We start from the raw sequence: 144,179 nt of genomic DNA, 5'->3' as shown, positions 1-144,179 counted from the left end.
CAGACTCTATTACCAGCCTCAATAAAGAAGAAATGAACATTAGTTTAATTGAATGGTGAAAGAATCTAATGGCATTGCTTTCTCTCAAAATGGAATAATTACATAGAGGGATCAATATTTTCCACAGAGAAGGACTGATGAAATCTTTTTATTGCAGTACAATTTTGGCTTGAGGTTCAATATTGTCCCCTCTTATCCAAATTATAATGAAGATTAAATTAAAATGACTTTTGCTAAAGTGATGGCTTTCCGAAGTCTGAACTAAATTAGGAATATAGAATCACATTGAATAACTTACATGTCACACACTAATGATATGTGTATTATCTTAGAACCGGGGTAACAAAATAAACTAGTAAAAGTGGAATTAACATTTAAAGTTAGCAAGAAATGTGATTATTATTATTGCCTTTGGTGATTTCTGTTAACAAATATATGTATATACACACTGTTTTATATTGCTGTTGTAAAACCAATATCTAGGAACAAAATCAAATATTTATAATACCTAACTAGTAAGCTATGGCAAAATTCTGCCTTGTGAGTAGTACATTACATATTATGACTTAAGGATGGCAAAATTTATCCCTTAGGGCTTGTCTACATGGGGAGTTATTCTGGAATGGTTATCCCTGATTTGCTCAACTCTGTAAGGACACTCTTATTCCAGAATAAGAATGCCTTAATTCAAATTAATCCACTTTGAATTCCATATCTTTAGAATTTCTCTTACGACTTTGCTTAATCGAAATTGGTTAAATAAATTGCATGGTAATACCCTTGTTTACTGCAGAAGCTCTTGTGGTCAACTACTAACATTTGCAAAATTAAAATTTAGTTTCCACAAATTATGTCTGCAACTTTGAATTTAGTTCCTCTCAAACACTTGTGCCAGTATAACTTGATTCCCGAGCTGTTCGTGAAAAATGAATCCAAAAGGTATGCAAAAATGGCTAATGTAAAGTCACTTAAATATTTTTGTATTTACTCCATTTTAATTAAAGATAGCAGAATTAATTTTTATTATTATTTTTTTTTATTATAGTACAAATAGCAGTGTGACTTAAGGAGTAGAATAGGGCCAAAATATACTTCACTAATGTGGTCTGGAGGAATGAGCGCATTATTGGGAGTCAGGTGGGTCTGAATTCTAATCCCTGCTCAGTGTGTGGCCATGTGCAATTTACTTCAAACTGCTGTTACAATTTCCCACATATACAATGTGGATAGTAATATTCACCCATCTCTTGTACTTTTCTGGGGTGGTTGAGACTTTGAACATGTTAAGCATTCTAAAAATGGTAAAATGTTGTTACTAAGCAGCTACCAGGTATTTATGCATATGGCAGTTGGCAGTGATAGCTATTATTGGGCAATAAAAACAAGGGGTAACACTCAACAAAATTTATCTACTTGTATCTATTAGGGTTGTCAAGCGATTAAAAAAATAATTGCGATTAATTGCACAGTTAAACAATAATATAATACCATTTATTTCAATATTTTTGGATGTTGTCTACATTTTCAAATATATTGATTTCAGTTACAACACAGAATACAAAATGTATAGTGCTCACTTTATATTTATTTTTATTACAAATATTTGCAATGTAAAAAACAAAAGAAATACTATTTTTCGATTCCCCTCATAAGAGTATTGTAGTGCAATCTCTTCATAATGAAAGTTGAACTTACAAATGTAGAATTATGTACAAAAAATAACTGTATTCAAAAATAAAACAATGTAAAACTTTAGAACCTACAAGTCCACTCAGTCCTACATCAGCCAATCGCTCAGACAAACAAGTTTGATTACAATTTGCAGGTGATAATGCAGCCCACGTCTTGTTTACAATGTCACCTGAAAGTGAGAACAGGCGTTCACATGATACTCCTGTAGCCAGCCTTGCAAGATATTTACGTGCCAGATGTGCTAAAGATTCATGTGTCCCTTCAACCACCATTCCAGAAGACATGTGTCCTGATGATGGGGTCTGCTCGATAAAGATCCAAAGCAGAGCGGACCGAGACATGCTCATTTTCATCATCTGAGTCAGATGCCACCAGCAGAAGGTTGATTTTCTTTTTTGGTAGTTCGGGTTCTATAACTTCTGCATCAGAGTGTTGCACTTTTAAGACATCTGAAAGCATGCTCCACATCTCATCCTTCTCAGATTTGGGAAGGCACTTCAGATTCTTAAACCTTGGGTCGAGTGCTGTATCTATCCTTAGAAATCGAACTTTGGTACCTTCCTTGTGTTTTGTCAAATCTGCTATGAAAGTGTTCTTAAAACGAACATGTGCTGGGTCATCATCCGAGACTTCTATAACATGAAATATATGGCAGAATGTGGGTAAAACAGAACAGGAGACATACAATTCTCCCCCAAGGTGTTCAGTCAGAAATGTAATTAACACAATATTTTTTTAACAAGCATCATTAGCATGGAAGCATTTCCTCTGGAACGGTGGCCAAAGCATGAAGGAGTATATGAATGTTTAGCCTATCTGGCACGTAAATACCTTGCAACACTGGATACAAAAGTGCCAGGCAAACGCCTGTTCTCACTTTCAGGTGACATTGTAAATAAGACGTGGGCAGCATTATCTCCCATAAATGTAAACAAACTTGTTTGTCTTAGCAATTGGCTGAACAAGAAGTAGGACTGAGTGGACTTGTAGGCTCTAAAGTTTTACATTGTTTTGTTTTTGAGTGCAGTTATGTATTTGTAAGTTACACTTTCATGATAAAGAGATTTCATTATGGTACTTGTATGAGGTGAATTAAAAATACTATTATTTTTACAGTGCAAATATTTGCAATAAAAAGTAATATAAAGCGAGCACTGTACACTTTGTATTCTGTGTTGTAATAGAAATCAATATATTTGAAAATATAGAAAAACACTCAAAAATTTAGTAAATTTCAATTGGTATTCTATTGCTTAACAGTGCGATTAATCATGATTAATTTTTTTAATCAGTTAGTTTTTTTGAGTAAATCGCGTGAGTTAACTGCAATTAATCGACAGCCCTAGTCTCTATATAATTCAATAACTTTGAAATTCCGCATCCACTCAATTCCAAAACTTCAGGGAATGCTTCAGGCATCAATGGGCACAACTCTATTGATGTTAGTGCATATTAGAATACTAGAAAAGCTTGATTCACAGGACAAACTGCATCTCCAGACTTCTTGGTGCTGCAGATGGAGGAATCTCTCTGTTGCTACCTACACATCAGAGGTAGCAGCAACTTGACTTGCTTCAAGGGAGACAGTGTAGCCAAGAAATTACCTGACATGAGACCTTTGCCTGGGGGGGTGGGGGAAGAAAGTGGAGTGGGGGAAATGAGGACTTGAATAAAAAATTGAATAATTTGACTAAGTTGAAATTTTTCATATGTAAATGGCCAGCCCTAATATTATAATGACTACAGGAGCTGTCAAATAGTAATATGAATTTGAGATGTCTTGGTCTACAGAGTAGTTCAAAATCTTTTATAGGTTTTAAGTAACTATCAAATTATTATTTAAGCTCCATTATATTAAATTCTATGATCACTAAAGCCTAAAAAAGAAAGCTTTCCCAGTTTCAAAATTTCAAATTTTAAGCCCTGAAAAACAAACAAAATCTTTGTGGCAATGCATACAGTCTCTAAACATTTAGTGCTTTAAAGCTACTTGGTTGCTTTCAGATGGTATGACTGCAAACATTCATAATTCAGTTGCTTGCAATAACATAACTAAACAGTCACATATGAATTACCAGCTGATTGCTTTTTGTTGATATGACAGGTCTATGACATGGCATTCTTCTATATTTATTTTAGGACACTGAATCTAGTCCACAGAGAAATAGATATGTTACCCATGTAACCATGGGGATCTTCAATGTCTAGAGTTCTTGGTCACTGAGGTCAGAGGGATAAGGCGGAGTATCATTCAGATACCTCATAGAAGAGCCCACAAAATGGAAGAGACTTGTCAATCAATTTCTTCTGTTATATCTGAAATATATTTCCTGATATCCTAAACACAAAACCTACAAAAAAGTGAAGTTTAAACCTGTTACAATCCCGCAAAACAGATTTCAAACTGGATATAATAATGTGTCAACATGTATCCCCCAGAAAAAATAATAATCATCTTTTTTATATTTTGCCAATATTTTCAAGCCTGTGTGCCTAGAGTTAGATTGCTAACTCCTTATTTAGGCATCTAAAACAGAAGTGGGCTGATTTTTGAGAGGCAGTGAACAGCCACAATTCCTATGGGCTTCATTGGAAGTCAGTGTTCCTTTTTAACTTATATGCCTAACACTAGGCATCCAGGTTTGAAAAGTTTAATTTTAATGTTTTTATTTATTTCTATTTATCTGTCCTTAATAGAATATAGGTGGGGGTGGTAGTGTGGCCTATAGTTAAGATTGCCCCAAAATTCCTTTTATAAGACTTCGTTTTCAGTTTCCTGAAGCTTTGCAAAACTTTCACCATTTGGGCTGAAACTTTTCATGTTTGTTGTCTGCATCAGGCTGAATTTTTATGAAAATTTTCAATTAAAACAGTTCAGCAATTTCCTAGAGTGAGATACGGGGGAAATATGGCTTTTTGCTCATGTTCATTTCTTACAATCACATAATGGAGAATCTTGAGCACAAACTTGAAATTTATTAATGGGTGTAAGGAATGAGCCTTTTGCCATTCCTATGAAAAAATCACCCTATTTGGCCAAATCTCAGTTCACCCATGCTAAGTAGAGGCTTGTTGGATTTTGGCAGCTATTTTCTGAGAAGATTCAATCTGCATTGAGCATGCTCCAGCCCAAGATTTCAAGGGCTGAGCAGGACTGTCCATGAAATTGTTCCTTTCAGGAGCAGGAGGCAGCTTGTGGCACAAAACACAGGAACAGTGAGCAGGGAGACTCACTCTTCCTGAGGCCCTGGCAGTGGAAAGGAGGAGAAGGATGAAGTCTGATTTGAATGAGGGGGGGGGGGTGAGGACAAGGGAAGAGCAGCAGGTGAAGGGGTTGCAGGAGCCTGAGGTGGCGAGCAGAGTAGGATGGGGATAGGAGCAGAGTGGAGAGTGGATCTGGGGAGTATATAGGTGCATGAAGAAGGGAAGTAGGAGATGAGATTGTGGGGGAGGAGTTGAATAGGAACAGAAAGGGACAAAGACAGGAGCAGGTGGGGTCATGGGGTGGTCTGGTAGGATAAAAGTGGACACATGGGGTGGAAGGATCTGGACCCACTAGAGAACACTCTGCTCCACAATCTCAAATTGAATCCAGGAGTTCTGAGTGTCTACATGCCTCTGCTATCAGCAAATAGCTGTGAAACCTGCTGGCAAAGTGTGTGTGTCATCCCCTTCTAGTGACCAGTCCACGTAAAGAATAGCAGTCTACTACTTCTACTAGTCACTCATAGATTCAAATGCCAGAAGAGACAATTGTGATCATCTAGTCCAGCATTTCTAAATGCGGCCACCAGGGGTTTTCTTGCAGCCACAGCCTTCTTGGTGGTGATGGGGGGTTGAAGGGAGAGGAAGCAGCGGCACCACAAACGGCAGTGGAGCAGGCAGCCAGTGTGAGTTCCCCACCTTTGGTGGGGTTCAGGCTTCCAGCTTCAGCTCTGTCCTCCGGCCACACAGCAGCAGACTCCATCCTACAGCTGCGGGGCTTCAGGCTCTGGTCCCAGCCCCAGGCTCACTACCCATTGCCCTTGCACCCGCCCCCCCTGCCCTCCCTCCCTCCCCACCGCCCCATCCAGGGCTTAATTTGTCCTCCGACTTACCAGGGCTGAGTAAGTCTGTTGTGAAAAGTGGTATTTGTATGTTCGGTAAAATCACTTTTCACTGCCTTCTAGCTATCGCGTCTGATGATGTGAAAAGTGATATTAACAAACATACAAATATCACTTTTCACAGAAGCAGACTTACTACGTAGGAACTCATAAAAAAGCAGGCAAAAAGCAAAACAACAAAAGACAAGAACATTGAAAGCTCCTTATTTGTGTTTCTATTCTGTTTAGATCCAGTAAAAAATACAGACAACTGTACATTATTTTTAGTATTAGGTCTGCAAAAACCCCACATAAATAAATTACAATGATTTGGACACGGATATGTGTATATTTATTTGTTTTTTCCTAAAATAAATTAAGTATTTTAGGAAAAATTGTCAGTGGCCATCAGCATTTTTGTTGTTCCTATATAACACCGATCACAAACTTCCCCAAAATAATTCCTTCAGCGTATCTTTTTTTAGAAAAAAACATCCAATCCTGATTTAAAAAATTGTCAGTGATGGAGAATCCACCACAACCCTTTGTAAATTGTTCTGATGGTTAATTATTCTCACTGTTATAAGTTTATGCCTTATGGTCAGTTTGAATTACTCTAGCTTCAACTTCCCGCCTTTGGATCATGTTACATCTTTCTCTGTTAGAAGGAAGAGTCCATTATATGTAGGTACTTACAAATTGTAAGCACATCACTCTCTGAACCTTGTGTGTGTTAAGTTAAATAGATTGAGCTCATTGAGTTTATCACTATAAAACACGTTTTCTAATCCTTATAATTCTTGCGGCTTTTCTCTGAACCGTTGTCAATTTATCAATATCATTCTTGAATTGTGGACACCAGAACAGGACACAGTATTCCAGTAGTGATTGCACCAGTGCCAAATACATAGGTAAAATAACCTACTTGAGATTCCCCTGTTTGTGTGTCCCAGGATCACGTTAACCTTTTTAGCAGCAGCATTGCACTGGGAGCTCCTGTTCAACTGATTATCCACCACAACCCCCAATCTCTTTTTGAATCATTCTTCCCGGGGAAGAGGTGTTATAATTGGGCTGATAAATTTACCCTAATTGTGAGCTTGACTGTAAAAGGCAGGTAAATATTCACAAAATGTCACAATAATTTATAACAACAAATGGTAATAAAAAGGTACAAAAAGGAGATGACAAATTGAACTAGTCTAAACAAAAAAAAAACATGTTAATTTCATTCAAAGACTGTTAAAATTGTGGTTGGTAAACACAAAATATAAAATGAAAAAATAATGAAAACCAAAATAGGTGTGTCAAATATTAGGCCTAGTTGGTGGACAAAATAATGAGGAGATGGCTATCCTACCTACCACTCCCTTTTTGGGTCCTTAAAGACACTTTGCAGGCCGGGGGAGGAAGAAACAAATGGAAGCTACTGGAGTAAAGTTTTCCATCAAATACCTAATTTTTGCTTGCTCCCTGATTTTACCAACCAATCCACATTACTCTGTATCAGTGACCTGTGATCTTCATCATTTACTATTCCCCCAATTTTTGTGTCATCTGAAAACTTTATCAGTGATGATTTTGTTTTCTTCCAGGTCACTAATAAATATGTTAAATAGCATATGGCCAAGAAACAATCCCTGTAAGGCCCCACTAGAAACACACCCATTTGATGATTCCCATTTATAGTTACATTTTGAGACCTATAAATTAGTCAGTTTTTAATCCATGTAGTGTGGGCCATGTTAATTAAAAGTCCAATGCCTTACAGAAGTCTAAGTCTATTACATCAGCACTATTACCTTTATCAAACAAACTTGCAATAGCATCAAGTTATTTTGACAGGGTCTGTTTTCCATAAACCCATGTTGACGCGCATTAATTATATTGTCCTTCCTTAATTCTTTATTAATGAAATTCTGTGTTAGCTGCTCCAATATCTCACATGGGATCAATGTCAGACTGACAGGCCTATAACTACCTGGGTCATCATATTTATCTTTTTAATATTGGCACATTAGCTATCTTCCAGTCTTCTGCAACTTCCTTAGTGTTCCAAGACTTATTGAAAATGAACTTAAAGAGTCCAGCAAGCTCCTCACACAGCTCTTTTAAAATTCTTGGATGCATGTTACAGACCTGCTGATTTTAAAATGTCTAACTTTAGTCGCTTCTGTTTAACATCCTCCTGAGAAACTACTGGAATGGAAAGAGTATTATCATATTATATTACCTGTTGTTGTTTTTTTCACCCTTGTTTACATCTTTAGCACACCTGGTAGAAAAATATGCTGTGGGTCTAAAGCTCCAAATCCTTCTAATGACCCAAGTTGGGGTTCAATATGGTTCCATTAGGACATATCAACTGTTTCCTAGTGCCCCCAGAGTTGGGGGAGGGGGCAGAGGATGTCTCCCCTGCCCAAGTGTGGGTCCAGGGGGCATGCTGCATTAAGGACTGCCATTTCCAAACTTTAATGCTTGATTTTGCAACCTTAACATTCTTTTTATTTATTTGTATGTACTAGTTACATACATGCTATGTGTTAGAGCTGTGTGTGTATTGTATACTATATTTGTGTATATTTTTCTATATAAATGTATACTTTTTTACACAAAGTAAAATTAACACAATCTGATGATAGCCCCTTGTGATGTTCCCCTCTGGTATTATCTGGACTGGTGATCTGCTAGGCCTCTCCAATCCTTGACTCTGGCAGCGTTGGCTCCAGGCTCCAGCGAAGGAAGCAGGTGCTTGGGGCGGCCAAAGGAAAGGGGTGGCACGTCCGGGGCTTCGGCGGCAATTTGGTGGTGGGTCCCTCAAAGGGAGCGAAGGACCTGCCACTGAATTGCTGCAGAAGAATGAAGTGGCGCGATTGAGCTGCCGCCAAAGTGCCGCCGATCTTTTTTTTTTTTTTTTTTCCCGCTTTGCCGCTTGGGGCGGCAAAAAAGCTGGAGCCAGCCTTGACTCTGGGAGACAGCCTTACCCTGCTCTGCTGTGAGAACCCCCACTCCTGGGCTGTTCACGCACAGCCTCTGGCATGTAAGCTGCTCCCAGCTACTTGCAAGTGAATGACACTAGCCGGTCCCAGAAACAACCCTAGGAACCTCAGTCTTGCAGTGTCCAGTTATGCCCACTGGACGCTGCAAGCTTTTATAAGTTAATCAATTCAACAAAGAAATTGATGTGTACCAGGCTTGTTATCTCAAGGGGAGTCTATGACTCACTGCAAACCAAATGCACTGCTGCAGGTAGAATAAACAGATTTATTAACTATCAAGCTAGATTTAAGTGATTATAAGTCAAAGCATAACAAGTCAGATTTGGTCAAATGAAATAAAAGCACATTCTAAGATGATATTAACAGTTCCAATGTCCTTACAAACTCAGATGCTTCTTACCACAGGCTGGCTCTTCAGCCAGGCTCTCCCTTTTGATCAGTGGTTCAGTTGCGTGGTGGTCGTGGTGTCTGTAGATGTAGGTGGAAGAGAGAGAGAGCATGGCAAAATGTCTCTCCTTTTTATCATGTCCTTTCCTTCCTCTTGGGTTTGCTGCCCCCTCCTCCCCATTCACAGTCAGGTGAGCATTACCTCATTGCAGTCCCAAACTGCCCAAAGTAAGGGACTGTCTCCCTCGAGGGTCTAACAGATTCTTTTGTTGCTGCCTAAGCCAGTGTCCATTATTCCTGTGAGGCTGAGCTGGGTTTGTCCTAACCATGCCCTGAGGAGGTGTGAACTGCCTCCCTGTTCTTGGAGAGTTTTTGCATGGGCTTGCTTTAAGCCATGAGGATACATTTTCAGCCTCATAACTATATAAATGAAATTATAACCTTATAATCATTTTATAAAGATGAACATGGGTGTGCTGGGTGTTCCCCGAGATACAGAGCATCACGGCCCTTCATAAAAATGTTCATGCAACCTGGATTTGATTTGCCAATAGTAATCCCACAGTTAAGGCACCCTTATCCAGTGCTATATTACAATAACTTAGAAATTCATTGCAATATGTTTCCTGCTTAATATTTTTTTATTAAAGTTATTAAAGAAAAAAAATAAAATTAGGAACTTTCACCCTGCAGCAAAATGCCATTTGCCTGACTCCCCCCAGTCTATCTGGTGTACTGAATATGCCTAATTCTCTTTATAAAATTGAAAAAAAAAAGCAATAAACCCTTCTTCATTAATCTTATTTCCCAAACCTTATCATTTTTGTTGCTCTCACATGAATGTTCTCCAATTTGTCTTTTTTTAAATGTATCCTAAACTGAATCTAATCAGTACGCCTATTGAAGCTTCAGCAGTGCTGAACAGAGCAGAATGATTTCCTTGCTTGTTTGACATATGTTTTTTCTGTGAATATCATGCAGTGTAACATTTTCCTTTTTCAGTAACATCATCTCATAGTTGACTCTCATATAATTTATCATTTGCTATAGAATTACCATATCCTTCTTTTTTGTACTACTGCTTGGTCAGTACTTCACAGTCTAAATATGTGCACTTGGTTTGAAAATAATTAGCAATGTAATTTTTAATACAGTATAAAGCTACGTACTTGTTTAAAGCTTGCACAAATGTAAAAGTCACTTTTCTAAATGGTTATTGGGTTGTACAGAACTCTGCACAAGTAAGGCAATGTTGCAGTATTGATGTTGGTTTATATGTACAGTGGTCATGTTTGAAACAATGTTAGTGTCCTATTCAAAGAGAGTTTTTACAGGTGGGGTAGTTCAAACCTGACTGCTGTTTGATAGTGGATCCCCACTCTGGGAATTGAGAGGTGAGGGCAGGAAAGCTGAATAGGAAATAAGAAAAAGGAATGAAACAAAGAACCAAGGGAGGGTGTGAAAGGTCAGCTGGGCCCTTAACTATGGACAGGAGCTTTTTCTCTTTACTGAGTTAACTGTGAGACAGTTAAGCCCAGTCCAAAAGGAATTTAGGGAAAATCATGTTTAAGAGGTCTCCACAGGAAGGAGAGCCCTGCTCAGGGAAATTACAGTGGTACCCAGAGAAGTTACTGTGATGACTACAATTTTATTGCAGTGAAGTTCTGTTCAGCTTCCCATCAGTTGTCTGTGCATGTATGTTTTTTCCTATTCAGAGTGCAACACTTGCAAATGTAACAGTAGTGCCTAGTATAAGTGTTGAGTCAATTTAAAAGTACAAGTATAGCATACATTAATACCTCAGATTTAGTGAGGAAAACATTTATCCATTAATTTATGGATGCAAAATATGTGAGACTATGATTTATTAATCCAATATCTAATGCTGTAGTTTGGCGCAGATTGGATTTATATAACAGATTAGCAGTCCCAAAATACTGTGTAAATTATTATACAAACCTACCACAGCATTTCTGAGAATTGCCATGGAAGATAGAAATATAGTAATGACTCTTTGTGCATTTTAATCACCACATTGCAATGCACTAAAACTAAATGATATTAAACATCCACATTAAAGGTGAATATAAGTATGTCCCACATCTGCATCAGAGTTAGAGGGAATTCATGCAGCTTGAATGTCAAAAACAAAGATTTTTGTTACCAAAAAGTCAAAAAGGTTAACATCACCTCTTGAGTACTTAAATGCATTTCTAAATTAATTATTGTAATACATTCAAACTACCAACACAGGTCACCCCCCTTCACCCCCAACTAGCGGACTGGCAGGTGTGACAGGTTCGGTCACAGAGACCCCCTTGGGACTGTCACCTGACATGCTGGAATTACCTCTAAGCCCGTTTTCCCTGCCAGCTTGTGACTCCATAACCCTGCCTTGTTGAGCCAGACACGGTAGACGGCTGCAACACAGACCCAGGTCTGGTCCACACCCCCAAAGCTGCAGACTTTAACCAAAAACTGCTCAGCATGTCACTTATCTCCAGCTCCCAGACACCCAGTTCACAATGGGATCCAAACCCCAAATAAATCCATTTTATAATGTATAAAGCTTATACAGGGTAAACTCATAAATTGTTCGCCCTCTATATCACCGATAGAGAGAGATGCACAGCTGTTTGCTCCCCCAGGTATTAATCACTTACTCTGGGTTCAATAACACTGGTCTACAATTTTTGAGAAGTCGTCTGCTTCAGAGATAAAATGTGCTATTTATTATGTATTTTGATGTGCTGAATTCAAATATGACAATTAAAACAACTGATTGGCTACTGTTTCTAAGATATTTAAGTTTTTACATTTTATGTCTGTTTATTGTGTGGATAGTAGAGTTTTAATCATAAATTGTAAACCTAGGTCTTTTCATGTGTTTATGGTTGCTTTACATGATAATATTTCACCTGTCCTGTTTATGTAACACTTTAAAAATCAGCAAAAGGGTTATATAAATAACATTTATTATGAAACAAAAGGCAAAAAACTATTATGTCCTATTCAGTGTCTACTAAGCGCTTCTTAGCCTGTCTCTTGTATTCATTAAATGGAGCATCTCTTGTCAGTGTCCAGCAATAGTCTGCAAGCATTGATGGGCTCCATTTGCCTGATAGCATTTCTCCATTGTTGCAATGTCCTGGTGAAATCGCTCGCCGTGCTTGTTGCTCACTGCTCCGCAGTTAGGTGGAAAAAAAATCTACATGAGATTGCAAAAATTTATCTTTAGTGACATGTTGCAACCAAGGCTTTTGTATGCCTTGAGGAAGTTTTCCACCAACAACCTGTAGTTGTCTGCCTTGTTGTTTCCGAGAAAATTTATTGCCACTAACTGGAAGGCTTTCCATGCCGTCTTTTCCTTGCCATGCAGTGCATGGTCAAATGCATCATCTCGAAAAAGTTCACGAATCTGAGGACCAACAAAGACATCTTTCTTTATCTTAGCTTCACTTAACCTTGGAAATTTTCCACGGAGGTACTTGAAAGCTGCTTGTGTTTTGTCAATGGCCTTGACAAAGTTCTTCATCAGACCCAGCTTGATGTGTAAGGGTGATAACAAAATCTTCCTTGATTCAACAAGTGGTGGATGCTGAACACTTTTCCTCCCAGGCTCCAATGACAGTCGGAGTGGCCAATCTTTCTTGATGTAGTGGGAATCTCTTGCATGACTATCCCATTCGCAGAGAAAACAGCAGTACTTTTTGTATCCAGTCTGCAGACCAAGCAAGAGAGCAACAACCTTCAAATTGCCACAAAGCTGCCACTGATGTTGGTCATAGTTTATGCACCTCAAAAGTTGTTTCATGTTGTCATAGGTTTCCTTCAGATGGATTGCATGACCAACTGGAATTGATGGCAAAACATTGCCATTATGCAGTAAAACAGCTTTAAGACTCGTCTTCGATGAATCAATGAACAGTCTCCACTCATCTGGATCATGAACAATGTTGAGGGCTGGCCATCACACCATCAATGTTGTTGCAGGCTACAAGATCACCTTCCATGAAGAAGAATGGGACAAGATCCTTTTGACGGTCACGGAACATGGAAACCCTAACATCACCTGCCAGGAGATTCCACTGCTGTAGTCTGGAGCCCAACAGCTCTGCCTTACTCTTGGGTAGTTCCAAATCGCTGACAAGGTCATTCAGTTCACCTTGTGTTATGAGGTGTGGTTCAGAGGAGGAGGATGGGAGAAAATGTGGGTCCTGTGACATTGATGGTTCAGGACCAGAAGTTTCATCCTCTTCCTCTTCCTCGTCTGACTCAAGTGAGAATGATTCTGGTGCATCAGGAACCAGCAGTCCTTCTCCGTGGGGTACTGGGCGTATAGCTGATGGAATGTTTGGATAATGCACAGTCCTCTTTTTCTTCTTTTATACATCTTTCCCAACTGGAGGCACCATTCAGAAGTAACAATTGCTGGTCTGATCTGTTGGCTCTCTCCAAATCATTGGCACTGCAAAAGGCATAGATTTCCTTTTCCTGTTCAACCACTGGCGAAGATTTGTTGCACAAGTGTTGCAGCATATGTGTGGGGCCCACCTCTTGTCCTGATCTCCAATTTTGCAGCCAAAATATAGGTGATAGGCTTTCTTAACCATAGTGGTTATACTGCGCTTTTGTGATGCAAAAGTCACTTCACCACAAACATAGCAGAAGTTATCTGCACTGTTCACACAAGTACGAGGCATCTCTGCTCACTTTGACTAAACAGAAATGTGTCCCTTTGCAAAATTAAACACTGACAAATAAGAGAGCACGACACTGTATGATTTCTAGAGCTGATATAGGGCAATTTGTTCAGCAGAGTGATGGAAGCTTCGTTATGATTAAATCATCCATGACTTTTAGGAATAACTTGATACAATTCATATCATGTATGACACAATACCAGCTTCAGATTGCATCATTCATTGTTTTGCCTAAAAAGCAAGTACTGTCCAAACCCAGTCATAGATTTATTCATAGATCCAGTCAAAGATATATTTTAGTCATTTCTGGTTTAAATTGAGATCCCTTCCCTTTATAACTCACTTATTCTCCGCCATTCCCAAGTCAAGGGTCGTATATACTGACCCAATAGCATATCTTGAAAACTAGAGTCAATCAACAATTTTAAGTATCATTTTCGTTCTCAGTGACCCAGCATTAATAAAGTTTGACTACGTTTATTTCAGAAGCATTTTGGCTGTAGAGTAGTGTAATAAACAAAAGTGATTTTATTAAGAATAAAAAATAGGATTTAAGTGGTTTCATGTAATAAGAGACAGAACAAAGTAAGTCAGCAAGCAAAATAAAGCAAAACACGCAAGTCTAAGCCTAATACATTAAGAAACTGTTTACATGTAAAATCTCACCTTCAGAGATGTTCCAATAAGCCTCTTTCACAGACTAGACTCTTTCCTAGTCTGGACCCAATCCTTTCCCCTGGTACAGTCCTTGTTAGTTCCAGCTCACGTGGTAACTAGGGGATTTCTCCTGACTGGCAGTCCCTTTGTTCTGTTCCACCCCCTTTTATAGCTTTGGCCCAAGGCGGGAATCTTTTGTCTCTCTGGGTCCCCACCCCTCCTTCTAAATGGAAAAGTACTAGATTTAAGATGGATTTCAGCATCATGTGACATGGTCACATGTCCTGTGAGACCCCCAGCTGTCATTCTCCCTGGGCTGGCTTACATGGACACAGGAAGGCTTGAAAGTAAACAGAGCCATTTACAATCAATTGTCCTAGTCAATGGGAGCCATCAAGATTCTAAACCATCATCAATGGCCCACAATTTTCATAATTACTACAGTACCTCAGAATTATACTTTATATTTCTAGCTCCAGATACCAGAATGATACTGTGACGGTGCAGTCTATATGGCTTTATAAAAATATGATAAGTGAATATAATGTAACTGGGATATGCTTCATGCAAAAGGTCTCTTGTAAGGTATCATTACAAAGCTTATAATCTACTAAATGTGATCATTCTATTTGTATAAATGTACCACTCTTGTATCTGAAACTAGAAATATTAGGGCCTATTGTAATTATTCAAAGTATGGGCCATTAATGGTGGTTTGGAATCTTGATGACTCCCATTAACCAGGACCATTGTCTGCAGATGGCTGTGTTTACCTGTGAGTCTTCCTGTATATGTGCGTGCTGGCAAGTGGGTAATGAAGTATTGCAGTGACATGTGCTCATGTCACCTGAACTGGAATCCATCTTTAACCTGGTGCTTTTCCGGAGGGGGGGGTGAGGGGTGGAAACCCAGCGGGACAAAGGGTTCCCGCCTTATGCAAAAGATATATAAAGGGGTGGAACAGAACAAAGGGAGAGAGGAGCCATCATGAAGAATCCCCTAGCTATCACCTGAGCCGGAACAAGAGCTGTACCAGAGGAAGGAATTGTGACCAGGCCTGGAAGGTGTCCAGTCTGAGAAAAAACTTACTGAAGCATCTCTGAGGGTGAGATTATCTGTATTCAGTTTGATTAGACATAGATTTGCGCATTTTATTTTATTTTGCTTGGTGACTTACTTTGTTCTGTCTGTTACTACTTGGAATCACTTAAATCCTACTTTCTGTATTTAATAAAATCACTTTTTACTTATTAATTAACTCAGAGTATGTCTTAATACCTGGGGAAGCAAACAACTGTGCATATCTCTCTATCAGTGTTATAGAGGGTGAACAATTTATGAGTTTACCCTATATAAGCTTTATACAGGGTAAAACAGATTTATTTGGGTTTAGACCCCATTGGGAGTTGGGCACCTGAGTGCTAAAGACAAGCACACTTCTGTGAGCTGTTTTCAGGTAAACCTGCAGCTTTGGGGCAGGTAATTCAGACCCTGGGTCTGTGTTGGAGCAGACGGGAATGTCTGGCTCAGCAAGACAGGGTGCTGGAGTCCTGAGCTGGCAGGGAAAACTGGAGCAGGCTAGTCTTTGCACATCGGGTGGCAGCTCCCAAGGGGGTTTCTGTGATCCAGCCCATCACAGATACATACATACAAATAGGATGAACACACTCATTAGATTATAACCTTTGTAATGATGCCTTGCAAGAGACCTTTTGCATGAAGCATATTCCAGTTATATTATATTCACACTCATTAGCATATTTCCATAAAACATATGTAGTGCAACGTTACAGCAGGCATATACTAAACTGCAGACACTGATAATGTAATAAAGTTTAAACATACACTGAAGTGTAAAACCTGAGGAGTAGAAAGGGTAAATTAGCTAATCTTCAATATTAAGTGGATGTGCAGCACATGGTGGTTCTTCTGTACTCAGAGTACTGTTTATAGATACATGTATGCAGCATTGCTGTGGCTGTATTGGTCCCAGGATATTAAAGACATGCTAGGTGAGGTAATATATTTTAATTCACCGACTTCTGTTAGTGAGAGAGACAAACTTTTGAGTACATTTCCCAGATGTAAAGAAGAGCTCTGTGTAAGCTCAAAAGCTGTTCTCTCTCACCAGCAAAAGTTTATAGTTACAATCAGTTTTAATGGCTCCATTTCCCCCCATTCTTTGTGTATTAGTATTATTTGTATTACAGTAGTGCCTGGAGGCCTCAACATAGTTAGAGCCCCTTTGTGGTAAGCACTATACAGACGTACAAGAAGAGACAATCCCCAACTCAATCCACATAAGGGAGTAGAAATCCATACATTTGAACTCGCCATTTTCTGAGAGTTCTTCCATTCGGGACATGATTTTTCCTTCACAGAAGTCAAAGGTTTTGTTCCTTTAATTTATAGGTCTTGGAGAAGAGGTGATGCAGATATCTCTTGCCTTTCCTTTCCTACCTGGACCCACCAGCCTCTCATTGGCTCCTAGAAGCACATGCTTGGGGTTGCTCTAGCCACAACTGCCTCTAGGACTGGACTATATTCACTTGTGTTGTTTCCCTTGCAGGTTTGGGAAGAGGATAACTCCTGCCCCAGCCCCATGTTGAGGGTGGAGGAGGGAAGCTCACTTCCATGGGTGCTGGTTCTTCTCTGTGTGTGGATAATAATGGAGGCATGGAGTCTGAAATATGGGTAACCAGTCTTTAGCTATTACTAGTGAAAATTAATTCATTTTAGTGGGGCTAATTTCAGCATGAGATATTACTCATGATGAGTAAGTGTGGCAGTATCTGTCCCTTAAATATGTGATGATGTGTATTAATTAGTTGAGGTTAAAATTGGAGCCTTGGATAATGTGAATGTGTTGCTTTCTATTCAAATTACATAATGGTGTACAGGGCTCTGGGGTTAGTTTAATTTGCAACTAATAGAGTTATTTTTGTTCCATTATTTATTTTTTTTAAAGAAGTCCTGGATTAATTTGTTTTCACTGAGGTTATCCTTAGCTTTCCTAGTGGCCTGCTGCACACTTGTTTGGGACAAATTGTCTGTGTGAGTAGCCCCATTGACTTCTCCCAGCTATATGAGCAGGATTTGGTGTCCAATCCCACAAGGTGCTGAGCAAGCTCAAGTCCCCTTGTGCAAAATGTTCAGATTCTTACTCATTTCTCATTCGGGAAAACTCCCAATGAAGTCAAGAGGAGTTTGCTGGAATGAGCACTGAGTCAAAATGTAGAAATTAATTGATTTCATTGGGAGTTGAGGGCTCTTAGCACCTTGCAGGATTGAGCCCTTGGGCTTTTATATTACTCACTGTCATATTAGTTTCCAGTACCTGCAATAAGACTGAAGGAAATACAAAACTGAATGTGCTATATTTCTACTACTATAATTCTAGCTGGTAAAATACTTGACATATGGGAAAAGCCAAATGTTAGGTTAACACATTAACTAGTCCTAGTACTACAGAGCTGCCCTTATATTTCATTTTTGAAATGTTGAAGTCAGCTCTTTATGGTAATTATCAGCACAGTAGAATGAAGGTTAAGATTTCTAATAATTCTCTTAGACTATTTTTCCCAGGTGAAATTTAGCCTAATGATTTCAATCCAAGCTAAATGAGTCTTGAAAGCAAAATAATCCTCATTGCAGCGTATGCAGGTTGGTATTTTGGAAAAAAGTATTAAAGTATTAAAAATAGCTTTTTGGGCCAGGGTCTGTTTGTTCTGTTTGTACAGTGCCTAGAACAATGGGGCCCTGGCCCACCAGTGGGGCTCCTTGGAGCTACTATAATAAAATTAATAAATAATATTGAATTTTAAAACTCATACACAGTGGGGCAAATTCTTATTTCAATGTCAGATGATACCTCTACACTGTGAAACCCACTGGAGGGGCAGGAAACGCCACTAGTGAGGGTTTGGGAGGCACCTCATAACCACCTGCTATTAGTATGAGGAAGCTTTGTCTGTGCCTGCGCATTGTCAGTTCCCCAACTCCATTGGTCGGGAAACACAGGCACTCCCCTCTAGGCCTACACAGGCCCTACTTTTTCTCTACAGGTTAATGATAGGCACATTCCAACTTCTGAGCCCTCTGAGCATCTTCCTGGAGCCTCCAGCCCCTATTCCACTTGCAGTGTTTACAGATTTGCTGCTTCCAAAGAAGCAGTACACACCACCTTACCAGTTAAACCTCAGATCACTGCTCTACTTAACATACAGCACTTAAGTTTATTTAACAAGTATAGAGATTCCAGTGATAGCAAGAAATAGTACTGGAAAGAAAGGGTTACATATAAAATAAAATCATAACTTGCATTCTAGATTCTAGACTTTATTAATAAGATCCTATTGTGTCTAATAAAGTATTATTGCTTACTAATACTTTTTAGCCAGGCAGGCTGTAATCCCTTTTACATGAGACCAGGCATGGTTAGTTTGTTTCCTAGGTGAAGGAGCTAGAGAATACCTCTGCACTCTTAGCTATATCCTTACAATCCATTGTCTTGACTAGAGAACAGGATCCCCTCCTGCCATATATTTCTTTCTGTAAATTTCCTGTCTCGATGGCTTTGCAACCTTTTAACTGGCATTGGGCTCAGTATGCAGATAGGCATCCATTGTGAGACAGACAATGCTCAATACACACATGACCAAATGGAGAAATAACTGTCTGTTACCTCTGACTTGAAAGGAACCTGTCTAAGACATGTCACTTCATGGTTATCTACCTTAACTCTAAGGCTTTGAGAATATAATTTCCAGTAGATACATAATTCCTTAAATGTTATCTGTATATAAATTTCAAAATGATTGATACGCCTCCCCTCTGCACCACAGCAGGTTAATGGTGGCCTTCTGAGGGCAGTCCAATGCCCTGCGCTCTTCTGTATCAAATTCAGCCCAGAACCCAACGCATTCTAGGGGTTGTAGTCGAGAAGGATTCTAGTAGCTAGAGGCTAGGACAGTTAGGACTGCTGGGAGGACTGCTGGCGGAGGGTGGGAAGTAGAGATGTAATAAGTTCCCTGTCTCCAGAGTAGCAGCTTCAGCTTTCCGGGCAGCCTCTCCAGAGTCTGGATTTAGAGGAAAAATCTATCATGGGCCTCCTAACAGAGAGCGCAAAGAAGGAGCTTGGGATGGTCTGTACAATAGAGGTCTTGGTAAAAGTACTGGAGAGGAGCAATAATAGAGCTAGTAGGCAGGCAAGTCAAGGTAATATTGGCAGTGAGAAGTGGAATGAGCATATGAAACTCAAGCAGATAGCTGCTTAGCTGTTTGGGGCCTTGGTTCTGGAGGATATGGTCTCCCCTATACCTTAGTATTCACCCACGAAAGCTCATGCTCCAATACGTGTTAGTCTATAAGGTGCCACGGGACTCTTTGCTGCTTTTACCTATACCTTAGGTGTCACCATTTGGAGGTAGTGAGCTAATACTCCTGCAGCCAGGGGAAAAGCTTTGTATGCTCCTGACCATATAAACTTATGGTGCCCATATTGTGAGATTAGAGGATTTGTGGTGTTTTTCATTTGGAATTTTGTTTATCTTGAAATGATAAGGCTTTAGTTTGGGTAGTGTGTGGCTTCAGAGATCAAAGGTCCTTCTCAATTTTGGAAAGCAGTGTTCTGGACTGTGGAGGCAGAACAGACTGCTGAAATACACAGAATGTATCTCATGGCCAAATTATTGTATCTCATTATCAACATGATTTAAGAAAAAATAATCTACTTGTTAAATAAAAGTTCTTTGGGCCTCGATACAAGGAAAAACACAGTCAACTGGTTCATCTGATCAACTGACCAATACCTGGAAGACACTGAACTTAATATGGATCCTGTCATCAAAGAGGTAAGTAACCATTTCTCTCACACACTTTGCAAATACAATGATGATGATTTGGCAAGTATTGTAATTTTATGATGAAATTGTCTGTCATTATCCACCTAGCTGCAGAATACTCCCTGTTTAAAAGAAACACCCCTTCCCCCCAAAAAAGAATGCATTGATATGCAGTGTCAGGTTTGATTATTAACCTTAACTCAGAATTCTTTTATGTTTGAAGTTTAAATAAGTTTGTTAACCTTTGGTTACAGTCAGGTTTAGGGGAAGTAGATGGGGGAGGGGTTGTAAAATAAGAAACAGTGATAAAATATTATTTAGCATTTGAGAGTCCTATGAAAACTGCTAAAGAAATCTTTGGAACAGAACCAATCTTTCTGTGAAAGCTTTATTGATTGCACTGAGAAAAGACCGTTTTAAACACTCTCATAGCACTGCCTTGCCTGAGGAAGTAAATCTATTAAACTTAGATTATGAACTTTTTGTTTATGAACTCTGTTGTCTTAGTGGACAGCTACCAGAGTGTGGACATTATTATCCTCTCTCTTTAAAGCAAATGTATTAAAAATCTCATATCCCTGTCCACTTGTGTTCAGCTGCCAATATTTTCAAAAGCTCACATTGGTTCAAATGGCCTGCTATGCACTCCCATAGGACTTTTTTGGACATGCAGCGGTTCTTCAGGACAGATTGTCGCTTGTGCCCAAATCCCCTGAGCATTCTGTGTACCTTAGAGCACCACCTATTTACTGCTACACAGTAAGGGCTGGGGTGCTGTATTAGGATTTTCATGTTTGCTCCAAGGGCCCCAGGCACTCATCCAGCTGTTGATGATTCTGTTATGGAAGGGGCATGACTAAGCATGTAAGTGGTGTCTGAGTAACTTATTCTCTTCGTCAGTCACTCACTGGTAGCTCTGTGTATCACACACCTAGGAAACTGACTAACTGATTTTTTAAAAGCCCTAAGCATCCAAGAAAACATGAGAGAGCAAGAGCAAGCTGTTGATCTTTTGGGCTAGAGCTGGGCTGGTAGAGGGCATTAGGTTAGATAAACACATGACAGAGATGCATCCTATCTACTCTGGCGACACCATCAGAGGACCCAACCACATCAGCCACACCATAAAGGGCTCATTCACCTGCACATCTACTAATGTTATATATGCCATCATGTGCCAGCAATGCCCATCTGCCATGTACATTGGCCAAACCAGACAGTCCCTCCGCAAAAGAATAAATGGACACAAATCAGACATCAGGAATGGTAACATACAAAAGCCAGTAAGTGAACACTTCAATCTCCCTGGTCATTCTATTACAGATTTAAAAGTCACTATCATTGAACAAAAAAACTTCAGAAACAGACTTCAAAGAGAAACAGCAGAACTAAAATTCATTTGCAAATTTAACACCATTAATCTGGGCTTGAATAGGGACTGGAAGTGGCTGGCTCATTACAGAAGCAGCTTTTCCTCTACTGGAATTGACATCTCCTCATCTATTATTGGGCGTGGACTACATCCACCCTGATTGAATTGGCCCTGTCAACACTGGTTCTCCACTTGCGACATAACTCCCTTCTCTCCATGTGTCAGTATATAATGCCTACATCTGTAACTTTCACTCTATGCATCTGAAGAAGTGAGGTTTTTACCCACAAAAGCTTATGCCCAAATAAATCTGTTAGTCTTTAAGGTGCCACCAGACTCCTTGTTGCTTTTGTAGATACAGACTAACACGGCTACCCCGTGATACTTGACATCCTGGGTTTGACATTTCTGGATGGTGGCTTCCACACAACACCTAACTTTGTTAGGGTGGTACATGCTGGTGAGGGAGAGGAGGAGGACAAGGCCTATACTGGCTAACAGAAAGAAGAGGCTCTTATACGTTTGGCAAAGAATCTCCAAGGAAAAGACCACCTTCCTTAACCTCATCTAGGTAGTCCAGTGATACAAGGAACCATCACGGTGAATGGTCTCCAGAAGCCATCACATGAGGGCTGTGGGCTGACCTGGGTAACACACAGGAGCACGCCTGCTCAGTACATGAGGGCCACCACTGCCAGAAGACTATTGGAGACACCACTATCATCAGCCAATTTGCTGCCTTGCAAATGTATTAGATGTTACAGTGAGGAGAGCTACACAATACACACCTTCCATATGAACAGAAGTAATCAACTGGAAATCATGCAGGAATTCTGAGATTCATTTTCCATCCAAGAAGGAGATAGCAGTTGTCACATACACATTCCTGAAGAGTTTCTGGGTGGACGACACTGCCTCCTGGTATAGGAAGCATCGAGAGTGTGTGTGTGTGTGTGAGAGAGAGAGAGAGAGAGACTGACTGAGACTCTCAGCTTCAGTTTATGGTGGCTGCAATTTTTATGTGCTGTTCAAGTCCTCCCTCCGTTCAGTATTTAAGAATGGAGCCATTATGTCTGGACTCATCTTTGGTGAGTAGAATCCTATGCACACCATACAGATGCCTACAAGACCAATCACATGTGACTTCTTCTCACAAAAAACTCATTCTTTCCAATAGTCTATATCCTTCTTTCTCTCAGATGAGAAGGTACTTCTTGTGTACTTGACTCTTTACCTACCACCCTACAAAAAGAGTACCACATAACAGTGCCCGTCATTCTACTTCAATCATTCTGGTGAGGGCATTTTGACTATTTAAGTACCTGGTAGGACTGGTTTAAAAAATTCCCATCAGCTGGTTGTAAAAAGAAAATTGGGATTTTGGTCAATGATTTTTTTGTAGGTGAAAAATATCTGATTTCTCCAGAAAATTTAGACTTTTTGTCAATAAATAAATAAAAGAACACCTGAAAACTTTCATTCAGAAAGGCTGCTGCAGTGCCTCATGGGAGTTGTATTTTAGTTGCCTTGTGCCCCAATTCTCCTCTAGGGGCCAGGTTCACCCCACTGGATTACATCACCCATGATACAGGCCAGGAATAACCCAGCTGATTTAGCAAGAGAAGAGACTCTGCTGCATTATGGAAGATGTAATCTCACCAGGGATTCCAGTCCATAAGGGAGAATGAGGACCTGAAGCACCCAAACTACAACTCCCACAAAGCACTGCAGCAATATTTGTAAATCAAATTTTTCAGTTTACACCTGCAAATTTTCAGTTTTCAATTTTTCATCTCAAAGTTGAAATTTTCTGTGTGCGCAGGGGGGTGGGGAAACCATGTTCTGACCAGCTCTAATATCTGGTGCCAACGTCAGAGCAGTGGGAGATGACAATATGCACTATAAAAGGTTAATAGGATGAGATATTCTATGTTGTTATATGCCCCACAACCATGAGATGTGATATCTATGCCTGAGGAAGATGGTGGGGAGAAATGCAAATTCATGAACCCAGCTAATGAGGGCAAAGACGAGGAGGGGTTCAGGAGACTGAGGAGCTCTAAGAGGAGATAACTAAACAAGTAAATAGAATATCTACATAAAAAGGGGAAGAAATTAAAACTCCATAAAGCAGCACAATGATGGTGTTGAATATGTACATACGGAGCACAAAGTGAGTCTTCTGGAAGATTAAATAAAGAATTTGGAGACTTTTTGAAAGGTAATAAGAGTGAGAAGGGTTGATAACTCTTGCATTTCCCTGGTCTATCCAGGATGATGTTTGGCAATACTGTCACATATAATGATGTACTGCTAAACTGCACCATGCTTAAGTTTATTAAAAATAACTTTACTTGTCAAATATTTTGATTTATTGAAGGGATGTACTGTCCTCAGCATTTTCCACATTTAATGACATTAAAACTAATAGCAAGGATTTAGGCAAGTGGGTTCCTTTAAAATTGGCTGTCTGTATTTAAGTAAAAAATAAGTTGCTGTAATAAAGGAGAGAAGCAGAAGCATAAACCTAAATCAGCACAAACTAAATCCCACAGAAACTGTTCGTTCATCCACTTGAAAAGCTTCAGGCTGTTTTGGCTATAGTTGAGGGTGGATGTGTTGCAACTGCAGTGAGAATAGTCAACCTCCTAAATACATACATTTTTAAAAAATATGTTGCAGTGGGCCTACTACATGTAGCAGTGAGCAGAAGCACAGAGATTTCACACTAGAGCCAGTTGTGGTGCCACAGCCCCTTTGATAACTCCTCACTTCCCTGAGGGGGTCGGTCACAGCCTTCCATTTGGGACCCACCCTCCTACATTTGTTATATTACTGTGGAGGGGGCTAATGGTAGAACACGATACCTTATGGCTAAAAGAGTAAGTGTTAAGATCTCTTCGAGTGTATCAAAATTACACAAGAATTTGGGCTATATATGTTTATTCTGATCAATATGAAAATTCAATTGTTCAGTCTTACATGTGATGAGATGGTCTAGTATCCAGACTCCAAATGTTTTACTACATTATAGTGTAACAATCAGCCTATCAAATTAATTCCATTTCCCCACCAGCAGCTTCAAGTTTTATCTGTTCTTATTCCGCACTCCCATCAGCTGCTAGTCCCCGCTGTCCATTAGTACTGCTAACAAACTACACCTGTGTTGCTTTTTATAACATATTATTTTGTTTCTGCAGCTATATTTAGAAAAAAATAGAAGAAAGGTGAACTTTAGAAGAAAGATTCCCCAAAAGGAAATAGAAATGAAGGGCCATTTGAGCAAGAGTCCATATCATATTCCAGAAAAATAAAGAAATCAGCAGTCTTCACTCAATATCTTAAGATGGGAACATTATTTTGTTTACAATGAGAATGGTTCTTAATGCAGTATACATTTCCCTACAAAAAAAATTGTCATTAACTTACAGTTGCTTAAGTATGTATCCTATCAACAATCAATCAATCAAAATAAAAGAAATCAGAACTTAAGATAATATTACCATTTACACTGACTTGTCTAACACCCAAATAAACTCAGACTCCTCAGGCCAGGTCTTCAGCTGATGTAAATTGATGTAGTTCCTTTGAAGTTTTTACTGCTTACATCCTATTCACTTTAGTAGCATGTTTGAAGATAGAGTTGCCTGAGTGACTGGCAAAGAATAACTAGTATGATGAATTCTCCACTTTTTCAGTTTGTAAATTATCCACCGTCAGATTTGGAGGTTTTTAATTTTTTTACTCAAACAATTTACTGAATGTTTTCTTCACATTTTGACTTGTAGTTTGTGAGCAATATATTGATAGCATTCGATATTTTAAAAATTGAATTGTTATGAATGGGCGCAGTCATATATGATTGTTTCCTGATTGGAAAACTCTTACCATGTGGTCTGAATATTTGTAAACAAGCATTGCACAGTGCCCACGAACCAAGCTCTGCTCCCTGGAACCACCAGAATGAGGTAGTTGTCTTCTATCATAGGTTGTGGAAGCACTGATAATAGGCCTGATCCAAAGACCACTGACATAAAGGGAAAGGTTCATACTGACTTCAGTGGACTTTGGATCAGACCTAATATAATTCATTCTCTCTCGCTCTCCCCCCCCCTTTCAAAAGCAGTAAGTGAAGAAAATGCTGGCACTGAATTATTAATATTCAGAGTTAATGGGTCATTCAGAGGAAAAAGGGCCTGCTCTCACTGCATGCATAGAAGCATAGAAGTGGGGTGGACTATCAGGGACAATGTTTAATTTGTAATGGAATAGGTGCTAAAGCAATGTTCTTACATCCATAGATGATATAGCAAGCCCAAAGGTGCTGGGGCTATGAACTGCCAAGCCTAGAGGGGCTGGGACTCAGGCTTGGCAAGCCCTAGCACAAATTAAGTACCGGTCAGGGAGTCAAGGTACCATAAACTAGCTAAGAATTGGTAGAGTGCATTGGTGCTCAAGCCATGCCCCTTGCAAGGCTGCAGAGAGGCATAGCATAGTAGCTGATTCACTGGCTTTATGCCAGCTGAGAGCTTGGCTGGCCACACACAGACAATATCCAGCCCCTTTATGTCATCTTAGCCACAGAAAGGTGGTGGAACTTGGGAGGGCTTGTGGTCCATAATATCAAGAATAGTGTGTGCTTACATGCTACTGTAGTTGTATTATTTTAATTATCCTGGTAGCACCCACGGGCCCCAATCAGTGCCAAAGCTCCATGGTGTTAGGTATTGTACAAACACATTGAAAGACATAGACTGTGCCCTGGAAAGTTTTCACTAGTCTCTACTTTTTAATCAGATTATTTTCTTACATTTATCTCAGCATGATAGCTGTGTTTTAATTGGAAAAATACAGAAACTCGAATTGCTTAAACTTTGTTTAATACTGTTACCTTTTTTGAAAACTATAGGAGAGTGGAAGAAGTTTACTATTGATATAAAAGATCCTACAAGTATTATGATCTACAAGGAGATGATGAATTGGATAGTTCTGCAAAAGAACAATAATAAAACTGACCAACTCCTTATATTTAAAAGAAAGGATTTTCAGCCCTCATACAATTCTTGTGATCTAAGTTTTACTTTTACAGATGATCCCATTAAAATTACGTTTGAGGATTCAAAGCCATTTATTTTATTACTTAAAAAAAACCACTGCCAGTGCTATGTAGCCATATAATTTTTGTGTAGATGAGTTTATGCAAGAAGTTAATCTAAATTAAACATTATGAGTATGATCAATAGGAACTTGCTGTAAGAGATGCTGCAGGTACAGAATACTAATGGGTGGGATAGATGGGGATGGGCATCCCTGAACATTGGAGTACCTGCAGGAGATGCTAAGGCAGATTCATTGCTACCCATAGACAGGAACTTCAGAATTACAATATGAGATCAGTGGTTCATCTAGTCTGGTATCCAGTCACTAACAGGGGGCAGTACCAAATGCTTCAGAGGAAAGTGCTTGAATCCCCTTGACTTAAAAGCCCATCTTTTGGAGGGAGGGCCGGGGGAGGCATCCTGGCATCATAGGCAATTAGAGAATAACTTGAATCAGGGGCGGCTCCAGGCACCAGCGCTCCAAGCACATGCCGGGGGCAGCCTGCCGGTCACCGTGACGGCAGCAGTCAGGCTGCCTTCGGCAGCATGCCTACGGGAGGTCTGCCAGTCTTGCGGTTTTGGTGGCGGCGGGTACGCCGAAGGCACGGGACCGGCAGACCTCCCGCAGAAACGCCACCAAATCCGCATTACCAGCGGACCTCCCGCAGGCATGCCGCCGAAAGCTGCCTGACTGCCGTGCTCAGGGTGGCAAAATACATAAAACCGTCCCTGCTTGAATAACTGGTTCACAGGGAAAAAAATCTTCCTAAATCCCATCAGTTAGTGCTCAGAATCATGAAGGTCTATATTCCTTATTTTATCTTCCCTAATGTAATTGTGCATGTTTGCATTATAATATAAATGCACATGGTGAGATTCTGTGCTGTTCCTCTAAGAGGTGCAGCACAGATCTTGCAGCCCAGAGAGTTGGGAGCTTAAGTGGCTTTTAGCCACCCTGATGCCCTCCTGATTGTGTGCTGCTCCAAGGAGTGAAGTAACACCAATGTAATTTAGACTGTATGGAATGGCTAAGTTATGGCAGCCTTTCCCAACGTCCCAGGGGTGGGAACACTGCTCAGAATCTCCAAAGTGCTGTGACCCCACCAGGGTTTGCAGGGGGGTGCTTAGAAGACAGCCAGTAGCAGTGTATCTCAGTTTCTACACAGGGGAATTCCCCATTTGACAGCTCCAAGGCTTTTAGAGGATCTTTGCTCCATTTGGGCCTTTTTACCTGGCATAAAGGGGTCAGAACAGAACAGCTCACTCCTATCCCTTTTGGAATCTTGCCAAGCTGTTAGACACTATGATAAGCTTGCAAAGAATTCTACAGGCTAATTATGTGAACAAATTATATATATACACACACACACACACACATTTACAGTTGGTGGCTTTCAATTTCAGTGGACGTCCCATTATTCTTGTATTATGAGAGGTTGAATAGAGCCTCTCAAATTACCTTTTCTGTGTCATTCATTATTTTTGGTACCTCTCATTATATTCTTCTCTAGATGAAGCATTACTCCATGCCTTATCCAAAGGCCACCAAAGTTGATAGGCACACACTAACTTTGGGATCTGAATTATACACTTTATGCTTTATCATTTCTGAAAGCACTGTTCCCTTTGCCAGTAGGTAATCTCTGAGTAGTACTAACTGGGAATATAGTAGACTCAGATGGTGCACATGTGCGTTATTCATGCATCTCACACATTATCATTTCTGAGACTTTCATTTTGTGTCTGAAAGGGGAAAACATAATGCCACATTTTTGGAAGCCAGTTATAAATTCTCTTTTCTGCTTTTTTCTCATTAAGTAGTTAGGCTTTCACCACCTTATGTCATTTTGCAGAGCAGTAAAAGCTTCAAGAAGCATGTTTGCTTTAAGCTCTGACTTCAATTTAGAATTTGCCAGGGACTTTATATCTGTGGGGATAGTGCACTGTGAGTAAATATGGGCCTCAAATTAAATAAAAAGTTTGTGATCTTTAAGCTATACACCCTTAATGGGAGGTCTTCAACTGACAAGGACATATTATATGTCTCTGTAAGCTTAAAACTCCACTGCCTTGGAGAATGGATGATATTGACCATCTTTAAATTGGTCTGTTTGGTTGTGCAGAATTTTAATGAAAAAGTATTAAAGTTCTCAAAAGAAGCGATTGAGGAAGAAGCTGATAATGTGATGCTGGGCATTACTGCCTTGTACAGCTGCACAGAACCACAATACAACCTTGCCCAAAAGAACAAGGCATAAAATCCATATCCTCCAGAACCGAGGGGGCTCAGAATACTGTGGAGGCAGATTATCCAGGAACATGGAAGTGGTAAGTAACTTGGATCACTTAACAGTGGCGCTACATCTGATTAAAAAATGGGGATTGCTGACTTTGAAGTGTTCTGTTTGCTTGAAGTGTTCTGTTGACTGATGAATGTAGTCAACAGAAAAACGGGTGGATCCTCAGGGCTCTTCACACTGTTGCCCAGGTCGTCCCCTTCCTCCCTCCCAAGAAAAATGCATGGGAGGGCTCTTGGATGAGAGCCGGGGTGAAAGTAACTTAAAGTATTTACCAGTAAGCCAGGGGTGAACTAAAGAGCCGGGGGCTCCGACAGCGACGGCGCTCCAGGCCCTTTAAATCACTGCAGGAGCCCTGCCGCCGCTACCCTGGGGCGGCAGGGCTCGGGCGGTGATTTAAAGGGCCTGGGGCTTCGGCAGCTGCAGGGAGCCCCGAGCCCTTTAAATCCCTGCCCAAACCTGGCTGCTGGGGCCCCGGGGCTCCGGCAGTGATTTAAAGGGCCAGAGGCTCCAGCCGCTGTGGGGAGACCCAGGCCCTTTAAAGCACCGCCAGAGAAGCCAGTCCAGTTCGGCATGCTGTAGCAGCTCTTGCCAGTACACCGTACCGTACCGGCTTACTTTCACCTCTGATGAGAGCACATGTAGGCTTGTGCTGCCTAATACCTCTGTGGGAAAGGGAACTGAGCAGATCCCTCAGCCATATACATGGAGGAGCTGTGCTTCCTTAATGTCTCTGGCTTTCCTCACCATCTCCTGGCTCCTTGGTAGACTGGCTGAAAATCTGTATATTTTGTTGTTGTTGACTAATTTCCAAAGGTCAGAGAGAAACTGAATGGGCCCCCTCTTGGCCTTAGCCTCAGCACTCACTTCCTCTCTCTGTTCTGCCAAGTCTCCACCCCCTTCTCTAGCACAAACCCTGGACAATGCAAAGGCTTTGGAGGATCTGGTGGAGAAATATGGAGCTTGCTGATCTTTTTATTTTGAGCAGAGGTTGCAAGACTCACACAAGTATGGAATATGGGGATCATGACTTGGCACTATGAAATGGTAGCTTTAAAACTTTCTGTACCTTTCTTAGAATAGCTTTCCTTAGTAAATGCTTCCAACCCATCATCACCCCAAATAGTTGAAGAGGTATGTTCTTTTCTATTTACAGTACTGAAACTGCATCTCAAGGCTTGAGTCCCTATCACTCAAACAAGGAATAGCATCTGCAGGTAAATACAAACACAGGAGCAGATGAAGGTTCAGTTTTTCTGAGAATAAATCAGCAATGTTAATTAGAGACACACTCAAATATGAACAATTTCATTTTCTCTCCGAATCCTTTTTAATACCTTAGTATTACAGATTCTGTGCTGTAGACTTTAAGCACACCTTTGAAACATTTGTTCCACTTAAAAACTGAAATAACCGTCTTGCCTATTGTGACAGACCCAGACCAGTGGGGTACAGGAGTCGGGTAGAAAGCAAATATACTGGTCACTGGATGAGTAGTTTTCTGTTCCCTGAGTGACCAGAGCAGGGGCTGTACTAGAGTAATCAGGAACCTGCTAGAACCAGTTAAGGCAGGCAGGCTAATTAGGACACCTGGAGCCAATTAAGAAGAAGCTGCTAGAATCAATTAAGGTAGGCTAATCAGGGCACCTGGGTTTTAAAAGGAGTTCATTTCAGTTTGTGGTGTGAGTGTGAGGAGCTGGGAGCAAGAGGTGCAAGGAGTTGAGTGAGCGGGTAGGCTGCTGGAGGACTGAGGGGCACAAGTGTTATCAGACACCAGGAGGAAGGTCCTGTGGTGAGAATAAGGACCATGGGGAAGTAACCCAGGGAGTTGTAGCTGTCATGCAGCTGTTACAGGAGGCACTATAGACAGCTGCAGTCCACAGGGCCCTGGGCTGGAACCCGGAGTAGAGGGTGGGCCTGGGTTCCCCCAAAACCTCCCAATTGACCTGGACTGTGGGTTCTTCCAGAGGGGAAGGTCTCTGGGCTGTTCCCCAACAGATAGAGGAGGAACTTTGTCACACTATATATATATATATATATATATATAATCATTAAGAAAGTGTGGGGGAAAGCCTGCCCCCTTGCTAATTTATTTTTGGTACCTAACAGGTCAGATCCCTTGGCTAAGTGTAAATCCAATGGAGCTATGCCAGTTTACATTGGCTGAGAATCAAATGCATGCCTCAGTAATTTGATTTGTAGAAAATGGAGAATTAACCATTATAAATAAAGTGTTTTTAAATACAGCATAATTAATTACATGTGCAAATATATTAGCTAAATGTGGTTGTGCAATTATAGGAATAATAGTTTGAAGAGGTTGAACATTGCAACTTCCATTTAAATATACTTCTCTTTACCTCACCTCTTCCCTATCACCTGGGTGCCCTCTCTAATTCCTTGTCCTGGCACCAAATAGAGTTTTTGGTATTGTATAAGCCTCAGCATTTGAAAACTGAGATGAAGAATGTTAATTGCACACATGGAAACACATAATCAGAGTTTGATTAAATAGGGTTCTACTGAGACACTAGATTTGTGTGTTTTTTGGTTTACAGGCTACATACTGCTAAATGGAATGGCAAGGGAACTGTAGGGCAGGCTGGCCCTCAAGACTGGGTAAAACCCACCTTCTTCCAGACAACACAACTTTTTCCCCCCTGGGACCCAGGGCCCACAGTCTTGCTCTGCCATACCAGTTTCCTCCAGTTTGGATGCACCCTTGAAGTTGCCAACTCCATGTCAAAAGGCTGCAGAATGTGGAGAACAGCATGCAATACACAACAAATAAGATGAAATGGAGTACACTCCTAGTTCCCAAATAAGGAGGATTTTTTTGGCTTGCCTGTCATCTCTTTTTCATTATTACAGATTTACACATCAGAAATAAAATACTTTGTTAGAGCACCATGTAGTTCTGTGTAATCTGTTAGAGTTTTTTGAGTCCAATGTTAGTTAATGAGATGACAAAATATTACAGTTAAATGATTGTTTGCATTTGTCCAAACTTGACAAATAAGTCACATCTGCTCTTCAGTGCTGCATTTTTATTATTGTATATCTTTGGTTTTGTAATACAGTGTCAGCCAGTTGAAATCACCATAAGTAATCTTCAGAATTAATCAGTTGATAAAGCATACAGTGCATTGGTATGCAGAGTGCCTCAATGTTTTGGGGATGGATGAGTGGCTTATAGCAAAACAAAGAAATGAAGAGTGTTTAACGTAAAGAGTAATTAGTTTTAGAAATTAATATTAGAAGCAATGAAATTAATGTTTGTGCACTGTGATCTGCAAATTACAAATGTAAAATGGTACTTAAGATGTATTACACACTGGCTAATTGACGTTCACAATTATGCCAAGCAACATTTGAGAAAATATATACAACCCATATCTAAGTTTGAAGATAGTGAGGAGATCCCGTTTTAATGTTGTAATGATCTTTATAGAGGTTGGCACTAGGATGGATTATTCCTTTAGAAAAGTTCACACTGAGTACCTCTCTTTAAGAGGAAAAATAAAACAGGAGAACTGTGTCATTGGATTACTTCAGATTCTTTATGTGGAGTATATATTAAAATATTATAATATATATTATTAAATCATAATTATAACCAAAGATGCTTTATATGGGAGAAAATGACTAACTAAAATATTTTATTTGAGGTAAATTTAATTAGAGGCGGTCTATTGTTAGACATACATCTCTTTCTGGTTTACCTGATGAGTTCCATTTGAAACAAGAGAACTTCAGTTTAGGAAAACTTCTCTGTACAGCACTGGTCTGAATAGGTGTAGACTTAAGTATGTGCTTAGTAGAGCTCGTTGAAAGACTCTTCTGCCACAAAATGCCATTGCAACTAAACTGATTTTTTTTTTTGTGTGAATTTTAGGCAACTTTGTTTTGAAACCAAATTGGAAAAGACACTATAAAAACATCAGAATATCTTGATAGGATGTCTTTGAAATAGGAAGTTTTTGATTTTTTTTTAACTTGGTCAACATAAAAATGAAACATTCAAATTGATTCAAAATAGAACATTTTTGGAAGATTGTTTTGTGGGGGAAATGTTGATATATATATTTTTTCTATGATCCCCCTCAGTGGCAGCAGCAGGGAGGGTCGCATAATACACCCAGCTCATTTGCTTTTATTTTTCTCAATTTGGCTTAGATCATACAACACTATTGGTGCAATAGCAAGTAAAATCATGTGGCTGAAGGCATAGGCACCGTGGGCTGAGTCGTCATCGTCCGTCCCCCCCATCCCCCCTCAGCCCAGAGGAATCCGGCCCCTATGGATGTAGGGGTGGCAGGAGAACTACACTTCAGCTCTGGCAGCTGTCTCTTCATTTTCATACCCTTTATGGCCATATTACAGTCTCATTCTAGTATCACATGACTTGTCAAATTGTTTTGAGCTTCTAGTTAAAAATGTCCCAGTTATTTTTATAGAAGGGTGTGGTAAGCAAGGGGCTTAATTTAATGCTGCAGGAGTTTATTAAAAATAATTGACGTTTTCTTCAGTGAACACATGCTACTGTAGAAATATTAGAAATATTCACTCAGTGAAGTTGGCAGTGTAAGCATCCAGATGTTAATTTCAGTGCTGCATCAGATACTACATAGCTTTAGGATCAGGCCAAATATCAACATAGCACTAAAATAAATGCTTTGAAAAATAAGTCATACTAGTGTGAGTATTGTAGGAATTAGATTTGGATATTGAATGAAGAAAGGGCAAGCATCAAAAGGTTAGAAGTTTGAAATGTTTATCTGTCTCTCTGAACTCTCAAATCTTTTAAGGCCCTCAAGCCTTCAAAACCAACCCTACTTTATTAACACCTCCCTTCCCCTTTTCCAAGAAATAATTTTGAGGGAATTTCCCTTGGTTTCATATCTTGAGACCCTAGTCACCTGGAGATACATTCAGGACAGTTATAAGATTTATTTACTTTACTGATCCAATATTACCATCAAGATGGAAAAAATAATGTTTTTAATGCACGGTTATCTTTTCAATGAAACTAGTTTCACTTGTCAAAGTGGAGAATTCTTAAATTTAAAATGCTGGGATTTTTTTTTTTTTTTTAAACAGAAAAGGACATTGTGATTCTGCCTTGTGAACAAAAACTATCAGGCCTGCTAAACCCTGTAAGCTGGTTCAAAGAAACAATCTGGGTACTTAGCGTGGCCCTAATGTCTAAAACATCCAAGCACTTCAAAAGCATTTTATTAATTATTACTCCACTGAAATAGGGAAGTAATATATAGAGAGCTGGGTGAAAAACTATTTTTTTTCTCAGTGTAAAATCTTGATTTAGTTTCAGCAGAAATTTGAATAATGAAATATAGTTTTAGTGTGTTTGGTCTTTTGAGTAAAAAAAAAAAAAAAAAAAAAAATTTCCACAGAAAGCACTCTTTTTTTCATGATAAATTTTGTTTAGTTGAAAACCCAATTTTTAATTGAAAAATAGTTTCAATAGAAAAGTTTTGACCAACCCTAGCTATATCCCCGCTTTACAGATGAGGAATTGAGGTAGAGTGACCAACCTGCACAAGTTAAACTCCAATCAAATGACTCTCACTGTGTTATACTGATCTGTTTATATGCTCTTCCATGAAATGCCATGCACTTAAAGTAAAATAGAGCTTGTGGCCATAAGAAGCTTAGGCAGTTGGCTTCCCCTTTGTCCACATCTCTGGTAGTCAGCCTATGAGTTAGACTGCTGGATGATTATGAGGTAGAGGTGTATTTGTGTGGAGAAGTTTCAGCCAAGAAGCTTTGTTGGAATTTGGTATGTTTTGGTTTGGGTGAACTGCAGTGCTTGATCTCTGTGGCATGGGGCGTCTTATGAAGAGTTTCACTTTGTAAGCTATTGTTCGTTAAGAACAGATACAGATATTATCTTGGAGCTATCAGTTGGGAATGCTGTGATATTGCCACTTAAAGATTCACCTAACATTTAACTGAGAAGGGGGTGTGTTGCAAGGGTGTGTGAGTGGGCAGACCAATCTCCTAGAACCTGCAAGGCACTATACTAGGTCATTACCTCTCCAGTGTCATTCCCTGTTACCCACTTGGGGTGAAGTCACTGAATTTGTCCTTAGGCAGGGGAAGAAGTTTGGCAGCCACACTTCATAGCCACCATTTAGATTCTCTTAGCTTTCTACATCCACAAAGCCTTGCTAAAGGACACAAATTTGGGTCAGGATTTGTTCAAGGATTCTTATTTTGAAAAGTTGTTCGGTGTTCAAAATGAGGTAATTAAAGTAGATGGTCACTGTGTGGTTGCAGCACAGGAATGGGAATCTAGAGATCTGGACCATATGGCCAGAACTGTCACAATATTCCTGTGACGTTAATATCAGTCACTTACCCTGTATGATTCCATTTTTTCACCTGTAGAATGGAGATAATAAAACTTCCCTACCTCCCAGAGATAGTTTGTGGTTAAATTCATTAATATTTGTAAAGCATTTTCAGATTGTTGAATGGAAGGTACTATATCAGAGCAATGAATTACTATTAAACAAATTTGGCAATTGCAATGAAGGTGTTGTAAAGGAAAAGCTCATATAGCATGTAAATATATCTGAAACGTATTTTATGTCTTTCTAAATGAATGACCTAGCTGTTCCAACTATATATTAGTGGCATTCTAATCTTTCTGAGTTAGCAATGAGTTAGCTTATTGACATAGGGAGAAGTGTATGTATTCTAAGAAATTTGGATAAAGAATGCTGAGAAAGTTCCCATAATGCAGACTTCATTTCACCTGTTACCTTTGCTTTGTACCCCCTTCCCCTTTTGCCTATGTGCCTTTTAAAAATTATTGTTACCCCTACCCTAACTTGCTTTGTCTATGTAATGTCTAATTTTTGTATTGAATGGTAATGTAACTGCCAAGTATTAATTACATTTCAGGAATCTGCTATATATTCATTCTTTGTTCAGGGTGCTGGGATGTACCAAAAATTAAAAAAAAAAAAAAAAGGCAAAAAACACTGATTTCTTGAAGACTCTTTGAATGTTCAACAATCTATGAAGAAAGTCCACATTATTCTCCTCTTCTTCATTCTTTTCTTACAATTAAGGTAATAGATGGGAAAGCTTTTCTTTTTTTCTTTTCTGCTTCCTTTATGTTAATAACCATAGTGCCCTTTATATGGTTTTATGTCATGTTATTAGAGATACAAGGTCAGAACTAGTTTTGTCTTTGAGGAAAATATTAGATATTAAAAAGGAAATATTTCTATTAAAAGAAACTTGATAATGAAAGATGAGCATGAATTTAAACCACCATTATACTTTGAACATAAATCTATTAGACTGAAATAACACAATTACAGTGGACAATAAATAAAACTACAGAAGGGCAGTTTTATTGCCACAGCAAAATGAATTCTTTATAATCACGGGAATTATCACAATATTGATAGTGGAGAAATCTTTCTGGGAAGCAGACCAGTCTGATCCCATTTCAGCACATACAAAAAGCATTCATCATAGTTCAGTCAGGTTTCTTTTATCTGCAACAAATTGTCATATGTGGTTGATGTGATTTATGATTTAGATAAAATGGTAAAATCACCAAATGGCCAAATCCTGCTCAGTTTACTCATGCTGTAGAAAAATGACACTACTCGTGAGCAAGGTGAGCAGAATTTGGTGCTAAAGGCATAACAGAAAATTGTTAATAGAAATAATTAAATGATATATAACTCTTTACCCAGGGCCGGCTCTGGCTTTTGGGCCGCCCCAAGCAAAAAACAAAACCAAACAAACAAACAAAAAATGGGGCGGCCAGAACGGCAAAGCAAAAAAACAAAAAAACAAAAAAACCTGTGGCGTGGCCGGAGCGCGGGTACAGGGGGACCGGCTGGGAGGGGAAGGGAGCAGACGGGAGAGAGAGAGAGAAGGGGTCAGCCAGGGCTACAGCAGGGGCGCTGCCACGCGGCCCCTCCTGCTGTGCCGCCACCTGCCACGAGGGCTCCACTCCAGTCGGCGGGGAGGGAAGGAAGAGGACTGCCCTGCAGGGCACTCTGGTTCTCCACACCGCCGCCCCCTACAGGGCGGCCGGAGCGGAACAAGAACAAAACAAAACAAAAAAAGCAGCTGTGCTGCCCTAGGATTGGGCAGAATGCTGCCTCCAACAATCTGCCGCCCCAAGCACCAGCTTGCTCAGCTGTTGCCTGGAGCCGACCCTGTCTTTACCATACCAAACATAAATTAAAACTTGTTTAATTGACTTCTAGTGACACACAATTTTGGTCTTGTCTGTAGGGTTTAAAACAATATTTACTGTGCTCCAAGAAAGGAGATCTGCCAAAGTGACCCCTATGCTGGTGACTCCCCTATTGGAGTTAATGGAACAGTATGTTGGCATAATGATCTCTTCTAATGGATACCTTTTACAATATGATTACTGATCATTTTCATATGATCACCTCAAGTTCTGGAGAGTCTGGTCAGGAAAGCACCTGGGTGCTGGGATGCTTATGTAAACCTCTTGTGTCTGTACAGTTGGATTGGAGAACAGAATAACACTCCAAATGTGGAGATGGAGTAACTGTGGAATTCCATTGAAGTAAATGGATTTGCATTTGCTGGCACCAGGTCTAAGACTTGCATAATATTTCTGGTACTTAAGTCTAGTCAGGCCAGAAATTTCATGGGAACCATTTCTCATATTTCAGTACTACCTGTTTCTGGTCCCCTTTAAAATGCATTAACCTAAATTTTTGAAAGCTCTGTTTTGTAGTCTATTCATTTTGAATGTTAAACATTTTCCTCCATCTGCACTGACTATTTGCTTGTAAAAATAATACTGGGGATATTTCAAATGTTTACTTGTTAAATATGTTCTCAGACAAACAAAATTATAAAATAATTTGGTCAACCCGTCTTCTCAGCCCGTAGTATCTACATTTTCAATCTTTATACTACTGGCAAAACATTAGAAAGAGCACTGTTTACAAGTAAATTGGGAAATGTATTCTCACATTTCATATTGCATTTGAGCACATTTAAATCTGGATTATTTAAAACACAACAATATTTTACATTGCTTTTCTGTTGTCTATATTTCCAATTAGCCTTGACTTAACTAGCACTTGTACTGAAAAAAGCTAGATAAGTTGAATTACCTGCTAAGTATGGTTGCACTAACTGATCATTTCCAACACTTTCTCAGGTAGAACCTAATATCTGATTAATGCACATTTTGGATTAGTGCTCTGTTTGTTTGTCAATGAAGATGCAATCTAGGTCTATAACATATGTTAATAGATTCCTGGAACGAATAGGGAGGTTAGATATTTAGAAGAACTGAGATGTTGGCTAGCGACCTTGAGAGGTCATCTAGTCCAGTCCCCTGCACTCATAGCATGACTAAGTATTATCTAGACCATCCCTGAAAGGTGTTTTGTCTAACCTGCTCTCAGGGCCATCCTTAGGCATATGCAGCACAGTATACAAGGCTGCATAGGGCACCTGAAAATTTGGGGCACCCCTGGATCTTAGTCTTCACTCTCCTTCCTCTTCCTATCCCTATTCTGACCCTTCCTGCAGGCTCCCACAGCTAGCTGCTGCAGCCTGGTGACTCTTACTCTGAAGGGGATCTAGTAACTTAAAAGTGAAAAAGCCTTCCAGCCTGACAGACCTATTAGCACAACATTGAAATTGTTAAAGAGTCATTCAGTGGTAATGAAGCCATTTAACAGGCATTTGCCAACCCCCAGGTATATACTGCCAGTTTCTGAATTTACTGACAAAAACAGTTGTGCATTAATGTAATATTTACTCAGAACATGTTAGTTTACAGGACCTTAGTTTAAAATTTGCTTTAAAATATTTCATGACTGTGTTGCTGAAGATGGTAAAATCACATCTCTAAAAAATCCTTGAAGAGAGCCTTTAAAGGGAAAACACCCCTTTCCTGTCAGATAACTGGACAAACGAGTTTCCCTTTCTTTACATCTGACTATTTGATGAACTAGTTTTAAGAGAACCCTCTAGCAAAATCAGTACCTTAGTAAGATATAAAATCCTTTATTATGCCTAAAATCTGTGGAAACATATTTTTTTAAAGTTGTTGAAATTTCATAAAGATGTCTATTGTTATGGCGATCACACAAAGTAAATTAGTGTTCCCTTTTTCTAAAAGCAATGAACATTGTTAGGAACACACTAAACCTCTGTGACTGATTAATTTAAAATAATGTTTCAGTGAGTTAAATATGTAGTAATCTGGAATGATTACTTTATGAAAGCTTAAGAATACCTTTAAAATATAAAATCAGCTTAGAAATACTGATTAAGAAAATGTGAAACAGAGAAGAGCTGCATCATGTATTCCATATTTAATGTTGTATTCAGCAGGACAGCTGACTTGCCCTTACTACAAAGTTTTTGCAGATAAATCTCTGACAAATTTCAGAGTATATCAAAAAAACCGTGAAACTTTTTATTCCCAAGTTTAGTGCTTTTAATTTTTTACCTTCTGCATGTCCAGTCTTCACCTTCTGGCATGCAGTGGAAAAGATGCTCCATTTTCATTAGAAAGAAACTTCAAAAGAGGGGGGGGGGGGGTTTCTTTTCAAAATGTCATTTGCTTCATTTGGGTTCAGGGATTTGGTTAGAAGGGCGTTATCAGGGAGGAGGAGAAGGAAGACAGTGGGGAGAGGGCAGGGCCTGGCTAGAGTGGGGGTGGGGCCTGGGACAGAGCAGGGGAGGAATATGTGTGGGGCCACAGGTGGGCTGGAGAACTAGCCTCCCCAAGCAGCAGCTTCACCCACTGCCCATGACAGCAGGTAAGAGCAGGTTAGGCAGAGGCCGTATTCACAAAGCCGAATGTGTTGGCGCCACGCATTCTGCGTGAGGGAGAGAGGGTACAGGGCTCTCGGTGGGGAACTGTAGGGTTACCATACGTCCGGATTTTCCCGGATATGTCCGGCTTTTTGGGCCTCAAATCCCCGTCTGGGGGGAAATCCCAAAAAGCCGGACATGTCCGAGAAAATCGGGACATGCTGGGCGGGCCGGGGGCTGGCCCGGGGCCGGCACCCCAGGGCCCGAGCCGAGCCAGGCTGGAGATGCCGGGGGGGCCAGACTGGGCCATGCCTCCTCCTCCCCCCACCCTTCCCCCTTACCTGCTTCAGGCTTCCCGCGAATCAAATGTTCGCGGGAAGCAGGGGAGGGGGTGGAGTTGGGGCGGGGACTGTGGGGAAGGGGTGGAGTTGGGGTGGGGGCATGGGCGGGGCTGGGGCCCCGTGGAGTGTCCTCTTTTTGGACACTCAAAATATGGTAACCCTAGGGAACTGTGACTCTCCACTGCCGTGAGGCTCGATATCCATTGCTGCCTCCTCCCTTCCCCCCCCCCCCCCCCCCCGGGCTGCAAGCCCAGGCTGCTGTTGGGCATAGGGGCACCAGTTTAATAATACTGCATAGGGTCCCATAAATCCTAAGGACGGCCCTTCCTGCTCTTAAAAATCTCCAATAATGGAGATCCCACAGGAAATCCCTAGGCAATTTATTCTAGTGCTTAACCACTCTGACAGGAAGTTTTTCCTAATATCCAACCTAAACCTCCCTTGCTGCAATTGAAGCCCATTGCTTCTTGTCCTATCCTCAGATGTTAAGAAAAATATTTTTTTCTCCCTCCTTCTTGTAACAACAGTTTTCAAGTACAAAAAAGGTTATGTCCCCTCTGTCTTCTCTTTTCCAGACTAAACAAACCCAATTTTTTCAATCTTCCCTCATAGGTCATATTTTCTAGGCCTTTAATCATTTTTGTTGCTCTTCTCTGGACTCTCTCCAGTTTGTCCACATCTTTTCTGAAATGTGGCACCCAGAACAGGACACAATACTCCAGTTGAGGCCTGAGTAGAGCAGAAGAATTACTTCTCGTGTCTTGCTTACGACACTCCTGCTAATACATCCCAGAATGATGTTCGCTTCTTTGCAACAGCATTATACTGTTGACTCATATTTACCTTGTGATCCACTATGATCCCCAGATCCCTTTCCGCAATACTACTTCCTAGGCAGTCATTTTCCATTTTGTATGTGTACAACTCATTGTTCCTTCCTAAATGGAGTACTTTGCATTTGTCTTTATTGAATTTCATCCTATTTACTTCAGACCATTTCTCCAGTTTATCCAGATTATTTTGAATTTTAATCCTATCGTCCAAAGCACTTGCAAACCCTCCCAGCTTGGTATTGTCCACACACTTTTTTAAGTGTACTCTCTATGCCATTATCTAAATCATTGATGAAGATATTGAACAGAACCAAATACAGGACTGATCCCTGCAGCACCCCACTGGTTATCCCCTTCCAGCATGACTGTGAACCACTGATAACTACTCTCTGGGAATAGTTTTCCAACCAGTTTTGCATCCACCTTATAGTAGCTCCATCTAGGTTGTATGAGAAGGTCATGAGAGACCGTTTCAAAAGTTTTACTAAAGTCAAGATATACCACGTCTACTGCTTCCCCACTATCCACAAGGCTTGTTACCCTGTCATGGATGGATATATTGGAAGAGATTATAAGTGCATGTGCGTGCGTGTTACTGGCCACAGCTAATTTTGGCCTAAATTCTGCTTGGCCTTTAAAGTCTCTATCGCTATAAGCTATTCTTTCTATTTCCTGGTTTTCTTTACATGAGACATGTAAGGGACTAAATGAATTCCAGTCATTCCCTACTCCTCCAGGGCCACAAAGCACCCTAAAGATGGAGGCAGGGCCAAAGCTTCACTGACTGATGCTCTGGGCAGTGGCTTTGGCTAGCAGGATGGAGGGTAGCAAGCTGCACCTCACAGCGGTGTTTCAGTGAACTTGCACAATTCATGAATAGCAATAGTCAGGGTAGGCTGTTCTTAAAAGGCAGTAATTTGAAGAGTTAAATACCACTAAACAAAGCACAGGATCCCAATTTTTTCTAAATTAGGGTTACCATATTTAAAAAATAAAAAAAAAGGATGCTCCGCCCCTTCCCCAAAGTCCCCACCCTAACTCCGCCCCCTCCCCTGAGCACCCCGCATTCCCCCTTCTCCCTCCCAGCCACGTGGAAAGGGCTGCCCGAGCACTATCGGCTTCATGATTTGCCAGGCAGCCCCTGCCCGGCAAACCATGAAGCCGGTAGTGCTCGGGCTTCGGGCAGCCCCCATGCCTCCGGACCCTGCGCCCCCGGCCGGGCACTTCCCCTCCCAGGCTCTGGCAGCTGCTGTGCTCCTTGAACTCCTGGGCTCTGTAAGCGCCGAGCTGCCCGAGCGCTACCGGCTTCGGGCAGCCCCTATGCCTCTGGACCCTGCACCCCCAGAGCCCGGGAGGGGAAGTGCCTGGCCGGGGGCTCAGGGTCCAGAGGCATGGAGGCTGCCCGAAGCCGGTAGCGCTCGGGCAGCTCGGAGCTTACAGAGCCCAAGAGTCAGGAAGCACAGCAGCCCCCAGCGCCCGCTCTAAGATAAGCCAAGGAGTATTTTTCCCGGACATGTTTGGCTTTTTGGAAATTCCCCCCGGACGGGGTTTGATTACCAAAAAGCCGGACATGTCCGGGAAAAACTGGACAGTATGGTAACCCTATCTAAAAAGGCTCTACACCCTTGCTGTTTTGAAGGATACAAAGCAGCATGTTATTCTGTCCCAGAAATATAAAAAACCTTTGTTATCCAACAAGCTATATGAATTCATTCATATGCCCCTATAATTAAAATAATTCAGTTTTCAAAGTGTTTTAAATGTTCTTTTCTGATAAATTTCAGACAAAAGCAGAATGGATTTTGTGATGTTAATTAATTATTGAACAGTCTGAGAGGCCGCTGAAATTCAGCCCCAAATGTCTGATAATCAAACCCACTGTAGACCATCTTGTTGATTATAAACACATTCTATTCAGAACAGATTTTTCTTGTCATAAGTCCATATGCATATAAATTCAAGAAGAAATAAGCTTGCAGTGAACTTCAAGTTTAAAATTTATTATGATGGACATAACCTAGCTTATCCCTGAGCTAGATCCAAATTGAATAGTGCAGATGGAACACATGGGAACTGGATAGCACCCAGATGCAATACTATACGGCACAGCTATTTTGTTTTATTTTTAACCACCAGACTGTTATTTGAGCTGCAAAGATAATATGTAGGAGAGGAAAAGAAAGATTACCTTTCCAAGCTATGATTCTCTGTTTTATCTCTGCAAACAAGAAAAATGGAATAACATCTAGCTCACATACAGCAGCAAGCTTATTTTCCCCTTTCCTAACAAGGAGACCTACTAAATTTGGATTCTTGACAGAGAAAAAGTTTCATTAGTATTAGGTTTCTTTGCCATCAGTGGTTATGATTTTTAGGGAGAGGGATTTTTTTTTATTGAGACATTTTTTTGAGACCACTTCTGATGTCATGAAAATTAACATTATTTGGCTAGCTAGTTGTTTTGCCTAAGTCATAGCTGTGTGTGTCCCAGAATTTCCACACCTCTACTTAAAATATTCTTGTCTTTGTTAGTCAACTTTTGCTGTACATTGAGTGTTACAAATGAGTCAGAAGAGCATCTGCAATTTCTCTGCTATATTGTGAATTTGTGAGTGCGAGAGATCTATCTATATGATGCTCTAGGAATGCTGTGCCACACACACAGACACAAATTCACAAAGTAGCAGAGAAATTGCAGAGGCTCCTCTGACTCATTGGTCACATTCAATGTGCAGCAAAAGTTGACTAACAAAGACAAGAACATTTTAAGTAGAAGTGTGGAAATGCTGGGAAAATGTATTCAGAAGCATGTCCACAAAACCTAGTTTATAATGAAAATTGAAAATGTGTCCATTTTTGCCTGATTGGTGGGGTTTTTTTTGTTGTTTTTTGTTTTTTTATACACTCGGTGACCACTTTATTTTTGTAGAAGTATCCAGTCAGGAATGCAGGAAGGTAGTAAAAGGGATTTCATCTCTACCATGATCTGCTGGCTTCCTAAGTGGGTATATTTGCAGCTGCATAGGTTACAGCGGCCAATGCCCAGAAATAAGTAACCTAAAAGATCATCCTTATTAACCAAAGGAGATAGACCATAACTTCTTTCCACAGGAGTAAAGGCAGAGCTCTTGCATCACCTCTATTAGTGATGCAAATATATGTTTTAAAACTGTGATGTATTGTGTACATATTTTCTGTGAAGGAACTAAGTTTGTCTGTATAAAATAACTTGATGCTCTTAGGGCATTCTCTTAAAAGATCTGTGCTCCTCAAGCATACTAACAAACAAGTGGGAAAACAACTATAATATATCTGACATTTTTGTTGTAGTTTTCATAGCTAAGGATCTGAGTGCTTTACAAATGAGGGGTTTGGATCTACAGTGCAGCATCTGCTCCCCTTTGCAATTTAAGTCAATTGGACCTCAGAATCCAGAGATCTTGCAGGATTGAATGCCAACACTGTGTATGCAAATCACTTCCTTTTAATGAAAATGGGAATAGATTTTTCTCCCAACAGATAAGGAGTTTCTTTTTATTTCTTCCATTGATGGAATCAGGTAACTCCCTTTTGGGGGGGAAACAAAAAGGGTTCTGAAGTTTCCCTTAACATATCCACAGATCTTGTGACAGATATTACAAACACATGCAATATTACCTTTATATTAACAGTATTAACTTTATAAATGTTATCTGTACCTCTGTGAACAAGGAATTATATACCGGCTCCATAGGTGAGGCTTACTGAGCTCCATCCAGGAACTCAAATCAGTAGGGGGTAATTACTGCAGACCTGGGACAGATAAACAACTCCAGAGAAGTCCTGGCAGGGGGGGATTGCATATACTGGTTCAGACTAGGTTCAAGAGGCCCAGGAGACATGAGGTTATAAACAAACAAGCACTGCTGGAAGGATTTAAAGGACTTTAAACCCTACCAGAGTCCATATGTAGAAGATGGGTGACTTTTGGTAAATTTAGCATGCGTGTAGACCTTTTATTATTTTATAATTTTTTCTGTAATGCTTATTTCCTAAAAATAAATGTGCTTTGCTTTGTGAAGGCTGGCTAGTCTCTGGTAACGCTGTCATACCCCCAAGAGAAAACAAAACTGCAGGAGCTGAGCTAAAGTCAGACTGCTGGGAAAATTACAGTGAATTGTGGGGGGTGGAACTAGGGTTACCATATTTCAACAATCAAAAAAGAGGATGGGAGGAGCCCCATCCTAGCCTCGCCCCTGCCCCTTCCACTCCCTCCCACTTCCCGCCCCCCTCAGAACCTCCAACCCTCCCCCCGCTCCTTGTCTCCTGACTACCCCTCCTGGGACCCCTGCTCCTAACTGCCCTCCAGAACCCCACCCCCAACCTAAGCCTCGCTGTTCCTTGTCCCCTGACTGCCCCCTCCTGAGACCCCCCCCACCTTAACTGCCCCCTTCTGAGACCCTACCTGTACCCTGACTGCCCAAAACCTTATCCACACCCGCACCCCCAGACCCCCCCCCCGAACTCCTGACCCATCCAACCTTCCCCCTGCTCCCTGTCTCTTGACTGCTCCCTCCAGAACCCCCCTGCCCCTTCTCCAACTCCCTGGCCCCCTTACCGTGCCGCCCAGAACAGCGTGTCAGGCTCCATGTGGAGCCTGACACGCTGTCGCGCTCCCCAGTGGAGCGCATAGCCCAGTCCCCACCCCTGCAGAGTGCTGCGGAGCAGCACGCTGGGCAGCGGGGGGGAACTCCAGAGCAGGAAGAGGAACTCTAGACTGCCAGAGGCCCGTTGCGAACGTCCGGCAATCAGCGAATGCAGGGAGGGGGAGGAGGGGGAAGCGGAGGAAGGGCTCTGGCTGCTGGAGCCCCGTGCGAGTGGCACGGCCCTATCAGCTGCACACGCTCTGCATGGGGGGGGGAAGTCCGGACATTTACAAATTCCCCCCGGACGCTATTTTTAACTCAGATAAGCCGGACATGTCTGGGAGAATCGGGATGAATGGTAACCCTAGTGGAGCGGAAGCCTAAATTCCTCCTCTGGAGGGAGAGGAACACAGCTCCCTGCCATAGAGAGGTGGCGGTTAAAGGCCTGAGACCTCAGGGGCCTCCCTTGTGCAGACCATAGACGGTTAAGATGTACAGTTACCCTGAAATTGTGACAGATCTCAGGGCCACTAAGTGCAGAAGTGCTTTGCTGCTGTGCTTTCTCCTGGTCCCCTACAGTTCTCCTCATACTTTGGCACTGTAGGGAGATTCAGTTATATTGTGGGTGTGGTATTTATTTAAAATGTAATTCATCAAGCCATTCTCTTACTCAGCTATTGAAATACACAGAAATGTTGGGTTCTAATCTTAGTTTGAGTCTTTTGCAGTTACAGGAATCAGTTGTAGGCATCTGAAAATGACTCTGATATTCCTTTAAAACAACAGTAAGGATTTATTATGTTAGTGCTATTTTCTACCTCCTTTCCTATATGTATCACAATATGATTTATCAGAATTGTATGTCTGCAAATTCTGTGAAATATTATAACATACAACAGACAACAAAGAGGAGAAGGTCTGATGATCTTAATATTCCACATTGCAGTTGGCTAGCTCTGTGATCCTGTTCCCACATATTCAGGAAGTTGTGCCCATAAATAGGAGTAGGTGTAGGAATTGTCAGTGGAACCAAATCCAGAATGTTAAAAATGACCCATAAACTTTCAGATTCTTCATTCTTCTGTCAAGGCTTATAACTAGAACAAAAAATGGCAACAACATATTTTATTGTAACGACACAGACTGTAACAAGGGGGGAAAAGGTATAAATCTCAGTCATTATTTTGACAACTTCAGGGTCATAATCTTTTGCTTGCCTTCAGATATTGTAGGATAGAATTAAAAGATTATACTGAAGTTGTCATATAAATTAGTTAATTTTATATGATTTTTACATTAAGGCTGTAATTCTTGTTACTAGAATTGAGTGTGTGTTGTATTTTCTCCACTCATTTCAATTTTAAGACTGTCATGCAAATGGCTTACATTGAAGAATGAGAACTGATTTCCATTCTTTTTTGTTCTCATCTTCATTCGTATGACAAAAATCATCAGCAAAGCAGAAAACAGTACAGATGTAATCCATTCTAATGTCACATGTAATCCATTCTAATGTCACAAATCATAAAAAGAAAATAAGAAGGTAACAATTTATGTTTATGACATGCCTAAATTACTCATGAGAATAACTACATTTTGTATCATTTCAAATTCCTATATGAATCTCAGAATGGTTTTAAAGTAATTCATGTGCAAAACATTGTAACAGGAATACAAAATAGTAGCTAACTGTTCAATTTGGGAATATTTAAAACTGCAAATATTAGGGCCTCCACAGATATTACATGTCTGGTTAGTATCTGGCAGGGTATTGTAAAGTATGTGGAAAGTTTTGAAGAGCATTAATTTTATAAATAAGAGCCCTCATAACAAAATCCTTGCAAGTGTGCAGGAATATCCCTCTGAAATACATAGGTCCGAACATATACATTTTTATATTGTTTGACATGTGCCAACCAGAGATTATTAAGTACAGTAAAGATACATAATCACTACAGTCTTCACTCACCTTAAGGTGGAATTTATTTAAAACAAAAATTCCATGTGATATTTAGGCCACAAAACTAAGCACTCATTAATTAAAAACCAACAATGTTAAGGTTGTGCATTCCTCAGGATGAGCATGCATTATGATAATATTTAGTTACACAGTGACATAGTTATCAAATAACATCATATTATATCTTTTTCCCTTTATACTTTCCAATGGCACTTCTTAGAAATGGTGATGTTCATGATGGGACACAGACACAGAGCACTCCTCCCCTTTCACACCCTGCCCCACCTCCAAAACCATGGAAGCTGCTCAGTAGAGCTCCAAATGAAGAGCCTCTGAAGGTCCCCAGGGGGAGGGTTGGGGAGATAATCCTGTGCATTTACATCTCTTTGTGTGTGTGTGTGTTTGTATATATGTATGTGTGTATATGTATATATATATATATATATATATATATATATACACACATACACACATGCACAAACTTCCTCTACTTGTGGTAATAGAGAGGTCATTCAGAGTTTATGAAAACAAAATGAGTAGATTTGGGGGCTTACTCTTAATTAGATCATTCACACTTCAAGCAATTAACTGCTACTCCTTCACTTATAGTATATAATATTTCATTAGTTATTGTTTGACAGTGAATTCAGACTACCAGAGCTACTGTGTGTTTACAAGCTTGTGAAATCTTGTCTAGCCTATATTTTATATCTATCTCTGTATCTTCTTTTTGTGTTATAGTGGAACATGTCAGGTAAGGTTTGTCTTGCTTGTCACTTTTATTAAGCACAATGATTTTTATGACAATTGGATGCCTTGATAGATATTTTACATGAATAGTGCTTGACACTATGCTTTTATATTAAAGTATATATCAGTTTCAGGGCTATTATTTTTATTGCTGTACTTTAACATGTAATACATAATATTAAATACCAATTTTCTAGAGTCTCCTGTTTGTCACTGGTAATTACAATTTGCTGACTTTCTCCCACATTGAGGATAATTATTTATTTTGTGAGGTTTGTTTTTTTCAACGTGGTAATGATTGTGAATCTGGCAATGATAAGCTAAAGCAATGAAGAGAAATAATCAAACGATTATTAGTTAAAAGGATACTGGTTTACGGGCCAGCTTTATAGACTGAAAGTTAAGGTGAAATCTAATTTCCAAAGCAGGTCAATGATGGCAGTTCAAACCCCAAATTTCAGGGTCACACACACTTCAGCATACACAGAAAGAGGAGGCAGCTAAATCCCTGTTAAAAATAATGGGGGTTAAATCCTGTCTCTAATGAGGAGAAAGGGAGTTTTGCCATTGATTTCAGTGGAGCCAAGATTTCAGTCTTCTGCCTTACTCCTCTCCCATTCTGGCTTTCTCCTGATCTTCATTTTTGTGGTGGAGACTTTTTTTATTTTAGGTCACATGGGAAAACTATGTATGCATCGTCTTACTGGCCTGCTTTAGGTCTCTGATATCCCAGGTACAACAGGAGGGTTGGTGGAGTCATTAAACCAAGTCCTGCTAATTCATACCATGTCAAGAATATCATCTGTAGTCAGGTAGCAGATGATGTTTACACACATTATAAAGTTTATTAATTTGGCTATATTAACATTGTAAAAGCAGTCTTACTATCTGGAATTTCTTCCCTTTCTTGTGCTATATTCAACTTAAATTGTGATTCTACCTTTTGTTACTCTGTAGAGATGGCATTCAGGGCTTTTATATTTATTGTTCTCGATGACCTCATATAGAATTTCTGTTCAATTCATTATTTTAAAAGATTATATCTGAGATCTTCCTACCCTTACAAACTGAGCCAGGAATTTGAAACATGAAGTTGTTCCCCTCCTCCCCCACATATGCATCACTGATCATGAAGATTCTGCCTTAAGAACTCAGTTAACAATAATTCTGTTAAAACAAAAATAGAATCCACTTCTGTCAAGGCTGCTTCCCCACTTTGAACTTTAGGGTACAAATGTGGGGGCCTGCATGAAAACTTTTAAGCTTAACTACCAGCTTAGATCTGGTCCGCTGCCACCATCCCAAAGCTAATTCCCTTCCCTGGGTAGCCTTGAGAGACCTTCACCAATTCCCTGGTGAATACAGATCCAACCCCCTTGGATCTTAAAACAAGGAGAAATTAACCATCCCCCCTCCTTCCTCCCACCAACTCCTGGTGGATCAAGATCCAACTCCCTTGGATCTAAAAACAAGGAAAAATCAATCAGGTTCTTAAAAAGAAGGCTGTTAATTAAAGAAAAAGGTAAAAATCCTCTCTGTAAAATCAGGATGGAAAAATAACTTTACAGGGTAATCAAACTTAAAGATCTCAGAGGAACCCCCCCCCCCCCTCTAGGTTTAGGTTCAAAGTACAGCAAACAGAGAGAAACACTCTAGCAAAAGGTACATTTACAAGTTGAGAAAACAAAGATAAACTAACACGCCTTGCCTGGCTGTTTACTTACAAGTTTGAAATATGAGAGACTTGTTCAGAAAGATTTGGAGAACCTGGATTGATGTCTGGTCCCTCTCAGTCCCAAGAGCGAACAACTTCCCAAACAAAGAGCACAAACAAAAGCCTCCCCCCAAGATTTGAAAGTATCTTGTCCCCTTATTGGTCCTTTGGATCAGATGTCAGCCAGGTTACCTGAGCTTCTTAACCCTTTACAGGGAAAAGGATTTTGGAGTCTCTGGCCAGGAGGGATTTTATAGTACTGTACACAGGAGAGCTGTTACCCTTCCCTTTATAGTTATGACAACTTCACTTTCTTAGAACTCTATTAGCTCTGCAGTGCTAGCACAAAGTAAAAGCAGTTGCCATTTATTTTAGTTATTTTAGTAAATTATGGTAATCAGGTATGATTTTGAATGCACCTGGGTAGCAAATCAGAGTAAGGAGGTGTCATGTTTTATAATAGAACTGAGCTTTAATGCCGAACAAATGCTAGTTTTTCCTTGTTTACCTGTGTCTGTTTGTATGCCTGTCCATCATAAGTATTTTCAAGTGCTCAGTGCCAAAACATCTACTATGTGTACACACACACACACAACATTTGAGATGAATTGAGAATTGTGACTTTTGTAATAAACAATACTTTGAACTAACATTTTTTCTTATTCATAGAGCCCTGTTCATATTACAAACAAATATTTGAGGATCTGTAAATTACAATATGTAATATTTAGTCAAGGCTATTCAGAAAGCTATAGTAAATTAGAATCTCCTGTTTTGTTAGTAAACTGTTACCATTCCCTTCTTGTTGTTTTATGACTAATACAGATTACCCTTGGTTATCAGACTACCCTATGTATTCCCTGATTGAATTTTGGCACAGAAACTCTATAGATTGAGTGGATGAAATATACCATGATGTATTCTTATTTGCCTGAATTTCATTATTGTATCACTCATGCTTTGTTGAAATCACAGTTACTATGATTTTTAATGTAATTTTTCCCCAGTTACAGAAAAACAAAACAGAATAACAACAAAACAAACAAAAACCAGAATACCCCTTGAAATTTAACAGCAGAAGGGGTTGTTCATTGAATACTTGAAAGTCCATGACAGGAATGTAAAGAAAATATGAAGAATTTTAGCCTGCTACTATTTCTTACCAGTGATTGTCCACACACTGTCTTATTTGCCATATATAGTAGCACTATGTATGTTTTGATATTTAAGGGATTTAGATCATAAATGAAATGTGCTATGGCTCAGTGTAAAAGCTCAAATGGTCAGATAAACAAGCTAATTATTCTAACGGTTCTAAAGCCATGTTGTTTTATATCATTATCCAATCACTTTGTCACTAATATATAACTAATGGAACTATATGTCAGGAGTAAGGGCCCACAGCTAGACTGCTTACCTGATAGCTTAACCCGCAGGCAGTCTAATGAGTGCAGCTGGGCCCTAGTTGAGTTGTCTGATTAGCCCAACCACCTGACTGGCTGAAGGGATCAGCAGATCTGCTCTTAATACCAGCAACTAGGGTGACCAGACAACAAGTGTGAAAAATCAGGACAGGGGATGGATGGGGGGGGGGGGGTTATAGGATCCTATATAAGAAAAAGACCCAAAAGTCGGGACTCTCCCTATAAAATCGGGACATCTTGTCACCCTACCAGCAACAGCATTAGGGCCCTATGTGCTTAAAGCATTTGTCTGCACCTGTGTTTGCTCCTGCTCTGTTCCAGTCCTGTTCCACACACACATTCCTGCCTGGGATCCAGCTCTGCTTCTGCCTTCCCTGAATCCTGGTAACCTGGTTCTGATCCTTGGATCAGGTTCCTGGCTCTGACTCTGGCTTGGCCTCGGGCTTCTGACTCTGGTTCTGACCCTCACTTTTGTTTCTCTCCTTGGAATACCTGCTCTGACCACCAGGCAAGATTGCCACAGCCTGGTACCTAACAATTTACATTAGCTGAGGCTCTGCTCCTAAAATTTTTTAGACTCCATTAACAGGGTGTCCTGAAATTACAATTTTAAATTTCAAATACTATGTTAATGAAATAGAAGTGGATTATTAACTATATCAATGGAGCCTATTTTGTCTGATATTCTGATCATTGTTCTTTTGGCAAGTACAGTGCATCCCTTAACAGTAGAGATGGGCCTGAGCCACAGCTCTAGCTCTGAGCTCCTGGTCTGGGTTTGTAGAATAGTTTATTCAAATCTACCTTTACAGTAGCCTCAGTCTCAACATCCCCAAAGATTGTGAAAGTTTGGCTCCTGATTTCAATCTCCAAGTTCAGGATTGTTTGGATTCTGTGGTTCAGGTGTGCCCTTTAGGCAGACAGATCTGATCCAAACAGCATATATCTAACATCCACATAAAATTTTACAGACATTAACTAATATTCCTCATAACACCATTGTATGCTGAAGTTGTTTTCCATTTCACAGATGAGGAAAACCTGAGGAAAAGAAGTGTGTAAAAGACTTAAAGCCAAAGGGGGAGTCAGTTTTTTTGCTCCGGCCACATCCCTGACAAAGACACAGGCTTCCTGGTGCACATGCATTGTGTCCAGACTGCAATGTATGTTAGTCCAACACCACCGAGAACTAAGTCCCTGGCTGCCTCATCTTTGCTATATCAAAAGACTAGCAACTATAGAGCAAGACTTATATTCATTCACTTTTAGGTAAGTGTTTTCTCAAGAAACAAATTAGTATTGGAATTTTGAGGGCAGCCTTGCTTTAAGAAAACTTAAACAATCCAATACCCTTTCTTTGGTTTGACAAACATCTGGGTGCCTGAATTCATAGTCCTTTTTCTGTCACCAGAGAACAAGTGTCCACGTGCGAATGGGCATAGCTCATTTTGATTTACTTTGTCAGTAGGGCTTCTTGATGAAATTACTACCTTGCTTTATACAACTGTGCATTGCTTATATTGTATTTATTTATGCATAAACAGCAGACAATGATTTACTGTGGCATTACAGTGACATCAAAGAGAAGGTGAACTGGCATTAACATTATTGGGACATTATTGTTACATAGCATGCACATTACATTATAGTAGCCTTATTGGTAGTACAGTCATTGTACATTATGATAACACTTGCAGACCTATTGCTGTTATAAATGTAGTACATTGCCATTATGCTGAAGATAAAATTTGGTCAGAACATACTCCAAAACAATAAATAAAAAAATTCTTCATAATTTACTAATCAATGAGTGGCAATATAGAAACTATAGTCACTCAATACCACACTAATGGGCAACCTTAAGAAAATCTAGATAAATAATTTTAAATGCAAAATGTACACTAAATCAATGCCATGCTTGCAGTTTTAAAAGCACAAAAGTCAATATGTGCTACCCGCAATAAATAGAATTTTATTACTCTGTATGGCATCATATTTATTGCCAGATATGGTGAGTGTAATCCAATGTGCAAATGACACCATGACTTAAAATATCTTGGGGAGGGAAGTAAAATCTTGGCCATAACAGTTCACTAGAATTATGTTTCTGCATTTGGGTGGGGGGATTTGAAGAAAACAAGGAAAGGACATAGCAGAGAAGTTGGAACTCTTACAACAAGAGTCTGTTGAAAGCTGCTCTTGCCATTTAATAACAGCACCCACCATAAAGACTCTAGGAATAAACAAACTTCTGAAGTCTGCAATGTTTTAACTATGGAAGGTCAAGTAGCATTCACTACATCAAAAATGATATTTTTCTTTCTAGTTGGCTTTGCAACAGAGCAATGATGAACCAGTCCCATTATTTTCAGATCAATTAATCATTCAGAAATATTCAATAAATACAAGCAAGCATTTCACAGTCTGTAGATTATATACGAAACATCCACTTTTGGTATTAAAACTTCAAAACTGGTCCCCCAAGACTCTTGTGGGCTGCACACTATATAAAACTGAATACACATAATCAAATGCATACGATCAGTGTAGAATGTGGTTTTGACTGAATCATGCAGACTGGCATAGAAGTTTTGCAATTTTGGAAATACTGAAAGTTCTGTTCTATCCTGAGCCATGACTCTGTAGAAATGACACTGGGGAAGGGTGGTGGCCTGGGGTTTCCATGTTCAATGTAGTGCAATGATTTCTACCTCAACCTTGCTCAGTTTGCAAGTAAAAAGACATTTTTCTGTTTTTTAACTGTTTGCCCAAAAGACACACCCCAGGCTCTGACAGTCAAATTTGATTCTTTCCATCTCTTGTCTCATCGCCAGTAATAGAGCCTATGCCATTAGCAACATCTAAACAGCATCGTCTTCAGATTATGCCTTCAGTGACACCTGTAAACTGCATTAGCCATCAGTATAGTTGGAAAAAGTGTCGCTGAAGGCATACTCTGGAGACAGTGGTGTTGCATGGGTGTCTCCATAGGCATAACTGGGCCTGCAGAGCCTCTCATGCTGGTGATGCTGTACGAGATGGAAAGAATCCAATTTGACTGTCAGATTCCAGAGTCATTTTGTGACTGTTAGAAAAAGGAAGTTTTACTTGCAAATTGAACAAACCTAATAGTGAAATCTCTAGATTGTAAATGTGGTGAATGCTCTCATGAGCTACATAGAAATTAATGAGTTACACTGAATATGAGCCCTAATGATGTTAATTACCTACTTGACAATGTTGTATTTAATTTCCTGTGAGATCCTTAAATGAAAAGTTTTACAATAAGTGCAGAGTAACATTATGGGCCTAGTTCTTGAATCCATTCTGGTTTCTTTGAACTGCTCTAACTGTGTAAGGTCCCTGGCAAGCCATTTCACCTGACTTTGAGAATTTCCTTGTGTATGAGGAAATCTCCCAAGTGGTGTATTTTACCCCAGAATTTGACATTCGTGCATGTACCCCAGAATTTGACAGTACTGCAGTCAGCAATTTTGTATGTTCAGCTGAAAACCAAACATTGCATAGCTAGGAAAATCTTAGTCCTTTGTGAGACAAGGTCAGACAGTTGCATACTTGCAGTTTAATCAGAATGGGAGGATGGGACAGAAAGTTAACAAGCATGGAAGAGAGTGAGTGAATAGCAACCTTGGTTTTAATGCCCCTGACATATTGCTGTTATGACTAGAAATCTTTTGATAAGAGATAATGAATAGCTTAGCTGAAATTAGGAGAATTGGTGACCCACTAGGAGTCACTCTAGGTTATGTGCTTAGATGAAAGAAAATGCTTTGGAGCAGTCTGAGGAAGCTTTCTATGGGCAAGGATTGGACAGCTAAGTTCCTGAACAGCTAGCTGGAAGGCAGCACCGCCGGAAGGCTGGCTGCTGATACCTCAAAACCATTTCTGAACTCTAGGTAAACATACTTGTTTTTAAATGCTCTAACACTACTGTGACAGCATATGTGTGTGTGCTTGAGATCAAATTAAAAAATAGTTCTAGATGAAAGCACTTGTTTATATCACTCTTTCATCAGTTAGAGGCACTGTGTTCCTTTGATTTATTCCTGACACCATCTAGAGAGAACCAGTAAAGTTACCAATGTTTTGTGTTCTGAGAAAACCCAGGTAACAGTGTGGACCACCATTGCAGCAGCTAGGTCACCCTCTTCCCAATCCTAACAAGACATGTCTGGGCAAAATGGGGTGATCTACAGTAGCCAAAACATTGCTTTGGAACTGCAGACAGCCAAATGCAATTCAGAGCAAGACTGATCCCCAGCATGACTCCTGCCAACCCAAACTGTGGTGTAATGCAAAGGAGCTTAGAGCAGATGGGCTTGAGGGAAACAAAGTTGGCTCTAAGTCTGTCTGAGCAACAGCTGAGATTCTGACTGTGTAACATATTAATGTAGTTGCAGCCTCCCTAGACCTTTTGAAGAAAAGGATTTGGGATTGACTGTAGCTCCTAGTAATTGAGAACTAGCTTTCTTTGAAAAAAGCAATTTGTGTTATAACTGGTGCTATGGGGAAATGGGAATGAAAACATCTGAATGGAGACAAGGCTCTTGCAGTGAAGCACTGTCTGAAAGTGACAGTTTAGTGTCAGTTTCAATGTGCTTGTGCTGCAAAGAGAGAATCCAACTGGGAACAAAATGTGGTTGAAGAAGGAGAAAGCAAACAAAGAGAAAACAAAACACCTTCATTTCCCTCTGCTGCCCTCAAGCAAGCCTTGAGCCTGCCTTCTAAGAGAAGAATTCAGTCAGTAAAAATGAAAAATATTGACAAAGGGCTACATCACTTCCTCCCTATTGCTCCCTCCCATGGGGGAATGCAGGAGGCCACTAAGAGAGGGGAGGAAAAATTTCCTCAAATGTGATGGTTTAGGAAAATGCATCCCCTCTCAATCCCATAGTTATGGCTACAGTCTTGCTGGGCCTCCTTTCCATGATAGCTGATGGGTCCACTTGCAACAGTTCAGGTGTAGCCACAGAGGAGACCCTCAAGGAGGTAACAGATCTGCCTGGATTTCCACATAGAAATCTAGTCACAGAATAGCCCAACTTCTCTGTGCTCCAAGCGCATCCCCTTGAACACTGAATCACCTTCTGTATGGAGCCCCTAGTAAATTTCACCTATGCAGGGTCAAGCAAGGCCGGGATGGCAGCGATAAGCTTTCCATGTTGCAAAGGGAAGATCCATGCCCGGGGGGCTCCTCTAGTCACCTAAATCAGATTGAAGGGAGAAATAGTCTTCAAAATAGAAGTAATGTGTTAGTTAAACCCAGACCATAGAGTTGTCTTTAGGATGGTGCAACCTGCTCACTACAGTACACTCAGGCTGCAATTGTGGCTGGTACTTATGAAAACAGTATAGGAGGAAGGCTATTTACCTCTCCTCTGTGCATCCACATACCAACCCAGATTGTTGTGGCTGGTTCTTATTTCTGTCTCTAGGGCAAGCAGTTGTATAATCAATAATTTACTGAATGTAAGGCTGTTTTATATCTGATTGGAAAATGTCAAAATATTGACATTTATTTACACACACACACACACACACACACACACACAGACAATAAAAGGCAAAAACAGTTTCATGGAATGTTTTTGCAGATTCACATTTGTTTTCTGTATTTTGACCAGCTCTTTATTCTTACATTGCTTTATTTTGCGTGGAATAAACCCTTATTATATTGTATTGGATTACATTTGAATAGAAGTTTTGCCAGTAAATTATATCTCTTTATATTTGATAAAGTTAAAATTCACAGATGCACTGTCTAGACTTCCAAGAAATTCTAAAACTATGGATAATATTTAATCCCAGGAGACTCAGAAATGAGATGGAATTCTCCCATTGTTCTGAAATGCTTATAAAAGCAAAGCGTTTTTCATAAACATGGCATCAAACAGAGTTAGGGAAATATAACTGTCGTGATGCCATCCTCCCCTTGCTCCCCCTGCCCAAATAGAATAGTAAATACAAATTTTCAGGTTACAGAAAGCTCAAAAAGGACTAGAGTTGTATGTATGCCATGGAAATAATTTAAGTGATTGTGCAAAATATATTCAATCTAGGTATCAGAATTATTTGTTTCATTTCTTAACCAAAACATAACAAGTTTGTTTTGATCTGAAGCATCACTGATAAGGAACTTAATTAGGCAAACATAATAATGAAAGCATATTAGGTATATATCTTGTTTACCTATTGCTGACAGTTTCTTCATATTCTTGAATAGCTTTTGCTACTGTAATATTTTGCTATTCAGCATTTCTATCTACTCTCCAGCTTCTCAAATTTAGCCTTACAGACAGAATTACAATTAGCGGTAATATTATTGTTCAGTATCATTTATTATTGCCAACTTGTATCTTGATCCTGAGAAGACCTTCGCATATGCTTAGCTATATGCATCAACTTAAATTGAACTACTCACAGTAAGTAAAGTTAAGCACATGTCTTTTCCTTGGTGGTGGATAAGTGCTCTTTGGGGACATCTACTTCAGCTGTGTAAGCAGCAGCAGCAGAAGCTGCCACCATGTCATTCACTGCTTGGTTACTTCTTTCCTTTGAAGCAATTTTCTATGAGGAAGCTTCGTTTTTCCCTGCAAAAACACCTTCCCCCTCTTCCATGTTCATGTTCATGTTCATGTTTTTTTTTTTTTTTTTTTTTTTAGGAATCAGGAGTATTTTTGCATGATTTTTGCTGTAAAACTAGAATGAAAGTGGAAGATTCCAGAAATTCCTGCTATGTCACTGAGCACATCACCTGACCTTCAGGTATGTATCTCTATTTGAGATATTTACAGTGCTAAATTAAGTTGTGCTCATATGATTATACTGGTATTCCTACTATGAATAGCAGCACTAAGAATATTGCACTAGAGGTTGGTTGTCCCTCCTCAAAGACACCACCTATCTCTTATTTTCTAGACAACTACAAATGTGGTTGTCAAAATCTTGTATATTTAATTATAATACAGGAGAATAAAGGAATCTGTAAATTCTGATTTCAAATGAAAAAGAAAAATCCAAAAAATGTTATTTGAGGTGAATTTATTTTCACCAGTTGTGAATAAAATAATGTACATCACAGACCCATCCATGGTTATAGCTGTGTAGCCGATAAGTGTATTGCTGACAAAAGCTTAGTCTGAAAACCTGAGTTAAAATGAGTCAAATGAAAATTTCAGTATTTAAATCTAGGAGAAGGTGTCGACTAATGAATATTTAAAAGCTGAATGTGGCATCTTTATCCTGAAATTAGGAAAACTAGGGTGAGATATTTATGCTCTGGATTTGGTATTCGCTAATGAAAAAAATGGGCATCTTGGAAGCTAATGTGATTGAGTTTCAAAGACACAGAAGATCTTGAGGACAGTATTTTCTATCGGTATCTCAGGATATTGGGTGAGAGATGGTGCTAAGGGCAAGGAGGAAATTCAGTTTGCAGAAAACTGGATCCACAAATTACAAGAGGTTGAATCTGACAGGGAATTGGCCATAGAAAGGGTTCACATTATAGTGTCATTTCGTATCAATCTCTTCTATACCACTTATTTGAAGCCCCTCTGGGTATCCTAAAAAAACCCAGAAAGCAGCATGTACTCATGCCTCCTTAACTGGCATGCTCAGGATATCAATAGATATTTGAGAAAGGTACAATTCAAACTATGAAGTTCCATGATATAGGATTCTTCAACTAGCAAGGTTCTAGTTTACTTTCTCAATGAAAATACACAATCAGTAGAGCAGTCCACTTTGGCAAATGAAATTTCTCCATTGTCGCAATAGAGTAAAGGCAGGGAATCCAGTTTGAGAAGGCACTATGGAAGATGTCATGTCTGTGTAAGGTGGGTTTTTTTTTCCACTTTGGATTTTACTTACCACTGTCTGGTTTGGGTTTTTCTGGGTGGTATATGGAAACATTTAAAAGTGAGATTCTGGCATTTTGATTCCTAATGGGAAATTGCTATTTATTTCAAGTTTGAAGTGCACACAGAGAAGAGTGGTTTGCTGAAGCTGTTAGTGGTGCAGGGTTTTCAATTTCTTCACTTAACCTACTATGCACTGCCTTATGTGTTAATAACTTGATTAAACACTTGACCATGGTGGGTGTTTTTCCAAAAGTTTTGAGAGCTGAAAGATGAGGTTTGGTGGCAGACCATAAGTGACCTAGGGAGGAGCTATAGTATCTATAATGACATGGACCACTGGTCCCAGGGCCCTCATTTGGGCAATGAAAATTTTACTTTATTATAGGTAACAATAAATCACCTGCCTAAAATTACATACGTCTCTCAAAAGCACAAAATATTATCTATAAAAATACTTTAAAAGTCTCGCGCAGCTGGAGATTGACATGGCACTTGAATTTTTTTTTCTTCTGAACTCCATAGAGCTAATTTCAGAACAAATTAATTTTTTTTAACTTTAAATAAGATCCTTGTGTGGATAATATTCACTTCCATAGATCTTATAATGACATATGACTATTCATGTGTGCATATAAAATTGGAATTAATGGAAACCAGAGAGATGAGTCAGCACTGGAGATTTATTTCTGCTCTAATACAGTATAAAGGGATCTCTTAGAAAACAGAAAAATGCCTATATGATTTATTCTCAATTTAGGAAACCCACTTAGCCTAGGCCTGGGTGTCTTTTAAGAACACAAAGTAGGACATATAAATAATTTGGTATATTTTTGTTTAAAAAAATGTTAATTCTCAGCTTTGTTTTATCTTCCATGGGAGATTCATATATAGTGGGGCAGGAAACTCCATGAGATTCTTTTATCTCTTCTTTCCTTGGGGAAGGCATGCACCGTTTTCCCCATGGAATGGGTAAGGCATAGAAGCTTGATCTCCAAAACCTGTGAATCTTGCATAGCTGTTCTGGTGTTCCCATTCCTAAAGCATGGATGGCTCCCTCATTGGCTAATTCCCCCACAGTTGTGCAAACCACAGTTGCTACTGTTTAAAGAAACAACCACACCTTCCCAAATATCTATTGATTGTACTTGTCTGTCCCCCAATATTGTAGCATCTGAGCATCTCGTGATCTTTAATGTATTAATCCTCACAATAGCCTTGTAAGGTTGGGATACTAGGCTCTAAGGGTGTGTCTATACTGAAATTAAAAACTTGTGACCAGCTCGTACCAGCTGACTCAAACTCATGGGGGTCAGGCTGAGGAGTTGTTTAATTGCGGTGTAGATGTTCAGGTTCAGGCTGCAGCCTGAGCTCTGGGACCTTCCCACCTCACAGGGCCCTAGAACCAGGCTGTCTCCAGCCCAAGTCTGAACATCTACATGGTAATTAAACAGCTTGTGAGTCAGCTGGCATGGGCCAGTCATGGATTTTTAATTTCAGTGCAGACATACCCAAATGATCTAAATGATTTACCCATGGCCACACAAGAAGTCTGTGGTAGAACTGGGAAGATGCATAACCTGTAGGTATCCAAGTAGGTAAGAGCACATACTGCAGAAAGCAGTTACTTCCTAGCTCAGCACCTTCCTTTCCATCCCTATCATCAAATTCCCCTGGAGGCCTATCTATGTCCACAGATTTCCATAAAGGAGCATCTGATGATTCTAGAGAGGCAAGGAGCATACTGTGGAGTCATCACCTTAATATGTAGCTGATAGTGCAGAATCATTGTTGGAGGAAGCAAAAATGAGGAAACAAATTAGAGAATACCTTTTTTAGCTCTGGAAAGAATACATTGAAATATGACATTAATTTCATCTTTAGCAGTAGAGAAGGTAAAATCTTATTTGCAAGCCAAACACTCTGCAGAAATTAAATCTCAGGTTGCATGTTAGCCAAGTATTTGCAATCCAAGCAAATCAGATTGAAATTAGGATTTTCTCTTGACAAAAGAGAACCCACAACCAGAACTTGAAGCAGGACTTGGACTTGGAAATGAAGCAGGAATTATTACTGGGGAATTGTATGGCTTGTGTATTATACAGGAGATCAGCCTTGATGATCAAAATGATCCCTTCTGGCCTCTATTGATCTTCCAGCAGTTGGCCATATGAGTAACTTGGTTTAAAAACAAATCCATAAATCTCCATAAAGTCTCCCCTATCCTAGACACCAGTTGCTTTTGTCAGAAGAGCCACTACCATCTCCCTTACATCAATGGATTTAATGAGCTACCACACTGAGGTAACATGAATCAATCACATTTTGTGTGTGGATACTAACACCTGCTAAAAGGATGGGTCAACAGAAGAACCCTACCAGCCTGTGACAGAGAGTGATGGAACTACTTCAGTTATTGAGCTGAAGTAGCCTCTAAGGGGAAGCTCTACAGGCTTTCCATGGCCTGAGGGGCAGGATTTCTTTTCCCCCAATATCCCTTGTGAAAATTCCATTCCAATCAGGTTGGATACTGAGTCTCTGGATTTAGCTTTGGCTGAATTAGTCCGTTGGAAGAGCTGGTAGCATGACTTATCCTTGGGTGCTAGAATGCTTAATTTGGGTCATGATGAGAGGCCATTTAATTAAAAAGGGTTTGGATTGGCAGGCTCCTTTTATTAAGCAAATGTCCTTATTATATAACCGTCTTTCTGTCTACTTGCAGATCAATGGGATGGCTAACAATTATGTTCTGCTTTCAAAGAGGGATATGAGAAGGGTTGCTTTTGTCCCTTTACTCTTGCCATGTCCCTTGGCATTAAAACTAGAATGAGAGAAACCATCAGATGTGTCACCTTGAAAGATAAGCTAAACAAGCTTTGTATGTATCTGCTGAGTAGGGCCCTACCAAATTCTCGGTCCGTTTTGATCAATTTCACGGTCATAGGATTTTAAAAATTGTAAATTTCATGATTTCAGCTATTTAAATCTGAAATGTCACAGTATTGTAATTGTAAGGGTCTTGACCCAAAAAGGAGTTGGTGGGGGGGTCACAAGGTTATTGTAGGGGGGGTTGCAATACTGCCACCTTTTCATCTGGGCTGCTGCCGCTGGTGGCAGCGCTGCCTTCGGAACTGGGCAGCTGGAGAGCAGCAGCTGCTGGCCAGGAGCCCAGCTCTGAAGGCAGAGCCACCACCAGCAGAAGCACAGAAGCAAGGATGGCATAATATGTTATTGCCACCCTTACTTCTGCACTGCTGCATGCAGAGCTAGTCCCTCAGTCAGCCACTTTCCAGCCACCCAGCTATGAAGGCAGCAGTGCAGAAGTAAGGATGGCACAGTATGGTATTGCCACTCTTACTTCTGTGCTGCTGCTGGCAGGGCACCACCTTCAGAGCTGGATATGTGGCAAACAGTTGCTACTTTCCGGCCGCCCAGCTCAGAAGGTGTAGAAGTAAGGGTGGCAGTACAGTGACACCCCCCCCCAATAACCTTGTGACCCCCCTGCAACTCCCTTTTGGGTCAGGACCTACAATTTGAGAAATGCCGATCTCCCCCCATGAAATCTGTATAGTATAGAGTAAAAGCACACAAAACACCAGATTTCACAGGGGGAAACTATATTTAACGGTCCGTGACGCATTTTTCATGGCCGTACATTTGGTAAGGCCCTACTGATGAGTCTGTGTATCACTAAGCTGACTGAAAATATCAACCATCTCTTAACTAATGAAACAACTTAAGTCCTCTTCAGTACATAGCATAAAGAGGAGAAAAATCAAAGAGGCTGCTTTGTTCTTTTTGTGTATTAAATCTGTGTTTCATGGATTCAGTATTGAATGGAAACTGCAAGGGGTTGATTAGGCAACCACTACATATAAACAAATTCTATATACTTCAATGAGAATTATTACAATATAGTGACTGCATAATAAGGCCCACTGCCCAAAATATTTAGGAGTCCATTATCATTGAGATTTAGAAAGGTACCTAGTTCATGCTAGCAGAGTCTATATGGGGTAGTTACAGCACAACACTTTAGTGCACGCTGTGAGGCTGTGTAGACAAATCCTAAATCTTTAGTAAAGAGCGCTAAGACCTACTTCTGCCACAATGCCTGTAAAAACAAAATCCAACAACAACTAGACAAACAAGTATAAATATACCAATAATTAGCAGTGCTACCTGTTAAGACCTAAGCTCTTTGAGGAAGGAATTGTCTCCATCTTTGTTTTGTATACTGCTGAACACTTTACATTAACAATTATTTACATGAATAATTAATACATGTTTCTTGTCAGCTTGTATTCATTTGGTTCCACTATAAGCTTTGCACCTATAGACACAGTTACCAGTTAATCATATTTAACATTATTTGTACTACCAATAATGAGTATCTCTGAAAGAATGTTGCACAGCATTAGTTCTGACTAAACATTCTATGAAGTACAACCGGGGTGTTGCTATGATAATCCTCCCCCCCCCCCCCATCCTTCCTGGAAGGTTTTCAAACATTATGGATGGCAGTACAAAACCCTTAAGCAGAACTAACATGAATAATTCAGCTAGTGCAAATTGTTCTAGATTCTTGACTTTAGTGTGACTATACCGATTTATATCAGATGATGATCTGACCTAATTTGTATGTGTTTGTTTCTTATAGAACTACTTATTTATTGCAGTACATTTTATGTACTCAAATAAGACAGTAGACTGATAACATAGTAGGAAAAAATTAATGTTGTTCACTAATCTCCTATTGAAAACTCCAATTAAACCTATAATGGGTTTGATCCTAAACATGTTGTCAATCTTAATTCCATTTTTAAGGGACTGTAATTGCATAGTAAGACTTTGAATGAGGAAATGGGTTTGAGATGGTGATAGGCTATGAAGCAAAAGTTTCTAGATCCCCAGTGGGAATGGTATGAAATTCCTCTTTTCCTACTTCTGCAGCTAGAGAGAGAAGAAACTCAATTAAGAAAGAATTGCGTTTCTCACATGAAAGAGTATATATAATCTCCAGAAATTAGTTATGCTTTTTGCTTTCTCTCTCTCTTTCTCTCTCTCAGCGCTTGAAATCCTTCTGCTTGAAGGTCAATATGAGCACGTTATCTGCTACCTGTCCTGAGGAGAGAAATTATGGGACTCAATTTTATGCCAGAATGTTTTATTTATAGGCTTTTCACCACAGATATGAACACTTCAGTTATTAGTGAATTATTTTCACTACTCCTCTGCAAAATAGGGATGAACTACTATTATCCCCATTTTACAGTTGCAGAACTGAGGCAAAGAGAAATTTGGGGGCCTGCTCTGCAGTCCATTGACGTCCAATAGAAAATCTGCCATTGACTTCAATGGGCTTTGGAGCAGGCTCCAATGAGCTTTAGCTAAGGTCACACAGGAAGTCTGTAGTAGACACAGACATCAAACTCAGATCCCCTGAATTACTGCCTAGTATCTTAACCTAAAGGTATGTCTACACTACAAGTGCTATAGTGGCACAGTTGCAGCACTTCAACTACACTGCTGTAGCATTGTAGTTAGACACTATAGTAACAGAGAGGGGTTTTTTTTTCCATTGCCTTAGTAAATCCTCCCCTTTGAGAGGTGATAAGTAAATCAATACAAGAATTCTTCTATCAACCTAGCTGCATCTACTGTGGAGATTAGGTTGACCTAACTAAGATGCAAAGGTGTGAAATTTTTCACAGCTCAAGGTAATGTAGGATGACCCAACCTTTAGGAGTACATGAAGATTATGTTCACCAAGGGATATGCTGCAGCTCCTCAGGAGTTGTCTGTACAGTGCTTCCACCCTGCAAAAACTACTCCATGGAGCAGACATTTTATTCTAGCCTGTCTAGTTTTCTAGGATGCCCTGTGTGCTCCTAGCCCACTTCAGGGTGTGCCCCTAGCCCACTTCAGGGTATGCCATCCAAAAACTTGTCCTGTCAAAGATTTGAGTCATGTGACACTATTTTTTGGAATGGTTACTTTGTAGCCTGACTAAAACAGCTCCACTGCTCAAAATTTGTTTTAGCCAAGAGCCAGGTAAAAAATACTGTATACAAACATCTTTTGTCAAACTTCATGCTAGGATCAGAGGCCACTCAAGACAATCTGGCACCTTAGACCAAATTTCAGATTTTAGAGATTCGTCCTTCCAAATATGCACTGCTGCTTCCGTGGCAGTAACAAAACCACAAGGAGTGTTAGATGTTGAAGACAACTTGGTGGCAGCCTACAGGAGAGCTCTCTCCGGAAAATAATCAAATATCACCTTTGGAGTTTTCGCTTGGGGCTTAACAGACATATAGCAGTTGCACTAGCTTAACTAAAGGAATGGTGTTGCACTGAGCTACTTCAATTGTTGCAACGTGTGTGTATATGTTTAAATCTGGCTTCCATCAGTTTGGCTTGCCCCTGTTAGCTGTTTGAGAAGCTAAGCTCCTCTATACTAGGTTTAAGTTGATGTATGAGTGTCCACATGCAAAGCTGAACCAGTTTAATTTAATTAATGCAGTCTCCCACATTTTAGTCAAGATGATACAACTGTGTTTGTAGACCAGGACTAGGGGCACATCTACACTGGAATAGTTACAGCACCGTCAGTTACAGCAGCGCTCAGAGAGCGCAGAAGGAAAACTGCTGTTGTGTGTTCACACTGACACTGTATGAACAATAGCATGTTCACACTTGCGGAACTTGCAGCGCTTTTTGGAGCGGTGCACTCTGAACAGCTATACCACAGAGCACCTCTTTCTCTTTTTGCCCCTAAGACTTGTGGGAATGCAGAGCAGTTCGCTGCGCATCCTGGGTCCAGTCCAAATGCCCCATGATGCATTGCTTTGCATCCCAGCAATCCCTGTGCTTCCGTCCGCATTTGGAGCCATCTTTCAATGGTTCGTATACTGCGTGCTCTGCCTCTTTCGGGCTGCAGGAATGGATCCTGAACCACTGATCAGTATGCTGCTGGCTCTGACCAACACGTCATGAGTGGCAGTGGAATTGTTCCTTAAACTGCAAAGGCAAGAGGAGTGTGACATTGATCTTGCCACACAAAGTAGCTATGACATGAGATTGCTTGTGGCATTCATGGAGGTGTTGACCACAGTGGAATGCCACTTCTGGGCTCGGGAAACAAGCATTGAGTGGTGGGATCACATCATGAGGCACGTCTGGGATGATGAGCTGTGGCTGCAGAACTTTTGGAAGAGGAAAGCCACATTAATGGGACTGTGTGATGAGCTCGCCCCAGCCCTGCGGTGCAAGGACACGAGAATGAAAGCTGCCTTGTTGCTGGAGAAGCATGTGACGATTTCACTGTGGAAGCTGGCTACTCCAGACTTTCTGCAACCCTCCTGCCTCCAACAACTCGCTTCAGCAATTCACAAAATCAGGTCCACTTACCAGGGGCCTCCTTTCCTATTTGCGCTTCACCAAGATCCAACTGCTGTGAGTGACTAGACTCCTCTGGGGTAGAAAAGAGCTCCTCACTGCATGCATCTCTGGCCTCCAAGTCATCCTTTGCCTCTGGGTCCCCCTCCCCCTCTTCGTCCAATATTCCCTCCTCCTGGCTTGGTCCACTCTCGACTGGCACACGAGCCAATGAAGTATCCACAGGGGCCTTTGCAGCAGAGGTGGGGTCACCACCGAGTATCGCGTCCAGCTCCTTGTAGAACCAGCAGCTCATGGGCGCAGCACCAGAGTGGTGGTTTGCCTCCCGTGCCTTGTGGTAGGCATTCCGCAGCTCCTTCACTTTTACCCTACACTGCAATTTCTCCAGGTCATGGCCCCTTTCTATCATGCATCATGAAATCTGTCCGCAGGTATCATCATTCCTGTGGCTGGAGTGCAGCTGGCACTGCACTGCCTCCTCTCCCCAAATGCTGATGAGGTCCAACAGATCGTATTGCTCCAATCAGGGGATCGCCTGGTGCTTGGAGCAGGCATGGACACCAAGAAAGATGTGCTGAGACAACTGCACACATCACCGAGCAAACAGGAAGGGGACTTTCCAATTTTCAAAGGAATGTATGGGGGGGATGATAGTTGGTCACTTGAGGGCAGGGGAGTAGAGTTCAAACCAGTGACCAGAGAGGTGAGAACAGGCATTGTGGGACACTTCCTGGAGGCCAATCGCAGCACAGTAATCGCCATGGTGTCTACACTGGCACCACCGCATTGTAGCCCCAGCGCAGAAAGCTCTACACCTCTCACCGGGGTGGCTTTTTTAGAGCGCTACAATTGCGTAATTTCTGTGCAGTAAGTGGCTTGGCAGTGTGTATACCTTGGGAGTTACAGCACAGCAAGCTGCTTTACTGTGCAGAAACCAGCCAGACGGGGCCTGAGAGGAAATTAATTGAACAATGAAGGGTGTGTCCTTGTACCGCTACTAATCTCTGTATTTATGTCAAAAACACCTGTAGTCTACAATCAGCAAGGAGTGAGGAAGAGCCCACCCATGCTGCCATTCTGTGCTTGTAGAATTTACTGAAGTATCTACCTTTTCCCGGAACAGTGTTATAGAATCAAAGTTTATGAATAAACTGAGTATAAACCAGTGCAGTGATGTCTTTCTTAGAACCTGAAACAATATATCTGAGAAAAGGAGTACTTGTGGCACCTTAGAGACTAACAAATTTATTAGAGCATAAGCTTTCGTGGACTACAGCCCACTTCTTCGGATGCATGTAGTCCACGAAAGCTTATGCTCTAATAAATTTGTTAGTCTCTAAGGTGCCACAAGTACTCCTGTTCTTCTTTTTGCGGATACAGACTAACACGGCTGCTACTCTGAAATATATCTGAGAAGTGTGAACTGTCTTACTTATGTGGTATTGGCTCTGAGACTTAAAGATGCAAATGTCATTGTTGCATTAACTATTTCAATGTTGTCATTTTAATATCCAATTAAGGTGCTTGTTCCACAAATGCAAACTGCCTCTCATACCTTTGCAAAATGCTCAACTGTCTCATATCCAGATGTCAAAACCTCCTGCTTCCCTCAATAATTTATATTATTTATTTAAGTATTTTCAATACCAATCACTGCAGCACATTGAAAATGACAAATTTAGGAGTAACAAACTATTTAATTCCAATTTGAATAGCACAAAGAAGACTATCCTTATATTATTCATAGTCATCTTTAATTTAATGGAAATGTTTAAAAAAAATCTGAAACTACTGCAGAAAGTTAAGTCTTGGTGCAAAACTTGGGTCCAGCTTGATGCAGAGCCCATGGGGTCTTGATTCTGGTCCAGGGGCAGGAGGAGATCATTGATGAATGAGACCAGAGCATTCTCAATGATATTCCCAGGTTTAAAGTTGCTTTGAAGAAAGATAGATAGATATATAAATCTAGGAGATATCACAATTGCTTTTCTGCCTTCTTCTCTATCTCATTACTAGTCCAGTGTCACCCCTAAGTCTGTATCAGCATTACTGCATTCTATTATCCACCCTCCCATTGTATATCTGTGTTTTGGATTAATCCCTTGCCCCTCCAATAGATAAAATTGTATCATTCATTAGGTTAATGAATCACACAGTGTTCCCACTAACTTTCTGATATAATACAATGAGCATTTTTCCAGCTTCTAGAGTTTCCTTTCTGATTTAAATTCTGCCTTTTTCTCCTGAGCATCATGATGCTTGTGGCTAAGGTACTTTTGTTGCTAACTCTCTTTCTATCATTATACTCTCAAGAGCACTCTGCCCCTGAAATAAGCATGCATTCCACTTTAAAAAAAAAATCTTACTCCTCAAGTCCTGCCACCAGTTCAAAAAACTGACAACTATGTAAGACAGGTCTGTTGAAACATAACTAGTAAATGAAAACCATGCAGGCTAGACTTATTTTCTGCTAAAATCTATCAGGGGCATCTACAGTATCAACAAATAACATCCAGTAAAATAGTAGAACTGCAGCTGATATTGCCAAAGCTTTAATGCTCCATTTGTATTTTTCCTTACAAATATATGTCCCATTTTGTTGCTGTTTTACCTGTAATGTAAAGAAAAATATGTGTAATTTTAGAGTATTTACATATTCATGAGTAGCGTAGAAACAAAGAAAAAGCCTTCATGAATTGGAAAAGTGTTAGATTAATTGCAGGCCCTATTTCACTTAGTTACACATCAATTTTGAATCACTGCTTCACTGTTCCAGATGACTGAAGGCTCTCCATTATTCAGTGGACATCTTTAGTTGTCTCTCTTGGTAGCAGCAAGTGACATTTATAGGTCTCTGCTAAGAAGCTGTCTAAATCTGAAAGCAAATGGTGCAACAGCACCATGACAGACCCATAAGATCCTTGGGAAGTGCCTAATCAATCACATGGGTGTGAGAAGAATGCATGATCTCTGAATTTGCTTCCAACAAAATATATTCATATGTAACATCCTCATAGGCCAAATTTTGATGTCATTTGCACCACAGATATAACTCAATTTAATTTGATGCAGTTAGTCCAGATTTACACTGGTATAAATGGTATCAGACTATGGCCAGTGTCTGAACATGGTAGTCTACATTCTTTCATTCGCAGGGCTCATATAAACAGCTAACAAGAAACTACCCTTCCAGTCTGATGGATCTATCTGTCTAAAGGCACTGAATAATGTTGTATGTCTGGGTGCATGCACCAACAAGTATACTCTTCACTTTCTTTTAAAAACATTGGTCCCACTTCCTTTTCAGTTGGTGCTTTTCAGCACTTTCAAAAGTTACATGAATTGTCTCTGCCTAAAACACAGACATGTTGACAGAAACAACAGTCTGAAAGGGTTGGGGTGGGGGGCAATGTATCGAGCTGCTGCTGTAGGGTTTGAGAGCAGAGAAATAGTTTTTCTCTCTCTCCCCATCAATGTGTCCTGGTGTAATTGTTGGGTCAGGGTGAGATGCATTGCAAATCACGTTCAATAGAAAACTGTGAATCATTCAAGCTGTCTGAGTCTTTTAAATGTGCTCCATGAAGAAAGGATTTATACTAGGAAGGGTGCAGTTACCATAGCCGCTGCATGCAAAAGTCTCTGGTATAAAAATTAGGGACACTGCAGAGGGGAGCGGTTCCTGTCTAGCTGGTGACAAGGAGCCTTGCCTAGAGTGTTCTGCTTTCTGGTGTAGGGTTATTTTCTTCTTCTCTTCATTTCACTCTCTAAGTAGTTTGCCTCAGAGATTCATACTCCGCTCTAGCACTTTTGGGGGCTCACGTTACTTTCCTGAAGTGTAAGATTGGCTGTGAATGGGGAGATGGAGTTGGGGACATGGTGCTGCCGTGTAGGACCAATGCTGGGGAGGAGGGCGAGATGCCTGCTGTGTGAACTGAGGGAGGTGAGGGCTGCTACGTTTCATGGTGGCAAGGGTAGCAGGGAAGCAGCAGTAAAATCAGCAGCTTATGGAAACTTTTGAAAAGCAACTAGACTCTTGGGAACAGCAGGAGCCCAAGGACATGGAGGGAGCCAGGACAGAGTTGTAAATTTTTCACAGGTTCTCTCCCCACCATGGCCAGGATGTTTGAGCTCTGCACTTGCTGGAGGAGGAAGAGGCTAAGCAGAGTTAAGGGTGACATTGGAGTAGTGTTTAAATTGCATCTATGCGCTCTCCCTTTTCATGCAGGTCCAATCACTCCCAGGCACAAGGCTGGGGGAAGGTTGGAGGCTTGGGTTCAGCTACGCCTGCATCTCGCTCTCTGAACTCCTCAGTGTTGGAAAGTTTGCTGTTGTAGGACGGGTGCCTGTGGCTGTTGGACTGTGCAGAGTGATGACAGGCGCTGTACAATTGATTCTATCCAGATGCACCTGGAGGGGGCATGAGCATGGTGTGAAACAGCTGAGGTGAAAATAGGCTTGAGAAGAAAAGTCCTAGCACAGGCCCTGCTTGCTCCAGCCAACAGATTGCTTCTTCTGGAGTGGAAGGATGTGCACATGTTAACTTTGAGCTGCATTAGATGAATTCAATATCATTATTCATTTACTAAGCAGTCCCAAAGATACACCCTGTATATTTTAGTGGGATTGTATTAACAAATTATTATTAACTACTTTATTATTTCTACTGTGGTAGCCCCTATAATAAATTTTTGAGCTGATTAAGTGTAGAGCTGGTCAACATGGTTTGAATTTTTCAAATGTCAACAATTTTTTTCATGGTTTTGGGGTAGGGAGTAGTTAAAATTTCTTCCATTTTTTGACCTGCATACAGAGCCACTTTTATTTTAAATTCAAATGTTTCATTTTTCCCCACCATTTAAAAACCTGCTGTAAGTTAGTGTAAATGTGTATGTACCACTCCTTTCTATTGGATGGATTCAAAACTGCTAAACGTGTAGTCATAGGTTCCGAATGCCAACAGCTAATGGAGATTTCCCCTGTATCACAAGCCCTATGTTTCTGGAGCAGAGGGACCAGGGTTTTATCACTACTACTGCCATGAAGTTCCAAATGGCCATAGGGCCTGATTAAAGTCAATATAAAGGGTCATATTGACATCAGTAGATTTTGGATCAGGGCTTTAGTGTGCTGAATAGTGACCTCCAAGAATTAGGTGGCTGCAGATTTGCTACAGTATCTTTTGTATACTCCTATTCAGTAATGAAACTTCAAACTGCTTGTAATTTGTTTTGTCTCATTATAGCTAACTATTTTGTACCTTAGCCATTACTCTTGATTTTCAGTATGTGTGCAAACTTTATTGGTTATTTTAATCTATTTGCAATATGAATACAGTTGTGTTTTTCTTTTCAGATATTGCCATTGGAAATCTGGATTCTTCTAAGTTATCTGTTTAATTTCTACCTGATATAGTAATGGAGAGACTGATTACAACATCATATAGTGAGTTTAGAGATTGTACTATGCCATGCATAGTTAGCATACAGCTAACTGAAAATGGGGACTTATGGATAATATATCAAATTCACTTTAACAAACATCAGTTACTTACTGCAGTGGTTACATGAGCTGTTAAGGATTGGTTTCAAAAGATGTCCTTCCTCCCTCAAAACACAGTTAATTATCAAGACAGGCAGGGTAAAAGTCCTAAACCATAAACTCTGTGGTCAGATTTCCTAGACCGGTGGTTTTCAAAATTTTTCATTTACGGACCCTTAAAATTTTTCGAATGGAGGTGCGGACCCCTTTGGAAATATTAGGCAGTCTGCAGACTGTAGGGGTCCACATACCGCAGGTTGGAAATCACTGTCCTAGACATGTTTGAAGAGAGATTGGTCTTTTGACCTTATTTTGTATGGCAAGCATTGTTATTTCTGTTTAGTATTTGTGCAATGGATACATGCAAGAAATAGAAGTTTCTAAGACTTTCCCAAAAATGGAATGTGGAAACATCAAGATATTTATTTAACTGTCTACCTGAAATGAAAAGAGATCAACCCATTGGTGGATCTAGAACTGATCCTGTGGTCCTGGTGTTGGTGGGCAACAAGTATTCACAGCTGGGACAGGACATTATTGCAATCCTAGAATCCAGTAGATTTCAGTATAACATGGAGACTGCAACTGGCAAAGGCAACATTCCAAGTCTTATCAGTAAAGGAAGGGGGCAATATGCACTATTTGTGGAAAATATTTTAAAATATGTAAATATGGATCTATGGCACTGAGACATTTTGGACAGATAGTGTGTGGATTACAGTGTTGGCATGGCTGGTTTTCATAGAGCCAATGAGGACAGTTTCCTTAGTGCCCAAGTAAAAGGCTTTCCATTGCACCTGTATAACAATTTAAGCCTTAAGGACTGTTGTGTAAACCACCATTCTCCTTTACTTCATATTACCAAAGCTTCATAAATTGTAATGGGTCCACTGGCTGGAAAAGACTGGACAATTTTCCAGATTAACCGTTTCACATTAATCAACTTTATTAGCTCAAATAAAATCACTGGGACAAGTCCCACAAGGCATTTCCAGAGTTATTTTAAATGTTACTGTTGTTTGAGATTTGAGACTCAGCGAATTGTATTTGGCAACAACTTGAACTTTTGGCTGCACAAGCTGATCTTTATAGATGCCGTCTCTTTCCTGTCAGGGAAAAAGCTCACATTGTCCTTGGATAAGTACATCCTTGAGAACATAGATGACATCTTTTTTGGGAAGGAGGGTATGAGGATATATGTCAAGGATGTGATGGTAAGAGAGAGAATTTATTAAAGAGTATAACCTTAATTGCCATGGCTTATAGGGTAATTACATTTTACTGCAAAAATTATAGTGCCAAGCAAAAATATAAATTGTGTTAGTGATTGTGAACTATGAACTATACATACAATGATTACCTCTAGCAGTAATGCCAAAGGCACAGCTCCTCAGCTGCATATTTGTCTATTTAGGTCAGCTGAAGATCTGGTCCTTGCTTACCTAACTGTATCTAGAATTTAAGAAGCCATACGTCTTTACTTACTTTCTGTTTATGTACATACAGTTAAGTTTCTGATAAATTGTAATGTTCAATATTCTGCATTCTTACTATAACCAGAATACATTAATCTATGCAATTTAAATCCTGTTGAAATAAAAGTATTTTTTCCCTCTGACTTCAATAAAAGCAAGATTGGAACTGTCCATATTAATGTGACATACATTTAATAAATTACATAAACTGAAAATGTTGAGCATAAATAGATAAACATTGTACTCTGGTTGATATTCATTCAATATAAAGATCGCATAGAGCCTAGAGGTAATATAATTGAAGCATGGCTATTAGGTTTAAAAAAAAAAAATAAGTGAAAATATAAGAACATTTGTTGTGCCGAGTTCTCATAAGCTAATGACAGTTTCACTTATGTAAAAAGATGTGCACATTTTACAGTAGTTTGCTAAAAATAATGATGAGGTAACATTTTCAATTTTCTTTAGATTAAGATCATATATATGCAGCTTGAAATTCTCACATTAGTTCATTTTAACAAAATTAACATTACTCAGGAACTAGTCCTTCAGCCTTTACCCATGTAAGTAATACCTTCTCAAACAATAAATAATGGGACTTTTCAAGGATTAATCATGTGACAATGGGATTTCTTACATGGGTAAGAATTACTCGTGAAAAATATCAACTTCAACCTTCTTTGTTAATTTGTTTTCTGAAAACCATTTTATTAACACAGCTGGTTATTTGTACAGTGCTCAACAGTGGGCAGATTCCTTCCTAGGTGATAAGTTTATTCCCCAAAACTTAATATGAATCAAATCATGTGACAAGGGACAGGAAGAAGTGTGAGTTGGAAAAGATCAGAGTGGCACAGTTATTTTTCCACCTTGAGAAGTAGACTCAGTCCTTGTGTTAGCATGTGTCAGGTACATTTTTCAAGCCCTGGCTATTAAGAAAATCTCTTCAGAAAGGCCTTGTCCTATCTGTCTTTCCTCTTTTTGATCCTTTGGAGATAACTGCCAAAAACATTGATAGTTATTTTTAAGATTATAAAGCAGGTCAAACACTGACTACACAGCTCTACAGCCAAAATGCTTCTGAAATAAATGTAGTCAAACTTTACTAATTCTGGGTAACTGAGAACAAAAATAATGCTTAAAATTGTTGATTGGCTCTAGTTTTCAAGATATGCTATTGGATCAGTATATACGACCCTTGACTTGGGAATCGCGGAGGATAAGTGAGTTATAAAGGGAAGGGATCTCAATTTAAACCAGAAATGACTAAAATACATCTTTGACTGGATCTAGGAATAAATCTATGACTGGGTTTGGACAGTACTTGCTTTTTAGGCAAAACAATGAATGATGCAATCTGAAGCTGATATTGCATCATACATGATATGAATTGCATTATGTTATTCCTAGAAGTCATGGATGATGCAATCATAACGAAGCTTACATCACTCTGCTGAACAAATTGCCCTATATCAGCTCTAGAAATCATACAGTGTCGTGCTCTCTTATTTGTCAGTGTTTGATTTTGCAAAGGGACACATTTCTGTTTAGCCAAAGTGAGCAGAGATGCCTCGTACTTGTGTGAACAGTGCAGATAACTTCTGCTATGTTTGTGGTGAAGTGATTTTTGCATCACAAAAGCGCAGTATAACCACTATGGTTAAGAAAGCCTATCACCTTTATTTTGGCTGCAAAAATGGAGATCAGGACAAGAGGTGGGCCCCACACATATGCTGCAACACTTGTGCAACAAATCTTCACCAGGAAAAGGAAATCTATGCCTTTTGCAGTGCCAATGATTTGGAGAGAGCCAACAGATCATACAAGCAATTGTTACTTCTGCATGGTGCCTCCAGTTGGGAAAGGTGTGTCAAAGAAGAAAAAGTGGACTGTGCATTATCCAAACATTCCATCAGCTATATGCCCAGTACCCCACAGATAAGGACTGCCGGTTCTTGATGCACCAGAATCATTCTCACTTGAGTCAGACGAGGAAGAGGAAGAGGATGAAACTTCTGGTCCTGAACCATCAATGTCACAGGACCCACATTTTCTCCCATCCTCCTCCTCTGAACCACACCTCATAACACAAGGTGAACTGAATGACCTTGTCAGCGATTTGGAACTACCCAAGAGTAAGGCAGAGCTGTTGGGCTCCAGACTACAGCAGTGGAATCTCCTGGCAGGTGATGTTAGGGTTTCCATGTTCCATGACCGTCAAAAGGATCTTGTCCCATTCTTCTTCATGGAAGGTGATCTTGTAGCCTGCAACAACATCGATGGTGTGATTGCAGCCCTCAACATGGTTCACGATCCAGATGAGTGGAGACTGGTCATTGATTCATCAAAGACGAGTCTTAAAGCTGTTTTACTGCATAATGGCAATGTTTTGCCATCAATTCCAGTTGGTCATGCAGTCCATCTGAAGGAAACCTATGACAACATGAAACAACTTTTGAGGTGCATAAACTATGACCAACATCAGTGGCAGCTTTGTGGCAATTTGAAGGTTGTTGCTCTCTTGCTTGGTCTGCAGACTGGATACACAAAGTACTGCTGTTTTCTCTGCGAATGGGATAGTCATGCAAGAGATTCCCACTACATCAAGAAAGATTGGCCACTCCGACAATCATTGGAGCCTGGGAGGAAAAGTGTTCAGCATCCATCACTTGTTGAATCAAGGAAGATTTTGTTACCACCCTTACACATCAAGCTGGGTCTGATGAAGAACTTTGTCAAGGCCATTGACAAAACACAAGCAGCTTTCAAGTACCTCCGTGGAAAATTTCCAAGGTTAAGTGAAGCTAAGATAAAGGAAGGTGTCTTTGTTGGTCCTCAGATTCGTGAACTTCTTCGAGATGATGCATTTGACCATGCACTGTGTGGCAAGGAAAAGACGGCATGGAAAGTCTTCCAGTTAGTGGCAATAAATTTTTTTGGAAACAACAAGGCAGACAACTACAGGTTGTTGGTGGAAAACCTCCTCAAGGCATACAAGAGCCTTGGTTGCAACATGTCACTAAAGATACATTTTTTGCACTCTCATCTAGATTTTTTTCCACCAAACTGCGGAGCAGTGAGCGACGAGCACGGCGAGTGATTTCACCAGGACATTGCAACAATGGAGAAACGGTATGATGGCAAATGGAGCCCATCAATGCTTGCAGACTATTGCTGGACAGTGACAAGTGATGCTCCATTTAATGAATACAAGAGACAAGCCAAGAAGCGCCGAGTAGACACTGAATAGGACTAAACTATGTACATAATAGTTTTTTGCCTTTTGTTTCATAATAAATTTTATTTCTATAACCCTTTTGCTGATTTTTAAAGTGTTACATAAACAGGACCGGTGAACTATTATCATGTAAAGCAACCATAAACGCATGAAAAGACCTAGGTTTACAATTTATGATTAAAACTGTACTATCTCTACACAATAAACATAGACATAAAATGTAAAAACTTAAATATCTTAGAAGCAGTAGCCAATCAGTTGTTTTAATTGTCATATTTGAATTCAGCACATCAAAATACATAATAAATAGCACATTTTATCTCTGAAGCAGACGACTTCTCAAAAATTGTAGACCAGTGCTATTTCAACAGGACCAATTCCTGTGAGTAGAAGTGTCAGCTTTTGAAAATTGTATAAAGTATTTTCAGCAAATCAGTTTTCCCTCTGCCAGACAAAAATAAGCCTGCTGATACTGAGTACCTCATTGCTGCATGTGGGTTTGGGGACCAAGGACCTTATCTTGAATGGGCAGGACCCTGCACCATTTCAGAGCCTCTTTGACTCTGTTAAGGCTGCATGCAAGGGTAAGGTCCAACTTGCAGTCCTGGGGCCTTAGAATGTGACATGTCCTAGCAGAACCTCTTGTCATGAGCCACGCGCAGGTATAGCTTGTTAGGTTTGGACATCTGGGGTGAAATTTTACACTGAAGTCAATGGCAAAACTCCAGTAGGAGTCCAGGATGTCAACTTTCATATTCAGTAAAGATATTCTTTGCATTGGATGTCTCCTCAAACAGTATTATTTTAAAGTAGTGTTGTTTCTATACCACATAGAGATATGTATAGCAAAAATCTAATATTTGAACTATGAAAATGAATTTAATGATGTGAACAAAACTATATTAAAGGCTCTCTGTATCAATACTTTTACTATCTGTTTGTTTTGTAAGCACGAGTTCCTCTAATTAGCCTTCCATATTTGTGTGCATGTTAGGCCTTATCTGCATTGTGCACTAGCACTGGTTACACTATAACACCGATGGCCAGGTTGTCTAAATGCTGAACTCGCTAGGGCTCCCAGACTGATGAGCTAGTCCTAAAAACTCAATTTATACATAAGCTCTGCATTCGTATGAGCTGCAAAAATTACAGATAACAGACTAAATGTTCAAGAATAGGATCCTAAAATTAGGAGCCTAAGTCTATATTCAAGCATCTAAAGACAGGATTATCCAAAATGCTTAAGTGATTTAGGAGCACACATTGACTTCAATAGGACTTGTGCTACTAAATAATTTACGCACTTTTAAAAATGTCATTTTTAGCTGCTTAAATATGGATTTAGGTGCCTAACTTAAGGCTCCGGCTTTTGAAAATTGTGGCCCTTTTCTTCAAACCTGTATGACTCATGCCCTAATATCTTGACTGTAGTTTCTCATTACTAGTTACTAGATGCATATGTTCATCAGAGAGAGCCACTCAAGAATGGAAAAATCATGAAAGGGACTCTTTGGGTTTCCATAGATCTCTTGTTAAAAATCTGCCACCATGCTGAAGAGAAGTTTGGGATGTTTTTCTTGCCTGTGATGTGATTGACCCTACTCTGTGGGCTGTTAAATTATCCTGGAGATTATAAATATACACAGAGAGAAAAATATTCTCCCCCTCCCGTCCAAAAAAACAGTTTTGTTGCCTTTATAGTGGACCAGATTGTGCCAGATGGTAGAAACTTTAAAAAAACATTGCTGGAGGAGAAAAGCCCCAGATCCTCCTAAAAGGTCTTTTCCTTTTCTTTAAGTTACATATGTTGAATGCTCTGCCATATTGTCAGTTTTTTCAGCATGTTTTTCAGCAAAAGCACTCTCAGTAAAAAGAGCAGCTTCATATGTTTGTTTGCCCAGTAATATTGCCTCCTTTCTTGGTTCTCCTCTCCTCTACAAGTACATGTATCAGATTACATTGTTTTGTAACAAGCTAAGGAGGAAACCATTTGTTAAAATACTAGCAGCATATCACTGTTGTGATCTTTCCCTACTCCTACTTGTGGAGCTCGAAGTTTAGTTCCAGAGCCTTCTGTGGTGAATATTTTCCAAGATGGTTTGCTAGCTTTCCTGGTGTATTCAGCTGCCAAAATACTATGTGAGTTTTCCAAAATGAAAACTACCAGTAGTTGGTTGAAGAAGTTCCTTCTTTTTGTTCAAGGGCAATCAGATTGCTTGATTGGAGATTTTTTTTTTTTTAACCGTGTTGTTGTTGAATCCCATAAGGTTCTCTGCACCTGCTCAGCAGCTAGCTAAACAGCCTCCTGTGGAAGGAGTTTCAATAGGATACCCTTTAAAACCTCACCCTTTGGAGCCTGGTAGTGAGAAATAGATAGTGCTACAATAAAGAAGTTGGTAATATTGGTCTATGTAGAGAAATAGAGAAGTCATAACAGATAGCCTTATAAAGAGGCTAACACATTTTATTAACACATAGACATTAAAAAAAAAACAGGTGGAATCTGACAAGATATGTGAAATTACTTTTTGTCATTTTAATTAATTTGCACCCATGTCTGGTAGATAATTTCATGCCACAAATAATTGATCAGGGACTGAAGTAGAAATGAACAATTCAGGCTGTGGTTTAAAGGGAATTAATTCTTAATTAAGTTGGCTTACTTTGGATTTTCATCTTTAGGGAAAATCAGCTGCTAAGCATTTGAGATATCTTCACTTAATTTAATATTAGGAAAAGCTTTCATGAGAGATTTAAGGCACTTTGCACATTAAGTAGATCAGGATGAAGTACCTGAATCAAAGGTCAGGAACAGAATTCATGTTGACATTTAGGGGTGTAGTATATTACACTTTTCAATATTACAGAATCACCACTGGATTGGGTCGATCTCAATTTATACCAAGGAGTGAGGTAGAGCTGGAAAGTCCAGAAGTCTGTGTTTGTAAAGGAAGACATGAATTAGTCCAAAAGAGATTTTTGTGTGTGAAGAACTGCTCTTTGGTGTTTTCCTTAGATATTTCTATTAAGAATTTCCAGAAAGTGTAAATAAATTTTCATCTTTCAAATACAATATGCAGCTATCTATTTTAATTTTTTTTACTGGCACTTTAGACATTGCTCAGATAAGTTTTACTTCCTTAAATTCTGTATTCAGACTTATACTTATTCACTGTCACTTTTAACAAATGGATTTTTGTGCTAATTTTCAGACCTACTTTACAACACAGTGGCATCCCTTTGGCCAGATCGGAGTCTTGCAGGTTGTTTCTGTTAGGGAAGTTAATGATGGAGTTGGGTATCTCTGATGCAATCCTTTTATTTACAAAAAATGTACAAGACGCTGTTTCCCTGAACACAAGAGGAATCAAACAGCAGGACACAGTTTCTTTGCTCCAAGCTCCAAGCCATTTTTAGGCAGCACTCAGCCCTAAAAGTTGTGTTTCTAGGCTTTTCTCTGGGCCCTGCTCCCAGGGCTGGCGCTTCCATTTAGGCGACCTAGGCGGTCGCCTAGGGCACCAGGATTTGAGGGGGTGGCATTTTGCCGCCCTTGGCGGCAATTCGGCGGCGGGGGGTCCTTCTGCGCTCCGGGTCTTCGGCAGCAATTCTGTGGTGGGTCCTTCACTCGCTCCGGGATCTGTGCCCCGGGAGCGCGGAAGGACCCCCCACTGCAGAATTGCCGACGATGACTGGGAGCGCAGAAGGACCCCTGCCTAGGGCGCCAAAAACCCTGGCGCTGCTCCTGCCTGCTCCCGAAAATAGGCGCCGACTCCGAGAAAAATTAGTGGGTGCTTAGCACCCACCAGCAGCCAAGCTCCTCTCCCTCCCCCCACTCCTGCCCACTGGCAGCCCCCGCTGATCAACTTCTCCCCCACCCTCCCAGCACCTCCTGAGCACTGCAGAACAGTAGTTCAGCAATATGCAGGAGGTGCTGGGAGGGTGGAGGAGGAGCAGGGATGGGGCACACTCAGGTCAGGGGGCGGAATGAGGTAGGGCGAGGGTGGAGCAGGGCTAGGAAGAGGCAGGGCGGGGGTGAGTCCTTGGGGGTGGGGGAAGGGGTAGAGTGGGGATGGGGCTTGGGGCTGAGTGGGGGTTGAGCACCCCTGGGGAAAATTAGAAGCTGGTGTCTGTGTTCCAGCACTTATTCAGGCTGTGTCTGGTGCCTCCATGCTGCATTCTTTCTCAGCTTCTCTGGTCTTCCTGACATTTCTCTCACAGACACACAAACCTTTACTGGACAGTAGATAGCAAAACCCCTTCACCCATCCAGGTTGGATATTAGGAAACACTATTTCACTAGGAGGGTGGTGAAGCACTGGAATGCATTACCTAGGGAGGTGGTGGAGTCTCCTTCCTTGGAGGTTTTTAAGGCACGGCTTGACAAAGCTGGGATGATTTAGTTGGGAATTGGTCCTGCTTTGAGCAGGGGGTTGGACTAGATGACCTCTTGAGGTCCCTTCCAACCCTGATATTCTATGATTCTATGATTCATAGGCCATTGTTTTGGGAGGTGAGGTGTCCAGGTTCTGGGGTGGAGGTTCCTATTATTTCAGCTATCTAGTTATGTAAAGGAGCTTAATGGCTTCTTACAACTATTTTAAATGAAAGGTGGTGGTTCTATCCCTGTTTCAAAGAGGTTTAACCCAACCAGAAACATGGAAAAAGTCTATCTAAAAATGAATGTGAAGGGAGGTTTAGATATGTATTTCAAGTGATTGCAGCATTTTATAATGATACATTTCAGATTTTTTTTAAAGCCATAAATACATATATCTCTAAAAATCTAGTAGCATCAGCCAAGGTGAAAAAGAGAAGTACATTGACTGATTTACACAGGTTTTAATGTGTAATTATGGGTCATATTTTTAAATGTATATAGGTGCCTAAAAATTTAGATAGACTCGCTAAATCGACTCCCACTGCATCAATCGCAGCAGTGTCGATCCCCGGCAAGTGTAGATATGGCTGAGTGTCCATGGTGTTTACCTTCCACCCTGAGGAATCCCTTTGCAGAAGTCCCCACTATTCAGCTGAAATGGCATAGGTATATTAACATTGTTGCATGCACAGAGGTCAGTATTGTCCCTTGTTGTTTTTCTGGCCTGACAGCCTGATTCTGATATACTCTCCAGCACAAGGAGAGAGTCATGATGTCATTGATTCTGTCTGATGTGCCCTCCCCCTCTAGTACAAGTCTGATTGAATCTTTCTGAGACCTTCCTTTGCTCTTGCACAAACTGCTAAAATGGCTCAACTTGCTACATTCCTTGCAATGCCGTCCTAACATGGGGCGCTTCTCCTTGACCTGTTCATGCTGTCTCCCGCAGTTAGTGCATCTCACTAAGGGAATGGATTCCCTCCCTTCCCCCATTTCTCCTTTGTTGCTGTCTCAGGAGCAGTATGCTAGAGTGTAGATTTAAAGCACACTAGCTACTATGTACTAACTCCCCGTGTGGACACACTTATTGTGCACTAAGAATGACATCGGGCTGTTTAGCTTCATACACTACACACTTCTAGTTAATGTTTGGGATCTTGCATTTAGTTCTCATAAAATAGAAAAAAATAGAATTTCTATTCACATTTAAAATAAAACTGTCTGAAGGGGAATAAAAATCTCAAAGGAGCAGTTGGATGCAACATAGTCGTGTAGCAGTCACTGTGCATAAGGCAGTAACATACGAATCCAATTCCTCCCCTTCAGATTGGGATATAGTGAAAAAACGTTGTTGTTCCACAGTTTCATTCTGCTTTGAGAAATGATAGGTCCCCACAGCTCCTAGGAATACGTGTGGCTTCAAGCAGTGCTGAGTGTCAGACTGGTGCAGATCTGTCTGCCTTGTTCCACAAAAACGTAAAATACTTTCCTGCTGTGGTCATCTTCCTGCATGGCCTGTGCATAGCTGGAATTCCTCTTTCCATTGGCTCCACTATGGGACTAGATTTGTGTCTGCAGAGTCCAGGGCTCCAGGTGGCTTAGACAAAGTTCTGTGGCTCACTCAGCCAGCTGCTGCACAGCAGAGGACTCACCCGCTCAGACGCTGTCACCATGTTTAATTTCGGAAGAGTGAATCTGAAAGCAGATTAAGTTGCACAAGTGGATTAAAAGATGGCTAATTGATAGGTCCCAAAATGTAATTGTAAATGGGAATCATCATCAATTAGGGGTGGTTCTTCTGGGTCCTTCAGGGATCAGTTCTTGGCCCTATGCTATTTAACATAAAATCATCACTGATATTGTTTGTAGATGACACAAACTGTGGAACTGGTAAATAATGAAGAGGACAGGTCACTAATACAGAGCAATCTGGATTACTTGTTAAACAGGGCTCAGCAAACAATATGTGTTTTAATATGGCTAATGTGTAAATATGTACAACTAGAATCAAAGAGTGTAGGCCACACTTACATGGTGGGGGACTTTATTCTAGGAAGCAGTGACTCTGAAAAAGATTTGGGAGTTGGGCTGAATAATCAGTTGACCATGAGCTCCCAGTGGAACACTGTTGACAGGAAAGCTACTGGACTCCTGAGATGCATAAATAGGATAATATTGAGTAGGAGTTGAGAGATTATCTTTACCTCTGTTTTTGGCCCAGGTGTGACAATTGCTGCAACACTGTTTCCAGTTCTGGTGTCCACAATTCAAGATGATTCAGAGAAGAGCCACGAGAATGACTGAAGGATTAGAACACATACCTTATAGTTAAGATCAATCTATTTAGTTTAACAAAGAGAAGGTTAAGGGGTGACTTGATTAAAATCTACACATACCCATATGGGAAACAAATATTTAATAATGGGCTCTTCAGTGATCCAATGGCTGGAAGTTGAAGTTAGACAAATTCAGACAGGAAGTAAGGTTATCAAGGGTCATGGTGGATTCTCCATCACTGGCAATTTTTTAAATCAAGATTGGATTTTTTTTTCTAAATGATCTGCTCTAGGAATTGTTTTGGAGCAAGTTTTATGGTCTGTGTTATACAGGAGATAAGATTAGATGATCGTAATGACCCTTCTGGCCTTGGAGTCAATGAAACTATGAAAGTGGAACTTTATTAAACCCTGTGGACTTCTCTGTCCGTGTGGCTGAATTGCTTCCAGCCTAAATCCCTGTTTCCTGTTCCACTAGCATTCCCTTAATAACAGTCCCTCCAGGGAACTTGGGCCTTCTGATTCCAGTTCCACTGATCATGATACATCTCATCAATCATACATCTCAGGCAAAAGAAATGGGCCATGGAGAGTGTCCTGAAAGCAAAAGATGTGGGTCATTTTGGAAAAAAGGTAAGTAAAATCTAGGAAACCTTACAAAAGAGCCATCTTCTTTTCTTTTAAAGTATGGGGGGAGGAGTCTCGCTTGGGTGCTATGCTGATTACAGCTCCTACAGCATAGCAAGAGGGAGAGAGAGAGAACTGATCTCTCAAAAGGGCAGGTCCCAAATCATGTTAGCAGGGGTTGAAGTAAAGTAAGTGCTACACGGTGTGACAATGTACATTGTGGGGGTGCAACTTCTAAAGTGCAAAGTAGTCTGTGTTAATTGGTCCATTTAGACTCTGCTGGTGTGCACTAAAGGTCCCTTGTGTTTTAATATAGTGCACAGTACATTAAAGAGCAGTAGGGAATCTGTAGCATGCAACAGCAAGATCTACATGGACCAGTTAGTGCATAACACATTAGTGTGCTAGAAATCACATGCCTGTAGACTGCATTAGTGGGATTACTATGTAGACAAACCCTAAACAAATAGATTATTTCACCTATGAAAAGCACATTTGATATTAAATAATATTTATTGTTGGTATGTTTTGTTTTGATTGTTTAAATGCATTATTTATTTTGGCTTCATGGTCAGTTTCTCACTTCCTTTTAGTGACTATCCTATTATGAGACTTAGTTTTAAAGTAAGTCAGCCAAAGTAATCATTTTTCCCCATAGATAACAATGCAAAAACTATTCTTTATCTTTTTCATGTAAAACCTAAGGTAGAAGTCTTGTACTTCTTCTGTATGTGTTGCAAAACAGCTTGCTCTCTCATCTCTCTCTAGACCACAAATTTATAAAATTAAGTGCGTAACATGATTAATTTCTTAAAGAGTTTGCAGAGATCAGGAACTGGGGCAGTCCTGCCAACTTATGATTTTATTGCATGTGTCTTGAAGTTATGTATTAAAAAAAAAACCCTGTGAATCATCTAAAGCAGGGGTAGGCAACCTATGGCATGTGTGCCAAAAATGGTACACAAGCTGATTTTCAGTGGCACTCACACTTCCCGGGTCCTGGCTACCTGTCCGGGGGGGGGCTCTGCATTTTAATTTAATTTTAAATTAAGCTTCTTAAACATTTTAAAAACCTTATTTACTTTACATACAAGAATAGTTTTTGTTATATATTATAGACTTATAGAAAGAGACCTTCTAAAAATGTTAAAATGTATTACTGGCACGCAAAACCTTAAATTAGAGTGAATAAATGAAGACTCGGCACACCACTTCTGAAAGGTTGCCGAACCCTGATCTAAAGTATGCTTCTAGCCCTCTTGGTTGTGAAAAAAGGCTGGGAAATGTGAATCCTAAAGACTCAAAAAACAGAAGGCAAATAAAAAGACCCAAACTCTATTATTTTTAAAAATCTTATGATTTTAAGCTAATCTCATGATTTTTGGGCATCACCCAATTTCTTAACTCTTGGGGTTGTCAACACTGCTGAGGACACAAAGAGAAGTTTAAGGACTCTGAAGTTGGAGATGTTTCTTTGGCACTTCCTGGATAAAAGGACATTTTCTCATTGCTGCCAAATGTGTTCTTATAAGTGGAAGGCATTGAATGGAATTATTTCAATAGATACAAAAGCAATTTTAAAAACTTCTTAGAAAAAAGCACTCTTCTCATGGCTGTTCCTTTCCAGGCTGCAAGGCAGTTGCAAAATAAATAATTTAAGAAGGAAAAACAAACGAGAATAATAATATACCATCCTTTCTTTCACCATATGAGAGTGGGCCATTTTAGTTTTCATGTTCTCCCCTTGACAGACAAAGAAAGTTCTTGTATTTTCCTTGGAGCTTATCAGCCTATTTAATGACTCCAGCTAGAGGTAGTTTAGCCTTTAATTAAAATACAATTTTCAGTTTTTTTAGTGCATTAATGAGACAGCAAAAATGAATTCATTGAAAGGGGAATGGATATCTAGACCTTACAGCAGTGAAAGTTAGAGGCTCATTAGCAGCTAATTATGCAAAACACAGTAGATAAATAAAGCTGTTATGGTGTAAAAAAGCCTCAGTGCATTACCTAATGACATAAAATGTTTACAGTCTGTATTGGTAAGATATAATGTCTTACTGAAATTATTAATGACATATTTAACAGTAACACAGCTTGAATCACAATTGCTTTACAGGTACAAGCTTGAAGGCAAGGAAACATAAACACAAACTATAGTTACTGGTTCTGTGGTCAGTATGACAATCTCAGAAATCTTAGGAGGAACTTATATGTTTTATGGATAGCTGCAAAAGATGAGATACAGTCAATTTCTGAATAGGGCAGAGTTTAACACTTGGTATTATAGCCAAGATTTTCAAAAGTAACTAGTGATTTTGGAGCTAGATCTACAGAGGGAGTTAGGTGTGTTTTGCCACTTTAGGCATATACGTTCAAAATTTAAATCCTCAAAAGCCCCACTCATGTGTCGCCTAACCTTCCCAAGCCTCCTAAGGGATTTCATCAGTGGAAAATTAGTTACCTAAAAATCTGCCACTGGACATGCACACAGTCCTCACACCCAGGCCTAAAACTAAGCCCAGGCAGGAACCTCAAACTAGGTGTTGCCCTGCCCATTTTGCCTATAGGGTCCAATCCAGTAGCCAATCTACTGAGACCACCTAACAGACTGGGCTCCATACAAAATGCCACCAATGCTGAAGGACGAAGTGTTGGTGGTACCCATTCCACCTTATAACTTTTAGCCCAGTGGTTAGAGCACTCACTGTGTCTTCCCACATCCTGAGTATGCGTTCCCCCCTCTGGCTGATGGGAAGCAGGGATTTGAACTCATCTCCAACAGGACTATAAAATCATTTTCACTCTCTCTGCTTTAATGCACATTTAATTATTTATTTATTCAAAGTGGAATGGCCTCAACAGAACAGATTGAGAGAGCCCCACATTAAAATATCCCATAGTCCATTGGTTAGGGCACTCACCTGGGAGGTGGAAAACCCCAGTTCAAATCTTTTCTCCTCAATAGGCAGAGGGGGAAATTAGACCAGGGTGGTTTGAGCATTGGCCCGCTAAACCCAGGGTTGTGAGTTCAATCCTTGAGGGGGCCATTTTGCGATCCGGGAAAAAAACAAAACAAAAAAACTGTCAGGGTCCTGCTAGTAAAGGCAGGGGACTGGACTCGATGACCTTCAAGGTCTCTTCCTGTTCTATGAGATAGGTATATCTCCATAATGTTCTAACCACTGGGCTAAAGGTTATCAGGGAGGAGTTGTCATTGTCATCCTCCTCAGCCATTTTGAGTTAGGCAGGTACCTGCATTGTTCTTTCAAGAAACGGTAAGGTGCCTCTATACCCGGAGAGGGCACCTAATTCTCCCCATGCATTGTATCATGAGCCTAGCAACCTAACTCAAGGCTGTGGATTCCACGAGGTGGTACAGTGCCTAGAAATTAGGTGTTTCAATGCTGAGTGAATCTAGCCCATGATACTATTTTTGGGTCCAAGTTGATATATCTTAAAAGGTCCTGATTGTCTGAAAGTACTGAGCATCCATCCTCTGAAAACCAAGCCCAGGTGTCTCAAGTTTGGCACCCAAAATCACTAGTTATTTTTGAAAATCTTGCCCACATGTGACTTAGAAAAAAAAATGGTTCAGTAGATGGCCATTAAAGTGTACACAGCCAAGACTGAAATGTACACAAAACACAAAGTTGTTAAAGGTAATTATTAAATTACAAAGGCACACAGATGCTTGAGAAATATATAGTTGAAACAATGGTTTCACAGCGGGTTCAATAACATCCTTGGTAAAACAAAAACTAAGGATTTTTTTTTTCACTACCAAGCAGATGAGTGGGAGTCCTAATAATAATAATAATAATTATGAAGAAACAAGATTATGGAAGCCCCACTAAGATTAAGGATATAAACTACAATATTAAAATATGAGGACATAGATATAGTACAATGAAAAACAGTCTCAGTAGTAGTGGAGGTATGGAAACAAATAATATACTGAATGCGGAGTTGGTCTAGCACATCATAGTTAATTTGGATATAAGTAGGGAAAATATTGTGGTGGGGGGGGAAGAGAGGGTGAGAAGGGAGATGAGAGGTTTATGCAAATAGAAAAGGCCTGTAAAATGACTTGACCATTAGTCATGATGATTCCAATTACCATTATATTGACTAGGAACCACAGAATCAATTAGATGTTTAAAAATACAAAAAAGAGCTATTTCCTTGCTCAATTTGTTCAGAGTCAACAAGCTCAGAGCCTGTTCCAGAAAATTGTTTTCGGTGAAGCAAAATGAATGTCTTGTTATGGGTACGTAAACTGAACTGCTTTTTAGCTGTTCTGTATTTTATTTTTCACCTGTAATATTTGGTTGTCTTGTCTATAGGCATTTTTTGTGCCGCAGAGTAAGTCTGCCATTCTTTATTGAGTCCATTTATTTTTCTGAGAAGCACTGCATGCTGGATAAATAAAAAGGAGACCAGGACAGCCTCAGTTGTAGGCTACAGCTAGGAAATAGAAGAAGTTTTGTTACCTTGTTTCTGTACATAAGATAAATGCTTTATTAGGAACTTAAGATCACTCTTGCTGCTCAGTAAGATATCATATTTTTATGCTATATCCTATGGCATTCTCCAGCAGAATTGATATTAAATTCTGTGGGATGGTGTGAAGGGACATGTCCTCACTCTGGTGGAGAAGAAACTAACATGCCCTTCTGGGCCTGTTAACAAGGTATACCTGCAAACCTTGTTCTGCCTAGAGGTGGAGGAGCTTAAAAAGTGAAAATCTGCCGTGTGCAGGGAAGCGGTAAGCAAGCACAACAACAACAACAAAAGGAGGAGGGCTGCTCCACCTCAGAGACTGCTGACAACAGAGATAGGTCAGCTGAGAAGGAGACAATATGTCCCCAAAGGAGGGGCTGGAGGTAGACCTCACTAAGACCCTGATAGAGCAAGCTCATTCAGCTGATTCCAGAAAGACTGCCTCGGAGACAGGCCATCTTTTCCTTTCTTTGTTTCCTTCTGATTCCCCTGTCTCATAAGGGAAAGAGAGGAGAGAGGATCTTTTTTGTGTCTGTTTATTTGACTCGGGGAACCCCACATGTGCTATGAACTGGGGGGGAAAGGACAGCATAAATGACTGACAGTGGGGTCAGCAGGAGGTGTGAGGGATCCCCAACTCTCCACAAATGGTCCAAAATATTATCTATAGGCTATTTCTAGAAAGGGTTTTCTGTGATATGAACACGGTTAGATATGTGCTCTGCACAGTATTGTAATCTGCCCCCAAAGGGCTAACTATGTCTGAGTGGGTTACAGATGAGTTAGTTCAAACATAATTTGTGCTTTGTATTCAAGTTGTCTAAAATGGACAAAATATGTACATTTTTGCACGTAATATTCTTCTCTGCCTCTGTCAAAAACTGGAGATATTCTTGCTGAACAACAAGCTGGTTAGACTGTTGCTTTTTATCTAATCAAACCTTGGAGCTTCTGTGTTTTTAAATAAAAGTTAAGGATTGGCTACGGAATTCCAGGTAGGTGCTGTGTGATTCTTCAGTACACAACAGGCAATTTAGAGCTGGCCTACCCAGGGAAATTAGGTTTCAGAGTGGTAGCTGTGTTAGTCTGTATCAGCAAAAAGACTAGGAGTACTTGTGGCACCTTAGAGACTAACACATTTATTTGAGCATAAGTTTTTGTGGGCTAAAACCCACTTCATTGGCTGCATGCAGTGGAAAATACAGTAGGAAGATATATATACACAGAGAACATGAAAAAATGGATGTTGCCATACTAACTATAATGAGATTAATAAATTAAGGTGGGTTATTATCAGCAGGAGAAAAAAACTTTTGTAGTGATAATCAGGATAGCCCATTTCCAACAGTTGACAAGAAGGCGTGAGTAACAGTAGGGGGGAAAAAGTAGCCTGGGGAAATAGGTTTTACTTTGTGTAATGACCCATCAACTCCCAGTCTTTATTCAAGCCTAATTTAATGGTGTCCAGTTTGCAAATTAACTCCAATTCTGCAGTTTCTCATTGGAGTCTGTTTTTGAAGTTTTTTTGTTGGAGTATTGTGACTTTGAGGTCTGTAATTGAGTGACCTGGGAGGTAGAAGTGTTCTCCGACTGGTTTTTGAATGTTATAATTCTTGACGTCTGATTTGTGTCCATTTATTCTTTTGTGTAGAGACTGTCCGGTTTGGCCAATGTACAAGGCAGAGGGGCATTGTTGGCACATGATGGCATATATCACATTGGTAGATGTGCAGGGAAGTTAGTGCGTAGTATGCTAGAGTGTGGATTTAAAGCATGCTAGCTACTTTACCCTAACATCCTGTGTGGATGCCCTGAATGCACTAAGAATGCCATCAGGCTGTTTAGCTTAATACACTTTAAAAGTATATTAATCTAATATGCACAAAGGCTTCACTAAAAATATTCCCTGTCTCATTAACAATATATTGAGCTTAATCCTATACACTTCTAGTGTTGAGAAAGCAACAGAGTCCAATGTGGTACAAATGAGTTTTAATGAACAGTTTTAAAAACAGAAATAATCTCACAGCATTCCTTGATTATGAGTACCTGCATTATTAATTACTGTAATTTATGTTACTATTTTAGTAGCACCTATATATAGTATCACAATCCAGTACAGGGGTCTGGAGGTGGGGATCCTCAGTTAGTGCCTGGGATTCTCACTTTAAGACACCCCTTTCCCGGAGGCAACAATACATTGGCCTGCAGCCCTTTGTCCATAACCTGCAGTGTTGTTCAGGCCCATCCATACAGCCCCCCTATTACGGGCCACTGCTGGCTGTCCACCAGTTGCAGCTACTACTGGCCACCTTTGCCAGCAACCAGCTGCTTCCCAGCCTGGCTCTCAGCCCTTCAGTCCTACCTCCAAGTTGCTTGGGCTTCTCTCCACAGCCAGATTCCATGCTTCGGCCTCCACATCCTACTCAACTGCAGCCTTTGTCTCCCTCCTGACCTTGGCTGGAAGCATTATGGTCTTCAGCCCTCTGCTAGCTGGATGTTGCAGTGGGAGTTAACACAATGCCCACTAAAGAGACAACAGGTTCATTAATATATTAATGCTAACTATGCAAAAGTAAAAGGCAGAAAGTGAGAATCAGGAAGAGGTAGAGAACAAAAGGCAGCCAGATAACTAGAAAATGTTCTTAATGGGAAAAATACACAGACTGGTATTATAAGGATTGACGTTAGAATACTAAATTTTTATTGTTTATAGCTGATATGGAAGATGGTGCTAGAAGGCAAGATATTTCAGTTTGAAGACAATAGTAAATGAGGATAGCAAACCAGAAGAAGAAGGCATGCAGAAAGATTTAGATCATTTAAGTATATGGATTAATAGAGTGAAAATGGCTAACTATCGGATAAACAAAGATAAATGTTGAATAATGAGTCCTCTTAGATCAAGGAATTAAAGATATGCTATCTGCTAAAGAGTAATGTGCTGTAGTATCCTGGCCAGGAAGACGATTTAGCAATTATAAAGTCCCTCAAATCCAAGGAAGTATAAGCATTAAACCAGACTGACATATACCAGAACATACAGTTTATTTTTTTTTAAATTCAGTCCAGTGACAGATTAGAATATTTACACTCATTTGTAATATGCAAGCCACAGACACAAAACTAATTGATAAATTTCTGCCAGGCTTTTCAGAGTTATCACTACTAATTGGCTGTCTCGTAAAATAAAGTAGAGGGAGGGGAAAAATCCCTACCTTCTTAGTTTGTGGAGAAAACAGATTACAATATAGACCATTTAAAGTGCTTAAAACATTCAGTATGGAGGGAAAATGTGCACAGTGGAGAATCTTGCAACAAAGCAATAAGAATGCAGTGTCACTAAGTACAAGTCAAATGGAAATGAGGAAACTAAGAAGAGTGGGTAAAATGGGCCCAAGGGTGTCTCTCTTATTAGGATATGTACAATCCCTATTGGGATATGTACATACAAATACTTAGATAAAAATCTACAACTTCAAAGTTAACCAACAGAAAGTCTTCACATTAGATCTCATCAGAGAGACATGTACAAACAGCTGTTCTTTAGTTAAATTAATCCATTAGCATTCTAATTAGCTCATACTTTAAAAAAAAAGTTTTTAATCTTGTTTCTTTTATGTTGAAAGTTTCCCTGAATGAATCCACTGTTTTTTTCCTTCTATATTTTTGCTTTGCATCCAGGAATTAGATTTTCTTTTAAAGAGCCCAGTCCTGCAGTTCTTGTTTATGGAAGTATCACTATTGGTTTAAATATTCCTGCTTAGGTAAAGGCTTCAAGATCATACATTTAGGGCTAGATTGGCCTTGGCCCACGGGTGGGTGAACAGAGGGAAGAAGCAAGGAATTATTCCCCCACATATTCTTTCCATCCTCTGTACAAGGAACATGAACAATTTCAGTGTCTGTGGGACTGATCCTCATAACTCCTTCATAGCTGGAAAACATTCAGAAGGGATTTGGGAAGAAGGATGCAGCAACATAGAGCGAGCCAATCTCCATATCTTCTCCTGGTGATGATGACACATTGTACACATTCCCCCTGTGTGCTGGGGAGAGATCATGTTCCATTACTGAGGCCTGGTGCCTCTCCACCCTGCCGCAGTCCAGCCCTTAATCTATGACATGATCTTCTGGTAAGTGTGATGTTTTGATTGTATCCAATTTCTTGGTTCATTAGTTTAAGTCACTGAAATATTGTCTGTGCAATTCACTTCAGAGCAAGCATAAGGGGCTGAATGTAAGTGTTATCTATATCGTAGTAACTCATATTTTGGACACTTATGTTAACTTCAAATAAAGATTGCATATACAGCTTCTAACAATACTGAACAAATTGCATTGTATGCCCCATCTGTTTTTTTTTCTGGATTTAAAGGAGAGTTAGGGTACATGTAGGATGGGGAATCGTTGGAAACATTATGGAATATTTTGTTTTTTTCAAGGACTGTTGGTCTATAAAGACTGCTATGCTCTTCTTGATACAGGAGAGAAGGAATCACCCCCTATAGCAGAGGAGGGGAAGCCTTGTACCCCTAAGGCTGGGAGGTCTGCTGCCACTGCAAATAGGAAAAGTAGGGTATTGGTGGTTGGAGACTCTCTGCTGAGGGGGACGGAGGCACCCATCTGTTGCCCTGACATTTTATCTCAGGAGGTATGCTGCCTGCCGGGGGCCCGTATCCGAGATATTACGGAGGCATTGTTGAGGATTATCCAGCCCTCTGACTACTACCCCATGCTACTCATCCATGTGAACACAAATGATACTGCGAGGTGGGACACTGAACAGATCAAGGGTGACTACAGGGCTCTGGGAGTACGAGTGAAGGAGTTTGGAGTGCAGGTGGTATTCTCTTCAATCCTTCCTTTCAAAGGTAGGGGACTGGGCAGAGACAGGTGCATTGTGGAGGTGAATGCCTGGCTGCGAAGATGGTCACCAGGAGGGCTTTGGCTTCCTTGCCCACAGGATGCTATTCTAGGCAGAGATGGCGTTCATGTTTCGAGGAGGGGAAAGACCATATTTGGAAACAGACTGGCTAACCTAGTGAGGAGGGCTTTAAACTAGGTTTGACGGGGACAGGTGAGCAAAGCCCATAGGTAAGTGGAGAACATGGAGACCCGGGAGATGGGTCAGAAATAGAAGGGAGTGTGGGATACAATGGCAGAGAGAAAGGAGGGTCAGGGCAAAACTGGGAGGCAAGATCAAATCAGTATCTTAGATGCCTATATACAAATGTGAGAAGTATGGGTAATAAGCAGGAAGAACTGGAAGTGCTAATAAATAAATACAACTATGACATTGTTGGCATCATCGAAACTTGGTGGGATAATACACGATTGGAATGTTGGTGTGGATGGGTACAGCTTGCTCACGAAGGATAGATGGGGGAAAAGGGAGGAGGTGTTGCCTTATATATTAATAATGTATACACCTGGACTGAGGTGGAGATGGACTTAGGAGACTGAAGTGTTGAGAGTCTCTAGGTTAGGCTAAAAGGGGTAATAAACCAGGGTGATGTCATGCTAGGAGTCTACTTCAGGCCATCTAACCAGGTGGAAGAGGTGGATGAGGCTTTTTTAAAAAACTAACAAAATCATCCAAAGCCCAAGATGGTGATGGGGGACTTCAACTATCCAGATATATGTTGGGAAAAGAACACAGCGGGGCACCGTCTATCCAATAAGTTCTTGGACTGCATTGCAGACAACTTTTTATTTCAGAAGTTTGAAAAAGCTACTAGGGGGAAGCTGTTCTAGATTTGATTTTAACAAATAGGGAGGAACTCGTTGAGAATTTGAAAGTGGAAGGCAGCTTGGGTGAAAGTGATCATGAAATCATGGAGTTCACAATTCTAAGGGAGGGTAGAAGGGAGTACAGCAAAATAGAGACAATGGATTTCAGGAAGGCGGATTTTGGTAAGCTCAGAGAGCTGATAGGTAAGTTCCCATGGAAATCAAGACTGAAGAGAAAAGCAACTGAGGAGAGCTGGCAGTATTTCAAAGGGACACTATTAAGGGCCCAAAAGCAAGCTATTCTGCTGGGTAGGAAAGATAGAAAATGTGGCAAAAGACCACCTTGGCTTAACCACAAGATCTTGCATGATCTAAAAAATAAAAAGGAGTCATATAAAAAATGGAAGCTAGGACCAATTACAAAGGATGAATATAGGCAAACAACATAGGAATGCAGGGCAAGATTAGAAAGGCAAAGGCACAAAATGAGCTCAAACTAGCTACAGGAATAAAGGGAAACAATAAGACTCTTTATCAATACATTAGAAGCAAGAGGAAGACCAGGGACAGGGTAGGCCCACTGCTCAGTGAGGAGGGAGAAACAGTAACAGGAAACTTGGAAATGGCAGAGATGCTTAATGACTTCTTTGTTTCGGTCTTCATCGAGAAGTCTGAAGGAATGCCTAACATAGTGAATGCTAATGGGAAGGGGGTAGGTTTAGAAGATAAAATAAAAAAAGAACAAGTTAAAAATCACTTAGAAAAGTTAGATGCCTGCAAGTCACCAGGGCCTGATGAAATGCATCCTTGAATACTCAAGGAGCTAATAGAGGAGGCATCTGAGCCTCTAGCTATTATCTTCGGAAAATCATGGGAGACGGGAGAGATTCCAGAAGACTGGAAAAGGGCAAATATAGTACCCATCTATAAAAAGGGAAATAAAAACAACCCAGGAAACTAAAGACCAGTTAGTTTAACTTCTGTGCCAGGGAACATAATGGAGCAAGTAATTAAGGAAATCATCTGCAAACACTTGGAAGGTGGTAAGGTGATAGGGAATAGCCAGCCTGGATTTGTAAAGAACAAATCACGTCAAACCAATCTGATAGCTTTCTTTGATAGGATAACGAGTCTTGTGGGTAAGGGAGAAGCGGTGGATGAGGTATACCTAGACTTTAGTAAGGCATTTGATACGGTCTCGCATGATATTCTTATCAATAAACTAGGCAAATACAACTTAAATGTGGCTACTATAAGGTGGGTGCATAACTGGCTGGATAACCGTACTCAGAGAGTAGTTATTAATGGTTCCCAATCCTGCTGGAAAGGTATAACAAGTGGGGTTCCGCAGGAGTCTGTTTTGGGACCGGCTCTGTTCAATATCTTCATCAATGACTTAGCTATTGGCATAGAAAGTATGCTTATTAAGTTTGCAGATGATACCAAACTGGGAGGGATTGCAACTGCTTTGGAGAATAGGGTCATAATTCAAAATGATCTGGACAAATTGGAGAAATGGTCTGAGGTAAACAGGATGAAGTTTAATAAAGTCAAATGCAAAGTGCTCCACTTAGGAAGGAACAATCAGTTTCACACATACAGGATGGGAAGAAACTGTCTAGGAAGGAGTATGGCAGAATTTTGGATTTTTTATGCTTGGAAATTTGTTAAAGTATGCTTACTAATCTGGGCCTTGTGTAGCTTAACTGAAGTTAATAGAACTATTTACACGAGAAAGGACTCAGATGAATAAAATGTACACCATATAGCCTCCCTTTTGTAATAAATAAAGGTATGAATGTAGGTACCTTAAGAATTTAAATTAAAATATTATTACAGGGAGATTTTTACATGGACAGTATAACATTTTCACTTGGATTCTGTTGTAAACTTTATTTCTTATTTCATAGGCATTGCTTGAAACTCAACTTCATTTTCAATCTGGATTTTAAGATAAATTCTATCACACTGGTAAAATATCATGAAATCATGTATACCCTTATTTACCTTTCAGCCAAGATTTCACATCTACCATATTTGCTTTCTATATTTAGCATATGAATACTATGACAAAAAGCAAGAGTGATCACACAGTTTTATATGATCTTCAAGTAGTGCTTTCTTTTTCTGAGGAGTTCATACTTTTTCATTGATTGCTTCATCTGAGAATTTTCTCTTAAAATTATGTTACAATAATCAGTTCTTAAACTGAAATCCAGCATATTAACAGATAAACAAAAGCAACAAAAGCCCCTCACCCCCAAACCAACGAAAACCAAACAAATAAAAACCACACACACCAACCAACAACAACTCCTGAACACTGTGTGACATTTTGGGAGGATGTTCTCAATTGTTCACATCACCAATGCCAAGGGAATCCACAAGGAGATGGTTAAAATGACCTTACATCTGCTTTGTATTTCAAGAGTGTCACAAAGCAGCCAGGGTCTAGCCCATATATATGGTAGTTGGCTAATAATGATAAAGCATCATGTAGCAAATATTATACAAGAAAAATACATTGAAACACACTCACCAAAGCAACAGATAACAGGTTTCACTCTGTAAATTATGGAAACTATTTTAATGGAACTACAGGTTGTTGTTTTTTTGTTTTGTTTTTTTGCCATGTACTAAATGTTTGACTCTTAGCTCAAGTAATACCTCCTGATGCCCTTACTTCTATGTTCATCTACTCTGACATTAAGACCAAATTGTGACTGGCAATTGCGTGAATGTACCAGTCAAGGAGTGGGGAAGGATTCCCCAAGTTAAAAATGCCAATCATAACTACAGTCACTTTATTCAGAAGAGTGGTATTATTCCTAGTAAATAGTTATTGTAAGCCCCATTTTACAGATGGGGAAAACTAAAGATCATGGAGAGTAAGTACTTTTCAGTGCTGCATTCTTCTAGTTGGTTAGGCATAGGTCTGGGAGTTAGGAGATCCAGGTTCTGATCCTAGATCTTTTACTGACTTGCTCTAGAATTTTAACCTTGACACTTATCCCTTCTCATACTTGGTTGCCTTATCTGTAAAATGGGGCAAATATCATAATAGTAAATCTAATAGACTTTGCAAGATCAGGCAAATGGGTTCTAGAGAGGACCTGAGGTTGGCGTATTGTTTTGGTCCAACTATAGTTGGAGAAGACACCATCAAATTATAGCACCTTGATAGAGCTGGATTAATTTTTGTGTGTCATTTTTTCAGCCAGCTCTGTTTGCAAACTCCTTTCACCCAGCTTTCCTCACTCAGTCCAGGAGACATTGTACTATTCTATTGATCTCATTTCTTCCAAATCTATAACAAAATATTCAAATCATCTTCACTTGTGGGCCATATAGAATGTCAAGCTGCAAAATTAAAAAATAAATTCACTGGAGTCTCAGTCTCTACCTTCCTGAACTGGAGAAAAGATTTCAAAATACAAAAGGTGAATGGGAGTTTTAGGTCTGAAAATTGTCATGTGTAACTGATACTTTGAGAGGGAGACATGTCACTTATCTTTAGATAAATAACTTTCTGACTTGCCCAGTGAAGCAACAATTGTTAGGTTCTTATAAATGTCCCATCCTTTTAAGAGTGGTGTTCAAGTATTTGCCTAAATAATTTCCCAAGTAAATGAATTCCACAGGTTAATTGTATACTGTGTAAAATACATATTGCATTATAGTCATATTATTTTCCCCACTCATTCTTGCTTTGGGATAGGGTGCGTATGGGAGCTCAGTTGCCTTTCCCTATGCCATTTATTGTTTTGTATATCCTTTTCATGTTCCTGCTTTCTCTTTGCAGCAGGGTAACTCATAGGAGCATTTTTTCATCTCTCCTTATATATGTCTTCCCTACCCCATGCTGCTAATCATTTTATTTTTCCATCTCTGGAACTTTTCTATTTCAGCTACTGTTTGCTCATATCCCATTATAGACATAGGTGAAATAGAAAAAGCTAAGAGATGGAAAAATAAAATGATCTTTCAGGTGTGATGACCAAAATTGAATGCTGTTTCAAAGGTGAGCAGGCACCATTGATTTATACTATCTCACCTTTTATTAACCCACAGAAACACACTATTTAGCCTGCTTCCCTACAATGGAGCAGTGACCCCACTGAGTTTTCAGCAGTGACTCCTAGATCCGTAACCTAGAAGTTTCACCTAATGTGTGTGAAAAGTTCAAATTGTTTTTTTCAATATGAATTATTTTGCTCTTATTGTCACTGGACAAAATTAAGCAGATTTAATACAGAGTCCTTTTTATGAAATCCTTTTAAGATTCCTCATAATCCTGAAATGTGCACTAACCCGAATAAAGTATTGTCACCAGCACATTTCATCTCCTCACCACCAAGTTTATCCTTCAGGTTATTAATAAATACATTGAATAACATTGACCTCACTGCTAATCTCTGAAGTAAGCCACATGTGATGTCGTTATTAAAGATGGAAAGACATTTATTTCTACTCTTGGATTCCTGTGTCCCCAGTGATTTAGCTGTGACTGTAACATTAGAAAAATGTTAATGAAATATATGAAATTATTTCAAGGGAGGAATCTGACTAGCTAGGTTTATCTAATGGAGACGTGGTTGGAGATCTTTTTTGGGTGGTGAAACGGAGTTTATGCAGAAGAGGTAAAGAGCAGTTTCATGAACTGATCTCTTTTCTTTACCTGGATGTAATAATATGATGGCAATGTCCACATTTTATTGTGAACTCTAATATATTCATGTTAGCATTAAATACATCAAAGGAATAAAGAATCCATAGTCTATATGTTCAGCTTCACAATGACCATTCCTGTTGTCAGAAGCTCCCGAACTGAACAAGACTGGATTGATTCTGTTCTCACACCAGTTAAAATCAGGAATAACTCCACTGACTGTAATGGTTTTACACCATTTTACACCAGTGTAAAAATGGTATAAATAAGAGCAGAATCAGGATGAAGATGTTGCAGTAAATTACTCAGAAACTTAGAGCATCTGTAATATTACTAACAAATTTATTTGGGCATAAGCTTTCGTGGGCTAAAACCACTTCATCAGATACATGGAGTGGAAAATACAGAAGTAGACAGATATATATACACACAGTACATGAAAAGATGGGAGTTGCCTTACCAAGTTAGGGGTCAGTTCTAATGAGACAATTCAATTAAAGTGGAAGTGGGCTATCATCAACAGGAGGAAAAATCACTTTTGTAATGTTAATCAGACCTTCTATTACTAATGGCCGTATTATTCTAGAAAAAAATTCTAGGTTTTGAATATGAATCAGACGAAAAATCAGTTAGAACTGTGTAACTGTTCTTCCACAAAAGTGACAAACTAGGTTGTTTTCTAGGTGGCTTCAGTAACTTGGGTTTTGGTGGTATTATTCAATAGTTCACAAGTAATCATTCATAAGTTCTGATTAAAAAGGAACTTGAAGAAAATTGAGTTTTACTTGTATTATCCTCTCTAACACAGACGTGCCATACACACCGAAGCTGCTGTATACATAATAATGATACAGCGATTGTAAGTGTTCCTTCATAGAACTGCCTAGGAGGTACACGTATTGCCTTAAACCAATTATTGTGTGTGTGTGTCCACCAACTGCAGATTGGAGTCCCACTACACCCAGTCCCTCTCTTTCAATCTGTGCAGTGGGGACATGGAACTATTCTCGCCACTGTTTCTCAAAGTTTTCAGTCTTTGCTTAAAGATTCTCAGCTGTTTTAAGTCAGTGTAGCTCCATTAAAGCCATTTAACCCCTTTATATATCATGTGAGGGTCTGGCCCATATTAGTAAATTAACTGAAGTTCATTTGAAATGTACAGTGTCTTCTCTCTTTTTAGGATTCCAACATGGTGGATCCTGAGAAAAAGTCAGGTTTCATATAGTACCTTTTGATATCAAGATGTGCATTGTTATTATAATTAATTCTACTTATTACAGTAGAGTACAAAGACCAGACAAGATTGGAGCTTTGTTGTGCTAGGAACTGTACAAACACAGAAGTAGACCCTGAAGAGTTTCCAAAAAAGACCGGCAAAGGGTGGGGAAAAGAAACATAACAAACAAGCAGAGTGAACAGTGTGATGGATGCCAAACAGCCACACTAGGCCCATGTGAATACCTGCTTACATTACTAGATCCTTAGTTTAAAGAAGATTCAGGTGCTCAGGCTCTGATTGCAGCTGTTGGTTCAGATTACTATGACTCAGTTCTGTTATCCTTTTCTTTTAAAGAAGGAGAAACACACAGCCCTCAGAGCACTGAATACAAAGCATTCAGAAAGCATTGGTTGCTTTCAAACCAGTCATACAAAATTTATATCTTTTTCATATAAGGATTCAGGTATACTCTGGTGTGAACAGGTCCTGTAGACTAGGGATGCTTAGTGCATCAAGTTTACTTAGCTCTGAGGATCCCCGTAATGAGTGAATGAAATGGGAAATGAGGCAGAGGCTGAAAAGAACAGGAGAGGGAAAGTGGTATTAATTATTGGCAGCAAGTATTTTTCCAGTGCTTCAGGAATCTTTTTATTTATATTTTTCATTTTTTTTTAGAAATAGCTAGCATTTTTGGTCTTTGCATTATAGTATTACACATTGTTGTGTCGGCTATCCCCAGGTCCATAACAATAAATCAGTTATTTGTCTGATTTTACAAGTGAATGACATACTGAAGTGTAATCATGCCAAAAGTCAAAGAATTCTCTGAGTAACTAGTTTTTCAGAATTGATTTTAGGGAACTTTTTTTCTAACCACATTTTTGAGGGAAGTGTGTGTGTGCTTAGAATGCTTTACTTCTTTTATAGCTCCTACTGAAGAGATGCATTTGTAATATCCAGGTTTTTGAAGAGGTGTGTTTTTCAGTTTACACCTCAGAATCAGCTCCATTATGTATTTTTATTATTATTATCAGATTAACTTCTTCAGTGTTATTCTCTGCTGAAGCCTTTTGTGGTGACAGCACTTTGACAGTTCTTATGGGTATAAAGTATTAGCTACATTGGACAGCACCAGATGTGTCTGCCATACTCTACATATGATCCACCCGGATATAGGGGAGTCTCCAATGAGTGTAGAGCAGGCTTTATATTTTCCTCCTCACAGCTGCCTGAACAAGGGGTATGTCAGAGCTGGGGGGTCGGGAGGATGTGGTGCTGATGGTCCCTTGGGATAATAGCAAGCTGCCACACTTCGGAGCAATCCCGAGGCTTTCCTAACTTAGGGTATGTCTACAGTACAGGATTACTCCGAATTTACAGAATTCGATTTTTGGCAACCGATTGTATAAAGTCAAGTGCATGCGGCCACACTAAGCACATTAATTTGGCAGTGTGCGTCCATGTACCAATGCTAGCGTCGATTTCTGGAGCATTGCACTGTGGGTAGCTATCCCATAGCTATCCCATAGTTCCTGCAGTCTCCCCCGCCCATTGGAATTCTGGGTTGAGATCCCAATGCCTGATGGGGCAAAAAACATTGTCGCTGGTGGTTCTGGGTACAGCTTCACCCCTCCCTCCATGAAAGCAATGGCAGACAACCGTTTTGCGCCTTTTTTCCTGGGTGAACCCTGCAGACACCATACCATGGCAAGCATGGAGCCTGCTCAGTTCAAGACAGCAGTCACAAACATTGTAAACACCTCACGCATTATCGTACAGTTTATGCTGAACCAGGACCTGAAAAACCAGGCGAGGAGGAGGGGGCGACGGCAGCGCGGCGATGAGAGTGATGAAGACATGGACACAGAATTCTCTCAAACCGCGGGCCCCGGCACTTTGGAGATCATGTTGTTAATGGGGCAGGTTCTAGCCATGGAACGCCGATTCTGGGCCCGGGAAACAAGCACAGACTGGTGGGACCGTATAGTGTTACAGGTGTGGGACGATTCCCAGTGGCTGCGAAACTTTTGCATGCGTAAGGGCACTTTCATGGAACTTTGTGACTTGCTTTCCCCAGCCCTGAAGTGCCAGAATACCAAGATGAGAGCAGCCCTCACAGTTGAGAAGCGAGTGGCGATAGCCCTGTGGAAGCTTGCAATGCCAGACAGCTACCGGTCAGTCGGGAATCAATTTGGAGTGGGCAGATCTACTGTGGGGGCTGCTGTGATGCAAGTAGCCAAAGCAATCACTGAGCTGCTGCTACCAAAGGTAGTGACTCTGGGAAATGCGCAGGTCATAGTGGATGGCTTTGCTGCAATGGGATCCCTAACTGTGGTGGGGCAATAGATGGAACCCATATCCCTATCTTGGCACCGGAGCACCAGGGCAGCCAGTACATAAACCGCAAGGGGTACTTTTCAATGGTGCTGCAAGCACTGGTGGATGACAATGGACGTTTCACCAACATCAACGTGGGATGACCGGGAAGGGTTCATGATGCTCGCGTCTTCAAGAACACTAATCTGTTTAAACGGCTGCAGCAAGGGATTTACTTCCCAGACCAGAAAATAACCGTTGGGGATGTTGACATGCCTTTAGTTATCCTTGGGGACCCAGCCTACCCCTTAATGCCATGGCTCATGAAGCCATACACAGGCAGCCTGGACAGTAGTCAGGAGCTGTTCAACTACAGGCTGAGCAAGTGCAGAATGGTGGGAGGCTGAGGCAAATCACCTGGCTGCTGATTACATGCAGCCAGACACCAGGGCGATTAGAAGAGCACACCAGGATGCGCTGTGCATAAGAGAAGCTTTGAAAACCAGTTTCATGACTGGCCAGGCTATGGTGTGAAAGTTCTGTTTGTTTCTCCTTGATGAAGCCCTCCTCCCCTTAATTGACTCATTCTCTATAAGCAACCCACCCTCACCCTTCGATCACATCACAGCTTGCTTTCAAAGGAAATAAAGTCACTATCGTTTAAAAATCATGTATTCTTTATTAATTGATTATAAAAAGAGGGAGAGAACTGACAAGGTAGCCTGGGTGGGGTTTGGGAGGAGAAAGGAAAAAGCCATTAAAAAAGTTCAAAATAATGACAGCCTTTTGCTTGGGCTGTCCACTGGGGTGGAGTGGGAGGGTGCACGGAGCCCCCCCCCTTCCCTCCCCTCCCGCATTCATACACATCTGGGTGAGGAGGCTATGGAACTTGGGGATGGGGGAGGGCGGTTATACAGGGGCTGTAGCGGCACTCTGTGATCCTGCTGCCATTCCTGAAGCTCCACCAGATGCCGGACCATGTCTGTTTGCTCACGCAGCAGCCCCACTGTTGCATCCCGTCACCTCTCATCTCGAGCGTCTCTCCTCTCCTCATGTTGGTCCCTCATGTCCTCACGTTCACTGGCATCTTTCCTGTACTTTGATACCGTGTCCTTCCACTCATTCAGATGAGCTCTTTCATTGTGGGTCAATTCCATGATTTCAGAGAACATTTCATCTCACATCCGTTTTTTTCGCCGCCTTATCTGACATAGCCTTTGGGATGGAGGAGGGAGGCTTGAAAAATTTGCAGCTGCGGGAGGGAGGGGGAAAAAGGGAGAGAAGTATTTAAAAAGATACATTTTACAGAACAATGCTTATACTCTTTCACGGTGAACACTATTCACGTTACATAGCACATGTGATTTCAGTACAAGGTCGCATTTTGCATCTTAATATTGAGTGCCTGTGGCTTTGGTGTTAGAGATCACAGACGCAGGTCCGGGCAACAAAATTCGGCTTGCATGCGGCCATGGTAAGCCATTCTTTCAGCTTCTGCAGCCTTCCTAAAAGCAGCGCCCTCCTTTCCCACATACCAAGCAAAGCCCGTTGAGTGCTGTGGTTTTCCTGTTAATGTGCAGCAGCAGAAACCAAACTAACCCCCCTCCCATCTAATTCTCTGGGATGATCGCTTTATCCCTCCCCCCACCATGTGGCTGGTATCAGGGAAGATCCCTGCCAGCCAAGTGCGAAAAGCTCAGCGCCAATGATCTCCCCCCCCACTCCCGCTAACTGCATGCAGCTCAGCGTAGAATTGGCATGTCTGCGGCTCTGACCCAGACCTTCCATTTGCTTCTTTGGTTTTCTGGTAGGCTTGTCTGAGCTCCTTAACTTTCATGCGGCACTGTAGTGAGTTCCTATTGTGGTCTCTCTCCATCATGCCCTTGGAGATTTTTTTCAAATGTTTTGGCATTTCGTCTTTTGGAATGTAGTTCTGCTAGCACAGAATCCTCTCCCCATATAGTGATCAGATCCAGTTCCTCCCATACGGTCCATGCTGGTGCTCTTTTTCGATTCTCAGACTGCATGGTTACCTGTGCTGATGAGCTCTGCGTGGTCACCTGTGCTATCCACGCTGGGCAAATAGGAAATGAAATTCAAAAGTTTGTGGGGTTTTTCCTGTCTACCTGGCCAGTGCATCCGACTTCAGATTGCTGTCCAGAGTGGTCACACTGGTGCACTGCACTGTGGGATAGCTCCCGGAGACCAATAACGTTGAATAGCAGCTACACTAACCCTAATTCAAAATGGCAATGTCGATTTCGGCGCTACTCCCCTCATCGGGGAGGAGTACAGAAATCGATTTTAAGAGCCCTTTATATCGGAGTAAGTGGCTTCGTTGTGTGGCGGGTGCAGGGTTAGTTCGATTTAACACTGCTAAATTTGACCTAAACTCATAGTGTAGACCAGGCCTTACATCCAAAGCTGGAGCCAACAGAGAATTGGGGAATCAACACCTGTCTTAAAGCTCATTTAGGCTGCACCACCCAGGAGAGTCTGGAAGCAGCTGAGAATCTGGCCCTGCTGTGGGGTTGCTGGGAGTTTGGTTTTATATATCAAACTCTATATTCTCTTGTTCTGGCTTGTCATCTAGAAAATCCTATAGCTCACAAATTCCAATGACAACACAGCTAATGTTCTGATTAGTTCTAATCATTATCTGACCTTTGCAAAACAGCACTTGGGAACATTGCAGTCAGAGTGTGGCACAAATAAAAAAAATATATACAAACCCAGAGGAGAGGAAATGGACATTTTGAGGCTGACTTAGAAAGAGTGAAGAAGACTGGGGTTGAATAGAGGGCTGACATGTGGATCTTACAGCTCTCAGGGATTCCTGGAGCCCTTGGTTCTGTCAAGAACTGTAACTGTTGAGCAATGATTTTCCCAGAGCCAGCTGATAATGAAAGCAAACAAGGGAGCTTGAAAGAGTTCAGCTAACTGAATGTTAGTTTGCTGTATATTTCAGGAACATGGTATTCCAACTGACATTTGCTGTACAGTTGCTCCACATGACTTTGAGTCTACCCTGTACACGTTCAGCTTTACGAGACCTGGAAGAAAGTTTGGGGTATCAAAGTCACCAGTACAGAGGAGTATCCGGAACAGCACAGACAAGGCATCATGGTTAATTATCTCTACATATGTATATAGTTTTTTCACACCATTTTTTCTTAATTAGAACTTTTTCATTACCTCTTCAGCATTTTCCTGAATCATTAATATTATGGGATGGCTGTGCAGTTCTTCTCCCTTTGCTCTATCTTTGCCACTAATTCCGTTCACATACAGTATGAGAAATAGCCATTTTTAAAATAACTTTGTTATATACAAATGGACATGATTCATTCCACTGAAGGAAACTAAGTCTGCCTTCCATTGACAGTTAGTGCAAGCTGCCTGGCATGGTATGGAGATGGGTATGCACAAGTGATAATGATTTAGTACATACTCTAGGTAGCCTCATGTGTTGGCTCAGACATAAATTAAAAATGCTGCACGCTGGTTGGACCCCCATGAAGTTCGCAGCACTGCAACCTGTTCTCCACATTTGGGAGTCCCCACTGGTACAGCTGCCCTTGTGGGTTCAGGAGGTTGCAATTTATACTTTTGTACCTCAAAAGGTGAATCCAGTCCAATGTGCTTAACTATTGAACTACCCATAATGACTTTTAAATCCCGATTATCAATTTTTTAAAAACTCCAGGGGAGACTCCTGGGGAAATTAGAGGTGTTGTTTGTAGACTGATTCAGTCCTAAATTTACATGCATTTATAGATTTTCATTGGTATTTCTTCAGGTACTTCCCTAACAAACTTGTGATCTGTTCACACATACAATATCCACAAAGAATTGGTGGTCCAAAAGAACTAGACAGAAGCATTCAGGGAAGGGAACTTTTCTTTCCAATTGTTCTTAACCCAGTAAGTATTTCAAATTTATTTATCTTGGTAATAATTATTAATGGCAGTTAAAAATGCCACATATGGTGTAGCGTACCGGTGAATGATATCAAAGTGAAGTCATCTGTGCACCTGGCCCAAGCATCTCTCAGAATGTAAGGATGATACAATCGCAAGCAAATTGCTTTTCAAGGGCAGTGAATCAAGAATATTTAGGGGTGTTATTTAAACTGGGAGCTGAGGGAAACCTGATATTTACTCAGGAACTCTCAGGTGAGATGATGAAATCTGCTAGCCGCTGCAGAAATACAAGTGGAACTGTGTACATTCAGTAATAGGGGATAAACCAACAATTAGGGTTGCACAGGGGAAAGGAGAGGAGGAATTCAATAAGGTCACATAGTTTCAGCAAAAAGTACAAACATTACAAATACAAAATACAAATATTAGTTTGTATTTATATTCAATTTAGAGGTTCCCAAAGTGCTTTATAAACTTCCATAACACACCCATTTCCCACCAGAGAAGGGACTGAAAGACAAAATGCAGGATCTTCTGAATGACAATACTGCTAAGCCATTATGACAACCAGGCTTGTGTTAACAAGGAATGAAGGAAACAGAGCTGAAACAGTATTTCATTTTTTCTGAAGGCGATTAAATGCCACCTGAAATATCAAAGATTAAAGCAGTAACTTAAAGGATTTATACAGTGCTCATCAAGTGTAATAATCTAAACCAAATGAGCTAATCCATTATGGCAATATGCTGGCCTTCCTACTAGAAGCCACATACATGGGAAAAGCCTGTCACACAGTGAATTTTGTAGCCATTCTGCCAGTTCAGGGCACAATAGTTTAAGAAAGCCATGGGGGACTAGGAGGAGGAAGGGGGAGTCTCATTCTGGAGCACACTTTATTAATGATCCAAACCAGAGTTTCCATCTATTGTATGATGGGCACTATAGCATATGCACAGAAAGGACATCTCCCCTTAAATGCACTGCACAAATGTTTTATTAGGTATGGTGTCTACCAGAGAGGACCATTATCAAGAGTCTAATTTAGGAGTAATAGGATTAAGCACAAGGCCACATGATAAATCAGAATTCAAAGTAACAGGCAGTAATTAGCTGTGCTGCCCCAGGAGCAGGCTAGAAAACAAATTGTGACTCAGAGTCACAGTTCCTCCCTGCTTTCTTATTGTCCTGCTACAACAGTAAATTCCATCAGTCCTTTTAGTAGCTTAGTTTATTCCTCGGCTTCCTCTCTGCAGCTGTCCACTTCTCTGTGCACCCAGCCAGGACTGTTCCCATTCTACACCCTGCTCCCCCCTCTCCCTGCCCACTTACTCATATTTGGGGAATGTCAGATGAATTGCGCCTGTTCTCCTCCCCAAAGCCAGTCACAATTTGGACAGGACTGAGCAGAGGAGTTAAAGGGGAACTTTTGCCTTCTTACTTCCCTGTGCAGCTGAGTGAGGGCTGTGAACAGGAGCGCCGCCAGCTTTTCTGCCGCCTTAGGCAGTGGAAGGTCCCGCCCCGAAATACCACCCCCCCACAGAAGCAGCGGAAGGTCCCACCATCAAAATACCACCACGGTCGCTGCCCCCCAAATTGTAGCGCCCTAGGCGACTGCCTTGGTTGCCTAATGGGTTGCGCCAACCTTGGCTGTGAAGACACCTTCAGATTTGTACATTCAGTAATGTATTGTTTAAAGGTTAGATAAATCATGTTTTAATCCACTGGCAGTCTGAAAGGGTTAAACTATGAATTACATCTTCAAAAGTTTATTAAATTGGTCAGTACATTCTAGTTCAGTTGGTTCTAACATTTACAAATAACTCGGACTGCCTTGCTTTCTGATGAACTAATTTAGTTTGCATATGTGATACTGAAAAGAGGATAATTTCAGACATTTTAGGTCAGATTCCCCACTTTTCATAAGCAGATACAGTAACAACAAAACCCCAAATAAAAACAGCACGTGAAAGGTACAAAGCTTGGGGGCAGAAAGCAAGAACCTACATACATTGTTATACTTGTATCAAACCATAGCACCTAGGACCTCCAGTCATGGAACCACTGTGCTAGGAGCTGCACAAACACAGAACAAAAAACAAACGAACACCTGGACATTTTTATGTGAGGTGATCTAGTAATACCATACAGGAGAGACTGATTGATAGAAGGGTAAGAGAGACATATTACATATAGCCTGATTTCTGTTTTCATTTACATCAACACAGATCAGGGGAGACTTGACTGAAGTCAAAGGGGAATCAGGCCCAGAGAGTTTAAGAACAAAATCTAGATCCTATAGGTTAAAAGGGTCCTTCTCACATAGTAGGACAGGCTTGTAAAGGTCAGTGTACCAACAGAAAAATAATTGCATTTTGCAGGAGGTGGAATACCATTATAATGAATGTTCCCTGTTGGAGTACTAAGCAGCTGTGGAATTTTCTCAGTATATTGCTGGAATGAAATGCATTATGATATAAACTAGTATCCTATTTCCTGCAGTGCAGTTTGTCATGGTGCAACGCCTAATGGTCTTCAGTGTAAATGCATTTTATATCCTTGTTTTAGATTAGGAAACCTCTCATATCCCCAGCCTTCCTTTTTGTTTTCTCGGAAATGGTAAGTTTTCAAGTTAAATTATTAGCTAATGGTGTTACTAACTACCTTTATTTCTTGGGGTAATGAAAGTCAAAGTTATTGGTTTGCCCAAAATAGCAAGATATACCCAAATTTATTTCAGTTTAATATAAGCAAGCAACTAAATGCAGATATTTAGCCTTTCCATTGTTTAGCTTGTACTCATAAGAGAAAAAAAATGTGACAGTAATCTTTATTCATAAGAAAAAATATATGTGACAGTTTCGGAAAAGAGAAATATTGAAACTCAACAATATTGCCCCAGCTTTTTGGGCTTTTTATCATGTCAGTCTCATTTCTGAGTGGTTTAAGTTAATTTAAAACTCTGACTGCATAATAGTCTCCTCCTGCCAGTGTTTGTGTTTACATTAGATACATTGCTTCTTGCAAGCTTTTACTTACTGTCATATTATATTTTAAGTGTCAATAAAACAGGAGAGTATGAATTATAATGTAATCTTTCTCCTTTTTATATTGTAGCACATTAAATACTTTGACATTATATGTATGAAATATACCAATGAAATACATTGTCATTGATCTGTCTAATTTTGCACAATATTAATACAATTTTATTGGAAGAGTATGGGTCAAGATGTCCTTAATCTTCATTATGGCATGGCTATTGGTGTATATATATAGGGTAGAGCATGACTAATTTATATGTCACTAAACCATACACATGCAAATCCACATTGACAGAAAATTTTCAAGTCCTCTAGTTCAGTGAAGCAGCAATCAGTGAAGTGCTATAGCAGATATTTGGGCCAGGACCAGGCAGAGCCAGTTCCTTGACTTCAGGTTCTGTGTGGGCAAATGGGAGAGCAGTATATAACTGGTCTTTCCCTGACAGTGACTTAAACTGGTGAGAGGATTATTTGTCATGAACATGCCATCTCCTACTTAATGCTGCTGTCACAGAGGCACTACTATGCTCACTCCTCTGATGGCAGGCCCACTGTGAGAGGGAAGGGGATTCCAGTGGCCTGTTCCAGGAGGAAAAAAAAATGGAGAGGTCTGTAAGAGAGGCCCCCAATAGCTCTCTTATCAATGGTGACTAGGACTCATTCTTGCCTCTCTCTACTAATGGTGGTAATATAATTGCTGCAGGCAAAAATCATGCCCTCAGTTACACTATACACACAGCATCATTTTCAAATTCTGCTCCCAGTTTCACTTGTGATGCCCAATGGGTTTGATGAACTTGAAGGCAATAAGATTACATTGTAGTAACTGATACATGCATACAAAAACTTCAAGTAACTCAATTCCTATGCTTAACAATGAACAAGGAAGAAAATATTTTTCTGGCTTGTTACCAAAATGAGAACTGACCCCCGTAATGCATATATTTGGCCACTTTAATCTTTAAGAGAAAGTTGTACTTATGTACGTGAGAGCAGAATTTGTCTTATTGTCTTAATGTATGAAACAAGATGTACTCTTAGGGTACATATTTAAAATGGGAATATTGTATGCATCATGATACCAGGAAAAAGCTCATTCAAAGCAAATTGTTTATGTGCATAGAGAAGTTGTTCTATTGGCGGGTAGTATTGTATGTAAGGAAAAATATAAATGATATTCTCTTCAGAGCAATGTGTTAAATCGGTTAAATTGTTTCCAGCCACAAATCACATGTGCTGCAATATTCAAGAAGTGGTTAAGGAGGGAGGGGAAAAAATAATTCTTTGTCAGTGAAGTACTTCTATTGGAAGAGGTTGCTAAAGCATATAACAATATAACCATGGGGATCCATTTTTATCATGTGCAGAATACCCAAGATATTCAATAAGTCATTACAAAAGATTGATTAATTTAATAAAAATGCATGCTCCTGTGCAATATTTTATTCAGCTCACTGTAGCTTAAAATTGCATTTTATGATTTTTATTAGCTATATTACTTAATTATCCTCAAAATTGCTCATTTTGTTTAAATTAAAATATTTTTTTCCAGAGAAATATTATAATAGGAATATGTATTTTTTTTTTAAACAACACCCACTTATAAAGGCATTTTGAAGTTTGCTATTTTACCATATACAGGTGCCAAATCAGTGGGCCGGATTCTGCTCTGTTACACTGGTTTACAGCTTTGCCACCAGCTCTGAGCAAGACACAGTGGGTAGCTACGTTGCTACAGAAGCAAGTGGAGAACCAGATGCCAACTCAAAGGGGTTCCAGCCCTTGCTCTGGGGTGTGGGGAAGAGGGAAGATGATCTTCCCTACACCTATATCACCTGATACATATTATTTCCCCTGGGTTCCAGCTCATCTCTGGTGACTGGTATATTGGAGTTAGGAGGAGTGGAATCAAGGCTCTTCCAGTTCTCCACCCACCCACCCACGCGGGGAGTGGGAGGAGTAGCATCCCTGGGGAAGTTACTTTCCTCTGCCAGGATGTAGGGGAGCAAGGGAATGCCTAATGTCTGCTTATTCCCTTGTGTGGTCATGCAGGATGTGTCATACCTGGCCCTAAATCAGGAGTAACCTAATGAAGTCAGTTAAGTTACCCCACTGTAAAATTGTTATAAGAAAGCACAGAATCAGGCTCACTGTTTTGTACTTCCTCCTAGTATTTTAGTATATACTCATTGCGGTATATTAACATAAACAGAGATTTTCAGAAACCAAGTTAAGTAAAATCACTTATGAAGAGTCCCAGATCCTCAGCAGGTATAAACTGGCATATCTTTATTACTTCACTAAAGCAGCCGAGGATCTCACCCACATCCCTAATACTGTGGGGGAAAATATCTGCAATTAATATCATCAGTTATTTTTTTTAATTTGTTAAGGCAAAATGACTTTAAAAATCAAGCCAGTATATATGAGAGATTAGGGCTAGAAGACATTTCATAGATGATTAAAGTTATCCCCCTACATTTCACTTAAATTTTCCCTTGCCTTATTCCTTTGCATGTGTTTATCTAATCCTTTATTAACACTTCAGTTGGTGTAAACAGGAGATTCTCTGTATACCAACTGAGGATCTAGCCTTTCTTTTATTCTTGATGCCTTACCACTCAATGCTGTTCCACTGTGAAATGGCTGTTATGGGTTATTACAATTATAAAGCTTCAAATACTTATAATGTTGTGACTGGGGTCTGAAGGAGCCACACTTAATTTAATCAATTAGGGTGAACTGCAAAGGATGGGGTAGACAATCCCCAAAGCTGGTGGATATTCCAATACTTAGATTTACCGAGACAGCACAAAACAGCTTCTATAATACTTTACTGGTTACCCAGAAGCCAATAACACAGTTCCCTTAAAGTAACCCAGCTCTGGGCCTCCACCCAGACAAGTCAAATATGATGAGGATTACTGAAAATCTTATTCATCATATAAGAAAGTTCTACCAATCCCAAAGGATTATTCCCAGGATAATGAATATTCCAGATTTTACCCAAATACACGGTTATAGCCAATTCTTATTAACTAAACTAAAATTTATTAAGAAAAGAAGAGAGAATTGGTTTAAAGATCAATATACATATAGACATGAATACAGTTCTGAGATCAGATTCATAGTAGAGATGGTGAGCTTTGTAGTTGCAAGGAGTTCTTTCAGAATTAGTACATAGATTACAGTCCAATGTCCATATTCAGGGTGATCCAGGTGTGACTGGAGATCTCAGTTTTAAGACTTAAGCTTCCCCTGCATGAAGCATCAAGCAGATCTGAGATAAAAAGGATCAGGACCCAGGTGTTTTTTATACAGTTCCAGGCCTTCTCTTGATAGCTTGGAGTCCTTTGGCGAACAATAGGCAATCGTGGAGACTTTGAAGTAGACCTATTTCCTAAGCATCACCAGTAATTAGCTACAGGGATTTGGCAATTACCTGTTTTTTCCATCATTCACAGGTGATTTGCTATAAGTTTCAAAGAGAGATGAATACAGTAATATTATGTTTACAGGTCATTTAAATGTTAAGATTTCCTTTTGATCTCTGAATTAACAAAATACAGCATAGACAGGGACTGTTTGATTACATTGTTAACCTCTAACAATATATATGTAAACATAAAAAAATAGGTTTCAGAGTAGCAGCCGTGTTAGTCTGTATCCACAAAAAGAAGAACAGGAGTACTTGTGGCACCTTAGAGACTAACAAATTTATTAGAGCATAAGCTTTCGTGGACTACAGCCCACTTCTTCGGATGCATAAAAAAAAATAAATGTTATCTACCAATATGTCCCTAAAGGTTGAATCTGGGTTAATTATCCTGCAGGATGCTCACACCTTTCTGGCCATGTGTCACTACTTCATTCAGTAAGTGGTACATTCTTTAAAATGTATGCTAGGATAAAGGTCAGTGTACACAGTAACTACTTCTTTCAATCTCAAGTAACACTTTTTGGTTAATCACTACTTTGGGAATTTGTAACTGACTTTTGGTTGATGTGTTTTTTGAAGTTCTGCTATGATTCTTTGTAGCAAAGTTACCCAAGGGAGAGTGCCTGATGTCAAATGTATTCAGTTACCACTAGGTCCTTTGGTGACAGTTTTACATAATCAGTGCGTTGCTTTAATCTTTTTTATAAAGTCTTTGACTTTGTTTGTTTTTCCAGAGACTGGCTGTTATGGCATAAAAAACGAGGAGTCCTTGTGGCACCTTAGAGACTAACAAATGTATTTGGGCATAAGCTTTTGTGGGCTAGAACCCACTTCATCAAATATATGAAGTAAAAGATTCAGGAGCACAGAAGTATAAATACATGAAAGAATGTGGGGTGCTTTACCAAGTGTTAAGTCAGTCTAACGAGATAAATCAATTAACAGCAGGATACCAAGGGAGGAGAAATAACTTTTGAAGTGGTAAGAGAGTGGCCCATTACAGACAGTTGACAAGAAGGTGTGAGTAACAGTAGGGAGAAATTAGTATTGGGGAAATTAAGTTTAGGTTTTGTAATGACCCAGCCACTCTCAGTCTTTAGTCAGACCTAATCTGATGGTATCTAGTTTGCAAATTAATTCCAGTTCTGCAGCTTCATGTTGGAGTCTGCTTTTGAAACGTTTTTCGTGAAGAATTGCCACTTTGAGGTCTGTTATTGAGTGACCAGAGAGATTTAAGTATGCTCCTACTGGTTTTTGAATGTTATGATTCCTGATGTCAGATTTGTATCCATTTATTCTTTTGCATAGAGACTGTCCAGTTTGGCCAATGTACATGGTAGAGGGGCATTTCTGGCACATATCACATTGGTAGATATAACACTTGGTAAAGCACCCCACATCCTGTCATGTATTTATACCTGCTCCTGTATCTTTTACTTCATACATCTGATGAAGTGGGTTCTAGCCCATGAAAGCTTATGCCCAAATAAATTTGTTAATCTCTAAGGTGCCACAGGGTGGTAGGACTGGGTACAGAAACTAGGGATATTTTTGATTCACATGTGCCTTTGTTTATAGATTAATTAGTTTAATAAAACTTCTTAAAAATGTAAAGTGAATGTATTTTTATTCCTGCAGGTTGAGTAGGATGGAGAATAAGAGGCTCCAGACTCAGTTACTTGAGAGTTACAATTTAACTAATCAGTTTAGGCAATATTTTATTGTACAATTATTGTTATACACCTATAGGCACATTTAAAAAAAAAAAAAGAGGTGCTTTATTGTACCTACAAAAAGTGCAGATATAGATGAGGGAGATTATCTGAGTTTCTCAAATAAGCTGTTGCATGGGGAAGACAAGCATTCATGAAAAATCACAATTGCAAACAATGATGTACTGCCACTGCCATTGTTTTTGCCTGCAAATTTTGTGGCCCTAAGGCCCTGATTAAGGTAAGCATCCCCATTGAGGAAAGATGTTTAAGCACATGCTTCAATGATTTTCTGAATTATGACCTAGCTTAGGTGTTTATTTCTCCATAATAAATTGTCATCCAAATTGTTATTTTACACACACACACACACACACACACACACACACCAATCTTCCCCAATGCCATTCTAAGTTACTTCACTTTACCTAGAATTGGGAGATAACTGATATTTCAAATAATTCTTTGGTGTCCTTGGGCAATTGTTGACTTTCATTAAATGCTGATTAATATATTCTTCATTTTTTAAACATCCCTCTTCCCTCCCCCCCCCCATATACTGTTTTCTGAGAAGGGTTTGGGGAGATTAGTGATGCAAGGGAAGACTTTCAAAAACAAAAAACAAAACAAAAAAACCCTAAAGGGTCTCATTCACTTTTAGTAAGGTTCTGAAAAATATTTGGGGGTTGTTGTGGATAATTAGCTGAACATGAGCTCCTAATGTGATGCGTTGGGCAAAATAGCTAATGTGATCCTGGGATGCATAAACAGGGAAATCTCGTAGAGGAGTAGAAAGGATATTTTACCTCTATATTTGGCACTGGTGCAACCAATGCTAGAATACTGTGTCCAGTTCTGATGCCCTCAATTCAAGAAGGATGTTGATAAACTGGAGAGGGTTCAGATAAGAGCCTTAAGAATGATTAAAGGATTAGAAAATGTGCCTTATAGTGATGGACATAAAAAGCTCAATCTATTTATCTTAACAAAGAGAAGGATAAGGGGTGATATGATTAGAGTCTATAAGTACCTACATGGGGACAAATATTTGATAATGGGCCCTTCAATCAGGGCCGGCTCTGGCTTTTTTCCCGCCCCAGGCAAAAAAGCCTCCCACCGCCCCCGCCCCCCAGCAGGGAGCGTGGCAGGGGAGGGTGCCGAGCCCGGCCGCTCTCCCCGACCGGCCAGAGTGCCGGAGGGAAGGCGGTGAGCCCGCTGCGGCTCCACTGGCAGCCGGAGTGCCGGGAGGAGGGCGGAGAGCCCGGCCAGGGCTCTGCTCTCCCTGGCGGTGAGCCCGCCGCGGCTCCACTATCCCCGGCGGCCAGAGCGCCCGGGGGAGGACGGCGAGCCCCGGCCACGGCTCCGCTCCCCGGCGGCTAGAGCGCCAGGGGGAGGGTGGCAAGTCCCGGCCGGGGCTCCGCTCTCCCCGGTGGCCAGAGCGCCGGGGGGAGGGCGGCGAGCCTGGCCGGGGCTCCGCTCTCCCCGGCGGCCAGAGCGCCGGGGGGAGGGCGGCGAGCCCACCGCGGCTCCACTCTCCCTGGCGGCCAGAGCACCAGGGAGAGGGCGGCGAGCCCTGCCGGGGCTCTGCTCTCGTGCCGGAGCACTGTGCCGCCCCCCTCCAGGTGCCGCCCCAAGCACATGCTCGGTGGGCTGGTGCATGGAGCTGGCCCTGCCTTCAATCTAGGTGAAAAAGGTATATCATGATCCAGGGACTGAAGCTAAAGCTAGACAAATTCAGACTGGAAATAAGGCGTACCGGATACTCCTATTCAGCTGAGTATCCCCGACGAGCTTCAAATGTTTTTCAGAGTCACTGCTACCCAGGACAGAGTCCGCCAGCCTGAGAGTATGGCCTATATGCTTTGTTTCTAGATGTAGCCATATTAACCCCCCCTTTTTTTTGCTTGTACTCAAGCAATTCAAAAGATCGCACTGTATTAGTGATCTGTCCTCATCATTATTTACCGCTTTCCCAATTTTTGTGCCATCTGCATACTTTATCAGTGATTATTGTTTTCTTCCAGGTTATTGAAAAACATGTTAAGTAGCATAGAGCCAAGAACTTTGCCCTGCAGGACCCCACTAGAACCATGATTCCCTGTTTACAGTTATATTTTAAGACCTATCAGTTAGCCAGCTTTTAATCCATTTAATGTGTGCAATATTAATTTTATATTGTTCTAGTCAGAGGCAGATTAAGATACCAAATTAAATTCTTTACAACAGTCTAAGTATATTATATCAACAGTATTACATTTATCAACCAAACTTTTCCTTACATCAAAAAAGGTATCAAGTCAATTTGACAAGCTCTTTTTTCCATAAACCCGTGTTGCTTGGTATTAATTATCCTCCTTTAATTCTTTATTAAAATTAATCTATTCCCATATCAACTGCTCCATTCTCATGCTTAGGATCAATGTCAGACTGACAGGCCTGAGTCATTCCTTTTACATGTTTTAAATATTGGCACAAAACTAGCTTTTTTTTTACCGTCTTCCAGAAGTTCCCTCATGTTCCAAGACTTACTGAAAAATCAACATTAATGGTCCAGAGATCTCAGCCAGCTCTTTTAAAATTCTTGGATGGTAGTTATCTGGACTTACTGATTTAAAAATGTCTAGTGACTTCCATTTAACATCCTCTTGGGATATTAGTTGAATCAAAAGAGTGTTATGTGATGAGACTACCTCATCCGTTCTCCCACTCCGCAATATAGAACATATGTAGAAATATATGTTGAACATTTCTGCCTTTCCTGCATCCTGATTTATAATACTACCATTTCCATCAAGTAATGGGTGAATATTATTGTCAGGATTCTTTTTGTTCCTAACATACTTAAAAATCTCCTTCTTACTGTCCTTAATTCTGCTGGTAACAGATTTATCCTTGTGTCCCTTAGCTCCCTTATCACTTTATTACAGTTCTTAGATTCTGATTATATTCATTACTTTCAACTTCCTCTTTCTTTCATTTGTTATAAATTTTTATAGCTGTCTTCACTTCCACTCTAAACCAGGTTGAGTTTTAATATGGCTTTATCTCTTGATGGTTTTTTGTTTTTTGGCATCTAGACAAGTGCTCTTAAGGAATTCCCAATTATCATTAACATTTTTCTGTTTAATAAGCCCAATTTGGCTCATTATTGTTTTCAGCATTGTGAAGTTGGACCCTTTTAAAGCACCAAATATATGTATTACTACTGGTCTGGACTGTATTCTGCTTACACATTATAAATGTGATCAAATCATGTACCTACTTACCATTATAGACATTATATCAAGAAACCAAAGAGAGCCACAGAAGAATTCAAACCTGAGAATTCAGAAAGAATTTCTTTTGCAATGGCTGGGAGGAAAAAAGACAGAAAAAAAGATGATCATTCTTTAACTTGAGGAAAAGCCTCTTGAGAACTGGTGCTTTGGGGGACACTTTTCAGGAACAGCTCATCTCTATGAAATTATGACTGGTAATACCATAAAAAAAAAATCAATGAGAAGTAGAATTCTCTCCTGTAAATGGAAAATGCTGATGGAACCCAATATAGTCAATCCCATCCCCGGTCCCAAAATTACAAACGTTTTTTGAGAAGAAATCTGTGTGGAGTTAAGGTATTTTCCTATCTCTCCTTTCTCCTCCCTTTCCCCAGTTTGTACATTCTCAATGCCTCCACTTTTGCAAGATTTTTTTTAAATGGTCTCTATGAGGAAGACTAGCTTTACTTAAAAGGGGTTGAATAATGTTGCCTCTTCATTTACGTTGTTGTGACAGGGTCGGTAGCTCACCACTGCGGCGCCTCCTCCTGGTCGTCTCAGGGAATTAGTTTGAGCCAGTAGAGCGCCCTCTTTGGGTGGTGTCCTGCCTGTCATCTCGCCTTTGTAGGGTGCACGGACTTGCGTTGCTCCCAACGTTCGGCGTCCTCTTCTGGAGCACTGTCCTCCAACAGTGTCCCTTTGTCCATTCACACCCCCTTCCGGGGGGGGGGGGGTAAACAACAGCCCCACACCTTCTAGTCTGATCCTCACAGTCCAGGACCTGGCATGGTTCTGGCCGGCCGCTCCCTGCGGCTGTGCGTAGGGCAGCACAGCAAACAAAGGGGGGAAGAGGGACTCAGGCCCGCCTACTACTCTGAGTCCCAGTCCAGAGGCCCTCAGGCAACAGTCTCGCCATCTTCCTTCTCCTCTGACTATCCCTCTGGACCGCTTCCCCAACAGCCCTTCTCTACGCTAGGCCTCCTCCTCCCAGGCCTGCCGCCTGGCAGGCTATGGAATAGGGCCTTCTCCCACTCTCTCGAGCTGGCCTGCACTGCGCTGTCCGTGGTGCTGGCCTCTCAGCTCTGGAGACAGACCTTCCCCTCTGAAGGCCTGGGACAGACTGACTGCTCTTGCTCTGGGCAGTCTTTTATATGGCTAAGCCGGGCCCTGATTGGCTGGCCCCAATCTGTCCTCTGATTGGCTCTCTGTAAGCCCTTCTCTGATTGGTTGCGCGTCTGCGCAGGTGCCTAGGCCTGCTGCAGCCCACCCTCTCTGGGCGTGGGGCAGCTGCCCCACCACAGTTGTGCACAAATTTTTTTTTACAAGGGCGTAGAGTAATGATTAAAAAATGCCTCAGAAGACTGGTTGTTTGGTAAGATGTTTGTTTGTAATGTATTCATCATAAAAGGTCAACTGAGACAGCAACTGTTTTCCACTGTAATACTGATTTTGCAAGTAATTTTGCACACTTCTCAAGTCTTCAGTGGAAGACAAAATTATCTGAGTCAGAGGGCTTAGGGAAAAAAATTATGAATACTGTTACAGTTATGAAATCCCATTGAAAATATGTTGGGTGAAATTCAGCTTGGTTTTGTACAAGCAGAAACACAGGAAGGAATATCTTGTGATAGAAGAGTTGCTGGTTGGAACTGGGGTCATGGTTATGCCATTAAAGTGGGCAAAGCACATATCAAAGGGAAAAATGGGACTATCCGATCCTATATCATCCAACAGGAATGAGTCATTATTTATGAAATGTGTTAAGACTGTAAATGGATATATAAATGCTATGTATCTTAGTATGTGTTAGTAAGCTTTAATAAAGTGGAAAATATTACACACACACAAAATAAGTCTACTTTGAGATAGATGGAGAAGGTTGTTTTTACTTTTCCACTTGACATACAAAATGTTACAGTAGGTACTCTACTGACATACAAGTTTTATTTATTTCCTTCTGTTCTAACTCACTAAATGCAGCTGTCCTCAGTGATTAATGCTAAGGCCTCAGTGCTGCAAACATCTTTGCAGAATCAGGGCCTAATGAGGGTCAGAAGAATAAGGACTTTAACAGATATATTGGTGATGGTGGAAGAGAGGAAGGAGAAAATGCCAGAGCAAGTATTCTCATTAGTAAATAAGGAGAGAGAAAAAGTGTAAGTATTTTAAAAGCACGTAAGTGACTAAGCAGCCTGAATTCCATTTTCAGAAATAATTTCGGCAATCGGAAGCATGCATTTCAGTGAAATTCAATGGCTCCTAAGTGTGTAAATCACTTTCAAATATGACTTGGACTTCTAAGTCACTCGGGCATTTTTGAAAACATTATCTCAAATCAACAAATATCCCTAAATGGTACAAGCTCCTAAATTGTTCCTTGATATGTCTTTACTGGAAAAATAAAGAAAAGGAGAATAGAAAATGAATTAGTAGAGTTGGTCATAAAATTGGGGGTTGTTTCCACAGAACATTTTGACAAAAACAATTTTTTGGTTCTTTCATTGAATATTTCCATGGAAAGTTCTGATTTTTAATTAGAAACTGAAATATTGTAGCCAGATGAAAAAATTCAGAATTTGTCCAGGAGTATATGTGTAAATACAGAAAGTTTCATTTAAAATATACCCAGACTCTGCATCACTGATTTCTCTTTTATTGGGAAGCAGACTTCTCCCAACATTTGCTACCATGTGACAAAGGGGTGGTTTGTATTAATTTGGCCTATATGGACCTAAAGAGTCAAAAGTGTTAATATGACCCTGCAACTGTCCAAGCTTAAACAAGGTTCAGGGCTTGGTATACAGAGCCCGCAGCCTGCTTAGTCTCATGGCAAACATATAATTAAAAATCCTTTTAAGATACTGGGGGAAAAAAGGAAAATGCCTTTGAAGTGTAAGGTATTAAGAGAAGCTTTCATTTTAACAACATCCCTTATTGCCTTTCTCTTTAGCTGTAGAAATAAAGAAAGAAAGAAACCTTGCCTGACACTCTTCTTAGATGGTAAAAAGAGGAAAAAGTTAATTGCAATGGGCTGGAGTGGTTGTTTTTACATTTCAATCCCATTTCCTAAAAGACAAGACAAAACAAACACCCACAAAAGGGGAAAGAAAAGAACAGCAAAGATAGAAAATGCAGCTTCTGTCTCTGGCGTTGACTTTCACTTGCAACCTTGCTACTGGAAAAAAAACCTCAGTCACAATATGTGGTCATACCACTCTCCCCAAGACTTGACAAACCTTTACCACCAGCAGGTTGTTTAGGGCATTGTTTTTAGTTGCTGCTTTGGTCACAGGCTTAAAGGAGTGTCGCAAAATATGCAACCATGACCAGCTAAGCCAGACTCTTATTAGACAGAGAGAAAAAAGAGAAGAATAGGAAACAGAAGAAATAAGGCGGGGAAAGGAAAGGACTCATGGGCAAGGGGAGATAAAGTTTCATGTCCCAGGTGGTGGTCAGGATTTAATCAGAGCCAGTGGAGGGGGTAGTGTCATCGGACTCCCTCTCTCTGGCCTGGTCAGGACATCTCTCAGAACTAGACTGAAGAAGGTTTGGGGTCTGGAGATGGTGGTGTGGCAGCAGCCATGATGGTGAAGCTAACTCCTTCCCTTTCTTTTGTCTTTCAGTCCTTCCGTGTCATGGTAGTCAGCTTTCCCGCCCCGAGACTTTTCTTAAGAACCCCCAAAAGGAGTGATAGGTGGAATAGCCCATCCCCTCATTTTTTCCATCAATTAGGCCTAATTTTGGGCACACCAATTTTGAGTAGGTAACTTTCTGGTTTACCAGGCATGATCTTAGTACAGTCCTTGAATGCTATTAATAGGCCGTTTGGTTTGGACTAATCCAATCCCTCTCTTTTTTGCACATTTCCCCGGCAACATTTCTTGTTATAAGTTGTTGTAACATTCTATGAATGTTTAATCACTGTCCATAGTTTAGCTCACTATTAGGGTACATTTGTAGGCCCAATTATTACAACAGGTGACAGCGGTGTCAGAAGAGGGATGCTATTGTTGGAAGAAGAGGGTAACAATACTCATGAATTATTTATATATTTGTTGTAATAAAGTCAAACTATTTACAATCTCTTTTCTTCATTGTTTCCTAAGTTCTACGGAGGAAATAGGGGAAATGAACATCTACACGCACTCTTCAGATCAAGTGCATCAGTTAAATTTTATTTATCCATCTATCTATCTCTGTGTTTATATCATTCTCATAATTGAGGTATCTGAGTACCTCAGTTTATGATGCATCTTAAATAATTATCACACTGAGTGCTGCCAACATCCTCAGGCTGGCCTCAGTGGTGTGCCCACAATGGATATTAGTTGGTTATGTTTGGGTGGTGATAAAATCAAAATTGTTCTCCTTCTCGCCCAAAAATGCAAAGGGGGTTTTAGGCAGTATTTTTTTCTGGTCAGAGTAATAACAACTTGTAGTGTATGGATAAGGAATGTTAAATAGTTTTGTGGAGAGAACATTATGAAAAGAAACTCAGTATCAAAACCCATGCATTCAGTACCTCTGCTGCCTCCAGATTCATGTGTTAGAAAATAAAAGCTCTTTCAGGTAATTTCATTAGCTGTTTCAATGAGATGATTTCACATATTGTAATTAGTGGCATGAACAACACTGCCAGCAAAAGGCAGGAATGTTAGCTAAATCATAAGTATAAGACTTTGAGTGATGTCTCACTGATGCGATCAATGCAATATTGTAACATTTATTTTACAACAATGTACTTGAATTATATTTGTGTTAAGAATCTAATTATTTTTTCCAGAAAGTTGATGTTAAAAAATGCAGAAATTAAGACAAAAAATCTAGTTCAGATTTGTGCAAATTATGCAAATCAGAATCTTCATGACCCATTTGTCCAACTGTGGGAATGAACACCTGGGTTTGTACATCTTTGTGAATCTGGTCAACGTTCTTCAGAGCTGGACCAACCTGAAACTGCAAACTTTGCCTCCAGTTCAGCTGGCTCACAAGTACTTTGAGCTCTTCACGGCGCAGAAGGACCCTCCCTGACAGGTATTGCAGGACTAGCTCTTTCTAGCTGCAACTGTACTTTTAAACAAATAATATAGAATTCTAAACAGAGGGGTAAGAGCTTGGAAAACCTCTACTAACAAACAAGGCTACAGAAAGTCCTTGCTATTCAGCCCTTACGTATGAAGTCCAGTATATTATTTTTTGGTCAACATATCTCAGTTCAGATTCATATCTAAATTAGTCATCACCGAGGTTCTCAAATTTCCACACCATGAACCACAATGTAATGAAGACTGTCTTGTTGGTGACCTGCCCTCCCATAACGACCCTGTAACATGAAGAAAATGTGTATGTTTAACTGTCTTAATACAATTTTCACAAAAGTCGTTACTGCTTTCTAACCTCCTCCTTCCCATTATACATTGCATGTGTTTGGGATTACACTTGCCCAAATATATTAGCTAGAGGTGGTCTAAGCATTTTTTTAAAATGCAACAACAATAAATTCTTGAAGTTGTTCCTATTTTGTAGGGTCAAAGTAGACCAATTTTTCTTCCCCCCAACAATTTGTTGTGAGTTTATCAATTTTAGCACTGAAATTGTTATCAAAGTGGTTATTACAGTTTGTGTATGAAAATCCAAATTTTCATTAAACAAACTATATCAACCCAATCAGAAATCTGCTTTGGAAAGAGGGTTATTTCCCCCCTCCCATTATTGAATTCCTCCTTCATGGACACCCCCAGACCCCCTGTTTTTGTGTGCAATTAATCTTCTGATTGCATGATCATATATATATGAACATAAGAATTGCCATAATATATGAGACCAGTAGTCCATCCAGCCAGTATACCATCAGCAGCAGCAGCCAGTACTCAGTGTTTCAGATGAAGCGGCAAAGAATCATGGAATATGCAGTTATGAGATAACCTGCCCTCAGGAAAAGTTTCTTCCTATCTGCTAGTAATTAGGCATCAGCATATGTTCTGTAGTATGAAGGTTTGTATCCCCTCCAATCCTCTTGTTACTTTTTAAAAAAATATTTACTTTTGGAACTCTGGATATCTTATTGTCCATATAAATATCTAGTCCTTTTGTGAATTCTGCACCTCTTGCTCCCAGTTATATCCTGTTCCATGTGGCTCCCTTCTGTTTGTCCCTGCCTGACATCCAGGTCACATATTCTGAATGGTCTTTTCCACCCCAAGGACTCAGATTTCCCATGAACCAGAAACCATGCTAGTGACTATTTCCTGTTAGTTCAGCACATTTCATAGCAATCATGAAATGTGTTAAATATATTCAAAAAATCGCTAATGATTCATACATGCGGATTCACTACTTATACCAAAACTATCATGTAAAAAAATTGGGAGCCGTATCCTGAAAGGTGTGGAATGCTATCAATTCTCTTTGGAAGTCCAAGAAATTGTATGGAATAAAGCAATATAGTAAAGCCTTTCATTTATTAGTGGAACAGGACCTCAGAATTACTTAACGTAATGAAGGGGAATAGGGGGAGGAGAAGAAGAAGAATTTCTATGTTTTTAAATCAGAACATGATTACTTAAGATATAAAGATACACTATACTATATTGTATTGTACACTAATAAAGTTGCAGGTACAAATGTCCCAATAGCAGCTATAATTATTCCGGAAATTAAAGGAAAGCAAAAAGTGCTGGAGAGGGAATGCTTATCAGGCACTTTATACAAGGTTAGGTGCTACTTTTATTGCATGATAAGCGGTGCAATCCATGAGTAATAATATTTCTAAACAATCTGATTCTTTTGATATGTGCATAGACTGCATTTTAATGTTTTGTGTAAATACTCCATTTACTAGTTAGTTAATAATGATAAAACGGGTGATTAAATAAAGGTGCTGGCTTGGTATGATTGTCACAGCTATTCATGGCTCAGCTTCAGTTACCAATAATGTTTATTTCATGACTAACATAAGACATAATGAAGCTGCTGGGATTAGTTTGAAGATTCTAATAAACAGATCAACCCGATGAGCTGTTTCACGTGGAATGGAAGCCATGGGTACTAAATAGGAAGGAACAGACGCCTCCTGCCTCTGCACACACATTAAATAGAGTAGCAACAACACTTGGACCTGACAGTCAAAACATGATTTTTGCAGGCAAAGAAGAATGAAGAGTCGCTCTGATGTTATCTTTTGAAATCCAAAAACATTGTTTCAAAGCAGCATCCATAGAGAAGTTGTTTGATTGTCCATAGTAAGGAGACTTCATGCCATTTGCTCCAGTGCTGCAGGATAGGAAGCAGGAGCTGTGGAGAAGTCAACTGAATCTATCCAACCCTGAGGATATTGAACAGGAAAGGTAGGGAGCAGGCCAACCAGCCACTACCTGATGACCGGTCCTCCAGAAGACAACTGAAAGTAACAAGCAGAGCCCGGGGCCCATCTGTCATTTGAACCTTCAGCTTGAGTTTTCAGGTTTGAAAAAATGAAGCACAGGAATTCCAGTAGCATGCAAACTGACCAGATTTGCCCACCCTTGCTTACAGTGCTTCACAAGTAGTCTCACTGATGTCAGTATGGAATAAGCCGTACGCTACTACTGAGCACAGATCTGACTCTAGATATGCTGATAAGGTTTGCTGAAACTTGTGCAAATCAAAGATGGTAAGTTACATACAGTCCTACATGAAACCACTACTCTCTCAAACCAGGGTGTGTCCTTTGGTGCTGTCACAGTTCAGGGCAATTGCATCTTTACTCCCTTTCCATGGTCCAGCAAGCACACCTGTTCTCAGGTTTCTGGCTTCCCAGCCAGCACCTCCTTTGGGCGGAGACACATGTCTGTCTTCCTCCTGACTGGGGAATTTCCAGGCTGCACAGTTCCCTGCCTATTCTGGGAGTTCCCCAGTAAAATCAGACTGCTGTAGCAGGCTTGCTTTGCTTTTCTCCTCAGAGGCTATAAACAGTGTAATTGCCACAGTTAGAAGTTACCACACAGCTCTTTTCAAGCAACTATATATATTCTTGAAGTAAAACATTACAAATAACACATTAAAACAATAAAAGAACTTACGCACATGCTAATAAACTTACTAGAGATCAGTCCAACTCCAGCAAAGTCTCTGGCCAGTAACAGCCCTTCTGATTCCACTGTCATGGGGCCAGTGGCCCTTTAGGAGAATTAGGGCCTAATTGGCCCATGCCAACTCCATAGGCTACCTCTGGGAATGATAAGGTGATCCAGGTGGTGCCGCTTTAGCTAATTAGAATTGGAGCAGCTGAGTTAGGAGGAGAATAATATAAAGAGGAAGTTATCCTAAATAAATAGAGCTCTCTCTGGTCAAAGTCTGTGGTTTCTGTAGGCACTCATAGATGGGGAAATAGATCTCTGTGGTGGGGAACAAGCCCTGAAGTAGGGTTAGGGTGACCAGATAGTAAGTGTGAAAAATAGGGACAGGGGGTCAGGGGTAATAGGTGCCTATAAAAGAGAAAGCCCCAAATATCAGGACTGTCCCTATAAAATTGGGACATCTGGTCACCCAAGTTAGGGTTGATGGTTAGAGCCATTACTCCCAAAGTGCCTGGGGGAAGGGGAATAATTGAGGTGTTTCTGTCAATAAGCTTGGGGGGGGGGGCTGCTGTCTGTCGCTAGAGCAGGAAAAATTGTATGCCAAGCCTTGCTTCCAGGGAAGGGAGTAGGAAGGTTCTTTATGTTGATTTAATGGCTGTTGATAAATGATGTCTATGACAAAAAGGGGAAGTGGAAGTATGGCATGGTGTTTAGGTCTGTGACCTCCACAAGGTTTTTTCCCTGTGGTCACAAGTTCTTAACCACTTTTAGCTCAGAACAAGCACAGCCATGAATCTGAGAGTCACTCTTTTATCCAGTTTGGGCCTCTGGTCTGGTCCTAATGTAACAGGTGATCAGAAAGCAAATGGTTTCTCCTCAGGTACAGGTTCAAATGAATGGGTCCAGAGGTGAGTAATTTGCATTTCCCTCCTGCCAAGTATGTTCTAGGAAACTCACTCAACTAAAAGTTCAGTCTTGGCTGGGCTATTGTTCTAAGAGTCCTTCAAAGCTCATAATACTTCCCAGAGTTTATGTTCATTCTGTCTCCCTCTAAAAGAAGTTATGTACAATCTCACAATAATACACGAATGCTTGCATTTTTTATACAATGAACCAAGATACTTAAACTTAGGTCAATAAGGTGTAATTGATTCTTCTTCAGGTCTGAAGAGCTCTGTGTAGCTCAAGAGCATGTCACTCTCACCAATAAAAGATATTACCTCACCCATCTTCTCTCTCTAATAGCCTGGGACCAACATGGCTACAACTACATATAATATTGCAGGAAACTGTCATATGCTGAGACAAAAAACAGGAAACAGTTTCACAAAAAAGTAAAATTTCAAATCTTGTATTGTTCACCACAGTGTAATATTAATTTCTACTGTGATCAGTATGTTGATGAACTTGTCACGTGGTGGGAGGAAGCGTAGTCTGGTGTTTATAGTCCAGGGATAGGGGAGCCAGGCTATCACCCCCTGACTTTGCCCAGCTTTAAAATGGGGATAATACTACTTGTCTATCTCGTGTTTTGAGGCCTACTTCATAAATTTGGACTAAGTGTTGAGATCTTCAGACCTGAAAGCTAAGTAAAAATATGTAAATGTAAAATTAATTATTGGAGTGTATTTTTAATATATATTTTTCTTTTTTCTTTTCCAGGTATATGGATTTCTTTCGCATCCCTGTCAATGCAAGTAGTCACTTTCTATTTGAGAAGACAACACTTTCATTCAGAGGACTCTCCCAAATGTTTGGCTTTCCTGGTCCCAAAGGCTAAGATCATCACCATTCCCATTGGATCACGCATACTCCTGGTATCAGGTATAACAGAGCATCCTCTTGTTCACATGGTGGCTTTTTCTTTAATGAACTATTGAAGAAGTGTAATGTAACTGCAGTAAAATATACTAATTTAACTCCTTACTATGTCTAATCTGAAGCAAATCAATTTTATTAATGAAATATATTTAGCACTGCCAATGTCATACTATCACGTTTGTAAACCACTGCATTAAGTTTTTAAAATTCAAATTATTTTCCTGCAGCACAAGTATGTGCTTGAGGAGCCAGCTGCACTGAAGTTCAGTTTCTATAAAATGATCACAGATGGATCCCAAGTCTCTCTAGAATTAAGGATTCTGTAGAAGAGAGATCTTGAACAGTACACATACAGAAATATGGCTAACTTACTTTCTCGCCCCCTTCAGGTGAGAAATACAGGCATAGATGATAAAAGTAGACTGGAGGCTGACTTTTTAAAACTTGATGGCTAAGTTATGGTGCCCAATTCCACTTTCATGTTCAAATACCTCTTATATCTACATGCCCAAGTCCAGAAATGGTGCCACATATGGATGTGCAAATTGCAGATTATGCTTCCCTTCGCTATTTGAAGCTTAGAGGTCCTGAATATCTCTATTGTAGTGGCCTGAAGAGGAAACAGCGTACTTCCATAAATGGATATGCTCTCACCTTCCTACTCAGAGATTTATATTTGCAAGTTCCATGAACATTAACTGAAAATCTGTGTATTAATCTTCAGGCATTAAGAAGAGATTATACACTTATGGTTAAGCATATGAATGGAAAAAAGTTATTTTTTCCTGTCTCCAGACAGTTTAGTTTTCTTTTGATATGTTGTGGAATAGCAGCAGTGGCTACTCGCTTCAAAATTATATAAATCACTGGATCCATAATAAAAGTTATTCCATCTCCCTAAAAATGTCTAATGAGGAGAAAAACACAATAGATTTACAAGGTATTCTACGTTGAAAGGGTAGATATAGAGAGATATATGACATTAATGTAATTTCGCAGCTTTTGTCATTTTAATTTCCACTCAGGAAAATTAGGGTTGTAACTGTTGTTCTAATGCCTAGTGATTCATATTGAAAGTTAGCTTTTAGGGCAAAAGCTATTACACACTTAACTGCCATTACACACATAGTTAGAGCTGAAAGGTGAAATCATAGCCAGGTGTTCTCCCAGGCAACAAACACCAGTGCACTTGCTGCACCATCCTTGAACATCCTATGTGGTAATTTTAGTCATGCACCCAGTCCACTTTCAGTCACTTATCATTCCCAAGGATGACAGGAAGAATCAGGGGCTGTTCTCCCTACTGGGATACTGACTAGCCTCCAACCTTGCACACCATGCAGATTCTGGCCGTGTGAAAGTGAGATTGAAATACAACAAGAATTACTATCTTGCATTTTATTTATTTATTTTATTTACCCATCTACTCAATATAGTACTGAAATTATGTCATAACCACAACTTAATGCCTAAAGAAATTGGCATGTTAGAACATATATGTTGTAAGGAATGCAAGTGCAGATCTTATTAGGGGCATAGGGTCTCTCGTCTAAGAGGTCTAACTAGAGCCTTGTCTACAATAAGGTTTTATTTTACCAGTCCTCACTGTAGATAACACTGATTACAACAGTGGGGACAAGAAGTCTCCCACTTTTCAGCTATGCTATGGCTAGTGACAATGGGAACTCTAGTAGCAATCAAGCCTTTCCGGGTTCAGCAGCCAGTTCAAAACCTGCTCATAGCTAGTCCAATTGACACATACTGAAATTAGCTGCATGAGTTAGAGAGCCACCTACCTAACACCCATATTGCTGAAACTATGTTAGAAATAGTAGGAATTTTTGTAAAAATACAAAATTTTAAAGGGGACAGACTGAGCTTGTATTCTTCTTTATTATGTTTAAATGGGGACTAATAGAAGTTGGGGTTTTGTGTTAGGGTTTTTTAAATACACCTCTACCCCAATATAACACAACCCGATATAACACGAATTTGGCTATAACACGGGAGCGCTCTGGGAGGTGAGGCTGCTTTACCGGGTTATATCCAGCAACGGGGCTTGGGCAGAGATTTAAAGGGCCCGGGGCTCCCTGAAGCAGCCGGAGCCCAGGGCTCTTTAAATCACCGTCAGAGCCCTGCTGCTGCTACCCCAGGGCTCCGGCAGCGGGGCTCGGCCGGCGATTTAAAGGGCCTGGGACTCCCCGCAGTGGCCGGAGCCCGGGTCTCTTTAAATCACTGCTGGAGCCCTGCTGCCGCTACCCCAGGGCTCCGGCAGTGGAGCTTGGGCGGCGCGTCAAAGGTCCCGAAGCTCCCCGCAGTGGCCGGAGCCCGGAGCTCTTTAAATCCCTGCTGGAGCCCTGCCACTGCTACCCCCGGGCTCCAGCAGCAGAGCTTGGGCGGCTCTTTAAAGGTCCTGGAGATCTTGCTGCTGCGGGGAGCTTGCTTGCTGCTGCGGGGAGCCCCGGGCCCTTTAAATCACCGCTGGAGCCCTGCCACCACTACCCCGGGGCTCCACCAGCAGGGCCTCGGGTGGTGATTTAAAGGGCCCGAAGCTCCCCACAGCGGCTGGAGCCCAAGGCTCTTTAAATCACCGCTGCAGCCCTGCCACCTCTACCCTGGGGCTCTGGCAGCAGGGCTTGGACGGTGCTTTTAAGGGCCCGAGGCTCCGGCTCCTGCGGGGAGCCCCGAGCCCTTTAAATCACTGCCAGAGCCCTGCCACCGCTACCCCGCCGCTACCCCGATATAACCAATAATGCGGTCAGATTTTTTGGCTCTCAAGGACTGTGTTATATCAGGGTAGAGGTGTATTACAACGTATTGTTTAGAGTGCAATTTTTTCTGAGGCCTGGAAACATCTAGTTTAATGATAACATCACAAGAAGCAACTGAGTGAAAGCTGAGCTATGGAGATTGGAATGAAATTTTGGTCAAACTGTTTAAAGCTTTTGAGGTTTTAGTTTTTTGCTAATGGCATTTAACATCAATGACTAGTTAACATTTTGAATAAAGGAAGATGTTCAGTCACGTAGACTTCCTGATGGTCTATTAACAAAACAAAAGGAAACCATATTTTCCATTCCCTAGAATTTTAAGGCAAAATAAACTTTGTAGGTCTTCATTACAGGTCTCAAACAAGAAGGAATGGGGACAAGCCAACTTTTTTTTTTAAATGTTGGATCCCTTTAAGACATGAAGACATTTCTATTACATCTGTTGACACTCAGCACACAGAGCAAAGTCACTGACCAGACCAAAGCTAGACTCTGTATTCAATCTGCTTTTAGGGCCTGATCTAAACCCAACTAAAGTAAATGGAAAGATGTAGATCCGACCTTTAAATATTATCTGATTAACTGGTAGCAGATCTACTTATGCTAGCACATCAAAAGTGCTTATCTGCTTGCTGCTACTAAAATGAACTTCCAGAAGAAAATACATGAGTTGCACAGTGAATTTTGGAAATTTGTGAATCAATTAATATATTATCAGTGATTAAATTTATGTAGTCTCTCAGGATGATGCAACATTAAATGTGCATTTGCTTCTTGAGATATACTGAGGCTTCAATTCAGGAAATTATCTATTTTCAGAATAGCATTTTAACATGGGCTTACCTCTAAATGTGTACTTAAATTTCATTGGATTTATGTGCTTAAGCAGTTGGTTAGGCCAGTCTATTCCGTTCAGCACTTAAGTATTTTCTAAATCAGAGCCTAAACCTGAAGAAAAAAATCTATTCATCTTTTCTTGTCTGTTTTCATTTCACCAACTTTAGGCCAGCTGTGTAATATTTTTAAAAGCGTTTCAGATTGAATTTTTTTGTTACACATGTGGCTGTCAATTTCACTTCCAGCTGGAACCATGAAAATCCGCCTGGAGAAGCAGTTACCTTTATCATAAGTTTAACTTGACAGCTACTCTGCAGCATTTTCAATTATAATCCATTTTTAACAAAAGAAGTGCCAGTCCAAATGTGTTGGGGAAATGATATTTTGTAGTGAGCCTGTATGTACTCTATCCTGCTCCAAGTCAGTATCAGGATCCCATAGTGCTATGCCCTTAAACAACACAGAGATAAATATTATACTGTAATGGCACACCATTACCTGCACCTTCCAGTGCTAAATTAGTTAATAATATAAGGCTCAGTTGGCCATTTCAGCAGACCTATGCATTGGAAGCCACACTGCACCAGAGAGCGCACTGGCTGTAATTATGGAACTCCCCGGTGCATGCTTGCATTGCATATATGTGAAGGGTGAGAACTCAAGCCTGCAGACTGTAGCGTGCAGCAGCAAAGCCACTCAAATCAGATTTCTCCCATTTGATCTTTACTCATTCCACAAGTCTCCAGCTTCCTGTGCTGCTGAATGCTTTTATTATGAAGCAGCAGGAACCTAGCACCTGAAAAGCTTTGAGTCGCGGGAGGTGAAAGCTTGAGCATCAATAAAAGCTTTTTCTGCTTGGAGTGTAAAGCTTTAAACTATGCATGTTTGATAGATTCACCAGCGCCTCATTTTCCTACTTCCTGCCCAGGTCTACTCCTGAGGCATGACCCAGTCTCCATTCCTTGCTTTAAGTCACAGGCTTTGTCACCTTTTGATGCCATGTCAGAAAGATAATCAATGCATCATTTCAACACCAATTATATTTGTCTCCAAAGCTCCAGAATCTGTTTCATCGAAAACAAAATTAACTTTCTAGCCTGCCTGGTCGTAAAGAGAACCTTTAAACATGAATTAAGTGTAATCTAATGCAATGATATCTGCCTGCATCTACAGCAGGGATCGGCAACCTTTGGCACGCGGCCCATCAGGGAAATCTGCTGGCAGGCTGGGCTGGTTTGTTTACCTGCAGCGTCCACAGGTTCGGCCAATCGCAGCTTCCACTAGCTGCGGTTTGCCTTTCCAGACCAATCGGGGCTGTGGGAAGCGACACGGGCCAAGGGATGTACTAGCCACCACTTCCTGCAGCCCCAATGAATAACCTAGAACAATCCTTAGAATCTGAGAAAATGAATGTTCCATTCTTTAAAGGGACATACTGCTGAATATGCCACTGGCTGGGCAATTTCCATGTGAAGGTACCTCATCGTTTTCAGAAGGATGTGGAGCCCCATCCTGGGCAGCAACTATGAGCTTTAGGGGTTGGTGGAAGGACTTAGATTGAGGGGAAATCTGTTAAAATAGATTGTCTACAGTTCTATGAGGGGACACAAGATTCTTTTTCCTGAAGAGCTTAAGATCTCAGGGTAATATCTTATTCCCCTTGAAACTGATGGCAAAACTTTCATAGATTTCACTGGGGCCAAGATTTCACCCAAAATAATCAAGATAAAGTAAAGATGGGGTGGAGTAGCAGATGCACAGACAAGTGAAGTGTTGGATTTTTAAAGTTAAGTGCCCTGTGGGTTTTTAAAAAGCATCTAGGCATGTATCTTCCAGCCATCCATGAAGTCCTGGACATTTTTTTTTGAATTTTCCCTTCTCAAACAACCTTGATGGAATTTCTCTATTGGTTTGTCTGCTTGGATGTAATACAATAGCTTTTGAACATCACATCTGTTCAGTTTGAATACCACCGTCTGAAAGTTCAGGGAGTGTTCTAGACATCAGTGAGCAGAATCCTGTTGCTTTTGGTGAAAGAGACAAATGGGGGGACAAGTGTATCCCCTGCTATTTAGTTAGCAGAGCTGTCAGTCATAATCAGATCTGCAAGTATACATAGAGCAAAGAATCACTTGATGGCACCATTAATATCTTCTAGCAAAACAACACCCCCACACACACATCTCACCTTTGTCCTTCATCCCATTTGAGTTTAAAATGTTGACAACCCAAATGACTTATCTCCCAGACAGAGGAAAGAAAGAAATAATAAGGGGGCAGTGGTGGGGCATGGAGGGAAAGGAGAAAATGAGGTGGCAGACCGAGACCTTGGCATGAATAAAAGCTATTAGCAATTAAAAAGTTGCTTTTTGTTCCCCATGCTGTGAGCCACCTAACTGCTGTGTGATGGATGCTCAGTCAGCAGGGGTAGCTAGGGGGAAGGAGAGTGGAGGTCCTTGTCTCCCCAAACCCTGCTCCTTGCTTTGGCGGGGGATGTGGGACAGAGGGAGAATGAAGACAATAGCTGCCTTCCCATCCCTTCCAATCTGGAGGGGAAGAAAGGTACTTTTGGAGAGGGAAGAAAGAAGAGACATGCACAGAGCTCCTGGCGTGGGTGGGGGGTAGAATGGGGGACCCTGATATGGGACCAGTGGGAGCATGGAGAAAAGGGGTGCAATCAGGCCCCTCGCAGAGATGGTGGGAATGGGGTATGTATGCACAAACACCCTGGCATGAGGAGCAAGGGACATAGAGACCCTGGCATGGAATGACTAATACAGAAATCCTGGTATGAGAGGGGGAATGGGAGATTATGGGGAGCCACTGAAATAGAGGGGGATAGGAAGGTGGCACACAGGGAGATTCTAGTGGAGAATGCACACACCTTTGTATTCTTCCAAGGAGCTTGGTGTACAGGAGCAAAAAATAATAATTATTATTATAGAATCCATAATCTATAAACTCTAGTGACTACCCTACCACCATACATCACCATGTATAAGTTCCACCAACCGTCCTGCTCATAGTGTTCCATCCTGGTTTGATGAGGCTTTGTTTCATAGGGCTGACTTAAAAGCCCCCTTGAGCTGTTATCTGAAACAGACAAAGCTGATTAGAAATTCTGTAACATTTTTGACATCTTCATATTAAGTTATCATGTGTCTAAATGTAGAATGAAGAAATTGCACTCTCTAAGTATTTCACACTGTTCTCTACTGAGTATGTCACATTTCAGGTCAATGCATCCATTCCATTAGTACAATGTCAGCAGTAGTAGCTGTGCTTGGGTTGTGTTTGACTCACAAAAGCTGTAACTCAGCAAAATGGAGCACATTTCATATTTTTATAAAATGTTTCCAGTACTTAGTTTGAATCCTTTCACCTATCTTTCCTTGGGTGCTGTATTATCTTCCATTCTGAAAAATCAGTCTCAATAGGAATGAATAAATAAATATAATCTGTTTGCAAAATGTTTTTTTATTATCCCATTAATCTATTTTCTGCTTCTCTCATATCCTGAGGATGTGGATAGAGAATGGAACTAATTTATGAAAAGGACTTGATTTATGAAGAAAGGTTAAAAGAACAAAATAGAGAGTGCTTTGCTAAGCCAAGACTAAGGGGGAATATAAACCTCTACTGTGCCATATTTAAAGAGTGGAAATGTGAGAGAAAGGAATTATTTAGCACGAAGGAATATAACTAGGAGCAATGGAATTAAATTTAATAAGGGTTTAGGGTAAGATGGTATTTACCTCACTCATGTTGAACAGCACCTGACACCATGAGTATTCTCACTGAAGTCAGTGGGATTTCTTGCCGAGTAAGATGCTCGTCAGTGTTCAGATACATGTCAGATTTGGGTTCAGAGATATGAACTTTTCATCAAGGATTATGTTATAATAATACAATCTTCCCTGAGTACGTGCTGACCGCAGGGCGGACTAGTCGCCAAACTATGATTGAGTCAAGACTCCACCCACTCCTCACCACTTGCCCCAGAGAGGAAATCGCACAAGCTACAGTCCTTTCCTGAAGATCAGCAAACCTGTTGACAGCACAGATTATGTATATTTACTCCTCTCTTTTGATGTTTAGGTAAAGGAAGAGAGTCGAGTTGAGATGGTGTAGGTTATGAGTTATAGTATGGTACAAATGGCTTTTAAAAAAGGTATATGATGGACAGGATCAAAGATAATGAGATTAAATGGCTATTTAAAGTCAACTAAATGGCAGGGAAATAATCAACCAAAGGAACAATGTGGAAACAATGTTCATGGTCAAATTCAAATCTAGAATGAAGAAAGCATTAGAGAAAGCACTGTTAGGAACAATTCCCCATTGACTGGCAGAGAAATGAAACAAATGTCATTGTACTGTGTATTTTTTCCACCACTGATAACTATTAATATATTAACTAAAGAGACTCCATATTCATATGTATGACATTGATTTCAGATTTGATCTGACATCTTGTAGATTTCTAGCCATCAGCTCAAACTCAGCATAGCTAAAACAGAACTCTTAATCTTTCTCTCCAAACTCTCCCAGCTATCTTCTATCTCAATCACTGTGGACAACATCACTATTATGCCTGTTACTCTGGCCCATAACTTGGGTGTTCTCTTCTACTTGGACCTCTTTCAAGGTTGTCACATCCAGATTATGTCTAAAACTTACAGAATCTTTCTTTATAGCACTTTAAAATACAACTTTTCCTTTCTATTTGCACAGCTAAAACTCATCCAGGCTGTCATCACCTCATGTTGGTTATTGCAGCATCCTTTTTCTGGCCTAGACAAAGGCAATCTTGGCCCGCTCATATCCATTCAGAATGCTGCTGCAATGATAATTTTCCTATCCTGTCGCTTTGACCACGTCACCCCTCTCTTTGCATCCCTCCGCTGGCTCCCACTTCTCTATAGGATCAAATATAAGCTCTGTATATTCAGCTTCATGGCCTTTCACAGCCTTTCCCCACACTACCTATCATCTCTCATTCAATATTAAAAAGCCAAATCCCACCTCCAATCAGCCCATGATGCCAGTCTCTGTTGCCCACTTATTAAAATTGCAAACCAACACTTCAGTGCTTTCTCCCATTCTGACCCTCAGACGTAGTAGGAGCTGCCAGCAAAATCCCCTCTGCTTAAGACTTTTCTTTTCCGTGATGCCTAGAAAATCTTGACAATGGTTAGGTCATTGGTATGCTGAAACAACAGGGGACTCATGCCAGTCCCTCTCAGTTTGAATCTGACCCTGCCATTTCTTATGTACATGGTACTCATTATGGTATATCATGAAAAATAATAGTTTGCAGTGTAACAAATGGAAACACTGAACTGTACATGTAGGATGGGACTATTTATGTGCTCAAAATTAAGCAAATGCTTAACTGCTTTGCTGGATAGGGACCCTAATGCATAAAATAGTAACAGATTAGGCTGTGTTCAGTGGCCTGGCCTTTCTTTTAATGCACACTGTTCATGAGTGTATTACATTGAGCAAAGCCAATTCCTGACTTCAGTGTGAACAGTGGCTATCAGACACATCAAACAAACACAAAGAGCCAGTGATGATTTAGGCTGAGAAAGAAGACTTATTTTCAGAAGACAGCATTTCGTGTTTGATTAAGAATTTAATGTGTAGTTAGTAATACCTCGTATAGGGGACATGTTTTGGGGGTGGGGAAGTAGTGAGCAATGTTCTTTGTGGACTGTCATTTACAGTTGGGATTGCTTCTTTGAATATAGGCATTCTGGAGCTGCTGCAAAATTGAGTAGTGGGGACATCAAGGGTAGAGCAAGATGGCAAGTAGCAAAAGCTACTATGCGGAAGACAAAGTGGAGTTAACAGATCCAAATGGGCAGAGTGAGATAAGCAGCTTTCTGAAACCAGAGAATGATATTTCTTTGTTAAGAGATTTGCAGTCATGTTAAAAATGGGGTTAGAAGCATGAGTGAAAGGCAGTTTCTTCAAAGGCCGCTTCATGAAAGGTGCTGCAAAGGAAAGCAAGGCTATATTTTGAAGACACAAAAATAAATAGAAGTTGAAGAGAAGCAGAAGAAAACAGTGGGGTGGAGTCGGGTGAGGAGAAAGGTTGGGACCCTGAGTCCTGAAACAGTGTCTCTGAAGTCACATAAATAAGATTGGCTTTTTTAAAATGGGATGTTATTTGTGTGTTCTGCCACAGTTTACACTTATTTCAGTTAAATAGTAACACTGTGAAAGACAGGTGAGAGCTGAGCAAAAGGAGCAGCAACACAGAGGCAAACAGAAACTAAAGAAAGCACCTGTAATGGGCAAGCATCCGTAATGGTAAAAAGAGGTGTGTGTGTGTGTGTGTTCTAGTCTATCTTTGAGGACAGAGAAAGAGGACAAAATGAACCAAGAGAAGTCTGAGTCCCTGAGCCATGAAGAGCAAACCCCCCATAAAATAGTAGGATTAAGGAAAATGGACATCTGAGTTAAAATTAAATAACTGATTAACTGAGATATTAAAATTAATAGGACTAATAACTTAATGTAATAACTTAATCCAGTTAATTCATTATTTTTAAACTCTCTATTGCCAATTTATTATTAATTCTGGAACTTTATTTAAGGGCAAAATATGTAGTACCTTTCAGGGTTTACCTAAGTATAAAATGGCCAACATTCACTGACTATGAACAAGACAATTACAGTATAATTAATTGTTCATAATTTATAGTGATATCCTTATCACTAGTTAACTATTATATTTAGTTTTTATAGCCCCACACTCAGAAGGATAAGTAGTATACTATAGTAAACTAAGTAGTTCCTTTTACTTATGTTACATTGGCATGAATCTACGGGCTACATCTACTATTGAAAATGGTGAAATGATCAGGAATTGATCTTTGGAGGACTGGTAAAGGCACAATAAAGAGGGATCCAGGAAAAAGGGAACTTGAACCTGTAGGTCAGCAACAGAAGAAAAGTGTGGTGGAAACATGAAACAGAATGCGACTAAGTAGGAACATAGGTATTGCCATGATGGATTAGAGTAATGGTCCATCTACTCCTGCCTCCAACAGTGGGCAGTACCAGATGCTTCAGAGGCATATACAAGAAACCCGCAGCTGGCAGTTATGGATTAATCTGCGTAAATGGAATATTTCTCTTAATCCCCATTTAGTTAGATGTTGGGTTTTGCCCTGAAGCATGAGGTTATATATCCCTATCAAAACTATTTTTTTAAATACTTAGTGATATAATTCTGGATACTCTTGTTACCCATAGAAATATCCCAGTCATGTTTGAATCCTGCTAAACTCTTCGTTTCTGTTATGTCTTATGGCAATGAGCTAGCCTAAAACTGCTGAAAGAATGGATGCAAAAAGGAGATACTTTGGGAATTTTGGGCCAGATTTTTAAGGTATTGAGGCAGCTAAAGATGGGAGTTAGGCATCTAAGCATTTCTGAAAATCTACTAGGCACCAAGTGCATCCTTATGTGCCTATCTCCCTTTAAAAATCTGCCCCCAAATTTAACTGTCATATTTATCTTATCTATTCTAATCCTTCCCTCACCTCACTGGTACAATGATGTAAATGTGAACCATTATAGCAAGCATCGATTAATGGATATTTTGCAACAAAGAACTTGTATTCATTTAGTTTATTTACCCTCAGATACTTTTCCTTTTCACATTGTTGGAGTCACTGTCCCACCCACTCATATGCAAGCGGAAATCACCACCAGTTTGGTTGACTTTATATATTATCTCTACATAAACGCACATCATTTGAAAGATAATTATGTCTACTTTAAGATGAGGAATGATGTGGGAGCTGTCACATGGTGCTATCATAGAAAGGGGGCTAAACAATTACACCAACACATTAAGAAGAACACTTTGAAATATTTGCGTTTGTTTCTGTTAGTTTAATGACTATGTATTATTTCAAGAGAGAAAATTGGATTTCTTTGTGACCTCAAAGAATCACAAAAGCAATCTGAAGGATAAAACAAATTCTGATGATAAATTTGTACTGGTATCATTGAAATGTAAAAGTGCTGGTGACTTTTCTACTCAACATCATTATCATCATCTTGTTCAGCATTATGATTTCTGTCAAGAGTGTGTGGGTTATGACAGTCTTTATTGCCTTGGCATGTACACAGTTCTGTGCAGGGAAGATTGTTCTGAGTACAGGCACAGTTGATTGTGCAGCAACTTCTACTGGTACAGGAATAAATAAGGTCTTGTAGCAGCTCATATGCCATTGGGCCTTTGAAGAATACAGGAAGTAGTTCATCATTCACATGTTTGCATCCATGTTGTGATAGTGATCCAATATCCGATATACCTGTGTGTTCAGACATCCAAATCTTTGTTTACCATGATGCTTTTTTGACATGCTCTTCAAAACTGTCCTCAAGTGGTAGGAGTTTGGCCAGTGATTGTTCTTTCTGATGACTAGTTTGAGATGCAAGCAATTCAGGTCTTAGAGTATCCTTATCTTTCTGACTCTGCTACCAACTTCCTTGCTGCAAAAATTATGGCTTGTTCATAATTGGCTGGTCTTTTTTGCATCCAACATTAAATCCTGTCTGCTGCTGTCTTTCTGCCATTTTCATAGGTACTGTTGTCATATCTGTCAAACAACTTGATTACAGAATTAGCTTTGTCAAATCCTTTTAGGACCTACCTCATTCAATTAATCAACTGTGTGGAATCTGTCTCCAGTCATCGTTTGTATGACAGGTATGGTATCTCTGATTAACACTTGGTTTCTTTGTTTCAAACTCTTAGCTCATGGATTCTTTCAGTTTGAGCTTCCAGTTGATGCCCTAATTCAGCTGTCTGTTTTTCTCATGTTTCAGCAGCATGGAAGAGAGACTTATGCATAGGTGTTATTGGGGTGACTAAGAATAATTGTCATTTAAATATCATCTCTGCATCTTGCTAAAACAATTTCTGGACTGATAGTTGCTGTGATTGTTCTTCCTTTGCCAGACTTAAATTTGGTCTTCTTGGCCATGTCAGCATGTGTTTGATGCAATATTTCTTGACTGGGCTGAAGAAGCTACATGTACCATCAGAATCAAGTGCTGCACCTCTCACAAATCTCTCATTTGTTCTTCACTAACATCTGCTATTTTCAGTTGAGATTCTTGTACATTTGATGTTACATGCAGTCTAGTAGATAAGCTGATAAGTGGATGTGATTCAGGGTCAAAGCTGTTAATCAGGCTCACTTGCCAGAAAGCCATCCACAAAACATTTGGATGACTTAAATTCCTGCTTCAGATTACTAACTGCTTGGATAGCATCAGCTAATGTTATTGCACTACATAAAACAATGGTAACTTTCCTTGTCCTTGCTGTGCACAGAATTAAATTGCAGAGCCATCATGTTTTTTCTAATCTTGCCTGTAATTTACTACTGGAATAGCTTGCAGTTTCTACATTTGAGGAAAATAGGGCTTTATATCTTCGTCGTAGCTCGGAGAGGATAAGACATAAGATAATTGTCTATCTTTTCAATCAGTTGATAAAATGCAGTGTCATAAGGTGACTGTACTGATGCAGTGTAACCAGATGGTTTTGCTTTAAGATTCATTTTATTCAAGTAGGAAGAAAGGCATGTTGAGTGATAAACTGCATTCTTAGCAATCAAGTCTTCTACAGATATTCAGCGCAACATGTTATCTCCTCTTTGAAGTGCTGCCTCCCTTAGATTGGTTGCTCTCTCAAATGCTTCTATTTTATGAAGTTTTTTGTCTTTCTTGTTTTTCTCAAGCAAATAATTTGACAGGACCAAACACTGAAGGATGTGCTTCCTCTGGTGTCTATAAAAGCAGGTGAACACGATGCTTTCTAATCAGATTCAGAGTTAGTTTTCTTTCCTGTATTCAATACAGCTCTGACATGCACCAAATTCAACTAGTTCATGTATTTCTGAAAGCAACCATTGTGATAGTGTATTGGTGGCACATCATCTAAACTAGAAAACTCATCCACTAGCTGCCAGTAGAGTTCATCTCTCCTGGCTTCTGCTGTCAGCATCACAGAATTCTGCGCAGCACTGGTGACTTTTGACAGTTTTGTAATCTATTGATTTTTCTTGACAAATAACACATTTTTTCAAAGTTTGAGGAGGGTCCTTTTCTCTTTGTTGTAAGCTTTAAGGGTCATTTATCCTCCATGTCCATATACTGTAATTTACCTGTGGAGGTAAAATTCCTAAAGAATATTGTTAGCATTACCACCATTTTTCATTTTGCATATGTGTAAGGACTGGTGCTAAATTAGATATAAATTAGGTCTATTTTAGTATCAAAATTGCCATTTTTGTTTAGTGAGCACTTTGATTGAAGCCCAATATGAAACTGCGTATCTAACGCTAATCCTTACCTGTGTATAAGTGTCACTGAAATGAAAAGCTTGTTTCTGGAATATCTCAAAGGCTAGTTCTACATGCATATGCATTTACAAATTAAAATTTTCTACCAGGCAGATAAGGTGCTACATTGTATGGACAAAAGCTTACAAATAGAGAAGCATTACATTATGAAGTCACATAAATTTACATCTACCCACTATGCAGTACAAACTAGGGGCATGCAATCTATTGTTACTGGTGTAAAACCTTCAGTGTGAGACTGATCTGGTCAGCAAATTTCAACTGAAAATATAGAAAACGATTATAATCCCTTATGAGGTATTTTGACAATTAAGAATATTTGATGTGAAAACATTTCATGTTAGTATACTGCAAAATGTTGATATTTGCCATTTTGGACACATGTTTAACAGTTTCATCATTTCTGAAAAAAATATTTGTGCATGCAAACCAAAAAAAATCTTTTTAATACATTGTTGTTTGGTAGCTCTGACTAATAAATACCACATTAAGGTGCTGAAATTAATTTTAAAAGTAAAAACTAATCAGTCATGTTGCAGTGTTTGTGGAACTGTGCAAAAAAAAAAAAGAAGACGCTTTTCAATTTTAGGTACTATTGTTCACCAGGCCTACAGGTTTACAGCCCCACTTGACAGCTTCACATCATACCTCATCTAAATTTACATAAAATTGGGTGTGTGTGTAGAATGGTTACATTAAACTCAAAAAATATGGGTCTTTTTGGAGAATTGCCACATGCCTATCCTAACAGTCACTATTTCTTCTAAATTTCTTATGCTTTATATCTGTAAGAAGCTTAGCAGTCTTGCAAAGCATGCAAAGACAAAATGATGGTATGATGGTATTTTTATACAGTGAAACCAGCCTTCAATGACACCACAAGGGACTGACAAAAATCAATTCCTTAGAGGTGGTCTTCTAATAAGTCAGAGCAGAATTGTACTCAGTAGGTCAACCTCATTTGGTTTAAATTGGCATACTCCATTGACTTTAATGAAACTATGCCTATTTACACCACATGAGGATTTATCCCAATATAGATGGTGAAACTTTGGAAAGGTTTCTTAAGACAGCTTTCTTAACAAGGAAGGTCTCTTACAGAGATTATATGGTATTCTTTATTGGTCAAACATTTAAAAGTATGGTTATTGTTAATAGGAGTAGTGTTTAGCATTATATGTTATTTATATTGCCATAGTGCCCCAAGACCCTGATGAAGTAGGTTTTACATTGGACGCTAAAAATGTTCAGGCTTAAGTTGGTTCTGCTCTCCTCCAGTAGGGTACTTCACTGTATAGGATTCTCTGATGAGAGTGCCCTGTATTCCAGTTTCCAAAGTTTTGTCATGGGCTGTGTTATTGTCACTTGTCAGTGGATCATAAATGGAGCAGCAATGTTGGGAATAGCCTAGGCTCAGTCTGTTAATAGCTTTTAAATATTCAATATTACAAGGCCAGAAGGGACCACTGTAATTGTCTAGTCTGACCTCCTGAATAGGGTGACCAGATGTCCCGATTTTATAGGGACAGTCCCGATTTTTGGGACTTTTTCTTATATAGGCTCCTATTACCCCCCATCCCCGTCCTGATTTTTCACATTTGCTGTCTGGTCACCCTACTCCTGAATAACACAAACCATAGGATTTCCCTGAATTAATTCTTGTTTGACCTATAGCATGTGTTTTAGAAAAATAGCTAATCTTGATTTTAAAATTTCCAGTGATGGAGAATCCACCACAACTCTTGCTAAGTTGTTCCAATGGTTAATTATCCTCACTGTTAAAAACATGTGCCTTATGTTGAGTCTGAATTTGTCTAGCTTCCACTTCCAGACTTTGGATCTCATACCTTTGTTGGCTAGATAGAAGAGCCAAGTGTTATCAAACTTTTGTTCCACATGTAACTATTTATAGATTGTGAACAAATCATCCGTTAGTCTTTTCTTTGATAAGCTACATGGATTTAATGCCTTAAATATTTCACTATAAGGCATGTTTTCCAAGCTGTTAATTATTCTTATGACTCTTCTCTGAACCCTCTTAAAATTTTCAACATCCTCCTTCAATTGTGGACACTAGA

At 40.3% G+C, this 144,179-nt stretch overlaps 1 pseudogene; it reads left to right on the top strand.

Annotated features, from left to right (window-relative positions):
* The first annotated feature begins 72,750 nt into the window (after positions 1-72,750).
* LOC101936158 (bifunctional heparan sulfate N-deacetylase/N-sulfotransferase 4-like) lies at positions 72,751-128,055 on the top strand (annotated as a pseudogene).
* Positions 128,056-144,179: the final 16,124 nt, after the last annotated feature.

The sequence above is a fragment of the Chrysemys picta genome, chromosome 5 (genome assembly GCF_011386835.1).
Source record: "Chrysemys picta bellii isolate R12L10 chromosome 5, ASM1138683v2, whole genome shotgun sequence".
In the NCBI taxonomy this organism is placed as follows: Eukaryota; Metazoa; Chordata; order Testudines; family Emydidae; genus Chrysemys; species Chrysemys picta.
Note: the sequence above shows the minus strand (reverse complement) of the source record. Positions and strands in the feature narration are given on the sequence as shown.